Here is a 144179-nt window from a genome sequence, read left to right as displayed (position 1 = left end):
TTAAGAAGCTTGAGTGCCTTACAAACTATACCAATATCTTAAACTAAAGGAGAAAATATTTCAAATCATTTGAAAAATAGCTATACCTTTTTGACAGGTGTTCCTTTTTCTCTTTCCTTCATCTCCAGATAAGCTTTGGAGTCCATACATCTCAGAAGCATGGAAGCTATTTCATGGAAGCCTCTGGCTTGTGCAGCCATAACAGCAGTAACACTAGCATAGTTAGGAAGATCTAAATTGGCTCCAACTTTCTGAAACAACTCAACCATGGGTATAAGGTTACCTTCAACTGAATAAAATAATGGAGTTCTTCCACTTTTACCATCCTGAAATAGTTTAATCAACTGGTTAGAGGTAGGAATCTTATAAGTACTGAATGGTTCATGGTATGATTTTATAGTAGGTATGTCCATTCTATACAATTTGCAATGTCTGATGACCATGTTCAAAGGTGAGAAAAACATATTTTTTATCTTTTTTTCTAACCATTAATAAACTTCTCTTATTGCCTGTCAGTATTTTTTTCTCACTCACAAAGTATCATCAAGGTATAAGTGTATCTAATAGTATGTTATCTGTCAATAGGATTTTACTCTGTATTCCTAAAAAAAACGTGTACATCAAGGTTACCTATAAAAACTCGATGAATTGGTACTTTTTTTAGTTTCCAAATTTCTGATGCTTAGCCTTCCTGATGCAGTTGAATCAAAACAATTGTTTAAAGAGGAAAAAAATTGTAAGATGTGGTATATTCAATTTTGATGTATTTATCCAATGTCAAATTATACATAATAACTTATTACCTGAATATTAACATCAGCTCTCTCGGCCAGGAGAAACCGGACAATCTCCATATTGTTCTTCATTACAGCTATGTGAATTGGAGCCAGACCTGCAAAAATCATTATAATTAATAGGCCATATTTTAACAAAGAAGGTGTTTTCCAACTGGAAAAAAAATTATGGTTATGAATTAGTGATAAATTATAGAATAATGCCATTTTTTACTCTTTTTATCAGCAAGAATATCAACCAAGCCCACTAGCATTGAAATAATGAACATAGCTTTTGATCAAACCAATTTCTGTGAACCCAATATTGTTAATTCAGAAAATATTGCAATGCTTTAATCTTAATGCCAAAAATACTACAATATCAAGTTTGCAATAATAAAAACTTGTTTCTTAATTTTAGTAACAATTTTTACAATAGCAGTCCCAGATTTAAAATAAAAGTATATGCTAGCATTAATTTCTGAATTTACAGTATGAATACATAATATTCAGAATCAAAAATCAAAATGAAAATGATCAGATATACATACCATCAAAGTTTCTTGCATTGAGGTCTGGTTTCATTGTATATTTAAAGATGAGATGAAGACAGTCAACAGAGTTTGACTTGACAGCTATGTGGATGCAGGTTTCTCCATTCTTATTTACCAGATTAGGATTAGCACCAGCTAGCAACAATGTATGGACTGCCTGTATGAATTTCAGCTCTACTGCTATGTGCAACGGTGTCTGTAAAAAAGTAAATGCTCTAAAATTGAAATTGTTTTGCTTTTAGGAGGATTTTTAAGAGGATCTTTAGATATATATCATACATAAACCAGATTTTATATAGAAAATTAAGAAAATCTGGTATAGAGTGGGGGGAAAAAAATGCATAATATGACATACACTTAAGGGAAAATGTTTACTATTAAATTGCATATTGAAGATGCATTATCAAAACAATCTGGTAAATATCTTCCTTAGGACAAATGTTTTGGGTACATGTATGTCCAATAGTTAGGTATAAGCCTATTTGTTCCTTACGTAGAGTGCTTGAATTAATGTCAGATGTAATTTCTAAAAAACAACTATTCTTTTCTGCGTTGAAATAAAAATAGTGACTAATTTTCTCGTTCAGTTAATAGAGTGAGTAATTTTTATCCTTTTTACTTGTCAAAGTGCAAAATGTATACATGTGCATGTATAAGACGTGTAGTCTTTTGGTGGAGGAAAGATATTTCATGGAAACAATGAGAGCATTATCTTCCAAATAATACATGTAAATTAAATTGTTGTGACTGCAGAAAGATCTAGAAACCTGAAACAAAATTAAGAAACAGCATTTAACATTTTTAATACCTGTTGTGCTTTGTTGAATTTGTCAACACTTTTACCAGATATACTCATCAAATGTACAAACTTTTGGACCATAACAATATTCTCATGAACAACAGCAATGTGTAGTGGTCTGAAAATATAAAACAAATACATGCGAACATACTATAGAACATGAAAATGTTTTCTTGTGTACCTCAGTGATGTGTATGTTCCGGACCATATGAGTATCTGGACCATACGCGTATGGTCATGACCATATGGGTATATACTCATATGGTCCGACCATACGCGTATGGTCGGACCGTACGCGTATGGTCGGGGTAATCAACACGTATACTTTTAAACTCTTCATTAGGTGTGACTCTACTGGATGTTACGTCACTAAAATGTCATTTTTTCATATATTAAAAAAAACTTATAAAAAACATTTTTACACAGTTAATATTACTTACTATTTGTAAGTACAATTATAAGAAGATGTCAAAACATATTGTAAAAGGAATGTTATTGTTTAAAGTAGGTGATATCATCGGCAATGTTCATTATATTTTTTAAAGATCAAGATATTTTTTAAGACATTTTTTATAAGTAAAATATTAAAATTGTATGTTTCTTTATTTTTTTCTATTCTTTATTTCTATACTTCTATTTTAATCTTAATTATAAGACCGGTAAAATATCATGTAAGTGCCATGCAATAGCTACTGCCTTTATTTAATTTGATCTGTGATATTCATTTTACGATCTAAAGTTTCTTAAAAACACCGTAGACACATCGGAATTGTCCGAGTCGATATCAGTGCACGCAGCCAAAACAAGCAATCGCAGAAAAGCTACATGTATGGTACCGTTTGAATGTCATTCTAAATATACAAAAGCATACACGAATACAATTAGCGATAAAAACTAAGATCAACTGGCTGTGGCATCAATATTTAATGTTTATGTAGCTTTTGAAATGTAAAATTAATACGTATTATTTCTATTGTATGTTTGAAAAAATACCTATATGGTCCAAATACTCATATGGTCCGGCCCGTTAATATCCAAACGAGTATAATACTCATATGGTCCGACCATACGCGTACGGTCGGACCATACGCGTATGGTCGGACCATATGAGTATACGCATATGGTCATGACCATACGCGTATGGTCCAAATACTCATATGGTCCAGAACATGTATAAAATAACAGAAAGTAAATAATACAAATGTATAATTTAGTGAACTTATATATTTTTATGGACAATAAAAAGTTCTAATGAGCCATGGTTTTATATAATCATGATCTTGAAATTAAATTTATTTATCAAAATTCAAACTCTGTGTGCAAGATATTTTTTTCTATTTGTCATTCTGTGTAAAGGTTTCATACATGAATTTAATTCATGTACAAGTAATGAAAGTTCTGATAAATCAAGTGGTTATCATTCCAAATATATTTCTGTTTTAGTGGAATAATTATTGCTATTGTAGAACCACAGACTAAAATGTAAGATTAACAACTGTGACTTAAAGAAATGCTGCAAAAATATAAATTGGTAAAAATCATAATGAAACTTATTATACATGTTATATATAAACTTATTCTTTCACAATTCTGACAACAATAAATTTACATCAAACAAAGGAGTAGGTCCAGTAAGACCCCTTTTTGGCCCTAAAATATAGCACTAATAGCAGCTTTACAAAATTGATAAAATGTAAAATTTTAATTATTTATTGGATAGTAAAATGCTTCTGCTACATAAATATGGACTGTTTTAGACAATACAATGCATATATGGGGTACTAGCATTCATTAAGTCATGCTAAATTACTGAAATTTTCACAATTCTAGCATTTTAGTTAAATTTTAGACGGTTTCCGTGTAAAACTAAAGTGGCTGCATTCGTGTTCATCCTTAATATTGAAATGTAAGTTGTATTTGATAATAATACATAACATTTATAAAGGTTAAGGATAAACACAGATGCTGCCACTTTCATTTTTGACAAAAACCATCTGAAAAGTGACATGTTCATGATGTTTCGGCATATCGGCATATTTGGTAGATTTTTCATTTTGAGCTTGAATGGGATCGTTTTTAATGACTAAATTAGTTAAAATCTTTCACTTAAACCAATTGAATCAATTGAAATAGACACTTAAGCGTTTAAAAAGTGGTCAATATCTTTCGTCAGATGAACCTGAAACTTGCAGCCAAAATCGGACCTTACCAGACCTACTCCTTTGAGAGTAAACAGTATATTAATTTTGTGAGCTACTTACAAATCCCCATCATCATCTTGTTGTAGAGCTACCTGCATCTCATTCAGTAACATCAGACTTGTAGATGGATCTACAGCTACTGGGTTCACTCTTTCTTTTGGTTCATAAGCATTCTGAACAGCTGAAGCTGAAAATGTCAAATATACTTGATAATAACCCTAACACAATTAAATACATGCTACAATGTATTCATGTCATGTATGTCACATGAAGGGTTTCTGAATAGAAATTAAGAAAAATTAAGAATCAAAATTGAGCATGTTGAAAATTAAATTTATTTTTTTTGGCAATACAATAAAAACTTTATAGTAAGATTTTGAAAATGTAATAGCCCTTTGCTACCATCATGACCATTCAACTATTAATCTTCAGTATCAAATACTAATAGTATACCTACATGCATGTTTTTAACATTCAAGTACCCCCTGGCACCAGAAGCAATTATTTACAAGAAAAGTTTGGGAGACAAAGTTTTTATTTTCAGTATTTTGTTTATTTATTGGCCTTAGGTCATATGTAACTTGTACATGTAGTTAAACTACAATGATAAAGGTTTTTAAGATGAATATTGTTCTTGATTAATTTCTTTTGTTTCGAAAACTGTCAACATAAAACTTGGAACTATGAAAATGATTCCATAAACTTTTCTGTTCAATTATGTTATACATGTTATACAAGACATGAAGTACATTTAAGTATATGTGTAGATTTAGTGGCTAACCCAGTTACGTCCTTGTTGTTAAGGTAAATGCTTAGTAAAGATTTGAAAAAATAGTATTTGTAAACATGTGGGAATCCACTTTGAAATCAATACACAGATTAAACCAAATGTTATGTAATTACTTAAATAAGCTTAAGATACTAATTACATAATGTAAGTGTTATCAACAGCTTGAATTTGATAAATGTATCTTTCAGTTTTTATCAGATTCCTTTCATTAATGTTTCATAAGTTTTGATTTTAAAAGGAAATATATGCAAGAGTATTTATCTAATAAGATAAATTATAAAACATGCTTCCTACAATGTACACATGTACATTTATAAAAGTTCAAACTGTATTAAATATACATGTTTGCATTTTTTAACACTTTAAAATTGTTAATACATATAACTCAGAAATGCAGAAATATACATGTAAGTAATAAAACATGATAAAAGTAAAAGTTAGTTTGTATAGAAATTTATACTTTTCCCATCTAGGCACCGAAACATGTCGATCAATAAATTTTATGCAGCAGTCCCTCAAGTGTTGTTGTTATAAGACTTTCTACATTTTCCCATCTGTGTTCAATATTTATCATTTTTATAAAGAATACAGTTATTCTTTTAATTTTATCATGTATATTGAACTCTGTCTGACATATATATTGATCACGTTTTTTATATGATTTATGATTGATAATATGAACAACAAAAATAACTTAAATATCTTGCAATAACCAATATTTTTTTTTTAAATGGGTTAAAATAATATTTGAATATTATTCATAAGAAAATTTTAGGTTTAAATTATAGCAGAGACATATACAAATGTACATATGCACATGATATAACACCATATGACCATTTACCATATATGTCATTGTCTGAGTATAGTAATTTTATTTTTATTTGGAATACATTGTAATACACAAAAGTGTTTACTGTTTGTCATAAAATTTTAATTTTTGGAGTATTACTAACAATCTCCATTAATTATAATTATTTTCATCATGTTCATGTATACATAAAATGTATGTTGTCTCATTAAAAAAATGTACCATTTTTTTTCAATTTATATTACTTTTCTTGTGCTTGTTAATCAAAACAGTAGCAAATTAATCTTAAATTCCATATTTGGTTTTGATGCATTGTTTGTTTTTGTTATAATTCTTCAAACAATGAGAATATAATTATGTATACAAGTATTACCGTCCGACTTAGCAGGATCTTGTTCTACTGACAATTCCTCTGCAGGAGGTGGTGCACCTTCTTCTTTATAACCTTGTAACCTCCGCTTCTTTAAAGGCAAAGATGATTCTGAAGACTCTTTAGTAGTCACTGCAAGTTTTTGTTTCAATGCCATTTGAGTTAATATTGAATCAACTGCTGACTGAGAAAGTTCAACACTTTCAGTACTAGCCAGATTAACAAGCTTAGATGCAATCTCCTTAGTAACTATGGTTTGTCCATCCACACCGTCAGATTTTACTTGGAATGGCAATTTCCCAGCTAATATTTTATTCAGGTCATTACTAGACAGGTTGTAAAGTCCATGGCCTGGTTTGTTGTGATCCACTTGTATAATACATTGCGGTGCAATTAACGGTTCAATTTGAATATATGATGGTGGCAAGTCTGGTTGCTGTACAACTTGATCTTCCACTTTCTTTGGCTCTTTATTCGGTAATTTTGGGGTTTCAACCTTTTTCATTTCATGGTTTGGGTTTCTTGGATTAATTGTCAATGATAAAACCTGGTCTGGTAACTTGGTTTGTTTACTACTTGAAACGGCTAAAGTGGAAGCATATTTTGGTGATTTCTGTTTTTGTTTTATTGATGATGCTGCATTTTTGTCTTTTTCAGTCTGGGCTTTTTTACTTGATGGAGTCTGGGAATTTTTGGTCGCCCTGGTTCTGGTTTTTCCCTTTTTGTTGGCGTTACTTGTTGCTGACTTAGCATTGTTTTTTGTACCAACAGGTGTACTTTTCGGTACAGTTACGTTTGACCCAACACTTAAAGAAAATAATTCGTCTGAATTTGATGGCAAAAGAACCATAGATGATAAGCATGACATTGCCTCCGCGGCGGCAATACGATCTGCGTGTTCTTTTTCATCGATCTTTGTCGCCTCATTTTGTTTTTTCGATTTACGTCTGGTGGCCATTTTGTGTAAATATTCAATATTAGAACAATGTGCACATGTGTAAATACTTATTCATTTTGTCCATTTACAAATATCTTGTCACATCTGAAAATGAAACAAGCCTGGTTTTCCAGAAAATCTAACAAGCCTGGCTAGAATACATAATCTGCTTGACCTCCATGGTAAAATAAAGCATCTTGGGAAAATCCCTACACCATGTGATCATTTAAACCAATCACAATCTCTAGATTTTATAATTCGGGGATTTCCCTAATAGCAATCGGACTGAGTCGTGGTACATGTCTATAAATAGACTTCGCCATGTTATTCATCATATAGTTCAAACTGATTAATTGAATATATTTTTTTCTTTTTCAGATTTTTGTTTATGGTTCCTTATTTCAATTGAAAGAAATATAAACATTTCATATCTTATTTCTTCCAGTTTTATCATGTGATTATTTGTTGCTTGATAAAACAGGAGTTGTTCTATAAATAGGATAGGTGGTTATTTTGCTATAGTCATTTTCTTATTTCTTTTTATAGTTATTATCTGAAAACTGCCATCGTTACATGTAACACTTTCTAAATTTGCTCTCAGAAGTTTTCGAATTGTAATACTAAAATCAAATGTGATATTATCAGATCATTACATGGCATTTTCCATATCGCATGTATAGCCCTATGTTCAATATCAGCCCAAGAGCCGCATATGGCTCGAGGGCTGATATTGACAGAGGGCTGATGATACAATAATCATGCGATATGGAAAAAGACATGTTATGATCGTTTTATCATATGCTTCAACAGTGGAGAAACATTATAGTTTAGATATTGATCATTTTACGTAGTTCCCAAATAGAAGTTCAAAAGGTGAAAAGTTCATGCGGCTCAGGCTTGGGCTGATATTGAACCACGCATAATATATTTACCAAAAATAGATATTTTAGAAAATAATTTAGAAATATTTATCATTATGATGTGACAATCATAAAACAATTGTTTGTGAAAAATTAGTTTCATTTCTTTCTTTCTTATTCATGTTAATTTTAAATGTAATAGAATTGAAAATGGAAATGGGGAATGTATCAAAGGGACAACCATCCGACCATAGAGCAGACAACAACTGAAGGCCACCAACGGGTCTTATAGCAAGAAACTCCCGCACCCGGAGGCGTCCTTCAGCTGGCCCATAACAAATATGCATACTAGTTCAGTGATAATGGAAGTCATACTCATTGTCAAGAATCAGTCCGGTCGACATTGCGCATGCGTGAATTCAGATACCCTACATGGATACAATCGTTATATAGAAGTTGTATGGAAAATAATCTTTAACAGACGATATTCGATTTTCTTCTCAGTTCTTTTCTTCACTGTTGAGATCACCATAATCCTTAATGTGTCTTCTTTTTAATGATATAAATTATTTTAAATTAATGTTTAAACTTAATGCAACAAATTTAGATTTTTCATAAAGGGATGTCAAATGGCTTACATTTGCCGTTATTCTTGCAGAAAATGTCATTTTTAGGAAAAGTGGTCAGTTTTGAAAAAATAAATAAAATACTTTTACTGATGACATTCCTTACCTGTTGAGACCAAGAGAAAGATGAAAAGTTATAGTTTAAAGTGGTGTAGTTTATTTTTAAATTGGTTATTGTCTACTTGCACCAAATTTGATTTAAAAGTAGGCGATTTTAAGTTTTTATTCTATCAATTTCTATTTGACAACAGGATACATTGTTTGTGTAAACAGATAGCAGCCTGTTACACAATCTTATTTATACAGTCACGCTGAGACATAATAATTCATGTGATATAGTTTAAACGACGTTTTGTATTGACTATGTTTAGGGCTGAAGGAATTACAAAACACTAAATAATATGAAATTTACGTTTTTATAATTGTAGTTAATTATAATCAAAGTTTTTATTTGTGTCTGTTTTCACGTGCTTATAACCGATATTAAATAAAGTATGAGGATGCAATCGTAATCTAAACGCATTGTATTCAAAAGATGCACGTTCAGCTGAGTGTTTTATCAATACACAATCACTTTTTTTTTTAATTAATGGGATTAAATTGCTTCTCTTCATATTTGGTAATAAAAAAAAAAGAAGTTCAGCAGTAGCTGTATGATTGCATATTGTCAATGAGACAACTCCCCCAGTGACTATAGTTGCATTTTAACTGGTCCTTTTGGCTCTTTTTCGTAACAATACTTGTATAACCTTTTTAATGCTATTTTTATCACGATTTCAATACACAATCTTAAAGGAAAACAATTCTATTTCGTCGCGATTTAACAGTGCATAAATCAGCATATAGAATGCATCTGAATTCGACTACTTGATACGGCAAGTTAAAATCAGATAACAGATCTTTCATCAAAACTAAGTTTCTGTTATTAATTTCCTAAAACCAAGGATTTGTATAGTGTAACTATACAAATCCTTGCTAAAACTAAATATACGAATAATGTGTGCCCACAATACATTAGAAAGTTAACACCTTTCAAGACACGTTTTACCATGATGATATAAAATAAAGAAACTTGTTGGTGACTTAAATAATCGAAACTAACATATATCTCTAAATACAACAGTATTCTTGTATAAATTGAAAATAAACTACTGTTTATAGAATTGCTTTGTCATTTTATTTTATCCCAAGCTCTTCAACTGAATTAAAATTCATTGAACCGAAACAATATTAAATAAAAAGTCAATAATTTCATAAAAAAACCGATAACGATTGTTAGCTTTGAACAGGTACTTGCATGACAATTAACATGTCAGCTTCAGGCTAAATACATGTGGATATATGGTGGAAACGATGCTGGAAGCTTGTACTATTTTATTGAAAACAGGAAAGGGTCAATAAATATGAAATTTCCGAGATTTCATTTTCAGACATAACTTTATTTAATTTTATAATTTTAACGGGATGACCTACTCTCCACCCACGAAATTCACAGGCTACTACTATATAGGGTTCTGTAAACTTTAATTGAATAATTTGGCTATCATAATGTATGAAACACTTTCTTTTCCTTCATAAATGATTTAAACAGAGCCATAGATATATGTAAACTACTTATTTATATCTCTGGTTTAACTTAGAAGTTAATACGATAATTTACAAAATAAGACGAGGTGGTCGTATGATTGGCAACGAGAATGGAAACGAAAAATGTGTAAAAAAGATAGACAACAATCCGACCAAAGAGCAAAAAACGGCCCAAATCCACAAATTGGTCTGAAATGCAACACAAGAATATTCCGCGTGCGCTAGTTTGACCCTATACACAAAATTGTTAACTATATTTCAGCAAAAAGAACGCCACACCAAACTCCGCAACATAAATGAACCAAAGTTTAAAAAAAAAAACCTTGCACGCACGCACGCACACACACAAGACTAACAAAGGCCAGATGTTCCTTACTTGGGACAAGCACAAAAATGCGGTGGGTTAAACGTGCTATATAACAGATCTCATGTTAAATGTCGAAACAATGAAAATAGGGGGAAACCCAATTAAACGAACTGGTATATGCTGAATCAATAACACCAAGAAAATAAATATTTCAGACAGCAAGAAACGACAACCACATAGTTACAAGTAATTTGTTCCTGGCTTTATAAAACGGAACTAGAAACCGTGATATTCAGCAGGGTTAAAATGTTTGTGAGTGCTCAAATATATATATGTGTTATGAAAGCACAACACACGACAAAACTGTTGAAATAAGTAGAAAAGGCTTCCTTGTCAGATTGGTATGAAACTTATCTACAGAATACAAAAGATCTAAAGTACCGATTTGAAGATAAATTATCCACCAGTACACATCCAAAAAAATATTTAAAAAAAACAAAGATATGTGGTATAATTGCCAATAAGACAACTATCCTCCAAAGTTCAAATGAAGTGGACGTATTTAATTATAGGCAACTGTACAGCCTTCAACAATGAGAAACACATACCATTTAATCGGCTATAAAAGGCCCCAACATAAAAAAATATAAAAATTATTCAATTGAGAAGACTACATTCATAACAAAACAATTTACGAAAAAAAATATGACCGACATTAACCAACAACACTTTATTTTACTCGAGGAATTATGTTGTTATCCGCACTCAAAGTATACTGTTGATTGAACTGTCGATGAATGTTTGAAATTATATAAAATGAAAGACATTTCGAATTCTTGAGGTACCAGTTATAGATATAGGAAGATGTGGTATGAGTGCCAATGAGACAACTCTCCATCCAAGTCACAATTTGTATAAATAAACCTTTATAGGTCAAGGTACGGTGTTCAACATGGAGCTTAGTCTCACACCGAACAGCAAGCTATAAAGGGCCACAAAAATTACTAGTGTAAAACCATCGGTCTAATGTATATAAAAAAAATAGAAACACTTGTGAATCACATAAACAAATGACAACTATTTGACATCAGATTATATGAATAAAAAAAGAATCGTAAGACAACAGCCTTTCAGCCAATTACATGTGAAATAGTTGTACTAAAATTTCAATTACATTTCAGTCAGTTTGATGCTCAATTCATTTTAAAAAATAATATCTATTTTTATTTATATGCATCTTACATTTACCAATTGAGATCAAACATCGTGAGACGTTTTAACTGGGACTTGTAATCTTCTTTAGAAGTCCCGGGTTTCAACATAGATCGAAGATCTCTCCGGCCTTCAATCAATTTAACAAACTGCAACAAAATACAGATAACATGATTCGAAATTATCTTAAAGATAACATCTGGTATTGGTTTTCACTGAAATTATCTTTACAAAACAGCGGGTGTTCGACCCCTCAATTGTGCGTCTTATCGCACATGTCAAATTTTCAAGTAACCTCATGTGGAGCGAGGATGGGTTATCGTCCTTGTCGATACAATTAATTGTTATCAAATTGAGTTATCTCCCTTAAACCGGACAGATTCTTGGCAATGTAAGCTTCGAATTATATACACAAGAAACTAAAATTAAAAATATTACCAGACTTACAAAGGTCAGAGGATCCTGATCTGGGACAGGCGAAAAATGCGGCGGGGTTAAACATGTTTTTGAGATCTCAACCCTCCCCTATACCTCTAGCCAATGTAGAAACCGCAAAAAATACGCACAGTAAAACTCAGTTTAAGAGAAGTCCGAGTCCGATGTTAGAATATGAACAAAAGAAAATAAACAAAATGACAATGACACATACATAACAACAGACTACTATAGCAGTTACTGACATGCCAGCTCCAGACCTTAAGTTAAACTGATTGAAAGATTATGTCTTCATCATATGAATATCAGGCACACTCCCTCTAGTTAGGGTTTTAGTGTTATACCATCATGAAATAGATGAGAAGAACATAACGTTACCCGTCTTTGATTAAAATAAAACCCTGTCAGGTAATGTATTAAATTGACATGTATACGTAATGCTTTGCTTAAACCCAAATATCAGTTTAAGGGTATATGGACTCAGTAATCTTTGCCGGTTCAGTCAATTTGATTAAGACATATTTTAAGCAATACTGGATTTTCAAGCCTAGCCCTGGAATAATGTTTAATAACACAATATCTAACAAGGAACAAATCAAAAGGGTTATCCCACTTTGTAAACTAAGATTGAGAGCACACAATCGTGCCCATGGCAGGAAAAGGGCATTTGTAAGCTAGGTTTACCACCGATGAACGAATTTGCAATGTAAGTTATAATCGGGTGGGATAGAAGATGATAATCACTTTTTATCGAAATGTAAAATGTATTCTAACTTTAGAATAAGTTTTTAAAATATTATATGTAATTTGAGACTACTAGTACTTTAACAATAATAATGTGTTACAGTTAAGTAGTGTCAGATTGAATATACGGTCTTACCAGCGTTTTGCATTTGCGCCGATCTGCATTTCATTTGCGCCAATTTTTTCTTTCATTTGCGCCGATTTTTTTTTTCATTTGCGCCGATTTTTTTTTCATTTGCGCCGATTTTTTTTTCATTTGCGCCGATTTTTTTTTCATTTGCGCCGATTTTTTTACAGGTTAATAACAGGTAAATTACAGGTGAAATGATATAAGAAGATGTGGTATGAGTGCCAATGAGACAACTCTCCATCCCAGTAATGTTATTTTCATTTATCATTAAAGACCTATTCCGTTAGCCAGTTGTACATATGTTATGAATTGTCATGCAATCATAACATGTATATAACTGTTGTCTCCTGCTTAAAATCAAGAAGTAAAAACCTAAGATAAAAGTAATTTGTTTATACTAAAATGACGAATTAAAAATATATGTACAGCATTCAAATCCATAAAAACGGAATACATTCAAATCATAAATCTGTTCTTTCCGAGTATGTTTAGACAACACATCTTTCTTATGATTTCGTCTCTTCTATTTTTGGCGTAATTGTCGATAATGAAGGCCACCTTTTCTTTGTCTGACATACGTACTGGTGGGGGTATTTCTAGAGATAGCATTTTCTCACAAGGGAGCTATTCAACCAATAGTTCCAAATGGTGAAGTTGAATTCATCCCTTCGTCTTACAAGTCATAGTGGGAATCAGGTAAAGTGACAAACAATAGACAAATAACAATAAAGACTAAAAATAAATGAGAAACATGATTCCCAAATATCGGGATTTATATCAGAGGGTAACATATTTAACTTGCCTCTTGCAAAAGACTCGCCGTCTGAATAATTGAAGACAAGCTTTTTTTTTTCGAAATTTCTAACATGAGGCGTTTCACTTAATTTGGTTACAGAATGTAAAAAATTTCCTAGTAGATTTCCTATTAGTGATAGTGCATTCTGTTTCTACCTATCTTTTAACTTTTTTTTAAAATTGTTTTCAAGATAAAAAAAATCAAACTTCCTAAAAGGAAGCTGACGATTTAACCATATTCATGATATTGCTTTTCTTGTAGATTTCACTATGCTGACTATTTTTGCTCTATAAATGGTCTCTCTATTTACTTTATATTTTTTTCAAATGTCCCAAAATGTGTTAAAATTGCAATATAAATATGTAAATAGTTTGTTGACAATTTAGACCATGCAGTCAAGTCTTATTTGAAGATCTTACTGTGCTGGAAACTCTCTCATTCTATTTTGGTTTCCACATGAATACAAAAGTTGGTAAAAATCTTCTTAAAAGAGTAAAAACCTCTCTACAGGGTGAATTGAGGATTTCGGTCATGTTGACTTAATTACTAGTATACACCATAATTATTAAAGTACAAAATATTATTATAGACAGAACTTGTCCTGCTTATCCTTTTCAGCAAGTTAGATATGCTCAAACTGTATTAATTTTTTGACATATTAACAAATCAACATAAATGGACAACATTTTAACGAATCTTAAAAAAAATAATTATGTATGCTCTCTCTGGTTCCCCTTTTCAAACCATGAACCCTTCTTATTAGTCTCAAAAAATATTATTGGCATATTCCATCAGTTTTATCATGAAACGAAACAGTATAATAATGTTAGCAGATATTAAAGCAGTAGGATGACACGAGGTCATGACAGTCTGTGACCCATTTCTGTCAGATTTCAGAAAAATTTAGAAAAAGGGAAAATAAGGAAATTTTTGAAACTGTCTGCCAAATCTCTTTTAAGTCTACTCAATTTCATTTTTAGCTCACCTGGCTTATGTCATCACTTGGCGTACGTCGTCGTCCGTCGTTCGTCGTCTGCCGTCTGTCGTCGTCGTCGTGGTCTGTCGTCGTAAACTATTTCAAGAATCTTCTCATCTGAAACTACTAGGCCAAATACTTCCAAACTTTAACTGAATGTTCCTTAGGGTATCTAGTTTATAAATTGTATCCGAAGTTTTGATCTATCAACAAACATGGTCGCCATTGCTTAAAATAGAACATAGGGGTCAAATGCAGTTTTTGGCTTATATCTCAAAAACGAAAGCATTTAGAGCAAATCTGACATGAGTAAAAATGTTCATTATAGGTCCAGATCTATCAGCCCTGAAATTTTCAGATGAATCAAACAACCCATTGTTGGGTTGCTGCCACTTAATTGGTAATTTTAAGGAAATTTTGCAGTTTTTGGTCATTATCTTGAATATTATTATAGATAAAGATAAACTGTAAACAGCAAAAATGATCAGCAAAGTAAGATCTACAAATAAGTTAAAATGACTTAACCAAATTCAACCAAACTTCAACTGAATGATCAGTAGGGTGTATTAAATAAAGTTTGTGTTTCATTTTCTATTTCGTCAAAAAAACATGGCCGTCATGGCTAAAAATAGAACACAGCGTAAAATGCAGTTTTTGGCTTATATCTCAAAAACTCCAGCATTTAGAGCAAATAAGACAAGAAGTTAAAGTATTTATAAGGTCAAGGTCTACCTGTCCTGGAATTTTCAGCCCAATTGGGTAACTGGTTTTTCAGGTATTATGCCCCTGAATTGATGATTTTAAAGAAATTTTGCAGTTTTCGGTTATTATCTTGAATACTGTTATAGATACAGATAAACTGTTAATAGCATAAATGTCAAGCAAAGTAAGATCTACAAATAAGTCAATTTGACCAAAATTGTCAATTGACCCCTTATGGAGTTATTGCCCTTTAAAGACTTTTTTCACAATTTGTTCATCATACTTACTTTAAAAAAATCTTTTCCTTTGAAACTGCTGTATCAATTTCGGCCAAACTTAGGCTAAATGAGTTTCAGAGTATATATATCTAGTATAAATTTTATATTTCATTTCCTTGTATGTCAAGAAACATAGCTCTTATGGCTAAAATAGAACATAGGATAACATAAATTTTGTTTTGCTTTTGAAGAAAATAGGACGATTCAAAGAACATTTAAATAAATTGAAAAGCCAAAATAATCATTGATGAGAGATTTAACCAAAAAAATTAAGGTGAGCGATTCAGGCTCTTGAGAGCCTCTTGTTTTTTTATTCACAATACAGATTAATCATTTTAGATTGTTAGAAATTCTTTAGATTTTTTAGATAAAATACATTCTTTTGATGGTATATTTAAATCAGTTGACAGTTATAATTGTTAGTTTAAACATATTTGTTTATAGTGGATTGGGAAACAAGTTTTGCAACTTATATTAATCCCTTTCCACTTTGCGGGTGCGAGTGCTGCCTTGTAGCGGCATAAGCCTACTCTTTTTCGAAATCTACAAGGGTGTCTTTAACGTGCAAGAGATATGGCTCTCTCTTAACACGGTTCAGCCATTTATCGTCCCCTTCCGACGGACTATCATCGTTTTCTTAAGACCATACTCGCAAATGATTTCAAGGGAGAGCCGAAAATCGAGTTCCTGAAATTTTCATCCCGAACGGGAATCGAACCAGAAACCTTTCTGTTAGTAGTCCGATGCACTAACCACTACACCACGGCTCTCAGTACCAGTTATAATTGTTCTACTCTCTACACTACACTTCCACACAATCCTACCAAGACAAAAATTTCATATTTAATAAAATGTTCTTTTGAAAAATCTCTTTGCAAATGGATTGCTGTAACTTGTTTAAAGACTTTTCTGTAACGAAAAAGGAAAGTAGTATACAAGCTATACTTAATGGAAATGTGGAGATATGATTGAAGCTTTATATCTTCTCCTGGAGAATATATATGTTCCGGACTATATATACGTTTCGGCGACAAAGTGTATCGACAGGTAGTAGGTATTCTAATGGACACTTACCGCGACCATTTAGTATCAGATTTTTTCAATCTCAGTTTATGAGCAAACTCAGTAAACTAAAGACACGTCATTGTTACATTTGGTTGATACATTCAACAATACCTATCGTTATCTTGGTGACATTTTTCGTTAAATAATCCAGAGTTCTCTAATTGTATACTACTAAAATTTACTCAAAGGTACTTACTCTGACTAAATCTAACATAAACAGATGCAGTTGTCCTTTCAGTCTAGATTTAGACATTTCAATTTCTAAAGGGGAAACTCAATTATACTTAAATTTAGGACAAAAGATATGATTTTTCATTCCCTATTGTTAATTTTACAGGCATAAAGGATTAAGAATGTGTGTATATAAACACAGCATTAATGTATTTCTACAAGGGGTTCTCTTTCTGCTACATTTAAAGTCATATGCAAGTTCAAATTTAAAAACTTTTTTCAACACTTGAAAGCGAAGTTTTACTATAGAAAAAGCAGTTTTGCGTGACTTTCATTTCAAAGAAAATCTTAAATATCTTCTCAAAATCAAAATCGTCAAAAATGTACTGCTTTTGAATTATTGTCTTCCCGTATATATATATTCTTATTCGTTGCGTGACAGTCTTTTCGTAAGCAGTACGTGACTTCAAAAATAAACCCACTTGCTAGAAATTGACAACCGGCGTACAGGTCAAGCGCGAGGGCCGGGAAACCCGTGATGCAAGAAAAACTAATTATACAATGTTTCGATCCAAAAAGAAAACGTGAATTCGCCAAATCATGTAATAACTGTTATGAAAAAGTTTAATAAACAAGTTATAGTTATTGACCAAACAAGTCGGTACATTGGATTTTATCTGAACGGCTTGGGTGACCCTAATGAACCCGAACGACGTAGGAGTTCGACCGTTAAAGGGTCACAAGAGCGTGCAGATAAAATCCAATATACCGACTTGTTTGGTCAATAACTATAACTTGTTTATTAAACTCATCTACCAGTACTCCATCATCGATACAGGCTATTTTTTACCCGATTAAATCAAATATGTAATAAATATTATACCTTCATGTGCTACTTTTTGTGTAAAATGAGGTCGAAATTTTGTATATATGCTCAAAATTCAGATTTGTGTCCATATTTTCTTTTTCAAAAGAAAGACATAACATTTTTGTTTTACACAAAAAGATAAACACAAATTATCTTTTGTTAAATAATCGGAAATTTCTGTATTTTATAAGTATCATTAAAAATTAAAAACCAATTGTTCAGAGAACAATTGAAGGTCTTTCCACTACTAAAGATCTATTTTGATATTGAAATATGAAAAATCAGTTTAAAATGTTAATTCCTATGGCTTTATGATGTATTAATGTGAATTTAAAGCAAAGGTGAAAATTTAGAACGTCCTATTAACCTATGACCTTGACCTCAATTTCAAGGTCACAAACCAAGGACCTTAAATCAAAAGACCCTAGGTCTTTAATATGTTTGGTTAATGAGTAATATCACTTTACGCATAATTCTAAATGTAAGATGGGCAAAAACTCCCATTTATTGTCTGCGCACCCTTTCAACCAAAATATACAAGTAAGGACATGTCGCAACTAACAATTTATGAAAAATTATTTGTCGATATGTCATACGGTTTTTGGAAATAAGTGAAAATAAGCCAAGATCAAAATTTAGAATATGACCTTGACCTTTGACCTTGACCTCATTTTCATTTTTTAGGACCAAGGACCTCAAATCTGAAGACCCTAGGTCTCTATCACTTATGGTTTACCATTTAGAAATGCATATCACTTAATTCAATGGAAAAGGGGGAATAACTCTCATATGGAGTCTCCATAAAGCTTCGGTCCAAATGAATATCCTAATCCTTAAGATATAACGAGCAATTTGGTAAAATAAATTTGTCGTAATCTTTTACGGTTGCGAAGGAGTAGTGGCCACAAGAAAAACAGTGTTTGGGGAGATAACTCTTACAATGTTAAGTATTTTGTTACGCAGTTGTAAATTTTAAAGCGTATAAACTATACGATACCATATTTCAAATATCTAAGCGACATCTTTTGAAACATCAATACTATGCAAGAAAAAAAATTAGGCGGAAGAAAAAAAAAAAAAATAATAATAATAATAATCAGAACAAATTCAATAGGTCTTTCCACGGAAAGGTGGAAAGACCTAATTATGCAATTTCTATTCAACAATAACTCATATTTATCAAATGTTCAGGAATAGAGGAAAAACGTCATTTTTTGTTTCATGCTTATCAAAATTAAAAAAATTGCGCTATTTACAGTTTTGCAAAATATGAGTCACATAATCTCCTTTCAAAATGAAACAAACTGCCGTTTAAAAAAATAGGGGTCCATGCACTCGTTTTCAAATTAAATCAGTTTAAATGATTTAAGATTTACACCTTGTAGACAAAATAAAATAAAATATTTCATGGCCCATTTTTGATAATAAAACAGGAAGGAGAAACCTTTCTTTTTTCATCATGGGCCTCGTTTGCCAAGAAGTCTACGTAGTTCTTCTACAGTAATCACTAGACAGTCAACAGAGTGTTTGAGGACAAACTCCGCCCGTGCTGGGGTTTTTAATATTCAATGTTAATTGTACCTATAATGGTTTATGAGAATAAAGATTATGATTATTAATTGATTAGGACTGTCAGTTTTCCTATCAAATCTGTGTGGTTTTCTCCGGGCACTCCGGCTACCAATGAAAACCAGGCCCATGCACGAAATAGCCGAAATGTGGCGCTTAAAAGTGACGTTAAAACATCAACAATCAATGCTTTTTTTTTGGGGGGGGGGGGGGGGGGGGGGGTCGAGTAGGCTGTTCATCATTGAATCGGAGAACGAATCGAATCGTTTTTAGTCTCGCTATAATCGTTGATATGATCTATAATACTAAAATTAGGAGGTCCAATTTGTCAGCCGTCATCACGTAAAAACGACGAATCAAAGAATTCAACTGTATATTTACTAATATAGTACAAAGGTGTAGATTAAAAATTACACCACTCCAGGCCCTTTTGTTTTCCACGTAATTAATATTGCCAAAAATTAAGAAGTTCCGGGTCGAGTGCGATACCGATACCAAAAGTATATTCACCTGTTACCTATTACCTTATCCAGAGACATATAATAGGATAATACAATGTATTATATGTCTCTGCCTTATCTGTACATTCCGCATCTGACAGGCGCACCACCAAACGGTGTATTCAGGATTAATATGCTATATACACGGGTCATAATCACAGGGTTGACACCACTAAATTGTCAAATTGTTACCTATTGTAGTATTTTAACCAGTAAGACCTTCTAAGATAACAAATCTGGACTAAAAATAAGGCGTATAGGTACAGTTTTCAATTTGTTTGTGAGCATGCATGACATAAAACCGCGAATCAAAGAATTCAACTTTATTCATAACTAATATATTACAATGCTGTTGATTAAAAAATACTCCATTCCAGGACCTTTTGTTTTCCAAATAATTAATATTACCAATAATTGATAAGTTCCAGTCCGACGGGTTCAAACAGAAAGATTTGAAAGCAGAGAAAACTGTGTATCTTAAAATCGGCATGACTTTATCAGATGACAAAACTAATACTAAAACAAGGCTTGAGTATAGTTACGTTAGCTTTCCAAATAATTAATATGACCAATAATTTATAAGTTCCAGTTCGACGGGTTCAAACAGAAAGACAGTAAGCGGGATCCGGGATCAGAACCCCCAATGAGACCCCCCCCTGTAATACAAGTTTATTCAGCCAGTCACTTCAAATCCTAAGTTCCATTTAAATCACGGCGACCACATTGGTAAACCAAGATTGTTATTTAATTCGCCGCACAGTAAAATCTATGCAGGTTTTTTTCATGAGATGAGAATTGATGGTGCCAGTTATCAAAATTGCACTTTTGAAGATTTTGCATTGATGATCATTTTTCTCTCTTTTATACTTTTCCAAAAATAATTTAACTTGCTTGAAAGATTATTTCTTTAAAGTTCAAAGGTACGCAGACTATATTGGTATGGAAAAAATACTTATTAATTTTGAATGAGGATGAAAGGCGACTGCTCACTAAGTTCTGAGTCAGTGCACATACATTAGAAATTGAAAGAGGCAGATGTGTGGGGCTTCGAGTGGAGGATAGATTATGTAAATTATGCAACACTGAAGTTGAAGATGAAATTCATTTTTCTTCTTCAGTGTCCTGTTTCAGAAAATAAAAGATAAGAAATATATAACGAATTAAATAAGTTATACAAAATCTATTAAAATGGTTAATGTCATCTGGGAATAATATTATAATTAAAAAAAAAGTAAGTTTATTATTGTGTTCTTTTATCTTCAATTTTTCACTTATTCTTACAACATTTGTATAAACTTCAAGATTATAAAAAACGGTTTTATTTTCTAAAGTGAACATTGATTGGTTAAATATTTCTCGGTGTGTTTGAATTTGTTTGTTAGCTTTTTGGTCATGAATGTTTGTCTCTAATATTTAATTTACTGTGCATTTGTATTCAGATATCGCAGATCAAATTGATTCGTTCATTGTGTAATCATACGTTTTTTGATTGAGTTAAGTCTGCCAATTGATATTTTATTGTATGTTTTTCAATGTTGTGATGTTATGCTATTGTTTCAGAAAAAAGGAGAAGGTTTGGATCTATTAAAACGTTTAATCCCGCTGCAAATGTTTGCACCTGTCCTAAGTCAGGAATCTGATTTACAGTAGTTGTCGTTTGTTTATATAATACATACGTGTTTCTGTTTATATAGATTAGACCGTTGGTTTTCCCGTTTGAATGGTTTTACACTAGTAATTTTGGGGCCCTTTATAGCTTGTTGTTCGGTGTGAGCCAAGGCTCCGTGTTGAAGGCCGTACTTTAACCTATAATGGTTTACTTTTTAAATTGTTATTTGGATGAAGAGTTGTCTCATTGGCACTCACACCACATCTTCCTATATCTATTTATTCAAAGGGAGAAATTTAATTTTAGATACAGTTAATAGTCCTTCGATCATCTATATTATCATATGATTGTAAAACTATATATTACTGATGTATATTATTCCTGTAGAAATCACTCTGCTGACAAAGACTTCAAGTTATTTTGTTTAATATTTGAATAATCCATGTTTAATCAATATATGTAATCACTTGTATGAAATTGAACTTAGCTTATAAAGCTAATTGTACCGTTGCTCAAACTATTGGGCGTCATAATTGGCGATAAAAAATATTTGTATTTGTAAAATGATGCATTCGTATACGATGATACATCACGCTTTCCAAGTTATGCAAAAAGGGGGCAATTAGGCACTGAAGTTTCTGAGCTTCTTAGAAATTATAAGTTTATGAAATTTTGTGTCACGGACCGTACTGTACGGACGTCTACTGTAGTGACGACAATTATTTTGGTCGTGAGTCGATTGGAGTTTAGACTTAATACGTATTAGCATTAACTCATCTGTTTATTTTCCTTTCATTCTAATTTATTGAAAGTAAAGGCAATACAAGAATCACTCAACTTTTGTTTACGACAAGGTTAAGTAGAAAATAAATTCGGTAAATTCCCAGCACTTCCCGCTTTTCGGAGCATCTCGTAACTCATCCTATTAATCATGTTTTACAATCATTTTTTGTTCTAAAACTTTACTACTGCGTTTAAATATGATGATAGACATTCAAGAGTTGCTTTTTAAATTGAACAGAAAAGCGATACAGCATGATTATAGATTTGTTCATGTGGTTAAAACGCAATTTTGTTAACTGTCAAAGTTGGTCGTATTCAGATCTGAATTCCATGGGAGATAACTTATGATCCATTCGGAACAAGAATTTTTTTATGACAACATTCCAAATATGTTCCTGTTTACATGAAATGAAGAAATAATTGTTGAAGATGGTTTTTGAAGAGTCTGAAATATTTCAGACAAGAAAGAACATCAAGCCTGAACCTGTAGAACATTCAGACTTTATTTCTGGTATGACTTGTTTCTTCTGAATGACAACAACTGTCAGTCATAGTGAACCTTCACCTGTTTCAGTGTTTACCTTTACTGTCAAGGATATTTCCTTAACGTTTTACTTCATAACAATGCGTTCATATAAGACAAATAAAGTCAAGAAAATCTTTAATGACATGATAAAAAAAAATCACACAACAGTCCTTTAGAAGAAGGCACCACATAATAATCATGACCCTAGCCAAAAGGAAGAAAACAAACAGGAAACATGATTGGTAACAAATCATAACTTTACAGAAAACTCAAGATTAAGCAACCCCTCCCCCCCCTTTTCCCTCCCACCTAATTCTCCTCCTCGATGTTAACTTAACCTTTTTGATGCCAGTTGTTTTTCAGGGTTCGGTTGTATAATTTCATAAGAAAGATAATATTACCGTTCACATTTGTGACGTGACCTGACAAACAATGACGTAATTCAATATATGATGTGCTGTAATGACTGTTACATTTGAGAGCTATTGTAGAAACATTTTACACTTTTAATTTTCGCTCTTCAAAAACTCCTCCCTCTGATAAATCACATTGCCAGTTGTGACATTGCTTGTTTACAAACAAAAAAGGGAGGTTCATGGAAGAGCCCATACACACGCTCTACACTTATACCAAGGATTTGTATAGTTAGAACTATACAAATACTTGCTTATACTAATTAGATTCAAATAATTGATGCAAGCTATACTTTATTTTAGTTTAAACATGGGTAGGCATTTTGTTTGTGTTATTTTAGCCCTCACTATCATGACTATCGCTCAGGCAAAATTAATCACGAAAATATTATAATGCCTACTCATGTTAAAACTACATTAAAGTATAGCTTGCATCAATTATTTCTTAAGTCACAATAATAAAATTAAATGCACAAATAAATTGCAGAATTTACAGTCTTTATTTGTTTACAGGCATGACTAAGTTACAAATTACTGAAAACAATGGAAAGACTGGAGAGAAAAGTACAGAAGATCTATGTGACCTTTTGTTGAGTCTAAAAATAGAAAAACTTAAATCGAAAGGACCGGTAAGCTTAATTATCATTAGAGTTCAGTATTTCTAAACATGATTGTTATGATACAAATGCAGTATCAAAGGCATACATTGTATCAGTTGCTTATAACAGTACATTAAATTTACTGTATTTTCCACTTAACTGTATTCATCTATCATGTACATCCAAACTGTTTCAGTATTGTCTATATATAGACAGATTTGCATATATGATTTAAACTAAATGGACATACCTATACATTGTACATTACACATTTTTATGATAAGTTTTAAGTACAATGATTTATGTCATGTATGTAATAATTCTACAGTAAGCAGTCAAGCAAATTGTTAAACTTTGTTAAAATCTGAGTAAGTTTTTTTTTAAGAATATATCATGTATATAGAACAAAATTGTATCTGTTGGACATTTTTAACATTTTAGAATGGACTTATTCAGAGAGGGAAGCCACAGGCTAGACAACCAGTAAATTCAAACTATATTCAGAAGAGCTCATTCCCTGATTGGCAATTCCCAGATTTAAAAGTTTCTGAACTTTATGGTAGTGTTGTGAAAGTTGATTCTCCTGATGGCTTTCCATATTTTCCAAATGATAACCACATAGGCCATCAGAACATACCAAAGTTCCCACCACAAAATAATCTTGTGCAGGGTGTAGACTTTAGTTGTCAGGTGTGGCAACGACAGAACTACCCGTATTGGCAGTATAACAGACGTTCAAGGCCAGTACCAGGTCGATCTGACCCAAATGTTAGTGATGGGCCAGTCAATTTGCCAAGTAGAAGCAATACCAGGCTACCAGATATATTAGATGGACCAGGATCCAGGAGTAAATCATCCAGCAGCAGTAAGATTTTAGTCCCAATTTTTAGCTCACCTTTCCTAAAAGGAAATGTGAGCTTTTCTCATCACTTGGCGTCCGTCGTTGTCATTGTCTGTCGTCGTTAACAATTTTTCAAACATCTTCTCCTCTGAAACCACTAAATGGATTTGGATGAAACTTAAAATGATTGTTCCTTAGATTATCCTGCACAAAGTGTGTGCTTCGATTTTTGATCCGTCAAAAAACATGGCCGCCATGGCTAAAAATAGAACATGGGGGTAAAATGCAGTTTTTGGCTTATATCTCAAAAATGAAAGCATTTAGAGCAAATCTGACATGGGGTAAAAATGTTCATTAGGTCAAGATCTATCAGCCCTGAAATTTTCAGATGAATCAAACAACCCATTGTTGGGTTGCTGTCACTTAATTGGTAATTTTAAGGAAATTTTGCAGTTTTTGGTCATTTAATATCTTGAATATTATTAACCCTTACCATGCTGAGTTGTTTTCAGAAATTGTCTAAATTTCGAGTATTTGCAAAAATATGCAAATGATATGCAAATGAGCTGTACCCTGATGCTGATGCATACTGATTACAATAAATCTAAAATAGGTGATCACGGGGTGGGGTGGTTGGGGTGAGAAGGCGGATTTTTTTTTGGCGGAAATTGGCCCCAAAGTTGGTCCTCAGGTACAAAAAGCATCAATTTTGACCATTTTTCGTTCTTTTTCTCGACCTGTAAGTCCGAGAGATGCTAATAGATGCATCCATCTGTAGTTTACATGTAGCGTGGACACCAGTGAACACTTTTAGCACAACAGTTGTTAGGTCGGAGTGAAACTGATCTGGGTTCATCAGTGTAAAGAAGGTCATTTGCACCAAAATTCACCAAATTTCGGAATTTTTCCAATTTTGAACTTTAACTGGACTTGCAACCGGAAGTAGTCGTTTCCTCGGCGTATTTTGATAATAGACACGACCAGTCGTTATGTGCCTTTAGGTTAACGGTATTTGTCAAGGTTTCAGTCCTCTGAACTCCGTGATTCAGACCTTGAAGGTAAGCCCACCCCTCCAAAAAACCCAATTTTGTCCGATATCAAATTTTGAAGTTCGTATTTGAGCTCAAAATGAATATTTAAAGTGAGAAACATGACATGAATAGTTTCAAATTGAGGAAACGTGCATACACTACGAAATAAATGGTATTACGATGACCTCTAAATGTATGGAGCGCCATTGATGCCAAAATAACGGTATTCTGGGTACGGCCGTAATATTACGGCCCCCGCACGACAAGGGTTAAAGATAAAGATAAACTGTAAACAGCAAAAATGATCAGCAAAGTAAGATCTACAAATAAGTTAATATGACCAAAATTTTCAATTGACCCCTTAAGGGGTTATTGTCCTTTTATGACAATTTTTCACAATTTGTTCATCATATTTCCTAACTTGAAAAAATCTGCTCCTCTAAAACTACTCAACCAAATTCAACCAAACTTCAACTGAATGATCAGTAGGGTGTATAAAATAAAGTTTGTGTTTTATTTTCTATTTCGTCAAAAAACATGGCCGTCATGGCTAAAAATAGAACACAGGGTAAAATGCAGTTTTTGGCTTATATCTCAAAAACTCCAGCATTTAGAGCAAATAAGACAAGAATTTTAAAGTATTTATTAGGTCAAGGTCTACCTGTCCTGAAATTTTCAGCCGAATTGGGTAACTGTTTTTTCAGGTATAATGCCCCTGAATTGATAGTTTTTAAAGAAATTTTGCAGTTTTTGGTAATTATCTGGAATATTATTATAGATACAGATAAACTGTTAATAGCAAAAATGTTAAGCAAAGTAAGATCTACAGATAAGTCAATTTGACCAAAATTGTCAATTGACCCCTTAAGGAGTTATTGCCCTTTAAAGACTTTTTTCACAATTTGTTCATCATGTTGACTTACTTTAAAAAATCTTCTCCTTGAAACTGCTGTATCAATTTCAGCCAAACTTAGGCTAAATGAGTTTCAGAGTATCTAGTATAAATTTTATATTTTATTTCCTTGTATGTTAAGAAACATAGCTCCTATGGCTAAAATAGAACATAGGAGAAAATGATTTTTTTTTGCTTTTGAAGAAAATAGGACGATTCAAAGAACATTCAAAATAAATTGAAAAGCCAAAATAATCATTGATGAGAGATTTAACCAAAAAAATTAAGGTGAGCGATTCAGGCTTTTGAGAGCCTCTTGTTTTTTTTTAAAAATATTTAATTTAATTGAAATGAAAAAATCATTTTGAATTTCCAGTTATTAATAAAACAAATATTTGTGTTGTACAATGCACACATTAATCAGACAGCAAAAGTCAAACACAATACCAAGACAAGGTTGGAAGTTTATATTAAGCATTAGAAGATTTAGGATTGATTCCAAAGTTCCCACTAAAATATTTGGTTTGTTACTTTGACAAAGGTATTAACCCTTGTTATACATTGTATTTGGATCACAGCAGCTCATGTCAGAAGTGGATACAGATTAATAGGACTAGTGCATGAACTTGAGCAATTTTAGAATTATATCTTTCAACAAAACATAGCTGTTATTTTGTTTCCACACATTTAGATATAAAAAGTTCAGTAGAGAATTGAGAATGGAAATAGGGAATGTGCCAAAGTGACAACAACCTGACCAAAGAGCAGACAACAGCAGAAGGTCACCAACAAGTCTTCAATGCAACGAGAAATTCCTGCACCCGGAGTTTATTTGCACATGCATAATATTTATTACTTTGTTTCTGTTAAGTGCCAAATAACAAAAGAAACAACACTAGTCATGCTAGTAACCCAGAGGAAATAAGTAATGGCTCACACAGTTTTTATGGCTTAAAATAGAAGGAACTACCTACATGTAGATGTTTTACAATTCAGTGAACATATTGAGTAGCTTTCAACAAAATCAGTAAGAACAAAATAGCACCAACAAAAACCAACATCGCAGCATTTTGATATATATTGACAATTTATGATTCTTTGATAGGCTCATTCGGTTGGTAGGTGACTGTCTCATTGCCATATAAATGTGTTTGTTTAATCCTTCTTACATGATAATTATTTCAGATGATATAGAAACAGATGAAGTACCCTATGGGCCAACATATGATTTAGATGACCCTTTCCTCCGTTCATTAACAGATCAGCAGTTTCCATTGTTTGAAGAAATCACTAATTTACACAGAGGTTCAAAAGACTTTGAATATATCAATGAGAATAGTAATTCTAGCAGCAGTGATGCGTTTAGCCAAAATTCCCCATATAGTCAACCTTCCCCGCTAAATAATCACGTTGACAGTGATCTGAATGATATCAATAACATCATCAATGAATACTCCTATACAACAAGTCCAAGCAGTAAAGTTGTCACGACCTTGGAAAAGTGTCGCTTGTCACCTGATACTGTTGAAGTCATTGACCCCAGTCGTAAACGGAGAGGCCAAGACGGACAACCATCTCCACCAAAACAACCTCATCTTGACTTTCCTGATGCTGATGAAGATGGCGACAGGTAACTATGGTAACAATAAGTCTTTGTTAAGCTCCAACAGTTGATCAAATTTAGTTTGGAGTTCTGGCTCTTGACTGTGACTCACCTTAAAATCACAATGACATGCATGGAACTTATAATATTCTGTGATGCTAAAAAAACAAAACATTAAATTTCTGAGAAAGTGGACATGCTTGAAACTGTTGTTTAAACTTAGGAGACGATTGAATTCAGTTTTAGTAATTAGGTTGTTTGTTGCATATGAATGTGTGGATATACATAAATTACAAATTTACAATGTACATCTTGAAAAATCTAATATACAATGTAGCCTCCGTTAGATTTCTCACTAGTAGAACAATTTCCTTGTATTGATTAATACTTAAAGAGGATTTTTTTCCTTATTTGAAATCTAACCTTTGCATGTATTGTGTGTTTATAATAAATTAGAAATAGTCCTCTCCAATATCTAAAGTCATTTACGACATATATATAAAAATTAGGAGATGTGATAAGATTGCCAATAAGACAACTATAAAATAAGGTCTAAATGAAGTGTATGTAAACAATGATACGAAACAGTAAGGCCTAGGCATGAAATATGAAACAATTCAATTGAACTACAAGTGCCTGAGTCCTAACAAGTGACCAAATATCCAGAATGTGACAGTTTTAAACATGTTTAAAGGCACCTCCCCTCCCATAACCTGGGACAATGGAGTAACGTTACAACATAAAAACAAACTTAAAAAACAATTGACATGAAATGTTTTGGTGTTCTTCATTTCCTGTTTACTTTTGAATGTCATTGATCATTGGTGATGATTTAAAAACATTTACATTCTTTGACTGATGATGACTTTCATTTACTGTTGCAGTGTCCTTCATTCTTTGGTGATTGCTGATGACTTTACAGATGATGATATGGAGAAGATCTTGTATTATTTGGAACTGGACTCAGCTGATCAGTTATCAGAAATAATTGATAAACAGAATAACATGTGGAGGGTAGGTGAACACTTGCCATCTCTGGTTTTATTTTAGAATTGAATGCTTCTTTTTGTAACTTCATTGGGGTGTAAAAGCGTTGACCGAAGTATATTTTGTATGAAGCTCGGAAGCGCTTCATACTTAGAATGTGCGCACGGTCAACGCTTTTACAACCCTATGAAGGTACAAAAAGAAGCATTCAATACTTATAATTACATTTTATAGCTATATGATCATGAAAACACGAATCTTATAATTGTTTTATTTAATTCACATGTGCACTTCATTGTGGGACCACGTGTTATCATGAATGAAAAGTTTTATTAAGTGATGCAATTGTTTTCGGAATAACCAGTGATGTGCAGTTAGCCAATCAGAATAAAGTATTATGATGAAACATACATCTAATGTAATTATTTCAATATATAGCATACATACTTCTAGGAAAGCTCAATGAAATCCTTTATAAAAAAGTATTATACATGAAGGAATTTACTCTCTTGTCTCAATAGCCAATTATTGCAACTTTTCTGGTAGACCTCAGGAATCAGTGGAATACCCAAAATAAAAAATTGCATGTTTTATTTTGATACCTCTTTAATTGTAAGAAGTGAGCCTTTTATTCTTTTTTTTTCATTATTTAGGAATTTATTTGAGCATATTTGATGATGGCAATCATGATAAATATATATACAGTTGTCATCCAAAGGAATTATAACAAAACAAATCATCTTGCATTATTGATTCACACTTTTTACAAGATCATTTATAAAACCATCTGACCCTACAACAATTTTAGCATTCCCATGAAACATGTGTACAGAAAGTTTGACAAAGTCACTAACAAAAGTCCTGTCATTTGTGTAAATATTTTGTTAACTAATCTCATTTGATTATAGACTGCCTTGTTCTTGCATTATTGATTCACACTTTTTACAAGATCATTTATAAAACCATCTGACCCTACAACAATTTTAGCATTCCCATGAAACATGTGTACAGAAAGTTTGACAAAGTCACTAACAAAAGTCCTGTCATTTGTGTAAATATTTTGTTAACTAATCTCATTTGATTATAGACTGCCTTGTTCTTGGCTGTGTTATCAGAGAAGACAGAATTTGTTCAGTGTTTATTAGATCATGGAGCAGATCCAAACATACAGGGAAAGGTAATTCTAAAGTTTATAACATTAAAATGAGTTTGTACTATAAATAGAAAAAAAATCTATTACCTCCCTTAAATTGTCAGGCACACATGTATATCTCTAAAGATGAAAACTGTTTTGTCAGGAATGCAATTTAGATACTGTGGAAATTAATGCGAGGTTTTTATTATTGCGAAAAATGCGACTGAGTTGTAAACGCAATAATTTAAACTCGCATTTTGATATATTTTATATGAATTTAATAGGAGTTTTCTCAAAATCGTAAAAATTAAACTCGCATTTAAGTCTAAAATGACAAAATCACAATAATAAATGCATGCGATAATTTCTTAATTTACAGTTTATGATTAAAGAAATTCTTTTATATAAAAACCATTGATATTAACATTTTACTCTTTTTTATCACTTTGTACATTTTGTATATTGGGTTTATAAACAAAAATCTCTTCGGATGCCAGAGCGCTCTGAGGTAACTATGACCTTTGGTAGGAAAACTGACAAGTCAATTAAGATTTAAGTTTAATACGTGCGACATGGGATGGGATGTGTGTGTTAAAACTTACAACCTTAGAATTGACAGACCAGTGATAGAGTAAATAAAATTGAGAAAGGAAATGGGGAATGTGTCAAAGTGACAAAGTGACAACAACCTGACCATAGAGCAGACAACAGCCAAAGGCCACCAATGGGTCAAGAGCATAGTGGACTAAGTAGTTTATTAACAGTGATACAGTAAATAAACTACTTAGACCACTATGCTCTTGAGACCCCTATTTTGAACAAGACCACTATGCTCTTGAGACCCCCATTTAGAACAGATTTTAGTGGGAAATGATGTAAGTAAAAGCTGAAACTCTGAAAATTCTCTTGAATTTTGTTTAGAATTTTTGTTTTTGTTTACAGATACAGTATTCAGCTGACACATATGACCTAAGGACACCATTAATGTTGTCTGTAGAGAGGGGAGATAACTCTTTAGAGATAACTAAGATGTTACTGGGATCACTAGACATGAATATCAACTGTAGGAGTGAAAGTGACAGTAAGTCTTAGAACAAAACAGACGATAAATTGTGTATTTACATTTTATTAGAATGCTAGAAGATATCGTAACAAGCAAAACCTTTTTTCAAAGTTTATCCAAATGAAATGGATTGAGAATTACAAGAAACATAATTATTTACTTTGAAAATATTTCATACAAATTAAGTCTGATTTCTTACTTTTGCCGAAAATACACATCTAAAGTAATGCTCTTAATGTCTCTAAATGATTAAAGTCAAGACATCATAATATTCGTTGGCTTTGAGCTTTACAGTTCTATCTATTATGAAATGGAGCATGTGGACTGATACATGTTTTTTAATAATTAATTATGTTGGCTGTGTAGGAAATTGTAAGATCAATATTTTTCATTAAAAGACTAGAAAGCCTACACAAATCTGTTTTCAGAACAAATAGTTTTTCAGTGATAGTTTTACATTATTACAACAAAAATGTATCTACCAAGAGAACAAGATACTGTTCTATATTTAAGGTTTTCACATTACAAAAGAGGAGTTATGCCTTGTTATTTTTTTTATTTGTTTATGAAATTCACAAAACAATCTATTTACTGTGGATTCATTATTATTCGTTGTATACCAATTTTCGTGGATTTCATGGATACAGTTAAACCACGAAATTAAATGTTCAACGAATGACAAATTTTCAATAGGCTTGTATGCAGACTTATGCAAAACCACGAAATCAAATATCCACAAACATGTAAGTTTTCCTCAATCCACGAAAATTGGTACCCACGAAAATAAATGAATCCACAGTAAAATGATAATTTGAGTGTACATTGAAAGCTCATTCTACTTCATGCCTGAAGATCATTTCATTTTAGGTTATTTTGTATGTCGCCAGTGTGAGCATTGTCCCTACACACATCCCTTGCCAATAAATCTGTCATTGAAGCAGAACATACAGACTAACATGTAAAGTAAAATTGTGTGCCTCTAATATCAAGAACTTTAAAGTCATGTAAATTCTTTTCATTTCAGGATTAACAGCACTTCATATAGCTCTGAAATCACACAGATTACCCAGCAGTAACCGTGGAGGACTGGATTGTACAAAAACAGTAAAGCTGTTGATAATGAATGAGGCCGACACAGATTTAGGGGTACTTTAAATTTATATCATATAAAATTATACCTTATATTTTAAAAGTGATATTAATTTTGTAAAAATTGTTAGATTATATGAGCAGAACATACAATGAAAAAAATAATAACTAATTTTGTATAGTAATGAAAAGTACACACATGTTTTCTTAATTTATGAATATCTATTTGCAATTAGCATCCACACTACTAAAAAAATGAGGAGACCTAAATACAAAGAAGAAGTAAAATCGCAAAAATACCGAACTCTGTGGAAATTTCAAAACAAAAAGTCCCTAATCATATGACAAAATCAACAGCTGAAGCACAATAAACAAATGGCCAACAAATCTCAAATTTCTGACTAGGTGCAGGCATTTTTTTAAGTAGAAAATAAAGGATTTAACCTGGTTTTACAGCTAGCCAAACCTCTCACTTGTTTGGAAATTGAATATAAACCTGCCTTGGAATGTCAAAATAATACTGTAAAACCAGTTGTTCTTATTCAGAGTAGAAGGCTGATATTTGTTTAAGATATAAAAGACATTTAAAGAATTAAATGGCATGTCTCTTTGATGAAATTGCATTTAATCTTTACAGTGAAATAAGTAAAACATTTTTAAATTATACAAATATTTTATTCAATTGTAATTTATGCTTTTTACTTTAACCATGCAAGTACTGCAATATTAAAACATTTTCTGAAATTTAGACTAGTAAATGTAGACATATATAGATAATATATACTGCTAAATATACTTTACTAAGTCATACTGAATGTGTTTGTAAGCTGGACTGCTTGCCTGTTGCATACTGTTATTTTAAATATAGAATTGCAAGTTGTTAATTTTCTCCAACAGGAAGATAGAAGTAGTAAAACCCCCTTGATGTTGGTCATTGATACCTGTGATTTGAGTCTGGTCAAAGTTTTTATCAATTGTGACACAGAAAAAAACCCAGAAACAATAAGATCAAAGATGAACGCTACAACACGGTCAGGTGACACCGCGTTACACTTCGCTGCGGGTGCTAATTTCGAACGTAAAAAGAAGTGCAATTTGTTACGACTTCTTGTCAACAGTGGAGCAGACAGTAGTATTGAAAACAATGAAAAAGAGAAACCTGAAAGCATTACTACTAAAGATCTGGTAAGCTTGTGATTAAGGAAGAATAATGTCTTTACATGTGAATTATGATTTTTTTTTTTTAGAAAGAATGAAGTCTTTATATGTGATTTATCATCTATGTGCAATCTAGAAATATGTTAAAGCAAAAAAACGTCTAATTAAATGAATTTCTTATGGTCTATACCATTATTTCTACTGCAAAATATCATGATTGTGTTGATCCTTTGCCACATTTTAGAAGTAAAAACGTTCGGACCACCTCCTGACAATAAACTCTGACAAATATATACTTTAAGTACAGGTATTTAAAAAGAAATGTTACAAATCATTCATTATTTGGTTTATTTAAAGATACTTTTAATTCAGAAATTATTGCATGCATTTATTATTGCTATTTTGTCATTTTAGTTTAAAATGCGATTTTATATTTTGCGATATTGAGTAAAAATTAGTTTAATTCATATGAAAAATTTGAAATTGCGAGTTTGAATTATTGCGATCATAACCCTGTTGCATTTTTTGCAAAAATTCAAACATTGCAATAATTTCTGTATATACAATTCACAACTATAAATACACATACAGCTTCACTATTATCATCTATGTTTTGTCATACATTGTTTGTTCATTTACATGTCAATCCATTGTCAGTAGTAATGAAACAAGTATGCTATAAAACTGACACTCTACATGTACACAATTCACAAATAGAATACACATTAATGTCATTTACTACATTTAAGTTTTAAATATCATATTTCAAACAAACTCCTTTTTGGGGATAAATTAACTATGGATGAATAGATTTGAAGTATCAATTAATGGTTGATGATTTATCTAACATTGACACCTGAGGAATATCAAGAAAGTATTTAAGTGATTATGATATCTTTTCTTTCAGTGGAAAGAAGCATTTAAATGTTAGACAAAGAACTAATATGGAGACAGACCCTGACTACCAAACTTACCAACTATGTTACTGAGATCATAAACATGATTGTTATTTGTTACATTTTTGTACTTCTGTGACGATTCTTTGTTTTTTCATTGCGTACCATTTTCCCAAGATTTGTCGTATACAGGTAAACCACAGATTGCAATGTTGAATGAAATTTCAAATTTATAAAGGCTTGGATTTAGAGTTGTACAACTTTTCGTCAATCTAGGAAAATTGTTTCCAATGAAATATTAAGCAATAAATCAACATTTTTGTTAAAACTAATTAATTTTTGTACAGTTATTTGTTTTCTGATTTTGTATAGTTATTTGATTTTGTACAGTTATTTGTTTCCTGTTTTGTTAGTGATTTGTACAGTATAGTAGTAAGATGATAGACTGTGATAGTTATGTTTGCAATATTCATTAACTTTCATTAAAAGTTATTGTTTTGAATTTTTAAATTCACTTAAATTTAAGAGTTTAATTGAAATTAGTGTTTTCTAATCTAGATGATTTCTTAATTCTTGAAATAATTTCAAAATATTTTAATAGCGCTTAGCTAAGTATGTGAAAGCCTTAGCCTTAAGATGAAAAATAAATACTGGTACTCTGGTAGTCCAATATTTTGTCTAAGATTTGTGCCCATTATCAAAAGACTTCTTCTTTTCTTCTTCATGTTCTTAGTTGAAATTATTTGGGGTTTGATCTGTTAATTTCTGTAAAAATTCATTAATTTAGCAAATGTTGATAGAGGCATAAAGGCACAGTCTATTTTTGTCAAAAATGGTTCATTTAACTTTAATATTTTCAAGGTCAGCATAAAATATCTCACTTACACTACAAATCAAAAATTCATTTAAAACATTAAAATGTAAGTTATCAAATAAATTTGTTCAAGCATGACATTAGCATTCCAGAAACCATAAGACCATTCTGTATATAATAATATCAAAACATTACACAATTTGCATCCATTTTTACCATAAAAATAATATTTGGTTTACTTATGTTTACTGTAAATATTTAGTTTTCGAAAAAAGAAATATGTATAAAGTGATTTGTTAGGAAGTGAATTTGTATGTACTGTTTAAAGCATTTAATGTAAATAATGCAATTAATGTTGCCTTGAACTGAAACTTGCTGTGTTAATTTGACAAGTTAAGCAAAACACACATTTGTACATTTGTTATGGATGTTCAGGAAGACAATTTTTATGACAGAAGAACTGAATGAATATTATAAAGTTCACATAGGATTGGTAGTGGTACTGAAAAACAATAAAAACGCAATTACAGCATTATTTTTGCCTAACAATAATTGAGGCTATCTTGCTGATGATGTACATTAACGCTATTTAAAAAAACATTTTGACTTTATATGATGTTTATTGTCACAAAGTACATACTATCACTAGATAAAAATGTAATTTGTAAACAACTTTTGTTGATTTGTTGATTTTGGAAACATTGGCTTCATGCTCTGACCATTGTCGTATGTGTGTTACTTTTGTAAAATGTTTGATCTCGTGATTATTTTGGTCAGAAAGTGTGATGCCATTATTTCCAAAGAATGTACTGTAAAAATGAGTTAAAAAGACATACTTTCATTAAATCTTAGAATTGATTTAATTTTGGAAGAACCTAAATTGATTGTTATGAAACTAAAGGCTAAACAAGGAATTTTATGAACTGCAATAAGGTCTGATTTCAGCTTATAGGTACTTAATTTGTGATCTCATGGACTATAATGACATTTTGTTTGTAACCAGAGCATGAGGAAATAGCTACATGTTTATCAATTATTTTTTTTTTATATATGTCACTTTTATGAAATATAACAAATTTTAAAGATTGGAGGCACAAATGTGCATAAAATAACAATTATTATAAACAATTTACTTAATTTATAGTCAAAATATTTGTTTGGGTGACATTTAAATGCATCCTATGCATTTGTACTAATTTTTAAAGAAATTGGGTGACATTTAAATGCATCCTATGCATTTGTACTAATTTTTAAAGAAATTTAAAAATATTTCCAAAAATATAAAAAATACTTGAATATTTTCTTTGATATCAATATGCATTTTCACATTCTCTATTGATATTGCACCTTAACGTACCAGTTAATTTTAGTATACAATTTAAGTTAAGCAATACAAAGTTACAATTGTCAGTTTATATAAATTTTATATATCTTTTTATTGACAAAACCTGTATGTTTGTGCAATTATTAAAAAGACAAATAATTAAGTTTGAATTTATTAACTTTTGTGATGATCATTTTTGTAGTGCTTGAATAACATTTATATAATAATTATTTATCTATACATATAATACATTTATCTATCCTGTAGATTTATTTTTGAGAAATAGATAAAGTATGTTACAATATATTGTTATATTTTATTGCTGTTAAACTGTTGTCCAAAGTTAGAGAGAGTTTTGACAACTCTCAAACATTTAAGGATGTATTTAGGTGAGGTTTTGGAATTGGTGTTAAATGTTCGGACTACTTGGAGCTTTTCCATACAATACAATGTAAAATATTTTGCCACATAACACCCCTTTATTTTTTCATATAAGACTTAATTGCTCATGAAAGGTCAGTTAGCAAAATTTTAGAAGATTCTTAATTTTCCTTCTTTTGTTTTGAGAACAAAATATTACCAATGCAAGTATAAGGTAAAAGTCTGAGTCTGCCTTTTCCCGCCATATTTTAAATCTCAAATATCTCGAAAAATAGGTCCATGACCTATCAACATGTTTAGCTTATCTTTATCCTTAATAGATGCTTTACAAGCTTATAGTATCAATTTTAATTTCTTAATTTCTTAATTTTTACCTAACCTCACCTAAGTAGATTCTTAACCCTGCTATATATAGAATTGATAATGGAAACACCAAAAATGTGAAAGTATTTTGGTTGTTGTTGGTTGATGTGTTGTCATAATATTTTTTTCATATACATTTGTAAATATATCTAGCTTAAATGTGCCATTAGTTTTCTTGTTTGTATACACCTTATCGCTATTTATCCACCATAACTGTATATCACACAGGTTCCCGTAAAATTTTGACGTCACAATACAAAATATTTGACGCCACAATGAAAAAGTGATTGTACGTGAGTCAAAAGTTCAAGCAGCCGGGTCAGCCGGGATTAGCGATAAGGTGTATTGATTCATGTTTTGTTATAGAGGGGACTTTATTGGTTACACCTCTGTATTTGTTAGCTCATTGTTGAAGATCAGTTCAGTTTCAAGGTTTTAATGTTCACTGTATTACATGTTTGTTTTTGATCTAACAAACTTATAGAAATTAAGTTGCTGAACATGAATGTGATAAATAAAAACCAAATTCAATTATCCATCCATTTTTAAGGTTTATAAAGTTGTTGAAAATTTCTACACCAAGGCAAGTTTTTTTAAGAACATATTTATTTATTGAAGTATTTAATTTTTTTGTAAATTCAGAAAATATTAATTGATTTTAAACTTTCATCAAAGTTTGAGAAAAGGCTATTATACCTTGCATTCTAATAATCATTTTTTATCTTGCCTTTTATCATATTCATATTTGAATAAGGTTGTATATTTTGATTTTATTTCCCCATTACTGCTGATAAGCCTGAAGGCATATAATAATTAACATCTCTGTAAATAATGGAGCCTGGAAAGAAAAACAAATGACTGACCATTCAATTAGCTGAGAGAGTAATAGTGATATCAACATTTATACCATAACATGGGCTTGCTAAGCCATAAATAATGACAGGGTTCAGTCAAATCATTGTTTCTATGATTATATTAAGATCAAATAGTTATCAATGATCTTGTATAATTATTTTAATATTATTCATTTATAATTGTAAATACTATTATAAAATATATTTCAATTCAGATAACATACTTAAGTGTGTAAGAAGAGAGATGAAGTAAAGTTTAGTTGTTTGTTCAGTAGACCAAGAAATCATTTTAACTTTTGTTTATTTCATACGAGAAGTGACATAATATATACATAAGTTATACTTTTATACACAGTATTCCATTTTCATATTTCAGACTTGGATTTGGATTTTACAATTTTGAGTTATTTCCCCAAAGGTTGGACATTGTTGTCCTTGTGCTATGTTTTGTACACATATAAATCTTCTAATTATATGTGTTCTCCTTTTTCGTTTAGTTACCTGGGGAAATTATCAAAGTTAGGAGATGCATTTGTAATTTGATCAAATAGTTCAACATGTTCAAATTGGATTATCTCTCATTAACCAAACCAAAAGTCAACTAATAAGTTGTATAAAAAAACAAGCACATTTAATATTTGCAAGACCAGAACTTCAGTTTACACTTTGTTGCTTGTATGTTTTTCTCGTGTAGGTTATGGAACATGCTTCACATTGAGTTATCTCCACTTATTTAGGAAAATCTTAAGCTAAAATTAAACTTAACTGTAACACAGGTTACATCCCTTTAGATTTGTATTATATGGATGTTTGATAAGTCAAATAAGTTTTTATATTAAGTATCATGTCACTTATCTCAAAGCTTATCATAGAAAAAGACAATAGTTTTTACTGGCCAATCAAATTAAAGAACAGTTAAAAAAAGATAGCTGAGTTATCTTTTTTACCAGTCTATATTAAAAAATGGCTATTTCAAAAGAAATTATGGTTCATCTAACCAACTAACAAAGAGTACACGCTATAAAAGTTTTCATTGTAAATAAAAAAAGTCACATGATTTTCATGCAAAAAAATGAAAAAAACTCTACAAATTTTATTTTCTTCCAAAGTGCTTTTCTTGAATCATTTTGCAAACCAGTTTCTCTACAACAGGAAAAAAGGGAAAAATGAAATCATGCAATCATGAAATTTATATCAATACAGGAAACATTTTTTATTTCTTCAAATACTGATGAATGGTCAGATAGTTATTTAGATACACTGTATATACTCCAAATTGTTCAGTTTTACATGCAGTTACTTCCTTCTCATTGAAGATTTAATTGAGTAGTAGAATACATAGAAAAATATCATGTACAAAGTAATTGTTTCAAGAGAGGTATAGGTTTTAAAAAAGTTGAATTTTGTACACATCTGAAATTGAACTCTGTGGCTGAGTGGTCTAAGTAGTTACTACTGTTGAGTTCAAACCCAGCTCGTGTGGGTGTACTCAGCTCCAATCTTAGTTGACTAGTATTGCCAGTTTTCCTATTGAAGGTTGGTGATTTTCTCTGGGTACTTTGGCTTTCTCCACCAATAAAAACTGACCTCCACAAAATATAGGTGCTTAAAAGTTTTGTTAAAACACCAAAAAATCTAAATCCAATTGATATCTTAACTGACTTTTCTATAGGTACACATTTTATTTTAAATTGTATTTTTGCAACTAAAATTTTATTTTGATGTTTCTTTCCATATTTTGTTGATGTTGAAATTTTTCACATTTTTACCCCCTAGAATTGAAATTTTTTAAATTCATGAAATACAAAAAAACATCTAACAATCTCTTGGAAACAATTTCTGGAAAAAATGTTTTGTATATTTATAAATAAAAATATGTATACAATATAATTGTGTTAGTTATATATATTGGTAATGTATTTTAACTGATTTTAACTGCAAAGGTTTTAAATGTTTCAAATGTTCAAAATGGACTATGAATTCATGAGGTTATAAGTCTGACCCATCAACTCTGATCCTAATAGACTAGGATTGTCAGGTTTCCTGCTGAAGATTGGTGGTTCTCTTGGAGCACTATCTCTCCTTAGCTTTCAATCAATTATGAATTTATGAGCCAATGCAAACATAGTTCATATCACTCATTTATAATTCTCTGGATACTAAGAACCAGGGATGTATATGTTTTTTTCAAGTCTGCGACTTTTTTTGCGTAAAGATCAATATAGGGATTGTGATTCAGCAGCATTGGCTGCTACATAGTCGGACGGCTTTAGTTCATTCTTTGTATATATATGCCTTATGTTAGGACATTCTATCTGTCTTATATCTCATTTTCATGGTTCAGTGAATAAAAAGTTTTTTGTAATGTTAAAATTTCTCTTTTATTATTAGTTATTGGACAACTACATTTAGTATGTGCGTACCTTACAAGATCATCATGCCTGTCAGACAGTTTTCATTTGAGCAGGACCTCATTTTAAGGATCAGTGAACAAGGTAAAATTTTGGTGGTCAAGTCCATCTCACATACTATAAGCAATAGGTCTAATATATTCAGTGTATGGATGAACTGTAAGGTGTACATGTCCAACTGGTAGGTGTTATCAGACCTTGACCTCATTTTCATTGTTTAGTGGTTAAAGTTAATTTTTTGAGATTTGGGATGTTTTTCTTATACTGTATGCAATAGGTCTACTATACTTGGTGAATGCAATGATTGTAAGGTGTACAAGTCTAGCTGGCAGGTGTCATTTGACCTTGACCTCAACTTCATGGTTCAGTGGTCATAGTTTTGTTTTTGAGTTTTGGTCTTTTTTTTTTAATACTATAAGCAATAGGTTAACTATATTTGGTTTTTGGAGATATTTAATTATGTAAATGTCAGTCTGGCAGGCTTAATTTGACCATGACATCATTTACACCGTTCCTTGCTTAGTGTTAAGTGTTTGTGTTTTGATCGGTTTTTATTAATATATAAGCAACAGGTCAATTATATTTGTTGTATAGAAGGATTGCAAGGTGTACATGTCTGTCTGGCATGGTTCATATGCCCTTGACCTCATTTTCATGGTCTATTGGTCAATGTTTAGTTTTCTTGGTTAAGTCTGTTTCTTAGAAACTATAAGCAATACATCAATTATATTTAGTGTATTAAATAATTGTAAGGTGTACATGTACTTCTTGTTTGGTCTATATGACCTTGACCTTATTTCTGGGGTCATGCAAAGTTCATGCAATAGTTGTAGTAAAGGTCGTAGTTTCTAAAAATAGGCCAACATTTATGCTTTAAAGTAAATGCAAGGAAATCCCTGATTTTATTATGCTACTGTTTTAAAGATCAAGGTTATAATACTCATGAAATGGATTAAAAAATGTTCAGGAAAATGGTTTCAAGATCAAGAGATGCTCAATCAATTACTACAGTATTAGAAAACAATGACAATAAATAGTTATCAAAGGAACCAGGCTTAAAACTATAAAATCTTTTACAAAATGAATCATTTTTTTATTTCATTTTTCCACTGTGACACTGACTTTTATAGAATATACCGACGCTCTCTTCATAGCAAAGAACCATTGAAACAACTCTTACTGTTCGCAGGTGGCGTGTTGCAAGCTTCTAGGAAAAATGTCTGTCCCTACTCAATATACCCTCAGTGCTGTTTTCCCTATATCCCAATCGACCCACAACTTGCAGAACGTACTTATTGTATACTAGTTTATTGTTAATACATTCTCATTCTGAACATGCATGTCATGTCTGCCACTGGAAGTCATGACCGTACCAAATTTTTTTCTGAAACCACTTGACACATATCAACCAAACTTAAGCTTCAATTTCTCTAGTAGAAAGTGTATTTCACTGTCAATCAACTTACATGGCAAAAATGGCTAAACATCTTAACATTGGTTTAAGGATAAAATGGAAATAATATCGTCAGATAATATGTTTCGTGCGTCAAATGAATTCGTACTATGGCATGCTTTTATAGTCACAATGCATTTTATTTAGCACGAAAACCCATAACACGAGGATAATATCTTGTAAATCGTAACAGATACGGAAATTTGATTGCCTGTATGAAAGAGGAATGATTGAATCCATTTAATATTGGTATTATGAAATTTTCAGATAAGTTTTCCAAAAAGGCTTCTATGTTGTGACATTTCTTTTCCCCTACTAATACATGTAGGCCAGTGCTGTATTAAATAAATAAAAACATGCCCTTCAATCTTTTCTAAAATGCAGAGTATTAGACATCAAACGTGTACTCATTGTTTGAACAAGCGACGAAATTTCTCAAATTTTAGTTTGTAAAAAAAAATAATACAAGAACACCCATAGTCAAGAGGATTAAGGCTACACAGCTATTCTTTTTTGAAGACAAATAAGTTTATTTTGGTTAGACATAATCATTTATCATGTGCAGTATTGATTTTAACAGCAAATCTGTAGCATTGTCAACATTTCTATTTATTTGAACTTAGTAAAATAGGTGATAATTTGTGTGAGAATAAAATATAAGCTCGTTGAAATCTGAAAATTTGTAGGTTGAAGAGAATAAACAATACAGGGGGCAGTAACCCTACCTCTTCATGCTATATATATATATGTCGTGTACAAGTTGCGTTTTTGTACAGGTTATAACATGTACAAAAATATTGTACATGTTATAACTTGTATAATGCAAAAATACAAGTTATAACATGTACAAAAGTACCTCATACATGTTATAACCTGTACAAAATATTGCTTAAAAATGGTTCTAACTTGTACAAAATTTAAGATAAATCTTAATGAAGTAAAATACACATTTAAATTCACCAATGCATAAAGAACACCAATAAATAGGCCATAACATGTCTCTTTCTGTAGAGGACAATGATCACAAAGTTACAGAAATATATGTTTTATGACTTATAATGGCAAAATGTGTTTTCATGTAATTGAATGTTCTATGTAGTCCATCATGGCTTAACTAAGTGTGACACTATTTATGCTCTTCAACTTTGTATTTGTTTGGTTTATTCCTCTTTTGATATGAGCGTCACTGAAGAGTCTTATGTAGACGAAACGCGCGTCTGGCGTACTAAATTATAATCCTGGTACCTTTGATAACAATTTACTAAAAGCTTGCATTTCCTCAATGACAATTACATCAGATACTAGTACATGTAACTAAATTCTTCCCAAAATTTTAAGTACGATGCCTAATAATTTTGGGTAATACTCCTCCCTCTCTTTTTATAGCATGCAAAGACTAAAACAATGTCTTCTATGCTTACTCTTTAAAGGCAAGAGAGAGCTGAAAGAGTTCATTATAAATATCTTTGGATCTACTCTTCAACTTTTTTGGCCTTCAGCATGACTTATGTAAATTTATAACTCATTGTTTTTAAACTATAAGATTATTTCATTAGGTGAATGTCATTTTTATGTTTTAGATATATATCCTCTAATTTGAAAGCATGTATTTGTGTCCTTTGGATGTTGTCTGCTCCATGTGCGGGTTGTTATCTTTTAGACACATACCCCATTTCAATTTCCAATCTTATTTGTAGACACAGCTATCCTTGCCATCCTCTTATGTCTTTTAGTGTCAACTAGAATGAAAGTATTTTACTATTGCCTTCAAAGTGAACACTCACATTTATAATTCATCAAATAAAGATATGTCCATAGGTAGTCATTAGAGAATCATAAGACACGTCCTAAGATATACATGTATCTTATGACAAGTCTTAGGAATGCTTGGTAATACCGACCCCTGAACATTAACTGTATCAAAAAAGGACAAAACACACTAACATGAAGGAATATAAGGAATAAAAATATTAGTGATGTCAATAACATCTGTTAGGATAATAGAAACATATCCTTATTTTTCGATTTTGTACAAGTTAAAACCATTTTTAAGCAATATTTTGTACAGGTTATAACATGTATGAGGTACTTTTGTACAGGTTATAACTTGTATTTTTGCATTATACAACTTATAACATGTACAATATTTTTGTACATGTTATAACCTGTACAAAATCGCAACTTGTACACGACACATATACTAATTAGATATAGTCACTTCTATGTGGTGTGAGTGCCAATGAGACAACTCTCCATCCAAATTACAATTTAAAAAAGTAAACCAGTATAGGTCAATGTACGGCCTTCAACACGGGAACCTTGGCTCACATCGAACAACAAGCTATAAAGGCCCCCAAAATTACTAGTGTAAAACAATTCAAACGGGAAAACCAACGGTCTAATCTATACAAAAAACGAGAAACACGTACAAATTACATAAACAAACGACAACTACTGTAATGTCGAGTAGTTATAGGAAATACTATTTTATGCTAAACTAAGATCAGTTTTAAAATAGAATAACTGACCAAAAAAAACCAAAAAAAACTTAACAGTGATTCATCACATCTTATTAAAAAGTTATGGTACCAAGTTGGCAATCGTAAAAGTAGAAGAAAGACGGAAAACACTAGGACCAAAAGAAAAACGAAGCAATCAACAGTCAGATAGCATTACACAGAAAAGAGAGAAAAAAATCTAAAAAAAATGGTGTGAATTATATTGAATAATTTGCTATGTTCAATATTTGATATATAACCAAGTCACATTATTTTGACTCCGAAATTTGTTTATGCTCCTAAATCGCTTCAATTTCAAAGTTTTGGTTGAAACCGTCCTGGTATATAAAAAAAAGCAGGCTTCTGTACCGTTAAGACGGGAACCCTACCGTGTATTACCAATATAAAAATAATGAATTTTAGGTAATAACAATATAGAAATTATGCATTCCTGTGTCAATAAGACATCAGGTGTTAGATTTGATAAATATATCTTTCATTTTAAACAAAGTGTCTCAACACAATCGATTTACCTTTCCCAAATTTAATCTCCCGTATTGATACATTGACAATCATTATTTTCAATATTTGCAAAACCAAGACAATTATCTTTTGTTTACAACTGTTTACGACAAGAAGCAGATCATATCATTTTACCAAAAAATATGGACTGTATATCAAAATGTGGGCGAATACTTCTTGTTGTTTTAAATGTCATTTTTTTGGTAAGTACTTTAAAAGATGTCTTTTTAATGCAATTTTATGAGGTCTTCACAAGATTTATCCTTTCTATGTTACTCCTTTGTTGAATAAACCCGGTTCACGCGTTTGATTTAATTGGTACATATTGCCCAGCCTTCATGATGTGTTTTGTTTTATGATAGCAAAAAGATAAACCCCGCCACATAAATTTGAAACCTTTGGTTCTTTGACCAGTAAACATTTTACCGTAGGTCTCTACGCAATGTTGCAACTATACACATTTTGATTACTAAACAACTTTATTTTTACAATTAGACTTAAACTATTATAGCTATCTTTTATATATTTTACCCTTTATTGTATCAAACATCCATTCTAATATGACGTTCTTCTTTAGCTTTGTGTACAAAGCCATGTTCTAATTCGAATAGAACATAGACTGCACGTGATTGACGTCACAATTGAAATTGTAACGTCAGGTGAATTTTGAACAACGCCAGAGATCAAAATGGACATTTTTGTTGGTGTTGCTCATTAGGAAATTAAATAAAAACATTTTAAAAGTAAGTTTTAATGTTTCTGTTCATTTTTTATTGATAAACTGTTGATTTTTCTAGAACGTTTTTCATCAAAACAAAATGGCGACATTTCGAGCGTCTAATATAGTTCCGCTTCGAAGTACAAAAGTTCAAAATATTCCTATTAGAATCGAAATAATTCTATCATGCCATGCTCTATGCTCATTTTAACATGGGTAGGCATTATATTTGTAAACATTTAATACCTCGCTCGGTATTAAGATATTAACAAATATAATGCCTACCCATGTTAAAATGAGCATAGAGCATGGCATGAAAGAATTATTTCTTAAATAAAAAGCAAATAAGATAGAGATCAAAAATGCAAAAAATTAAACACAGGTACGACTTGGTCTAACAAAATTATCCAAAGTCAATACAAACTAAATGGAAAATGAGTGTTGAAACCAGATCTAAGACAGATTTATTCCATTCTGTGCCTTTTTCAGCATATAAGCCAGAGGTGTTTTCCGCTGGTGGTAGAATTTTATACTGTAAGGTTAAAATCAAACACAAGAAATCTTAAGAAATCTTTTGAAAATAAAGAATTTTGTATTTTTGCAAGGATCTACAAACTATTAAGACACAATATGTATATAATAAGTCACTATTTGGTTGAATATAATAAAATTGTTTATTAATGTGTTATTTGCAAGAGAAGATTATCAAACAGGAAGTGACCATTATTAATGTGTTATTTGCAAGAAAAGATTACAAACAGGAAGTGACCATTATTAATGCGTTATTTGCAAGAAAAGATTATCAAACAGGAAGTGACCATCATTTAATTAACCTAAGACTTGTTTAAAAAACAAACATACGGGTAAAAAAAGTAAAAATAAAATATTATAAATATAAGAACATGTGGTATGATTGCAAATACTACAACTTTTCATCAGAATCCAAATGATGTAGAAGTAAGGAACTATAGGAAACCGTCGGCCTTCAACAATACCATACCACATATCAAACTATAAAAGGCTTTGAAATAGCATATACAAATATTTAAACGAACAAACTTCCGGCCAGTGCGATGCATGTCAATCTGCTGGTATGAAACACTAGTATTCATTCAGGCCTATACTCTAATATCAGTGACTGTAGATGATCGATTACATCATTCCTGTAACGTCATGAACAGTTCAGGAAGACCAGACTTTGTATATATAAAAATAAGAAGATGTGGTATGATTGCCAATGGGACAACTATTCGGACAATTTTAAAAGTCCACATGAAATTAAAGTTGACAACTATAGGTCATTATTCGAACTTCACAAATGGGCAACATCCATACCGCATAGCCGCTATACAAGGCCATGGCATAAAAATGTACATCAATTCCAACGAGAAAACTAATAACCTTTTTATGTACAAAAGAAAATCGTAAAAACACATAATTTACGGCAACAGCGATTGAATTACAGGCTTCTGACTTACGAACAGGCACCTACATGGTATCATGGGTATGGCGGGGTTTAACTAGTTTGAAGGCATTAACAGTGGTGTAATATTACAACAAAAGCAAGAACTATCAAAATCGATTGAAACTATCTATACTCATCAGATCGATACAAAACAGAAAGATATCGAATAAAAAAAGACTATGATTACAGATCTGAAATTACTTGCAGTTACAAACAGCTAGTTTAAAGCAAATAGCAATTAATCAAAATATGAATATAAGACTACAGTATCAATCAGTACTAATCCAACATTCAATGGATTTAGGATAAAGACGTCATTAATAAAATTAACGGTACCAACTTTCTTGCACCAGATGCGCATTTCGACAATACATGTGTCTTCAGTGATGCTCGTGGTCAAAATATTTAAAATCCAAAGCTTATATAAAAGATGAAGAGCTATAATACAAAAGGTCCAAAAAGTATAGCCAAATTCGTGAAATGAATCAGAGCTTTGCATGAGCGAGATGCATTCCTTAATTTATAATAATTTCTAATATTTTATAACAGCAAATTTTAATAACACAAAAAAATCCGTATTTTGATGCCAGTACTGGCTACTGGGCTGGTGATACCCTCGGGGACTAATAGTCCACCAGCGGAGGCATCGACCCAGTGCGCATGGTATAGTAATTAAATTAACGGTACCAATTTTCTTGCACCAGATGCGCATTTCGACAATACATGTCTCTTCAGTGATGCTCGTGGCCAAAATATTTGAAATCCAAAGCTTATATAAAAGATGAAGAGCTATAATCCAAAAGGTCCAAAAAGTCCATTAACTGTTAAAGAAATTATGTGTTGGTTCTCATACTATACGGAGTGGCAAAATGTGAGCTTCATATTCTGGAAAACTACTTAACGATTTGTTTACGGATTATTACGAGTGATTACGTGTTTGTTACGATTTTATGAGAACACTCTTCGTGTAATAACGAGAATTATACGAATAGATTCAAGTGTATTGTTAACGATTTCAGAATCGGTATTGAAGTTGTAAAATCGAACACTTGATTTCAATTGTTATTATGCGCAAGACCTTGCAAATCGCATTAACTTACTCCTTGTGAATTTGTGGGATCCGTAAGGACTGGTGAAACATTTGAAATGTCCATACAGTGCTTGTTGCAAGACAAAATTTCTACCTCTGTCCAATACAGCATCATTTTCCAGTGGCAATCCTAATTGCCCCGACCTTCATCCCAGACGGCCTCTATTACAAGGCGTAACGATTGTGTTTGTTGTTTTAGTGTTATTGTCCTGAACATGTAGAATATGTAGCCGCAGGGCGTTTAACAATCAACTAATCTACATATTATTATATAACAATCAGGAATATAACACCAAACGAAGAAAACAGTAATAAGTTTAATTGAAGTAAAGAAAGAGCATCGATAATAAACAATGCCTTTATGTTATCTGCTGTAAATTTCATCCTACCAGGATTGGATTGGAAGAAAAATACAGTAAAAACGAATAGCCAGTATGCTACCATGCATAAACCATAAGTTTACAATTACGGTTTTACTCAACTAGCCGAAGAATCAACAAGAGGCAGTAACATCTTAATAGATCTTGCAAACCATCCATGCAGATTACGTAAGACCAGGTTTAACATAAACGGTACCAATTTTTCTTCACGAGATGCGCATTTTTACAATTTATATCTCAGCAGTGGTACTCGAGGCCAAAATATTTGAAAATCTAACGGTTATTAAACAGACGAAGAGCTATTTAAACCAACAAAATGATCAAAATAAAAAGGTATAGCCAAAACCGGTGAAGGAATTAGATCAAATCACCTATATCAGAAATTGATATAGTACTAGTAAAATCAATTTTACACCGTTTACACAGCAGAAAAAACCTCGTTAGTTATTATGATATGACAAAGCAACATTGGAGAATGAAAGAAATGACAACATAACCATACATTGCACAGTTCTAGGTATCCCTAGGGAAAAAAAAGTAAAATGAAATGTGTGGAATCTAGTTCATAAAATTAAGAAAAAAGTATAAAGAGCAACTTACCTCATACCGGTAAAACAGCAAACGGTTATAATCGATTGCAATGGCTTAATAGAAAGTTGAAACAACTATAGGAAAAATGGGATTAGAAGTTTAAATGAAAAAAAGAAATGTGGAAACCATAACGATGTATGAAAATAAAAAAAACCTGAAACAAGAGACAAGAGAAACAATGTGTTGAAGTGCTAACTGGATGCTACTAGTATAGCACACCACAACAGGATGACCACACTCGCCTAATAAATTGCAGAAGCGGTTTAGAACTGCACCAAACACAGACGATCTGATAATAACAGCGCCCTGCTATTAAATCGGAGGATATTCTTCTCATACAATCAAAGGATAAGGCCCATTTTTTAAATTCTCAGTTTTAAAAAAGATTTTGCATCAAGAGAATGTCTTACACTAAAAGAATTCAAAGACAAGTGCAAGATAGCAGGAAATTATTCTTCTATATATCTGACATGGATGTAATTGAAAATGGACTCACTAAATTACTAAACAACTTAGGTGTACACAAAGCTCATTGACCAGACAATTTAACATCTATAATCTTATAATAATAACTGTCCACTGAAACATCATCCATTCTAACTTTGATATATACTTTAGATATGGAGATCAACAAATTAGAAAATAGATTTTGTCTTAGCTAATGATATTGTTATTCATAATATAACGCTCATATTCCAATATTCATATTAGTTGTTGTCATTCTCCGTCAATGATTCAATGATACACGCTGTTTGCAATTGTAAAACACATGTAGATATGACTGATGCTATTTTATTGTATATGTAAATTCTTTAACCTGTATTGCTTTTGAATAAACTACTGATATTATTAATCGGTCACAATACACATGCAATATTTATACTAGTAGTTATTTTCTTAATTGAAATATTGTTTTGTATAAGATCTACATGGTCAACGCACATTAATATTGTATACATTTTGAAATCTGCACATGATGCATATTTCCACTGATAACTAAAAATCAAAATTGAAGCATATAATGTTTAAAATTATTCTGAAATAAAGTTAGGATTGAAGTATTATTACAACGAAGCGTTGTTTTCACATAACCTGATTTGAAATAATAACAGTTTTTCTACACTTTACTTTTGTGTCAGTCCCAAGCATTGCACAGAAGTATCGCATTCATCACAACTCGGCTAATTCCGTACCTTCATCTATCGAGAGAAGCAGATTAACCCGAGGATTGCCGATTGAGAAATATCGATAACAGCAAGAGAAATATCAAGACAAACGTATTTTGGTTTCAAATTGTCGTCTAAAAAATATGAAAGATCAAAACTGGAAAAAAGTCAATTCCTGATATATTGTAAAATCATTGTGGCTCACCGTTTGGTCCACTTTTCCCGTATTGACAGTTCCGCATAGTAATAAAAGATACTGCTATTTATATAAATATAAGCAGCAAGTGTGACACATCAAAACAAGGAGAAAACGATGAAAACAACAAACAAGAAATAAGTGAATACGTGAACGCGACAAATGATAAACGAAATACAGCATCTTTTCAACAGAAAACAGTGCTTAAAGAAGCACATAGAAAAAATAGCTGAGAAATATAAGAAAGATTGAAACGTAGGTTCCGTAGAAAAATAAGGAATCAAGTATGACCGACCCGGCCTTCGCTGTTTTAAAAACATTCTTATTTTCATCAATCGGTTCAACACTGTTCTTTCTCTTATGCAATCTTTCAATTAAATAATTCATAATATATCCAAAGTTTTTGTCATCTTCGAGATAGAAGTATTTTGCACTGACGATAGTGCCAATTACAATTGTTCCACTGATTCCAATCTGAGCTACCATTACTATCAATAACACGGACATGGGTTTTGAAGCAGTCGGAATGGAACCTGATGCAAGAGTTAAAAAAATGGTGTACGACAGTAGAAGAGTCACTGACAAAGAAACCCGTTCTCCAGATTCGACCGGAAGTACAAACACCAAAGGATTCAATAACGAAAATAAAAGAGTTGGTACGATGATCATTACTGCGAAATATAATGGTTCGCGTTTGATCGTAAGTTCCACGTAAAACAGACTGTACCCATAAAAATCTATATCAGTTCTTGTAGAATATTCCTCCAGTTTCCAGTCTGAATGTGGTGCGAAATATATCAATTGAGCCTCGTCATAAATAGAGTTCAGCGTCAATAGCTGTGATATGAACCCCCATGGAACAAAAGTAAGAGTACACGTTTGTCTGTCAAACGGAAATTTCGATATATCTGTTTGACATTTAGCATTTAAAATTCCACCAGGAAAATAAGCCACCTCTCCTGTAGCCGTTATCGCCGCCGGGAATTTTAAACCATCACCTACAGGATTCATTGAGTCGACCCTGTTAGCCAGGAAAATTGTTGGAAGCCATAAATCTTTTGAATCGATTACCGTGAAACCCACATTTCCGTACATAGTTGGATTCCACTTAAGTGCCGAATCAGTCCAATTGAACAACAGTGCTCCTGTTACAGAAATGCTCTCTTCTACTTCGTTAAATGAATTCAATAAAGTCAAATAAAACGCGACACCTATCTCCAAGCGTGTTGATGGATTCTCTATTGGTAGAACCTCTTTTTTGTAGTTTTTGAATAAATCCGTATGTAATGATTTCAAGTAAGCATTAGTTTGTGCTTGAAAAATGCTGAAATATGTTAGCAACTTTAATGATAATCCTATGTTCATGAATTTCATTATTTAGCTATATGCTTTTTCTGTTAAATGAAATTTGTCAAACTGCCAATTTGGAAAATATAAAGCTTAATAAATTGCACGATGTTAACTCGTTAACTAAAGTGACAACACTCTACTACTTGAATTTAAGTACAAATTTATATGAAAAATGAAAACATTAGAACTGCCTAAGAATACAATCAGATCCGAGATGTGACAAAAGCATGATGGAGCCATGTTACAAAGAAGATCGATTTTATAATTGTAAAATCAAAAATATAGAACAAGGATTTTAAAAGGTTCCTTTATTAAGAGTAAAGAAAGGTTTTAATGAAATCCATTAAGATTTACGTCAAACTACCTTTTTTAAAAGTATGCATGTGTTTTAATACAAAAAAAGATAAAAAAAAAAATTACAACAATATAACCGTCTAAAAATTGAATCAGACCGGCACTGTAATAAAAACACGATGGAGTCATGATATAAACTTAATTGATTTTATGATTGCACAAAATACAGAACACAAATGTTAAAAGGTTCTTTGGATAAAACAATAGAAATGTTTCCATGAAATCCATTTAGATTGACATCTTTTGATCAATACGGTTTTTTTCCCCAACAAACCACTCTATGTAACAGTATGTATGTGTTTGCATAGTTTAAAAAAGTATATATTCAGGATCCTGATTTTATCACGTATACACACGATAAAAAAAATCGTGAATGAAGATGTAACGGCAATAATATATTGCGATGGCGAGTGATCTGGCTACGCAAATAGTAATGAGCAATAATAAACCAGCCTTAATGATAAGGAAATTAGTTTGTTTATACTTATTTATATTCTTTTAATATTGGGCGTCTAAAAGTAAGACGAAATATAACAAAGGGGCACTAATAATTCAAAAACCAAAGAGACAAAACTATGAAAAGAAAGGACACACAACACTCTTCAAAACACTACATAAAAACTAGATTATGTAAACACAAAAGTTAGTGTTGATCGCTGGTGCTTCGGAAGGACAAGCGGCAATCGGCAATCCTCGGGTAAATCCGATATTCTCCTATCTGTTAGATTAAGGTATGGAATCGACCGAATTGTGAAAAATGTTAGATGAAGTTAGATGAAGGTACGGAATCGGCCGAAATTTGACGAATGGGGTAAGCAGATCCCAAATCACTCATGTTAACCGTCGCATTGCTCATGGTAAACACACATTCGGTTATAAGTTTTATTCAGTGGTATCACAGTGGCGGAGAAGAGGAAGGAAGTTTTATATATGTATATATTGGAATATTTTATCATCACATCCTTTTCTTCTCGCGCTATAAAAACGGCTCTATTAAAATACTACTTTCTGCTAAAATCCAGAAAGTTATGGCTATTTCAATGGGATTGAATTTTTTTTTCTCAAATGGTGAATGGCTAACCTTTAACGTGCATGTAGTAAATGTAGCAATAATGAATGTTGAAAGGAGAGCTATTTGTTTTTTGTCAGTTTTTATGAACTTCACTTTTTTTAATAGGCCGTTAACTTATACTATTTTCGTTATCTCCAATTGTTTTATACCTGTTGTAATTGGACTTATTTTGTTTGTATTTAACCATTTCATTTTCACAAGAGAAAATTTTGCCAGAATAAAGTTTTCAAGAGCAGTGTAGTGGGTTGTTATTTGATTTTTTTTCGATTTTGTTTTCGTAAGGACACTTTTGTTAGATTGTTGTTTTGATATGTTTTACATTTTTGAACTATCTTTCGGTTAATCAAATGATGTTTTCATGATAACCGTGACGAAAGTCGTTACATTTATTGGAACTGGATTACAAAAGGACATTCGGAAATATTTTTCCTTGCACATTTACAAAATAATTAAACATAGCTAACTTAAAAAAACGTCAGGATAATAAACCACACTGGGCATGCTATCTTCAGAATACAGATGCATACTGATTAAAAAAATTCTAATCGGCATTTTGAGTTTTAAAAAAACCCAAGTCTATTCATTTACAGTTTCAGATGTAATAATACTTATATTAATAAGCTATTTTCTACATTTGAAGTAAATATAAGTATTCCGAAAAAAGATCATTTATATTCTAAAATTTGTCGGTTGTTTTTAAATTTGCCTTAGAGATTAAACAAACATCCGTTGGGATTACGGTTGATATGTATATAAATGCATGTTTCTTACATAACAGTACACCACCAGTAGCAAGCCACGACGCTATCTTTGAATTGGAGCTTTTCATGTCTCTTAGTGTATACAGTTAATACCTTTTATCGATATGTGAGGCTCTCACCAAGAGATATAAAAACATACAAGTATATGACTTGTTATATATCAAAGTATTAGAAATATCGAATTTACATCAAAGTATTAATGATTTAGTCTGAAGTATACAATATTTGTTCCTGTATGTTACATAGTGAGATAAGAGAAAGTAAATGAAAAATGTCGAATAATATATGATAAATCATTGGTAGATAAAGGCGATAAAAATAAGGGGACAAACAATTGGTTGAACTTTTATTTTTTGTTGATGAATATGGCTTGCACTAAACCGAATCATCCAGTCGTTATATTCTGCTGCACTTCGATGACTATTCCAACAAAGCAAAGAACATATGTATATTTAATATAAGCATGTAATTGATTAATATTATACTGAAATAAAGTAAGAGTTTAAAGGATAGTCCACACATGCACAGGTTTAATCCACCATTTTCTACATTTGAAAATGCCAGTACCAAGTCAGGAATATGACAGTTCTTGTCCATTCGTTTTTGATGCGTTTTGTTATTTGTTTTTGCCGTATGTGATTATGGACTTTCCGAATTGATTTTCCTCTACGTTTAGTATTTTTGTGATTTTACTTTTTTCCACAACTAAGCTTAATTTTCACATGTCCTGGTTTATAATTGAGAATTACTTTGTTACTGAATATTTTCTCTGCATCTGACCTTTGTGTCATTTCCGAACGGTGTCGATTATGAATTTGTCGACTAAGAATAATAAAAAACGCAAAACTAATTAAAAAAAAATCACGAGTCGTTGCAAGATTTGTAGCATATCGAAAAAGGACTTGAAGACGAAATATAGTCCAAAAAATAAGTCAAGATGATATTTAAAGAAGCACATAAGAAAAATAACTAATAAATATGAGAATAATTGCAATGTATGTTCCATAGAAAAACAAGGAATCAACAACGGCCGACCCGTACTTCGCTTTTATAAAAGGTTCCTTATTTTCATCAACCCGTTCAACACTTTTCTTACTCTTGTTCAATCTTGAAATAGCATAATTCATTATATATCCTAACTTTTTGTCATTTTCGAGATAGAAGTATTTTGCACTGACGATAGTACCGATTACAATTGTTCCGCTGATTCCGATCTGAACTACCATCACTTTCAATAAAACGGACATCGGGTTTGAAGCAGTCGGTATGGAACCTGATGCAAGAATTAAAAAAATGGTGTACGACAGTAGAAGAGTCACTGACAAAGACACCCGTTCTCCAGATTCGACCGGAAGTACAAACACTAGTGGATTCAACAACGAAAATAAAAAAGTTGGTACAATTATCATTACTGTGAAATATAATGGTTCGCGTTTGATCGTTAGTTCCACGTAAAATAGACTGTATACATTTTTATCTATAACAGTTCTTGTAGAACAATCCTCCAGTTTCCAGTCCGAATTTGGTGAGAAAAAACTCAATAGAGCCTTGTCGGAAAGGGAGTTAAGTGTCAGCAGATTCGCATAGAACCCCCATGGAATAAAGATGAGAGTGCATGTTTGTCTGTCAAATGGGAATTTTGATATATCAGTTTGACATTTAGCATTTAGAATTCCGCCAGTGTTGTAAGCTACTTGTCCTGTGTATGAAATAGTCGCCGGGAATTTAACACCATCTCCAACGGGATTCATTGAGTCGACTCTGTTGACAAGAAACATTGATGGTAGCCATACAGATTCTGAATCAATAACAGTGAAAGCCACATTTCCGTACATAGTTAAATTCCACTTGAGGTCCGGATCTGTCCAATTGGTATACAATGCTCCTGTTACAGAAATGCTCTCTTCTACCTCGTTAAATGAATTCAACGACGTCAAATAAAAAACGACACCTATCTCCAACTGTTTAGATGTATTCTCTATTGGAAGCACCTCTTTTTTGTAGTTATTGAATAAATCTGTATGTAATGCTTTCAAATCAGCACTTGTCTGTGCGTGAACAATGGTAATAAATGTAAGCAATTGTAGTAATAATCCAATGTTCCAGAATTTCATTATTTAGTTTTTAAGTTTTAACAAAATGCAAAATTTGCTAAACCACCAAGTTTATTAAACCAAAGCTAATGATGTTCACTGTTCATTCAAAAAGATAATACCTTCTAGTTGATTCAAATAAATATAACAAATTACAATCAACAGACAAAGAAAAGTATTGTGTCAGAAGTATAACAAAACGCCTAATGGTGCCATGAATCAACCCATATCGATTTTATTACTATGCAAATACAGAGCAAACGTATCTAAATGCTCTGTGAAAATTAAAATAAAATCATTTTAAAACGACATCCATTTATATTAACATCATTTAATCAATACGTTTTGTTACAACAATCCATTATATGTTATGTATGTATGTGTTTGCATAGATGAAAAAACATATTCAGTGTCCTGACTGTTATTACGAAAACACACAATACAACGAATCGTGAATGAATACATTACGACTTCAATGTATTGCGATCGCGAGGGATCAACAGTATCATCAGCAAAGAAAATTGCTCTATACTAGTACTGATCGTCATGGAATTTATCTTGTTTAAATTGAAATGTTTATTTTGTATAAAGAACATTGTGCAAGTATATTTTAACGTCAGAACGTAAACGTTGTAGAGGATTGTCTTTTTCAACTATCATTTTTTAGGTCCAATGTTGTTTTTGAGGTAAATGTTGATAAGTTGCTATTAGGATCAGTCAATGGTTTAAACAGTCACTAATTGAGCTAAGGGGGAGGAAAGAAGTCTTCACAATAGTTGTAATTAATCGACATGAAGGACATGTCTTTGCCAAATAATTTTAACAAGGTCATTAAAAGAGAGGATTACATCTTATACTGTGCATACTATCTTTAGGACAAAGACCAATTTGATGTTGACAGTTAGAATTTCTTTATTCAGAGTTATAGATAAAATATAAAATGTAAACTGGTATCCATGATGAGTTTGTTTGCAACCACGTGATCGATGCCACTGCTGGTGGAGTTTTAATTTACGGATGGTATCACCAGCCCAGTAGTCAGCACGTCTGTGCTGACATGAATTATCATTGATATTGTCATATTTATAAATAATCTGGTTACAAAACATTTGAATTTTTGAAAAACTAAGGCTTTTCTATTCCAGGAATAGATTATCTTAGCTGTATTTGGCAAACTTTTAGAAAATTTGGTCCTCAATGCTTTTAACTTCGTACATTATTTGGCCTTTTTATCTTTTTTGATTCGAGCGTCACTGATGAGTCTTTTGAAGAAGAAACGCGCGTCTGGCATAAATACAAAATTTAACCCTGGTATCTATGATGAGTTTATATACATACTTATACAAAGCTTATAGGCAGGTTATAGGTATTCCTATTGGCACTTTTTGCACCAGACTTGTTTTTAGACTGTTATAAATCACAGTTTTCGACCAACCTCAGTAAAGACCCGTCTTAGCTGAATTCAATTAAACACATTGCGATATCTTAATAATATTCTTTTGTTGAATAATCAAGAATGTTCTAAATATACTGCAGAAATTTAACAAAAGGAACTTACTTTGATTTTTTTTTCCGAATGTTTATGCCATCTTTTCTAAATACATTGGATGTAAGATGTATACTGAGTGATAATTTAGTCTGAGATGCATGATTTTTATGTAAGTTGTTATTTGCTTTGAACCAGCTGTCGGCAGAACGCGGGTACTTTTAGATCTGTAGTTAATGTCTTTTTTTGTTGGGATTTACAGGTACCAGTCCACGTCCCCTCTTTGTTTTTGTTTGATGTATTTATTCTTTGTGTTAATCTTAAACGTAAAGCACAAGTTATGTTGCTCTTATAGAGGACTGTTACACCACCATGTTCAAAAAGGGTTATGCGCACACTACTCCTTTACGCCACATTCTGTAATGTGGCTGTTTCGAGACAGGAGCTATTTTTAATGAGTGGTTGTTGTTTGTTGCTGTGTTAAATATTTGCTTTTCTGGCATTATCTTCTTATATAAACCAGGCCGTTAGTTTTCTCGTATGACTTGTTTTACATTTTTTGTCATTTTTTGTACCATGCGGTATAAACTTCGATCAGTGATAAATGCCTACACGTTGAAAAATACCAGTATTTGTTTATTTTGTGTGTCATTTGGTCTCTTATTGTCTTATTAGCAAAAAAGCACAATATATTTTCTGTTTATAAATTATACGGTATGATTATTCAGCAGGTTTGAATTATATACATATACAGTTAACTCTCGTTGTCTCGAACTCGGTTGACTCGAAATTTCGGATGAGTCGAAATTTTCACGTGGTCCCGAACTTTATTCCATACAAAAGTATGTAATTTGACTCCTGATGAGTCGAAATTGGATGAGTCGAAATTTCGGTTGAGTCGAACTAAATTTACGGTCCCAAGGTTAACAAAAGCATTCAAAATTCATTTTTATCTCGAACTTATACACATATGTCAAAACATGACCTCCAGGATTTAAATTAATTGAAGAGTTAATCTGACAATACACGTGTAATTAAGTGTAATTAAATTTCCGGTCACTGACCACTGTATTGATTTATGACATGCTATTTTCATGAGTGTTTACCTAAGATTATCTTTTAAAGAATTTTTATAAATAATTAGTGATACATTGTTAATGTTCATGAAAAAGTATTTAAATGTTTACAAAACAATTAATTTGTGATTTACACTAATGAGCTTGGGTGTGTATAAAGTGAGGAATATGGCTTCCGTTGATGATCACCTAAAAACTTCTAAACGGCGTCTTTATAATCTTGCTATATTTTCTTTTGAAAAGAATGAGTGAGATAAAACAAAATGAATAGAAATCAAAATGTTCTTAAATCTCTTGTATCCGAGAATAAACAATTCTGTCAACTATAACAGACCTGAATAACGGATCTATCGATTGGAAATTACTCTCTTGGAAAAGCCATATAATTTTTTTTAATTGAAACAAATGAATAAGTAAAAATAATGTAATTTTAATAACAAAAGACTGTGACATACACATACAACGATCTGATACTAGAATATCGATCCCCTTGCCATATTCACCCGGAATTATTTTAGCTTTACCAAGCTAAGCAAGAGTTGTGTCCCTTAGATTGTCTAACTTCCGGTGTTCCGTGGTCCGGCTGACTTCGACATAACGAGAGTCGACTGTATATGTATATAATCCCCCAAAAATATCATATTTTGCCGGAACATGATCGATTGTTTCTAAGTTCTCCTTAAATGACAAAAATATCAGTAAGATTCACGGCTGATATTACTTTAAATTATTGTTTCTCTAACAACAGGTAACCACCGTTGACAAGCCACGCCGTTATCTTTAAATTGTCGCTTTTCATATCTCAGTGTACACAGTTAATCCCTATTATAGATATATAAGACTCTCACTGTGAGATAGACAGGAATACATGTATATGACTAGTAAAATATCAAAGTATTTGAAATATTGAATTTACATCAAAGTATTAAAGATTTAGTCCAATATAAACAATTTTTGTTCCTCTGTAGGAATGCATTATGATAAGAGAAAGTAAACGGAAAATGTGAATTAATAAAAGATAAGTATGGGTATATAAAGAGGCTAAAAAATGAAGGGGGAGGGGAGCAAATAAATTATTTTGCTAAACTCATCTCATCAGTTTTTGGTGATGAAAATGATTTTAACGTTTTCAGTCCTAAAACTTGCTTGGCGTTTAAAAATTTCACTTTGAACGTTCCTGGTGAAGGCAAATCAAGAAAAGTGCCTCATACGCATGACATTTATAACGTGTTGTATTCAATTTTTGGTCCTCAACCGAATAATTCAGTCATTACCAGTGGGAGAGTTAATCATGGAGAGGAACCGATTTGTTCATTTTAGGGTTGTACGACGTGGTATATCAGCTTTCAACAAATAAAATCTATAAAAAACCACTAGCATTACAAGATTGGTGTTGGTTATCAAAAAGTAAATTTACTAAATTAATATTATTTTTAAATATATTTTATTTGTGTCCAAAGTCAGGAATCTATAGTTCAGTGGTTGTCCGTACTGGCTACTGCAATATTTGTTTTTCGTTAACTGTTTCAATCATGCTTCATTTGTTGGTGTTTCTCTTTCAACTGTTTTATGTATTGTCGTCGGACATTTTATACCAAACTATGGTATAAGCTTTTCTCATTGTTGAGGCAGTACAGTGACCTTTAGTTAATGTATTATAATCCTTGTGTCTCTCGTGGGAAGCTGTTTTATTTATTATTATATACAAACATGAAGTTATATGAAGAAACAAATCTATACTGAAAAGTTATCATTTAAGGTGTCCCTACTATATCGTGTTCATTGAATAAGGTATATTTATCCTAAATTTATTATTTTAGATTATTGGACTTGTGATATTTGCACTTGGAATGGTACTGAAGTTTGGATTTGAAAAAATCAAACCATATCTCGATGACGCTTTAAATACTGTGAAAGGTGGCATTTCGGAAATAATGAAATGTAAGTATAAAACCAAATGTAATTAGTGGTCTCTTATCGTTTTTGCACTTGTGAAAAGTATAGGACTTGGGCATCTTACACGCGAAAACCTTCTTTTTTTAAACCTTTTTTATTTCACCTTGTAGTTCCTAAAAAGGTTACACAGACCTTTAAAAAACCTTAAATGACAAAGGTTTAGAATGTTATTTATGGTGTAAATCAAACTATCATTACAGATGTCTGCCATCCCACATCCTCTTCTTCATAATATCGATAATAAATGTCAGATAATGAGAAGACCAGTATATATAGTAGATCCAAGTTTAGGAAATATGGCAATAGTGAAAAATTATAAACGACGTATTCTTAAAATGTTTATTATGTTTATGCGATTGATTTAATGCCACACAATAATGAATTTATAGATGACAATATAAATTTGATAACATTTTAAAACGTCCGCTTAAAAGAGGTAACAGCACAATTATAAAACTATACATATAACCTCTGTAATTTCCAAAAGATTCGGTTGTGATAGTGAAAAGTCTATGGTTCTCGAATCAATCTTTTCATAATGGCCCATTATTATCCTGCATATTATGTTTTTATTATCAAATTGATTTTTTAGATAAAACTCAATCTTTTGGTTTGAAGGCCCAATTGAATTTACTAAAAATGTAATGCACTTAAAAAAGAAGTAAAAGAAGGATCAAAAGACAGCCGAAAGACTGATTTAGTCAATGAAAGTACGGAGGATAACAATGAAACGAGTACCGGTGGTCATATTCTCCACTTGTTAACATGCATTATCATCTTATCGTTTTGATATGTAATATATACTTTTCCATTTCGTAGCCTCCGGAAATTTAGGGGCGCCAAAACTATCTGACAACGAGTTGAAGGAAATCGACGAACTAGTCGAGATAGCAGAGAGCATCCTGAAAGATGTGGCTTTAGCTCTGATCATTGTCGGGTCTGTAATGTTGATTATTGTATTGCTTGGATGTTGTGGAGCTTGTTACAAAATCAAGATATTCCTATTTCTAGTAAGTTTTCATTATTTTACTATAAGCGTTCTTGTGCTGTATCTACTATTTTCTGTTATATTGACGTGAACAATCTAACATCGTTACATTTTGTTTCATCTGTTCAAACTGTAACAGCGGTCAGGAGTTTTACTAAATTACTCTTAACACTGCATTTTAATAAATTTTAGAAGCGCAACATTATCAAGGTATTTCATAAGATTGAAAGAGGAAAAGATGATAGCAGTGAGGAAAAAAAAGCAAAATAAGGAGTCATGAAATAAAAAAAAATGCATGTTTAGAAAATAGGCAGGTTTACTATTCGATGTGATCAGAAGCTAATTGTCAAGTCATTAGAAGATGAATAACGTATTTTAACAATTACACTGTCAGAATTTCAGAACAGCTTTTTAAACATATTTTTCTGGTTTTATGAAATATCTTGATAACTGTAAGTTCATATGATTCTGTTAATCAAGAAGACATTGGTTCGGTACGCATATGTTCCCGAGATATTGTTTTTTGCATTATTTTGGGTAATTGCTCTCCAATATATCAAACTTTGTAGTTTCCTGTTCTTTTCGCTTTATGCATTGTCATGTTTTTCTGTTCCTTAAGCTTATGTATAAAACAGCTGTCTATATAAAGTAGGCATATAACAAACGCAATTCATTGTGTTTCGTGCACGTTTCCAAGGGTTTACATTTTTTTCATTAAAAAACTACAAAAAGCATTAACACCATACAAGAGTATCAAAACTTATATAAATATATTTTTCGAAATATTTTCTTATGGCTATCATATGATATCATACGTCATGATCATGGTGATCAGTAAACGATATTTTTCGAAAATGAATGTATCAATTATATATAAACACGAAATGAAGTACATGTATATGCAATTAATTAATAACAAATCATCCTTGTATTGCAGTACAGTGTAATTATATTCATACTTCTGGTAGCTATGGTTACTGTAGCGGGTTTGTACTTGAACAAAAGGGAAATCGTAAGTTCAAAAATGATATTTTACCCATGAAATATATGTAATCCAAACTTGACAGACAACAAGGGTAACTGAATTGATAATGAATAGAAGTTATTACCCCTTATAAGTAAAATTGGCTTATTATATTGAGAGGGGATAGGACCTTTATCGGGACTCCAAGATCGGTTGTTTTTAAGCTCGGGATTTAATTGATCTAATAGTAATTTAATGAAAACAAAAATCAAAACAATTACCCCAATAGAACAACATTTAAAGGTATAATTGCAGTGCCGAATCGGTCGCCTTTTAGTGAACAAAAGGTTATTAAAAGGATTTATATTTTTACCCAGATCGTATTCCAGTTTTCGGGCTCGGGAAACAACAATTCTGTAAATTTGAAGATGTGCTAACCCGCTTGAAACAAATTTCTAAAGCACATAGTACATAAGTTATTTGAACAAGGTGAACTTAGAGAGTTTTAGTACATCGATAAACATCGCATGATGAATGTGTGTTGCCAAAAGATGGTAAATTGAATAGATAAAAGGGCTATTTAATTTCACAAGTCGATGACTAGCTGACAAGTATAACGCAAAATATTAAAAATGACTCCACGAAAAAAGGAAAAACAATATACAAAACCGAACATAGAAAACAAGTTAAAACTGAGCAACACGAACCCCACCAAAAACCAGGGGGATTACACGTGGTACTTGAATTAAGATCAACATGTGGAACGAAAATTCACTATAAAACCATTGCCAGTATCAACTTTAGAAATCCATTATTTGTAATATATCTATAATAAAATGTTATGCGTTTACTTTTCTACATTGGCTAGAGGTATAGGGAGAGGGTTGAGATCTCATAAACATGTTTAACCCCGCTGCATCTTTGCGCCTGTCCCAAGTCAGGACCCTCTGGCCTTTGTTAGTCCTGTATTATTTCAATTTTAGTTTCTTGTGTATAATTTGGAAATTAGTACGTCGTTCATTATCATTGAACTAGTATATATTTGTTTAGGGGCATGCTGAAGGACGCCTTCGGGTGCGGGAATTTTTCGCTACATTGAAGACCTGTTAGAGACCTTCGGATGTTGTTTTCTCTATGGTCGGGTTGTTGTTTCTATGACACATTCCCCATTTCTATTCTCAATTTTATCATGTAATTAATGGTTATTTTTGTAATTCCTCGGTTTTAGGATCTCATGGGAAAAAATAATAACTAAGTCTGTTAACTCTACTTTAAAATACAGATACTTATCTATTTTTGTTTATGTTGTCATTAATTCATTTTTACCTGATCCCATCTTGTAACTGGCTATGCGTTTGAGATTGCCACTAAAAATCACAAAATTACTGAACTCCGAGGAACATACAAAACGAAGGAACAAAACAGACATAATAGGTTAAATAGTCAAAATATGGTTACAGCAGTCATCACTGTGTCACAATCTCAAGAAAAACAAATATTCAACAAAATAGAAAAATAAGCAACATTCAAATTTAAAAACCACATGCATTACTTCGCGTATTTGGCGTCATAAAATGAAAACGTCACATTGAAAGAAATAAAAAATATTTTGCCGTGCAATGGTTGTTATTTTTTTTTATTATTTCACATGGGGAAAGAAGGTATACAGAGTTAAAAAAAACAAAGTATATAAGAACTTATCTCAGAAACAGACCGATATTTTAAATTATTCAATGTTTAGTTCTTTAGAATCCGCATATGGTGAATGACCCCTACCGGAGTAAATTGATGTTGTCGGTCAAAGTATTTTCAACATTTTAACTATTGTGTGTGCAACAGAAGATTTGCAATCGGTAATATGTCTTTCATCTAAAGTACAGATAGCCGGTAAATACGTTTGCTGAATCGAACAATTTGTAAACAATATAAGCTCATGTTTTAGATCGATGATAAGGTGAAGCCAATTCTGAAGACGACAATAAAAGATTCATATAAAGGTTTGCAGGGTATAAATTTTATAAGTCTGGCTTGGAACTTTGCTATGCAGCAGGTACGTAAATTATGTTTTGAATTGTTATTTATGCTATTTCCAAAGAATTATATTCAGTTATCACTATCAGAATAATACGTTCACATAGTTTCAGCGCTTATTTTTTTTAAAACGTAGCCTACGACAGATACATGTATAAAGAAGAGCCGTCATCAAGGGTTATCTATGTTGTAGTGAAAGTTCTGATCAAGTACTTTTTCGATTTGAGTTGGATGCTGCGATAGACACCATTTCAAGCATTTTTTGTGTATAAGAAGAAACATCTTAAATATATAATTGTTCTGTGTTTTGACCAATTTGACATTTGATCATTCCATATTCAATTTAATTTGATAATCATTGATAATGTGGCATACTTATAAAAACAAATTGGTTTGCTTTGCAAATTATACTGCTTCATTACAATAGATTCAATATCTACACAATGACATTTTCCAAAATCTATGGGATTGATTCTACCTGCACATAATCAATTAATTTTTAAAATACATTGAAAATGGACGCATAATGGTAAAAATGAGTAAAAATGAAAATAAACTTGTACAATTATGCATGTAGTCCACCACTTGATTATTTTTTTTAAAACGAATAAGGTGTATGCCGTTTATATTATGTTACGAGAATAAAATTTAGTTAAAACAATTGGTGTAATATTATGAGTGATATGGAAGAGATATAATTTGATTACAAAATGGAAAAAAGTTCCTATAGAAAGTTGCTATTAACTCAGATATTTTAAATACAAATTTCCAATTTATAATTCGAATTGAAGAAATTTGAGTGTAAAATATTGATCAAAGTTATTTTTTTAAGTTCTCTTGCTGTGGTGTTGACAATAGCAAAGATTTTGAAGTGTGTACAAATTGGAAAAGGAAACCAATATCGCAATTTTTTCCAAACATAAATGCTCCATTAGTCTGCTGTAAGAAAATGCCGGATGCCAAGAATCCAGGTCAAAATGATCTGGATTGTGCTATTACTCCAAAGTCAGCTACTTCAAATTTTGAAACTGTAAGTAATACACCTAATAGGTTGAGTCATCACACTAAAATAAAGGTAAATAATAAAAATAATTCAAAAAAGAAAAAAAAAATACACAAAGGTACGCTAGTTTACAAAACGGGTGTTTTCTTTGACTTTGTATTCGGAATTTATGTTATACTTTTCTCGTCATAAATTTTGATTTTAAAGCATTTTTTATTCGAGCTTATAGGATTTCTGTCAATGTAACGCGCGTCAGGTGTTTAAACAATTTTGTGTTACAAACTAAAACTGAGAAAAACAGTACAATCATAGCAAGAAAACAACTGATCTGCAACAGAAACAAACGCCAACATACATAGAAACAGACAATTTGATAGCAAGTGCCACAATTCGGACTTGGGATAGGACATTACAAAAAAAGTGTTTGATTAAACCTTGTCTCATGGCTAGTCAAACCTTCCGCTCATATGGTTAAATAACAAAAATACTAGTAAAATGACAGGTGTCAGGAAAAAAGTTCAAACAATCGCAAGAACACGTAGCACAGAAGAATCCATTATTTACGAATATAAAAGTACATTACAACATTTCAAGATCTGTTTTTACTGTTTGTTTCGTAAAAAACGATTGACTGCAAGAACATTTTCTTAGGCATGGGTAAATTACATTGCTAGGACAAAAACACTAATAAATCTAGATATGTTTTTATGAATGAGTTACATTGGCTGACTGAGACCAACCGTTGTAACATTGAACAATCAGTTTTCTCTGTGACGTAATACTAATAACACAATCATTGTGACATAGAAAAACCCACGAAAAAAACCCAACACACACATGGTTTGGATTAAAGGTAAATCAAGAGCCGTCAGTGACTAATATTTACATTAGATGTATGGTTCATTATACTACTTTTTTCTGATTTGCTAACTGCACATCACATGTTATTCCTTAAGCAATTGCATTACTCAATAAAACTTATCATTCATGATAACACGTGGTCCAACAATAAAGTGCACAGGTGAATTAAATTTTTTTTATATAAAATTCGTGGTTTCATGATCATACCTAAATATTTTTTTTTATAAGTATTGAACGCTTCTTTTTGTAATATAATATGGTTGTAAAACAGTTGACCGTGTGCACATTTTTAGAATGAAGCGCTTCTGCGCTTTATACAAAATGTACTTCGGTCAACGCTTTTAGCATAGATTACCTTAGCTGTATTTGTCTTTTTGTGCTGACATGAATTTTCATTGATATGGTTATATATATAAATTTACTGTTTGCCAATTTTTGATTTTTTTGAAATTTTAAGGCTATTCTACACCAGGCATAGATTACCTTAGCTGTATTTGGAAAAACTTTTAGGAATTTTGGTCCTTAATGCTCTTTTTTTGAATTCGAGCGTCACTGATGAGTCTTTTGTAGACGAAACGCGCGTCTTGCGTATATACTTTTAATCCTGGTATCTATGATGAGTTTATTTACACCCAAATGAAGTTACAAAAAGAAGCATTCAATTCTTAAATAAACGCAGTTAGAATTATAAAATTCTCTCGTTATCACAAATAAATATCGAACTGCAAATCGAATATTTTTATAGGGTTGCTATGATGTACTCTGGTCATATGTGGAGAAATACAATAAAATTGTGATGACTGTTGTCATACTGGTTTCATTGATTGAGGTAAGCCTTTAAATTAAGAAATAAAATTCAATGTCATAAAATACTCTTTTTTTTTACCAAAATAAAATTGCGTCAATTTTAATGCCAAAACAGGATAATTTTCGACATTTTGTCAGAAGCCTTAAAAAAAAGTCATCCAGACCGAAGTTATGTTATTTTATACCATTTCGAGGAAATTTTGTAATTTTTGCGAGTTTCTGTTATAATTGCATTGATGATGATCATCTTCAACAAATCTATATTAAGCAGAAACTTACATATTGGAAGCCTCAATTTATTTTATAAATAAGCAGTTGTTCGTTATCATTTTAAAAAAGGCAACATTAGTATACTGCTGTTCGGAAGTCAAAAATCGATTGAGAGAAAAAAATCTGGACTACAAACTAAACTGAGGGAAACACATCTGATATAAGTCAGTACATTGTTTAATTCATCCAATTTTTATTAAATCTGCACTGATATGAGTATTTGCAAGAAGTAACAATAAGAATACAAGGTTCATTTTTAACTCATTATACCATAACTTCCTGTGCACACAACACGTTCTACTTGACAAATGTTAGTTTTAAACAATCAAGATAAAAGAAAACAACGAAGGCACGGAAGACAATACACCAACCCAGGGCTTCCCCTTTCATTTTGCGTAAAAGAATATTCTTTTGGTGATTAAAAATCATGATTAGGCGAAAGATTTATCATGTATCTATCTACTACATTTAACCTTTATTTATATTAGGCAGTGATAATATTTCTTGGTTGTTGGATAGCATGTAAAGAAGGTGACGGCAAAGTCAGTCCCAGTGACTAATGAACTGGTTAGTGCTCATCGTAGGGCAGAGTGTGATGGAAAACTATTATATAGCTGGTCTATATTACTCTTTATGTTTTGTTTGCTTGTTTTTTTTATAATGTTGTTAATAGTAATAAGGACTTGATTATTCCGTTGTGATGGTGATTAAGTCGAGAAACGTAATATTAAGGACCAAGAAAGGAGTAGGTTCAGTAAGACCCCTTTTTGGCCCCCAAATATAGCAGTTTTAGAAAATTCTGAAAATTTAATCTGTAAGCTATATTTTGGAAGGCAAAATGTTTCTGCTACATACATATGAGCTGTTTTTGACAATACAATGCACAAATGTTGCTTTCTTGTATCATTAATTCATGCTTAATTACAAATTACTGAAATCTTCAAAACTTTAGCATTTTGGTTAATTTTTAGACGGTTTCCGTCTAAAATGATAGTGGCCGCATTCGTGTTCATTCATAATATTGAAATGTAATTTGTATTTGATGATAATACAAAACATATATAAAGGTTGAGGATGAGCACGGATGCGGCCACTTTCATTTTTGTCAAAAACAATCTGAAAAGTGACGTTTTTTTTGGCATATTTGATAGATTTTTCACATTTATCCTTGAATCAGAGCGTTTTTAACGACTAAATCAATTAAAATATTTCACATTAACTAGTCGAATCAAATGAAATAGACACTTAAGTGTCTAAAAAGTGTCCAAAAACTTTCGTTAGATGAACATGAAATTTGAGGCCAAAATCGGCCCATACCGGACCTAACCCTTTCTTTATCTTCAATATGTATGTACAAATGGCCGTTTAAGAATCTAAAGGACTATGGGTTATATAATAATCCGTATCCCAAACTGAAACAAATTTTGTTGAATTTCCGTTGTGAAGAACGTTTTAAAGCAATTATGACATATTGATGTACCGTTTTGAAAATATTACAAACAATTTATTAGATTCTGAACCGGCAATTTAATGAGGACAAATATAAACACACTATTATTTGCCCTAACTGGGTATTGATACTTATTTCGATACCCTATAGAAAACATAGATATAAGGTACATGACCGTTCAAACCCAAGACAGGGAAACTTATAGAGCATATGTCATGCGTTTAGAATTCATGATAGGCATTCACGATGTTAGAAAATAAGAAGGATGAAAACAAAAGCTATGTACTCGCCTTGATTTAAAATCCATTGCAAATCTTAAAAAAACCAACCGAAAATGTATATTTTGCGTATCAATTTCTAAAGTGTAAAGTTACACATATGCGATGTGTAACTAATGTCTGTCATTTCCTGCCACAATTTTGACTCCACCTATCACAGGGTAAACTTGAGTCGCAAACTCAATTAACGTAGCATAGATATATTTTAATATTCTAGTGGATTTTTATTTTTGTTTAACTCACATCTGTATGCATCCCGATGATCATTTCTTCCTTCTTACGAGCTTCCTGAACACGGAGAAGATGCCATAAATATTTGCTAATTCTGCTGGACAAATGCTTAGTGATTACAATTTTTGTTATATGGTATACATTCACAACGACGTGCCAAACTGTATTTTGTAAATTATCAATGTTATAATTTTTGAATAAATGAATACCAATTGTGTATGTTAATCAGAGTCTCTGTAAACATCTTTACAAAGAAAACAAATGGGATGTTTGATAATGTTTTAACATTTAAATACAAAACATTTCAAAGTTTGCCCTTTTTGCTTAAAAGTGATGTGTGTGACCAAACTTATATCTTAATTTTCTTTAAATTACAAATTAAATAAGAAAAAAAACATATAGATATGTATAGAAGAAATTAAACAACCAATCTGAGAAATTTCATTTGTGAATCAATCGCAGTTTAATTCACATCACAATCCTAACTGTTTTTATTGGGTTCCTTTGATATATCCTTCTGAACTAAACATTGACAAAACCAACACGACAGCTACTACATCTATATCTGCTTATAAAAAAGTGGTAAACTACTGTTGCCTGTATGTACCCTTCCGGACCAGTTTTTGATGGAGTTTTTCATATTAAGGGCATACGATACAGTTTGATCCCGTATTTACAGTAAGATGAAAATTTTCATATAGGCTATTTTTTGCCTGATCAAATCAAATATGTAATAAAAAATATACCTGCATGTGCTACTTTTGAGTTAAATGAGGTCGAAATTGGTATATTTGCTCAAAAATTCGGATATGTGGCCGTATTTTTTCATTCGAAAAAAAGGAATAACTTTTTTGTTTTAAAAGATAAACACAAATTGCTTTTTTTTTTCTGAAATATTGGTAATTTCTGTATTTTATAAGTCTTCCCATACATGTCACAGTTTGACGTCGATCAGTTTTGATCCCGTATTTACATTTTGATGAAAATATGCATGTAGGCATTTTTTTAGTTTTGAACAGCGGTATACTACTGTTGCCTTTATTTTACCTAATTAAATCAAAAATGTAATAAAAAAATATACCTCCATGTGCTACTTTTTAAGAAAATTGAGGTATTTTTCCTTTCGATAGAAATACATAACTGTTGTGTATTAAAAGATAAACACGATCTGATTTTTGTTAAAAGAGTTGTAGTTCATGTGTTATATAAATATTGCATAAATTTGTACATTTTATTTTTACAAATACCTCAAATTTATCAAATGATCATGAATGTAAGAAAAACCGTCATTTTTTTTATATTGGGTTGTGTATACGTTTTTTACGGCATGATTGTTCCCAGTTTGTTTGTCCTTCGCCTCAAACATTAAGCTGTCTCTGTTTCATTTCGAAGCATAAAAACCGAATGTGACTAGAGCGGTCGTATACTTGTCAAAGTTGCAAACAGGATGAAATAAAGTTTAGAATAATCAATATTTCTCACAGCAATATACCAAGTTCACCCCTCGTATATACTATTCATTTCTCAACTCATACGATAACGAAGGGCTTGCTGCTGAGACTTTGGAACTTCATCTATGTCTGAGCAAGAAAATAACAACCAAGGATATCTCCTTTTATTTTTCTGTGTGTTTTTATATTCCTTTCGATCATGTGATTTTTGACAGTATTGGAGTAGCTATCGGGTATTTTTGTGTTGGTCTCTTGGTGTTCCTGTTGCTGATTTGTTTGGTGTGATTTAGACAAACGACGTATCTAACTGAATTGTTTTCTATTTATTCACCCTTGTATCTATATTCAATTAATTTTGTATGTAATTGGGGAAAAACATACTTCTACGACCTTTATATACTATCATCTCAGAATGATTTTGTTTGAATCATTATCAGATTTATCATCACCTACAATTTGTGTTGTTAGATTCTTTGTCAGCTTTGTTTGTATGTGTTTTGGAATGTTTTGTTTAGATGTGTTGTTTTTGTCTGCATGATCTCAATTATCATATGTCATTCTAGTGAGAAATGTTATCCACCGTTTTTCTTCGAAAAAAGCCTGCATCAAGGCAGAATATGACACGTGTTTTTCATTTGTTCCGTTAGTTTTAATAATTTCCCCATTTTTTCAAATTGACATTGAATTTCTAATTTTTTTTGGTCGACACTTTCTCGTTTAGGTACCTTGTTAATACTGTATATTGAATGTTATTTTTGACATGGAAATGCTATTCATTTGAACGTCCGACCTTGAGTTTGCGTGTTATTTGTTTGCATGCACGTTTATCCTTTGTCAGTGGTGTTTTGGTTATATGTGTACATCAGCTAATTCAATATGCTTTTCAATAACCCCCCCCCCCCCCAAAAAAAAATAAATTAAAATATGGAGATTTGATATAATTGCAAGGACAGCTACCAACCAAAGTTCAAATAGAGTGGATGTAAGTTATGATATGTAACGGTACAGCTTTCAACAATGAGAAAAAAAAATATCGTATGGTCGTCTATTTAAAGCTCCGACAAGTAGCATATTAGAAAATTCATTTGTGGAAACTAACGGTTTAATTTATAAAAAGAAATAAATCTACAAAGAACAAATAGGACGAACATGAATCAACGACAACCACTGAACAAAAGGTGTCTGACTTGCTTTTTATTCGTTTTCAATCAATTAGTCTTTTAATTCGATGATATTGTGTTTGAAATTTTCTTAAGTACAATGTCTTCGGGGGAAGGTTTTACCGTTTTGTGTCTTTGATTCTTTGTAAAATATGTATTCTTACACCATTATTATTTCTAAGAAATGTATAATTTCCCTGTATTTTTAAGTGATTAATTGACATGAACTTTATGCTTTATGTTCGTAGATAAAGAAAATATCCATGACTACACTTGATAAATTATATTGATCAATTAATGTACAAATTCCGTACTCAGTTTGAAGGTTTTATGATTTTCAATCATTTAATATATCATATTCTGGTTTCTTTTTAGTTCGGGAATAAAATTCCTTTAGCGATATGTAAAAACCTAATTCAAAAATTAATATCAATACAATTCAATAATTTCTATAGATTAAAAACTGCACATTGCCCCACACGTCTAAGATCTCGATAACCTTTTATCAATGTAACACTTGATTTTGTAGATAACAGAACATTTTTATTTATGAATTAATATTTTTTTAATTATCTTTGTTCGAACGAACTTTTTCTATGAATTTATAAAAAGTCTCATTTTGGTAATAATCCAAAAAATAGAAATTTACCCAAATCGATGGTAACTATAAGACCTATTGGTGATCTTCTATTGTTGTTTTTTCTATGGTCGGGTTGTGTCTCTTTGATACATTCCACATTTCTATTCTCAATTTTAACTTGAACAGATTTACTACACTCAAACACATCGAACGAATGAAAAAAAACAAACATCGAACGAATCGAAAAGTCATATTATTGAATTTGTATAGGCATTTGCTTATGTCGAAACAAAAACGTGATACATGAATTTTAGAAGTAGAATGTTTTTCAGAAAATGTAATTGTATGTATTTCCTTGAGACTATTAAATATAGACATACATTTTGACTTCACAAATCTGTTTTAATCATTTCCAACGTTCACTTTCTGAATACTAACCTCTTATAGTACTTAAACTGCTACTTAATTTGTCAATTTTGTAATATGAATATTCCAGGTCATGAAATTTTAATTAATATTTCGTTCGTGTTGTATCTTTAAAGAATCAGTAAACTTTGATAAAGTGTCTTTCAACAGACTTTTAAAGACAAGAAATAAAATACCAGGAATAATTGATAAATAATGAAAAGTCTTCACCCGAAAATAAGCAACAAGCGTTTATTTGCCATTGAATACACTCTTTAACACAGAAAAAAGACGTGGAAAGTTTTTGTTCTTATTCTCAAACTTAAAGCGTACGTCTTATCAGTAAAGACGAAACAGTTTTGAGAATGTGATTATCATGTGATGCAGTTCTTAGAAATATGTGGTTTCCCTTTTGAACATCGGTAACAGCCACGGTCGATGATGAGGATTCTTTTACTGTATTGGAACTGCCATATCTATTGTTGGTTGTGACAGAACTAGCAGCAGTCATCAAAGTACCGACAACTCTATCTTCAACCATGAGTTCTGTTCTTGCGGTCTCGTTAGTGCCAATTGTCCAGAAAACCATGACTTGTCCAGAGAAAGGTGCGATGTATATTCCATCATTCGGATTATAATGATTTCCGGGGTTTATCTGCTGTCTGTCAAAAATAACAGTCACCTCATTGCTGACATCTTTCATACTCTCTGACAATGTAACGTAAAGCACATCTTGGTCTTTTGTAACGTAATCGCCTGTAAGGAAAATTCATTATTTAGAAATGTTATACAAATTTATTTTATATATCCATAGCTTGAGTAGTGTTTATGACATTTATTCAAAAGTAAAATATAAAAAAATTCTGAATTTCAAGGAAAGTTTAAAACGAAAAGAACATAAGCAAATGGTTAAAGCTCAAACACATCAATTGAATCTTTCCAGCCCAACCTCCCTTTTGTTTTGCAATATTACATTTAACATTAAAATGACAAAATGCCATGAAAGGACTATAAAACAAATAAATACAAGAACATACATGACAGACAAACACACAAATGCACAATACAATAGAGCATTATGACAAGTTAAAAGTTAATACATAAGACTCATCAGGGACGCTCAGGTCAAATTAGCAAAGAAAGCTAAACAAAGATGAAAGCATTGATGAGCAAAAATAGGGTAATCTGTCTGGGATTTTCTTAGTATTTACAACAATTCATACCTTTGCAAACAGTAAATTCATAAAAATGACTTTATAATTAATGTACATGTTAACACCGTAATTGATACAAAGGACGGACAAAGTGATAGGTACACTAATCCATTAGTGGGTTTTGGTATAGCTAACCGTAAATTGTCCAGATGCGTTCTATACTGGAACAAGTATACACATTTACATGATTAAGCTCTTAAAGATTAACTTTACTTTAATACACCTGCATTGTATATTGTTTTACTTATAATCAAGTTAACAGCAGAAATATATTATTACTTTTTGATTTTTTGTATTTTAGGTAATACACTTAGAGTATAAGGTTTTGAAATTCGTAAATAACACATGCCGAACAAAACTAAATGCTTAGTTTCACTTTTTTTCATACTTACTTAAATTTTTCAATTTAGTTTTTAAATCTTCAACTTGTTTGACAAGATCTTCAATGGCTTCTGCATCATTTCCACTGTCTTCTAAATAAAATTCAGTGGCTTCTTTATCATTTCCACTGGCTTCTGTATCATTTCCAGTGGCTTTACAATCAGTCAACAAAACAACGCAGACAATAATAATGGCAATCTGAAACATACTGCTCGTTAGAACGTTCAAGTTGTAATGCTCATCAACAAAAATAATCGAAGAACTATATAAGTCGTGTTTATTTTTTTTCTCTAGGGAGAATGGAAACAACCTTTGGAATGTTTCCGTTCAATTGTTATTGTTCAACAAAGTTCTTTTTTCCGATATTGTTTTTAATCTTTGGTCATGGGAAATTATCAGAAAACATGATACACTTAATACAGTTAAACAAATTAACAAGTGAAAATTGGTCTTGATAAAATCCATAAACCTGCAAAACACCTGATCCAGAAACAAATGGTCCATTAAAGTTTATTTAGCTTAAAAAAGATGCGAAGAATACTTTAACAGGATGTTTAAATTTTTGAGGTAGATATATTCGAAAAACATTTATTCTGCTTTAAGACCTTATTTTAGGTTATAGATGTCGTTTGGTCAAAAAGCTTGTTTTAGTGGTAGGCATTAGCTCAATCTGTATCTTAAATTGCCATATCTTTTTTCTGCAGTTATCAGCATTTAATTCTTTTATTCTTATATGGAAAAAAGGTACTCTAGATGCATACTTTACGTAAGTGCCAGGTGACATAAAACGCATTGGTAATGGGTGATGGTACAAACTGGATTATGTCTTTTTTTATTAGATTAAATCTCAATACAAAAACCACTTTATTTTCAATATACATGCAGGCCAAATACAGCAGTGGTTCTTTTCAGAAAATAAATCGATCGTATGGTACACTGAAATATGATGATTTCAAGAACTATTTATAGTACGATGTTTTGTTGAATTGATTGTAAAACACGAATAAAGTAACAATATAGCACTTGTATTCTCCCCTCCCTAGAATAAGACATACGACGTAGTAATTACATTATTTTCATATATTTGCTACCAAAGAAATCAACTTTTTGATATCATAATCTTGTCATGATGACTTATCGCACATGAAACTGACTCTTGAAAAACTTCGAATTTCCTGAAATTCAACTTTTCTCATCAAGGAATAGATATTTCGGAATTTTGGATCCTTTGTGCTCTTCAACTTCATACTTTTCCCACCTTTTTATTTGACGGTTACTTTCGATTTTTTTTAAAGACGAAACGCGTGTGTCTGACGTAAATAAGTGTGATATATAGGTTGATATAAAAAAGAGATGAGGTATGCTTGCAAATGAGAAAACTCTTCAATAGAAACCAAATGGCACAGCAATTAATGATGGATTTATTTACGTTATGTGTTATTGTTTTACAGTTTAAATTTATCTGAGGATACTTAATAGTTGATAACGTTATAAACACATCATCTGTATGCGCATACGTTTGTCATATTGGAACATCAAATATGCATCAGTTTTCCTCCGTGCCCTTTCTGTTCTATTCTACTTGACTTCCTTCAATGATTTGGAGAAGATATTTTACATTTTGCAGAATATTCTTGATGAAATAGTATTCACAATTGAGATTATGAGAAGGACATGTTTGTTTTAAATAAAACTGGCACACTAATGATTGAAGATATTCTAAAATGCATCTTATAAAACCTCTCCAGAAAACTGTCTAGTTCTCTTCAATTAGGTTTTACAGATCTTATAGGTGTCTCAACCTCCGATATTTTGCCATGACAACCAACGAATTATCAATTGATAAGAATAAAGGCATAAACACATATATTCAGTCATAATGATAAAAAGAAAGAAAATGTTTTTCTTAAATTATTTCCAATAAGACATCGGAAACAAAATAGAAATACAAAAATGAGACAAAGTAGAGAACCCTCACGACACTGACATATTAATTTTGTTAATATGTCTGTTATATTTAAAAAAAATAAGATAAAAAAATAGAGACACTGATGGGAATTTCATAAGGTAACAATGTATAATGTAACATACAGTTATGTCTCTTTGATAGGTTAAATTTATAATGACTGTGTACAAAGTTATACAGGAAAGATCGAGCCTAATACAAATGGAACACACGTATTGCGTGCACAATAATAGCGTTACCAATGCTGATGCATATCTAACCAAAACAGTTAACACTGAAATAAACAATTATTGATACAGTCATTATCTTCAAATATTCACTTTATGTTTCATGACAATTGGCTACTCGAGGTATACATGAATATAGCCAGATTTTTATTTACATTGTTTGTTGTACAATCTTCTGCAACCTTTTAACTAATTAAGGCCTCTTGCAGTTTTATTTAGATGCCAATAATGAGTTTAAATATAGGCGAAGAGCATTTGGCGTACAAAATCACAAGCTTGGCTTACTGATGATGACCTAGAAAATATAAACTTTCCTATATTGAACTTTATGAAATTTTGGTAAACAATGCTCTCCAACTGTGTGATTAATAGGCATTCTGACGACTTCATTCCAACTAATGAGCCTAGACGAAAAGAAAATGGGGTAACGAATTCCTAATTTCTGCAATAACCAATTCGGTACTGTTACTGGCTGACATTTAGTCCACGTGGTTATGTCAATACAGAAGCTTTCTGGAAATTTGATGGTTTTTTTTTACATTTTCATTTTATCAACTTTATCATTGCAAATTGTAGCCACTGTGTACCATATTAGAAAACAGATTCAATTTTTTAACCAATTTGAATATACGATTCCCTGCTTAGCTTATATCATTCGAAAATCGTTGATATTAACCAGTTTGAATTTCAAAATTTCAATGTCAATAATGGATTTTGACGTGATGTATTCTTTAGAGAGAGTTTTTCTATCTATCTCGAATGGCTAAAAAAAAAAAGGAAATACAACGTCCAAATTTTTTAATAATAAGCCTTCAATGAATCCACAAGCCTTTTATAAGAAAGGGAATATCAATGTTAACTTGTAATTGAGAATGCGTGTGTATATATGATTCTTTCCAAATATGCTCGAGTTAAAATCTTTGCAAGGTTCAATTAATACAATTCTTCAAAATCATAAAAACTAAAAATTGAAAATGTCAACAATGAAGAATGAAGTAATATTTTTAAATTAATTATCTATTTTTTTATACATGTAAAAACAATCCATGCTAAACTAAAAATTAAGCTATTATTAATAATTTGATGACAGTCAATAATATCCATTAATAAGTTGGTTTTTTTTACAATGCAAGTGTAACGATGAGATTTAAACGTTGTTTGGGTCTAGCTGTTAACATAACGTTGGTGTATGCAAAGTATTATAGTATTAAGGTGTAAATTCCATTTATAACGGTTGCTCAGATATTGTTATTTGTTAAGATTTAGTATTAAACTACACGCTAAAGTCACCTGATCATTTAATATAGATGATGACAGATATATGATTTATATAAAAATGAAATATTGAAACTGATTAATAAGACATTTATCATAAGGTTGATACTCCAAATTTTATATCTTAATTGACATGATGAGACCCCCTGGTAATACATATGATCATATTTGTCTTACTGTGTATCTCATTTAGGTAAAATGAACAGTTTATTAATCCCTTTGTAAATTTTTGTTTCCGATTAAAATTGAATGTTAAAATGAAACAGGTCTTACCGACTTTTATTAGATTGTGAAAGTGATTTTTTACCCCATCAATGTGGTACCGCATACAAAGTCATGATCTACAAATATATGATTTAAAAGTGTTTCCTATTCACGAATTGAACTTACTATCAGGGTATGTTCTAACATGAGCAACATAACAGGTGCCTCATTCGGAGATAGATTTACCGACCCTTTCAAAGCACCTGATATCATCCCTAGATTTTGGTGGGATTCGTGTTGTTGAGTATACTAAAAAAATTTCCTTCGTCTGTCTGTTTGTGTTTTTCTTTTTTATCCATGGTATTGTCAATTTATTTTCTATTTATGGGTCTGGATGTCCCTCTGGTATCTCTTGCCCCTCTGTTGACATCCAGTTTACAAGACAACATGAGAAGCTGATATCAACATGCAGATGTGTGATCAGAATTTGTTAATGTCAAATATCACATCAATAGAAGGACTAAAGGCATAGGTTAATGGGTATAATTATTTGAAACCTGTCTTGTACATGCACGACACCTTGACGAATATTTAAAGATTGCACAGAAAGGGATATCCCCATAACCGGACAACTTATTATGTTTCTAAACCAACAAATTGTGACCTTACTTAAAAATGGTCAATGGTTAAGCTGCAAATGTCAGTTTTTCAAAATAGTTTGTAACCGATCGGGGATCAAATATATGACCTCCAGCGCTCAAGGTGAACGAAAACGCTATCACGATTACATCCAATGAAATTGAATAAACATAAAGCCTAATTTAATATTGGAATCTTTGAGATTTTTGGAAAATGAATAAAACCATCTTACTCAACACGTATCTGGTGTTTTAAAGATTGAAGAAAGTGGACACAGGAATTATCTTCAAAAGGAAAATTAAACATTCAGGCAGTTCAAAATGCGATTGGACGCACTCCATCTTTCGACTTCATTTTGGTTTCAATAGACATCTTCATTCAAACTAAACTTATGTGATATCATGTTTACATTGTGTCAAAGCAAACCTAATATCAAAAGATATAGGAAGATGTGATATAAGTGCCAATGAGACAACTCTCCATCTAAGTAACAATTTATAAATGTAAACCATTATAGGTCTAGGTACGGTCTTCTACACAAAGCCTTGACTCAAACCGAACAGCGAGCTATAAAGGGCCCTAAAAAATAGTATTTCTTGTAATTTATATAAAAAAATGTGTTTTTAATTTGTTATTATGAATACAAAAAATATGTATGCTCTCCTATAACGGAAAACCCTACATGCGGTTTCATTTCTAATAAAAGGAAAGTGAAATAAAATATGCACTCCTAGGTTTTATTGGACCAAACATCAATTATCTTTTATCTCAAAAGTATATCCTTTGGATCTTTATTAATAAACATTTATCAGGTTGTTTATGAAATTCAAGTACTTAAAGTTTTCATTTAAAATAAACTATAATGTTGATATAAACTTATATAAAAACAGAATTTCTTTAGTTCGGACATACATATGCCTTTAATGTATACTTGAGTTTTTTATTTGAACATGCTATAACTTTTTGGTGCAACAGAACTATGTCTTTTTCAATTTGCAGACGCACACATTTTAGCCCCCGTCGTTATTTTACGACCTTTCGTAAATCAAAAAATTATATATAACTGTTTTATTTCACAAGGGGGTAAATCAATGAATTGTATTTGAAACAGATTAACCCTTTGTAAATGAGACCAAATCATTTAAATGTTTTATCATCCTAAGCTTTTCTCGAATAATTTCAGATCAGAAAAGCAAAGACGTCGTTATGAAACTGAACTATGTTAAGGCTTCATGTAATCAATCGTTAATTCATTTATAATATTAAATGATTTCAAGGTTTTAAAACTTGTACTTCATAACTTGTTAGTTGTGATTTACCTATTCCTTCTTCAATCACTAAAAGCCTAGCAGAAAAAAAGCATTGCCTCAATTTTTTTTAAACTTAAGATTAGACAAACTTTCTTGAATATAATCTTTCATACAGCCCTGCTTTACTAATGAATAACTAACCAACTGTTTGTTCACGATCCTTTCTTTAAAAACATGTGCTCAGTAGGGTGACCACAGTTTCAATCATTTCAAAAATGTTTGAAGACAAATTCTTTTACTGTAGTTATATTCCGGCCGGGAAAAAAATCGATTCTTTCATTGAAAGTAGTAAAAAAAAGCTAAGTAATATTATTTTATAGCAATACACCAATATTTGTGTTTAAATGCACTTATGGATTGGACCCCTTGTGAAATATATATCTATATATAAAAAAGAAATATATAACATTGACCATATCAGTTTAATGTCGTTAGTAGTTGTCCTTAATTTACTAATATGTATATGTTATCTTTTGTTCAGGCTGTATTTCAAATAATAAAGATGAGAAGAGGAATGCTGAATAGTATAATTCAAGGTCAGCAACGCTATAATTTATGTTAATTATGCTCCATATCAGGCATCATGTAATTTGTTGTCTTTATTTTAAATCCAAGGATTTGTGTCATTTAAAAAAATCCTATGTTGAGGGTAGTTTTGTCGAATTCCTACTAAGTTCATTGACAACTTTTGAGACTGATACATTACAAACTTAAGATTTAGTTAGTGATTTGACTATTGTGGCAGACGGGCATGCTTTGTTTTGTTTTCATTACGATTTCTGGCTCATACACGTATTTCATTCAATTAATCTTATTTTTGTATGAACACTTATCGTTGTACTTATTTAGTATAAAACAATACATAAAGAAGTTTTACTGTATATATGTTGGTATTGCTAACTGTTTCAATTATGACAGGGTTGGACAAATTCTTGTTCTTTTTTTCTTCTTATCTGTTTGAGTGTGATTATATTTTGTGCATAACAGTTGTCATGTAATTTGGGTAAACCATATGCAACATGTATAGTACAAGGTTTAACAAATACAGCAGCAAATAAACTCAGTTCATAAAATTTAATCAGTTTCCATTTAGTTGCCTTTCCAATGATTAACTAGCCATTTCAATAGATTTTTTTAATAAATGTAATAATGATTTTTATTGTTTTTTTAATCCAAATAATTTAATTATAATTGCTATATAGTTTATCTAGGATACACACAATATATCTTAATTCCTATTGAATACACTTAAGTGTAGATGCTGAAAAAAGTATACAAGTCGAATCAAATTGCACTTTTTTTTTTAAATATTTGGAAAGGTCACATAGTTTGTAATATTTATAAACTTTATCAAAATAAACATTTCTTTCAATTTATAAGACAATTGTTAGAACTATAAAGACGAGTTTGTGAGAATTTGATCGAAACGATGACCCACAGAAAAAGTATTTGTTTGATATATTAGGCCTGATTAACCAATATATCAAAGGTTTAAGGTCGGAATAATTTATCTTCTTTTATAGTTGTATCTTTGAAAGTAATTTGAACTATAATTTATCCAGCAACCCATGTACATATTTTGTTTAAATGTTCTCGTTGAAGGTGAATTCTGAGAAGCATTTTGGACGCACGAAAGTTATTGTGCTATTGTCATTTAATAGCATTTGTTCGTTATCACTGCTATTGTTTTTTTATAAGTCCCTTAGGGTTCCATCAGCTCATTTCAGTACTTTTGTACTTACATGATTGTTAGAAAAAAGTTTAACATGAATCGTTGCTATATTAAGGAAAATAATGGTCAAATATATTTCCAGACAATTTTTTAAATAGTTCATTACAAAGTTAAAACATAATCTAGTAATAGAAGTAAAAAGGATTTCATAGTTCACCTGATGACAAACAAGCACATTCAAAAGCCATAGTCGTTGTCCATGCATAATGCTATAAGAAGATGTGATATGAATGTCAATTAGACAGCTCTCCGTCAAACTCACAATTTTAAAGTAGACATATATGACCTATAATTGTTTATGTTTGTGTCATTTTGGTCTTTTGTGGATACTTGTCTCATTGGCAATCATACCACATATTCTTTTTTATATGTATAGGTCGAAGTACGGTCTTCAACATTATGGCCCTAAAATGACTAGTGTAAAACCATTCAAACAAGAAAACCAACGGCCTAATCTTTATAAATAAATAACAAGAAACATTTATTAGCCACATCAACAAGTATAGTTACTGTAATAATTAATCAAATACATTAAACACACACTCAACAGTTAAAAAAGGTTACATAGTATATTTATAATCTTTATCAAAATAAACATCAAAATCAATTTATAAGACAATCATACGAATGTTAAACACGAATTTGTGAAAAATTTATCAAGACGATGACACACAAATAAGGTATTTGTTTGATATCATAGGACTTATTTGACAATATATCACAGGGTTTAGGACACCAATACTTTATCATCATTTAATCATTTATACCGTTTAGCTGTATCTTTTTGAAAATCAACCCGTCATTGACCGATAAAGTAAATCATGTGATACCACATAAACCAAATATTAGACAATTCAGAAAAAACCAACATTACAAGTCAATGTTTAAAATATTGTATTTTGACTACATGTTTGAAATGTCTCGGCAAAACCGACCATACATTCCATCATGAAAGACCCCCTTTTTTCTTCAAAATATTCAAAAGAAAAGAGAAAAAGACGATAACACATTTATTTTACAACAAACATGGAGAAAAAAACTTCGTTTTATGTTTCGAATATTTTCTTATGCACTTCATCATAGTAGCCGAAAAAAGAAAACAAGGAAGAGAACAATCAAAGCTGTCTACATTCGTGGCGAAGGTTAATCCAAGAAAGCACGTCGGACGCATGCATTTATAATTGTTGTTTTTATCTTTTAAGACTGTTGGATTTATGTCCATACCGTTATATTATTTATTCCATAAAAATGCCTTCCCATTAGGGAGCTTTGATCATGTTGATTAACTTTGCCTTATAATAACGTTAACGTTATTACAATAAAAATGCAGTTGACAGAATAGACGTAACTTACAGTAAATTCAACAAACTATAAAATATCAGTAATGGTTGTATGATTACTAAAAGTATGTTTAGCTGTTTGAATGGTTTTTCACTTGTAATTTTAGGTGCCCTACATAGATTGATGTGTGGTGTGAGCCAAGGCTCCGTGTTGGAAACATTACTTTCACCTATAGTGGTTTACTTTTATAAATTGTGTCTTGGATGGAGAGTTGTCTCATTGGCACTCATACCACATCTTCTTATATCTATAAAAGAATGATTATGTTTGGCACTTTATTGCAACAACTCTATTGTAGGGTAATACAAATATAAGGAAATGAAACGAAAATGAAAATGATTGTTTGTAGGTAGTAGATATCAATCGAAAAACAAATATTTAAATATCATATCAATTTTGAATGTAATATGAAAAATTAAAAAGTTGAGAAAAGACATAAAGAATCAATTGAAGAGAACTCGTATATAATGATATCTAGTTTTAATACAAAAATTTCAACAAACGAACAGCCACGTCTTTAAAATTAAGTTAATTTTTAAATGTATCTATAAGGTGTGCTCCGATGTACTTGATAACTAGTCATACATCAACCAGTCCTCTATAGAGGCGACAGATACCATTCAAACTCACAATTATATAAGTCGACAATAATCCAACAACGCCATTGCTAAAAGACAAACAGTCTAACAAAATTAAACAGAACAAAGCTTAAATAGGAATCGTCATGGATAACCATATAAAGTTATGCTACTTGGCGATAAACGTCAGTATATAAAGGAAAAAACAGCTTTTTGATCTCATCACATTTCATGGAAGAATATCTTGCACCTACGTTATTTATATTACTGAGCAGGAATTTGTTTGTTAATTGTTTTCATTATGGCTACACGAAAACAAATCGTGACTATTTTTACTATTTTATGTGAAATTTGTAAAACGTGCAAATATAATATATTAACCCTTCTTTGAAGTACATTTGTATTATCTCTCACGATGTATCCCTTTTAAGTTTGTATGACCGAATTGTTTTCTGTCATGGATAAATCATAACATTACGAAATTCTCAAAATATTAATTTTAGGGTAAGTAAATAATGAAGAATCATGAACCATTCTTAGTATTGTGAATTTTTTCAACATCAATATGTTGTAAGAGTATTCTGTATTCATATCAACAAATCAATTCTGTTTGATTCAAGTTAAAATATCAGTTCGATATAATTTAATAACCATACATTTGATTGTAATTAACAAGTACTATCTTTGAGGATGTGTACTTTTTTTTTCGAAATAATTAGAAATATACTACATGATAGATGTAGATATGTTTCAGATATAAAAGAAAGTACCAATAGCTATGTGATAATTATTAGTAGCTTACTTGTTGTCATGAATAACAAACTTGAAACAGTTTAGTTTAAACATATTTATTTAGAGTGGATTGGGAAACAAGTTTTGCAACTTATATTAATCCCTTTCCACTTTGCGGGTGCGAGTGCTGCCTTGTAGCGGCATTAGCCTACTCTTTTTCGAAATCTACAAGGGTGTCTTTAACGTGCAAGAGATATGACTCTCTCTTAACACGGGCCAGCCATTTATCGTCCCCTTCCGACGGACTATCATCGTTTCCTTAAGACCATACTCGCCAATGGTGTCAAGAGTTTAGATCCATGAAGAAATAACATTGAATATAGGTATAAGGGGAGGGTTAAGATCTTAAAAAAAACATGTTTAACCCCGCCTGATGTATGCGCCTGTCCCAAGACAGGAGCCTCTGTTAGACTGATTTTTAATTTTAGTTTGTTTTATCTATTTCGAAGTTTAGTATGACATCAATTTTAACTGAATGAGTCCATACTTTTGTTAGAGGGGAGCTGAAGCATGCCTCAGGACGGGGGATCGTCGCAAAATATTGAAAACCCGTTTCGGCTGTTTTCTGCCCTTTGGTTGGGTTGTTGTCTCTTTGACACATCCCAATTTCCATTCTTACTTTCATTGTTTATAAAAAAAAGTTTAATGTAGCTACATATCTAAAAATGATAAGTGATAAATAATTCGTATAAGTTCTAAACAGAAGTCGCGTTAAATTAATACATGTAGGTATCTGTTTAATTTAATAACTTTGTTTTATAACAGGCCAGACACGTCATGCAATATCATGAATATGTATCATGTTGAGACTTAACATGAATTGAATTTCCCTCACTGTCAGGAACTTGTTTTTCTTTTGATCTTTTCTAAATGATATAACCAGTGATTTTCTTACTACTAACACTAAGATAATGATATCGTTATTATTCTGTTTGTAGGGAACAAGTTCTATGAAAGCTGACAGGAACTTTATAGTTATTGAATCTGAGTCAATTTGTACACAAATAACATTTTATCTATATTTGAAAAATAAATTTGAGATGAGAATACTACACGTGTTTGAAAAGAAAGAAAATTGAAGAAGATTAGTTTTTCATATCTATAGAGGGTGATGATTTAGTGACAAAACTTGAGACGCTTAGACAATAGAAAAGTATCGGTTTGTATGAAAACGTCGACAAATTCAACAGATAAACAACAATACTGATTAAACATAATTTTTAAACATCAATCGAACATTCAAAAGAATGTATTTGTTCAACTGTGTTATAAGTGTAACACAGGCTAACAAGTTACGTTTAAGTTTACTAATTTATGGGAATGTTAGGAAAAAAAACCACGTTCAACTGTAATTTTAAAACGTTTAAGTTTACTAATTTATGGGAATGTTAGGACAAAAACCACGTTCAACTGTAATTTTAAAACAAATGCTAGATAACTTTGCTGCATATTAATAACAGTACCTAAAGCTATATAGTCACCGTTGTTTTAGTATTCCACATAGTTTTATACATGCCACTATCCGACCAAGTACACATAATTTTTCGTTGTAGGTGAATTTTCAATATAGAAATTCTGTCTTGTCTTATATATAACATGTATAACGAACTGAAATGTTGTATTTGCGTAGACTGCAAATACAGATTTAATTAACACGGTATTTTTCCTATAAAAAATCGACTAATTTGTCGATTTTTTAAAATTTTAAGAAAATGTCGTCTTTCTTCTAAACTGTTTTCTCTTCCTGATGTTTACAGATTTTATTACATTGGGCTTATGTTCGTTCGAACTTTCTTTCTAGCTTTTCATTGCTTCAAATCAGTCAAATCTTTAGTAATTTTCCCTAAATTCTTTGATCTATGTTCAGATAGAGAAAATTGGCCTGTCTTTGAGAGGAATACAGCCAGTAAAAGAATAAATTAATGCTTATAACTTCCTTCTTTTCAAACAAACAAAACAATCTTTTAAGAAGTTAGGAATTTTAAACTTATTGTTTTGTATTTCGTTTAACTCAAAAGAGGGACGAAATATACACGAGGGACAGTCAAACTATACAGTCTCTTAAAATACCAACGATAACACATTACTATACCGAATGGATATTTGTAAACAAGCATTGACGTTTTCATTTTCTATAGGAAGATATAAATACTAAGCAACGATAATATATTGACATGGGTGTTTTTAGTTCAGTCTCAAAATATCTATCATTATATGTTGTTTATCATGAGTAAATATCTACCTGCGATGTAGCGTTATTCCATATTTTTGTTGAATTTCATGATGAAAGAGTAAGCAAGTTTATCCTATGGTACATATTAAAGCCATAAATTTTCCAAAATTAATAAAATAGTTGGGATGATGGGTGGTTTGTGGAAGGTTAATTTATTTTGGGCGATGAAAAGCCATTACTTTGTATAAAGTAATAAAGGTTGTTTTGAAATGATTTATGACCATGTTTTTAAGATTAAAATGTAATATACTTGCAAGTGCAATTTGTTTATGTATAACAGGTATACCGATAAGCATGCAATGTTAACAAAGCCTTTAAAAAAGAAAAAAAGAACCCTATAAAAATTAAAAAAGAATAGGTAAGCATCTATGTGAAATGCATATTTTTATGTGTTGAGAATTGAGTTATTTTTAAATTCTACACATTGCAATACGATGCTTTTCTGTCCATATTTGACCACAACCTCATTTTTTATAACCGATTGATAACTACTTGACCTTTTATTGTAATAACAATACTCATATAAAAGTAAAATGAAACAGCAATCAGGGTAGGTTTTTTTCCTACGTATTGATTGAAGTAAGATACTTCTGTTTTGGCTTTGAAGACTTAAAACACAAGGACATCTCTTGAAATGAAGTCAAATGGAAGAATATTAAAAAATGGACAAACCATAAACGTTCGCTCTTGCATTAATGGAATTAATTTGTTTTAAATCAAACTAAATATATCAAAAAGTATCAAATCCTTTGCTCAAATTATGGCAACTTAAGAATTTATTTGACCACCTAGACAGCTGAAGGATCTGACGTGTTGAACGTTTTAGAAGACAAATTATAGTGGACCACTGTTTGTTGTCATTCTATGTTTGTTTAATCCTGTAAAAGTCTCTTTTTCGTAATCTGATATTTAAACATGGTATTACTACAATTACTTATCCTGTTTGAAGTGTTTTCAAATACCTAAAATTGATATAAACATCTTGGTAACTGGATGGTCGTTAGAGATTTGTCGATTACTTACCAAAATGTTGGTAGAATCATTTATAATAATGATTTCTAACAAATAAATTCTATAAAAACCAGGTTTAATCCACCATTTTCTACATTTGAAAATGCCTGTACCAAGTCAGGAATATGTCAGTTCTTGTCCATTCGTTTTTGATGCGTTTTGTTATTTGATTTTGCCATGTGATTATGGACTTTCCGAATTGATTTTCCTCTAAGAACAGTATTTTTCTGATTTTACTTTTTTTCATTTATTTATAGTTTACAACTCCTTTTATCAAAGCCGATCTTAGCCAAATTCAGCAACTTGATGCAAGTCGTTTTGATTATATAATTTTTCTACTAACTTTTGCTTTACTGACTGTTACATATTTGAGTTTGAACTTTCCTGATGAAAGGAAATCCAGAAAGGCCGTACAGGCACATTGAATTAAAAAATGGCTATTTTCGTTTTCTATTTCACGGGAAAATAAGGATATGAACTGATTGGCTTTTTGGTTACAATGTAGAAGAAATCATTAACTTATACTTGCATTGACTATATAAATAAAGATAGTTTGCTAATAACCCTAAAAAACGACGAAAATGATTTAGAAAAAAGGGACGAAAGTTACAAGAGGGACAGTCAAACTCATAGATAGAAAATAAACTCACAACGCCATGGCTAAAATATGTTAAGACATACAGACAAATAATAATACACAATGCACAACATAGAAAACAAAAAACTAAGCAACTCGAACCCACCAAAAACAGGGGCTGATTTCAGGTGCTCCACGAAGGTAAACAGATACTGCTTTACATGTGGCAACCGGGTATTTTTGTTATAATTGTTTTTATACTGAATATATCAACTGTTTTTTTATATGTTAAATAGTCATTGAAGTTTCCAAAATTGCCACACCAAGAAGGAAAGATAAAAACCCGAGAATTTACATGATGTCATAAATCTACGTTATAACGTTGCAATAAGCAAATAATATTTATATTTATGTATACGGACGCTATTCTTTTCTTCTCTCAGACTCTCGTGATGTTTGTCAAGAAGGATTTTGTATGCATCAAGCTAATGAAAACAGGAAAGTTGTAGTCATACAATGAAACAATTTAACATTAGAATAAATTAAAATTTTACAATGGAATAGACTTCTGAATCCATTCTCTATCACAATAATTGTATATAACCCAATATATTGAGAATGTAAATACGTTTCAGTATATTGCATATGAAAAACCATGCATGATGCAGATAGAAAAAAAAAGAAAACTGTGTAAAAAATTATAATTCAAGCAATTCCATTGCATATTGCTTTTCCGCTAGATTATTTTACCCGATAAGTTTTCAACTAAAAACTTTTATAGGTCTTTATAATTATAAATTGGTCAACTGCTAGACTGGTGTGAAATATTATTGTTAAAATTTCTGTTTCTTGAAATTTAACTTTAACAATAATTTTCAATGAACTTGTAAGAAAAACCCAGAACTATATACTATTTGAAATACATTTTATCACCTTTGTGATGTGTAACAGCAATGCAAGGGACAAAATTACCTTTCAAATAGAGTATTAAAAATATTTTAAAAGTAAAAGCATTATTTAAACAATAACACGATACATTAAAGAGCGTTATGAGTCAAACGTACGTCATATTTAAATCAGCAAATATTAATACAAGGTGTGCAAAGGAATTGTCAACTACCTGTTAACCTAGGATTATTAAGTAAGTCTCAGAGAAGTTGACTTTAAAGCTAATACGTCAAAATGATTTATAAATTTATTAACAAGTTGCTGTTAAATTCAAGTACCTGCAAAGCATTTTCGTTTTACCGTCTCATGTGCAATCTTTTACTGTTTCATTTTTGATCCCCTGAAATCAAATGATTAACCATTTCATTTTATATATTAATCAAATTATTGCTTCTGTAAAAAGTAAAAACACAAAAATACTGAACTCCGAGGAAAATTCAAAAAGGAAAATCCAAAATCAAAAGGCAAAATCAAAAGTCCAAACACATCAAACGTATGGATAACAACTGTCATATTCCTGACTTGGTACAGGCATTTTCTAATGTAGAAAATGGTGGATTGAACCTGGTTTTATAGCTAGCTAAACCTCTCACTTGTATGACAGTCGCATCAAATTCCATTACATTGTCAACGATGTATGAACAAAACAAACATACTCAAAGAGTAAAAATGTCAAAAATAGGGGTACAGCAGTCAATATTGTGTTATCATCTCAATATCACTATAAAAACAACAAATGTAACGAAGAATCACAAAAAGGCATACATCAAATTTAACATACTCATTTTTGCTTTTCTTGTACCTCTTAATTTATGTATAATGAATTGTCTTACCGATCTGTCTTGAAACTATTATAAGTTCTGATTTCAGTGATTAATGAATTAGATGATATAGCACGGCCATTAGAAATTGTCCTTGAATTGGGTCGAAATGTCAATCACACCTCATCTCTAATTTAAAAATGAAAGATATTGATCTAACAAACAATGGCGAACGCATATTCAATTTTAACAGACTATTTGTTAGGCTTCGAGTATGTGTTTTTCAGCAGACAATCGGGATTCCTATCGCTAAACCTCTCATAAAAGTGAGAAGTTAATCTGGCTACAAAACAGGTTTAATCCACCACTTTCTACATAAGAAAATGTCAGTACGAAATCATGAATGTGACAGTTGTTATCCATTCGTTTGATGTGTTTATGCTTTGCCATTTGCTCTAGGGGTTTTCGTTTAAAAATGTCCTCGGAGTTCGGTATTTTTGTTATTTTACTTAATAGTACACCTACTAGTACTCGTATTTGCTGATTGTATCTTTATTTGCTAAAGACATAATTTATACATGTTTTATTAATAAGAAAAAAGAAAGGTAGCATTATCTTTTCTTTACCGTTCCATTATATTCGTGATTTCCTCTCACTGAATAATTAAATCATTGATGCATATATTGATCGCATATTACCAAGTGAACCTGAAATGAAAGAAACGTGTGCTTCAAGTTTTGACTCGCATATGACACTAGCAATGAGGGGTTAATTGGAAAGTAAGCTTACGGCAATCAAAATTATCACAAGTTTCCTATCGTGTACTTTCCAATACTTTGTTGCAAAATGAAAGTAGCTCATGTATATAGAACTTTATCTCAAAATATATACAAGTTTTAAACGCTTGTTCTTATATCATTATATCTACGATAAAGGATTGCTGCCTGCAAAGTCTCTTTTGGACCAATGGATTTAAACTTTTTTAAATCACAAACCTGATCATACTTGCGTCTATTACGTTAAACTGTTATATATATTCTGTCCTCTTTTAAGTACCTATTACCGAATTGGACTTAACACCAAATATTTACGTGTCACGAGCATGTCAATTAAGAAATAACTTCTTACACTTATTTGGGAACAGTTTTATTCGAATTCTCTGAGCTTAATATGTAGTCAATTTCTGTCGTGTTTGGGGGATGTTTTTGTTCATTTTGTACAAAATTATACAGCTGATATTGTTTTTGGAACAGAGTATAAGCCATATTTCATCATTCTACGTAATTTTTTCTCTGTATAATTATTTCTACTTTTGGATAGTCACTCTATGTTTGTAATGCTGACAAATGTCACTCATTATATTTTTGGTATTCACATATCGATCTCAAATACAGATAACTAGATCAATTATAATATATATTTTAAACTGAAAATAGGTGTTATGTCTTGAGTATATATAGATTAGAGATAGAAAATAATTAAAATAATTACATATTTTATCAATTCATTTCTCGAGAAAACAGGCCGAATATTTTATATAGGCATTCAAATAATATTTGATAAGGAATCAGTAAGCCATGTTGCAAATGTTTTACACAGATTCAAGCTACTAATTGACATAACTACCACTTGGTAAGTGCTGCTCCTAGTGAATTATAAGTCACTAAGGTATTTGAATTATAGATTCTATTGATGAAGTTTTAGATATTTATATAATACGTCTTTAACAAATGGTGGAATCCGTAAGACTAAGATGACATTTAACTACCTTTGCCATTTCGCTTCAACTTTGTTGATGTGATGCTTTCAAATGTTATTTTGTTTTCTACCTTAAAAAATGGAGTTGATTGAATATTAATATAAATTTAAAAAAAATCTCGGCCAATGCACAACAAATATAGTCATTTTGCGTGGAAAGCGTTGTTATATGTTTATTAATATTAATATGGAGTAAAACGCATGCGATATATAGAGTTACTTACAATGAACAATAATATTAAAACAACAAAATTGAAAATTTAAGAGTCAGTCAGACTTTATTCAGACTCGTTTGTTGTCTCTATTGCAAAATAAAGTTGAGGAGGCCTTCCCCGTTTGGCATCCACTACATGAAGCCCTGTTACGTGCATCGACATTGACATAATTTATAACATACTTGTGTATGTTCGTCGTCGATAAATTTAGAGACTATTAAAAAACAAACGAGGTTCCAAATCCCTCAGGCGAATAATATATCAGATAAATTTTACTGTTCTGTTTACGCTACTTTCGAAAAAGTGATTAGTTTCTATTTTCAGTGGAATTTTCCATATCATTATTGACCAGTTCAATATGTAGCACCCAACATAAACTTGATGTAGTATGTTTACACTATATACAATGACGCATGTCAGGCAATTCCATAACAATTAAACGTGAAAAATCATTAAATAGTTTTCTTTCTAGGATATAATTATCCTTTAAATATCCTAAAATCTCGGATAATTGTTTCTCGTCCGAACTTTACGAAAGTAAGTTTATACTTCAACGTTTTTCAGATAATTAAATTTATTTAACTTACAACCTTAATCAGTCACAAAACTGTTGGGATCAACAGAAAGATATAGATTTATTAAGCCACAAAACCTCCTGTCTGCGTTTACCGTTGTCACAAAAGACCGCGTTATCTTTACTTAATACAACATCAAAAAGGTTACGTTGGCGAATCACATACACTTGCAGGGGTGAATTTAACAGATATTTAATCGACGTGTACCTGCGTTAAATAGTCAAAATATAAACATCAGTGTGGTCAGAATGGAAAATATTTGTGAAAAGTTTGTCTATATCTGCAATATTTTGATACTAGTAAGTATAAAATGAAATGTGAAAATATCTATAATAGAGGTAATTTTAAACTCAATTAAAAACACGTTTAATTAAATATTAAAAAAGAAGATGTGGTATGATTGGCAATGAGACAACTATCCACAATAGACCAACATGACACAAACTTCTGTATCTAACTTAAAACATTATAGACAAAATAAGCGGTGATTGACATTCAAAACTCTTGAGCTGTAGATAAACTGACAACGACATGTCATAAGACCAAAAACTAAGTAAAGACAAACAAGCTAAAAAAAAACACTGCATCGAGACTTCAGACTGAGCAAAATGAAACCAACAAAGGTGCGATTTGGACATAAGAGATGTTTAGCATCGATGTTTTCATTTTGTGTCTCTTTCTAATTATGTTCTTTTAAATTTGTTCTTGACCGAGAAAACGCATGATATGAAAGGTATGTACTATCAACTAAAAAGTATATCTTTTTGGCGTCGCCATCAAATTTACGAACATTTTTTTTTTCATTTATTTTTCATAAGTTATGTTTTATGTCAGTGATGCATACAGTTTTGGTTTTTGGTTGTGTACTCACAATAAAACCGAACAGTAAACAACTGTAATTGTTTTGGAGGTTATGATAGCCATACAGTCAGGTTTTACGCACCATTTTCTTCAGAAAAAAATCCTTACCAAGTCAGGAATTAAAAAGATGAATTTCACTCGTTTGTTTGTTGATAGCGTTTTGTTTTGTCAGTTTTGCTGCTCTTCCACTCCTTAAACCTTGGATTCCTTATCTTTGTTTATTTTCCTCGAAAAATTGACAATATAAAAAAGAAGATGTGGTATGATTGCCAATGAGATAACTATCCACCAGAGACCAAAATGACACAAACATTAACAACTATAGGTCAACGTACGGCCTTCAACAATGAGCAAAGCTCATACCGCATAGTCAAGTATTCTTTGAAATAGAAACATAGAATTCAACTAGTTAAGTTGAAGCATGATGAAAATGTCAACAAAAACATTTTTCAGTAAGCCTTCCAATAACCAATAGGAATAAGTGATAAGGAAAATTAGTCACCCTAAAGTCAAAGCAGATAATCATATAAATTTTAAATAACTTTTCAATATCTGTAAAAAAAAACCAACATGAACTTTAACGTGTGTAAAACAACTTATTTTTGTCATTTTTAGGTAATTGGAGTTGTTACAGCATGCGGTGGGATTTACCTTATTGTTGGAATTGATAAAATGGATGAGAAATTCAATCCAAAGTTCGAAAAAGCTAAAACCAACATAAGAACCATGATTAAAGGTGTGTGTAAATGTTTTTTTCATTGTTATGTTAATTTCCATTTACGATTTGGTATCATTTCTTTTTTATATAAAGAGGCCTGATTTATTGTTGTGTATCAATTTATTTTCGAAATCTTGATATTATTTTTGGTACAATGTATTTCATTTAGGTATTTGACTTAAAATGAGTTTGCTCATTTATCAAATATCATAGAAATAAAACATCGATTGGTATGAGTGTCAATTAGACAACTCTCCATCAAGTAACAATTTGTAAAAGTAAACTATTATATATAAAAGTACGGTCTGCAACACGGAGCCTTGAATCACACCAAAGAGCAAGAACGAAAAGTAAAATAATGACATTATGATTTATGATAACAACATTTGTCAAAAGATCCTATATACAATTATTAAACCGAGAATGAATTATTTTCTGAGGTCCATAGTTACTTAACGAGTTCTTGATGGTGGTATTGCTTGGCAATAACAACTCACAATGAAGAGTCGGCAGCACCAACGGGATAACCAATATTATGAGTACAAGAAAAAAAGACACGCCATCGCTAATACTACAAAGTAAAATCCCAAAACTATTGAACTTCGAGGAAAGGTTCTAACAGAGGGTGAAACCAAAAGCATAACACAACAAACACAAAACAATTTTCAAAACAAAACAAAGAAAACTAACATTTGAGCAACATGAACGCCGCCTAAAACTGAGGTGGATTGTTCATGATATTCAGTTTACAAAATGCAATCTGTTACTGTATAGTTGATAGTAAAACCATTGTCTGAGGTTAATTACTTTTTGTTCTTTTTTTAATTTTGATGATTTATGTGAGTTTTTTTAAAGTATATAGCTAAATATTTAATAGCATATAACACATTATTGAGATGTTAAACGGCAGTTTTCAAAATGAATCCCAAACACTAATCTGTATATAGCTTAACGTATTATGGCATATAGACATTATAATGTCATTGTACATAATAACTTTAGTACATAGTTAAGGTGTTATAAAACGTCAGTTTTCAAACTGAATGCCATAAACTCATCTGTATATAGCTTAATATATTATGGCATACAGACAATCGAAGGTCCACGCAGTTAAGCACTGTATTAAATTATTAAAAAGTTTTACAACGTCAGTATCTAGAATCTTTATATAAAGGGCATCTTATAACATTTGCTAAGCATACACGAAATATTAATGAACATGGTCTGAGTATCTTTTGATGAACGTTGTATAGAAAAAAAAACTCTAAGCTTGACCGGGGAATATAAATACGGTCATGAATCGTTTTCTTACGACAGCCAAAGTATTGGATGTCCGTTCTTTGTAAAGGCTCCTGACTTAGAACACTCATATAAGGAATGTTGCAGGTTAAAAATGTTGTTCACGCATAACCATGTCCCTAATCTGGAACAGTGGTTTTTCAGTACAAAATAAGAACAAACTACGAAAATCAGTAGCCTAACTGAAAAATCGTTATAAAGGCACAACAAACAACTAACATTAAAACAATAGAAACAGAGTGCCGAAATTAGAGTACTTGTAGCTTATCAAAGATATCACAAAGCAAGTTTTAATAACTAATTATTTCTCCCGAACTAAAGCATCAATCAGAACACATTCCGGTGATTTAGTGTAAAAACCATTTAAAAGTATGAGAATTCCACAACATTATGCAGCACTAATAGCAAAAATTTAAGTAAACAGAATCAAAAAGAAGTAGGATAATGAATTATCAAAGCTTTAGATATATTGCAATATGGGATATTATTAGTGTATTAAAAATAGCAATATGTATTTAGTTCAAAATTAAAAATAGAAACATGTTTGTACCAAATAAAATTTTACTTAAAGATTTCACAAATGTGGTCAATTGATTACCTTTCAACAAAAGTTTGTTTAAAGGATCAATAAGTGCACGTATTATATATCGTATTTTACATTTACGCCATAAAACTTTGGACATAATATTTCATTCAGCCAATGTTCCTTGTATTTATGAAGAAGTTGATTTGTTTTTGTGGTGGCATTGTAAGTTAGTTTTTCCTAGCTGTGTGTTACCTCTCTTTTTAAAGCGAAAATATACTGATTTATTACCCTAAAATGATGCATTCTTGTTCACAAATTTACAAAAAAGTGTGGTCGTAGTTTACGTATCTACAAAAGCAGAATTATCATTATATGATGACAAAATCTATCCATCAATTAAGCAATAACTTGTTTTTTTAGTTATCAACAAGTATCCAGGTGTAGAAATGATAAACCCACCAAATGTTACAATGTCAGAACCACTGAAAGACATGAATTATGAAGGATTCGTAAGAGCATGTGGATATTTTCTCCTGGCTTTTGGTGTTGTTATCTCTGTAATTGCAGTTATTGGTTTAGTCGGAACGTTTCGTAAGTCAAGGCGTTTGACAATGACGGTACTTATTGATGGATAATTTTTTAAATTTGTTTTATCATTAAGAATCTTTTATCATAATAGTTTAGCTTTAAATGCTAAGAATCAGCAAACAGGGATTAACATGCAGTGACAGTTGCATACATATTAAAAAAAAATGTGCTATGATTGCCTATAAGACAACTCTCCACAAGAGACCAAAATGCCATAGCAACTAACAAATATAGGTTACCGAACGGCCTGCAACAATGAAAAAAGTCAATACCGCATATTCAGCTATAAAAGGCCCCGAAATGACAATGTAAAATATTTCATACGAGAAAACTAACCTACTGTTATTCAGTGATTGCCGTTTGTATATGTGTACCATAATTTTCGTTCATTTTTTTTACATAAATAAGGCCGTTAGTTTTCTCGTTTAAATTGTTTAACATTGTTTTATCGGGTCCTTTTATAGCTGACTATGCGGCATGGGCTTTATGTCTGTGTCATTTTGGTCTTGTGGATAATTGTCTCATTGGCAATCATACAACATCTTCTATTTTTCTTTATATACAGTTTGTTTTGACCTTTAATCAATAATATTTGACTTTGTTGTAATTTTAGGTAGACATTATAAAATATTTCCCGTGCCTGAGGGGTATATAAAGATAATCAAATATGAAGGCAGCGCCCGAGGGAAATATGACTTTTCGAGGTTAAACACAGCCAAGGGAAATGAATATTTTATTCCGCTGCCTAAACTTTTATTAACTTCTGCACATAAGATATTAGATAAAATAATATCCGTTTGTTTTCCGCCACATACACAATGTCAATCAGAACCGATTAAAACTTTTTAGATCTAAAATATTTTCTATAAAGAAACTACCATTCTATACATTAACGATCAGGTTTTTCAAAATCATTATCCGTTGGTAACATTGCACAAGGCAATCCTGACATTCAAAGGGGACTATGCTACTCAGAATGGGATATTAATTTTTGTTCGACATCGCAATGGATATTTTCACCAATCAAATATTGATTTCGCTACCCAAAGAATAGGTTTCTTTAGCTGGATTTGGAAAATTGTTCGAAATTTTAGGTTTTCAATTCTCTTTAATTTTCATTGTTTTTTTTATATCTTTTTGAACCAAGCGTCTCTTATGCGTCCTTTGTAAACGGAAAGCGCGTTGTTCATAAAACAATTCAATATGAAACCTGGTATCTATGATTAGTTTATATAGTGCATTATCCTTTGCATATTAATCTGAATTGTTATGCCCTGCTGATCTATCTTGGAATACGTTAATGAATCGTTTCGAATATTTGAAAAACATAAAATTTGATAATAGAATTTAAAAAAAATGGATTTATTAGTTCAGCACGACCTCATTACAAAATGTCGTACGAATATCAGGAAAGATAATTCTATATTCTAAATGTTATCAAGGGACATCTAGATTACCGTATACACATAAAAAAAATTGTTTTTCGTATATATCTTTGACCTTTGCACGTTTGTTTTTTATGTATTCGAATTCTCTAAAGACAATACAATGGTTGTACTCAGATATTTATTATGTTGATTATTAATGATTTAAATTTTTAACTCCAGCGTAAAATTTGTAAATTATTTCAATAATCACATTTTGTCCTTTAAATAATCTTCTAAGTTTCGTATATATATGTAGGACTCTAAAGTACGATGGTACTCTAAAGTGCGATGACCACGCTAAAGTGCGATGGTCTACGCTAAAGTATGATGGTGCATCACGCTAAAGTGCGATGGCTGTTTGTTCGCTAAAGTACGATGGTTTATCACGCTAAAGTGCGATGGACTAAAAGGGTAATGATTAAGGGCTTAAAATATTAAAGATCACGGATTTAAAAAAAAGTCTTCTCGTGAAAGCTAGGACAAGGTTTTATGACATATTTGATAGGCTTTATAATTACCCGTAGGCTTAAGTGATCATTGTTTTAAATTGAGAAGAACGACCACGTAATAATTGCTAAATTGTAATTTAGGTGTGACAAAAATCTTAATATCCGGTATATGTTGGTTTTTTTTTATGTCATACCGGTATCACATATTTGGATAATTAGTGTAGCTTTCCGTTCACACAGTCTATCATTAATGGGAGCAATCTTCTCTCAAAGTCGTCATTGTAAATTACAAATACAAAATTCGTTCTAATTTTTTAGCAGACAATTTATGATTTACGCATGGAAACATAAAGTACCTTTATTTTACTGACTTTACTTTTCATTGAAATCGACAATATTAAAACGGGAACGGCAAAGTAAACTGCAACATACACAATGATTTCAATGTAGCCGTTGGCTTCAAATAGAAACAGGACAAAGGATACTTATGCGTATACTTTTGTATCTGTATAGTAAGATGGTCGACTGTAGGACAAAAGCCCTTCTTCTAGCACCGAAAAATCCACATTTGCCTCAGCCGACAAAACATGGTTATCATGTTTCAATTGTGTAAGTCATGACATTTGCTTTGAAGTTGTAAATCAAATATTCGACATTTATCTTACGACATGTTCATTTTTTGTTTGTATAAAAGACTGTTCACGTCATAATCCATAGTACGTTTATTGCTTCTATAATTTCGCGGACCATCGCACTTTAGCGTGTGTAGGCATCGTACTTTAGCGTAGACCATCGCACTTTAGCGTGACCATCGTACTTTAGCGTCCCCATCGCACTTTAGAGTCCTACATATATTCGTCGTCTAATCTATTTTATGCCCCACATACGATAGTAGAGGGGCATTATGGTTTCTGGTCTATGCCTCCGTTCGTCCGTCCGTGCGATTGTCCGTGCGTCCGTTCGTCCTGCTTTGTTTTTGGTCAAGATAGTTTTTGATGAAGTTGAAGTCCAATCGACTTGAAACTAAGTAAACATGTTCCCTATGATGTGATCTTTCAAATTTTAATGCCACATTAAAGTTTTGACCCTAATTTCACAGTCCACTGAACAAAGAAAAAGATAGTTCAAAGCTCAGGTTAAGGTTTTGGTTAAAGTTTTTGGTCAAAGTAGTTTTGGATGAAGTTGAAGTCCAATCAACTTAAAACTTAGTACACATGTTCCCTATGATATGATCTTTTTAATTTTAATGCCAAATTACAGCATTGACCCCAATTTCACGCTCTACTCTACATGTATATGATCGTGGGAGTGGGGCATCTGTGTACCATAGAAACAGTCTTGTTTACAGTTAGGTATACCTCTGCTGGTGAAATGATAGTCCACCATGTTATCACCAGCCAACGAAAAAGGACTTCAGACTTGGCCTTAATATTCGATTGTTTGATTGAGTATTGTCGTCTCGTTATGTATTCAAATTTGAAAGTAGAAATATAGCGCTGTCATGCGGAACTAAGATTCCTTATCTGGATTTGGGTATAGTCCATGTCAGTTTTGATTCAATCAGCATTTTTATAGGGTTTGGATTTTTAAATATTTGGCATCGCTAAGGGTCAAGGACTAATCTTGGCTTTGTTTTCATTTGTCACAACATCAACCATGTTTACTTTTGATTTTGCAGTATGTGGTGTCACTGAGTGTTCTCATGCTGGTACAGATCACAGCTGTTGTGCTGTTTGCAGGTGATCGAACAATCGTAAGTGTTAAATGTTTTAATTACTCTGAGAAGAATCACCAAACAAAATAAGTACCTTCAAAGCGTTGGAAAAAATATGAAGTCATTTAAGGTCAAATTAAGGGAAAATTTAATGACATTGCGCATTGACACAATTTGACCGAAAAAAAAATACTTAACGATTTGTATATCATTTAGATTTCCCAAGTAAACATAACTTTGATCGGCTCATTTTTTTTTATACGTATTCTGCAGGCCAAAATTATTGCTACTTGGTATTAATTTGTAATATGAATGAAAATGTTCACTCTGCATACATGTCCCCCTTAAGGTTCAATTATAGTATTAGAGTTCCATGAAATCTACTATAAAAAGCCCTTGTATTAACTCTCTGTTGCAAGGCTATGTGTCTGTCATAATCAAATATTCCTTTTTTCCCTGTGGAAGTATAATTGTCCACGTCTTCATCACCTTCCATAAATTTCCTATTGTATCGATAATTGTTAACTTACTCTTGTCCTGGACATGCATGAAATATTTGCCGTCGGATTATAACTGCCAATCATTCAATTCACCTGCATTTTTAAACTAACTGCCTACAATAATATGTATTTGTCCCTTAGTTCATTCAAAATAGCGAATGACTTCCGTTTTAATTTCAGATAAATAAACTTGTATATCTGCACTTCTTCAAAAGTTTAGACCAATCATATCGAGGATTTGAGTATAACGATACAGTCAGCATTGGATGGAACCTTGTCATGCAACAGGTATTATTTTCGAGGCCAACACATTTTAAACGACACATTTTACACAACACGACAGGTGCCGCATGTGGAGCAGGATCTGCTTACCCTTCCGGAGCACCTGAGATCACCCCTAGTTTTTGGTGGGGTTCGTGTTGTTTATTCTTTAGTTTTCTATGTTTTGTCATGTGTACTATTGTTTTTCTGTTTGTCTTTTTCATTTTTAGCCATGGCGTTGTCAGTTTGTTTTAGATTTACGAGTTTGACTGTCCCTTTGGTATCTTTCGTCCCTCTTTTAATGTTTTTTTTTTATACAAACGTCAAAGAGCTTTTAAAATTTAAAAGGATCTTATGCATAGCCACATTCACCAAACATGTTTTTGTATAGCAACTTCGTTTAATTGATTTATTAGTTGTTCGTGTTTAACGCTGCTTTCGTCACTCTTTGCCTTATCGACGCAGGCATTTCATTTATTGTTTATGATGCAGGAGTGACCAGAAAAAAACCCTCTTATCTTTTGCAGTTTATTAAAGTCGTTTGCATCTTCCATGTGTTGGCTTTGCATAAACACATTAACTAAGTGTTGAAAGGATTGTGATATACTTTGACTTCTCGGCATGAGAGTCCTCGTATTTTCATTTAATAGAACTTACTTAGAATTTTGCGCTTGAAGATTTATACATTGCTATTTATTCTTGACCAAGGCTACAAAGGGACTTAGATAACGTTTAAAACAGATCTTGAAAAAAATATGACAATCTTTTTAATCATGTTTCGAATGACAATAACATTTTACAAAAGTTGTTATTCCTGTTCTAAAAGATTAATGACCAATTACCATCTAAAAAAATAATAGTTAAGCATTTGAAAAATACTTCTTTCAATGTAGTCCAAATGTCGAACATCCTGTATACGACTCTACATTCTGACATATTTCTCATTTAGCGTTCTTGACTGTAGCGAATTAAATACTTATATTCGTTGCTTTCCTTAATCTTGACATTTGTTGCAGGTTGTTCTATTAAGTACGTTATTACTATTATAGTAAAGAAATAATCGAACTGAAAGGTTTTAACACAATGCATTTTTGTTTTTTAGTTCAATTGTTGTGGTATTTATGGATACACAGATTTTGTGTCGTCGCATTCCTTTAGTGAGACATGGGGAGAACCGTTTCATTCTTTTATACAACGGAATCCAATTAATTTTTCTATGGCTTGCTGTAATTCAATAGAAATTGTGTCACCAAAAAGTTTTCAAGGACCTTGTAGAGCGAAGGATTATATTCACAAGAGAGTGAGTATTTTCATTTTCAGTGTATATTCGAATGTTTAATGTTTAAAAAAAAAGAAAAAAAGAGGCGAAATATGCCGTAGGGAAATTCGAAGTTGAAAACTAACCGTTCTATGACCTATAACTGTTTTTTGTTAAACATTGTGAGTTGGATAAAGAGTTATTTATTGTCACTCATAACGCATCTTCTTGTTTATATTGCCAACGCCATGGCTTAAAATTAATATCACTAATTTCTTCATCCTTGAAACTACATTTGATCCGACATTCATTTTGATATCGACCCTTAAACATTATTGTACAAGTTCGGCAGACACTATTCATGTGATTTTTTTTTTAATTTTGAGAGACTTATTTTCGCGGTCTTAGGTACCACTAATATAAAATAAAGAGGATGTGGTAGAATTTTCAGCGAGACATTTCCCCACAAGAGACAAAAATGACACAGAAATTAACAACTATAGGTCATCATACGGCCTTAAACAATGGGTAAAGCCCATACCGCATAATCAGTTATAAAAATCCCAGAAATGTCAAAGGAAAACAATTCAATCGAGAAGTCTAACGGCCTTATTCATGTACAAAAAATTAACAAAAAACTCTTTTGAGTTAAAGATTTAACTTAAATTGTCGTTAATTTGGATTAGACAAGGGAAGGAAATGAGCCAGCCTCTTTTTAATTTATTTATGAAGATTTGCCAAACTGTTTACCGCTACATTTATGCACCTGTCATAGTTGATTTATATGTTTTGGTGTTTAGTGTGACGTTAATTTAAACTTATACAAACTTTCCTTCAATTCAACGACAAAACAAACAATGAATGTCAATTGCAATAATATTTTAAAGTTTTAGTTATTACAGAACAATAATGAATAAGACCATATGAAAATTATTCAAAATTACACAGACATAATTTTTTATCATAATAGCTTGGAATAGTAATCAAAGATACTAGGCTTATAATTTAAAACAACAGACGCGCAATTCGTTCTCATAAGACTTATCATTGACGCTCAGATCAAAATAGTTGAAAAGCCAAACAAGCACATAGTTGGAGAGCATTGAGGAACCAAAATTCCGAAAAGTTATGCCAAAGACGGCTTAGGTTATGTATGCCTTGGATAATAAAAGCCTTAGTATTTAAAAAAATCATATTTGTTTGTACACTGTGACATAATGTTTCTGACTCCATCACTTCATAAACGGAACGTTAACTGTTATATACATTTGTATGTCATTACAATTATAGGAAATGTTTTGGTCGATAAAGTACAACAATCATATTTAATTGGTCCTAAACGTGTGTGTATAATTAAGTGTATTATTATTTAGTACGCCAGACACGCATTTCGTCTACATAAGACTCATCAGTGAAGCTCGAATCAAAATATTTATAAAGCCAATCAAGTACAAAGTTGACGAGCATTGAAGTCCAAAATTCCAAAAAGTTGTTCAAATAAGGCTAAGGTAATCCATGCCTGGAATAAGAAAATCCATAGTTTTCGAAAAATTAAAAGTTTTGTAAACAGGAAATTTATAAAAATTACCACTTTGTATTATCCCTTTTAATATTAAAAATATTGATAAATTAAATATAGATCACCAATGATATAAGGCTAAACATTTCTACGCAAAACATGAGTCATTAAAATACTGAAAAGTCCAAATATAATACGAAGTTGAACAGCATTGCAGACATATAATCGAAAGGATTTGTTAAATACAGCTGATGTAGAGTATTTATAATTTTTCGTTTCAGGGTTGTATAGAAGTACTATGGGAAAAAATGGATGATTACCAAGTTATTTTCGTTGCTCTTGTAGCTATCGTCTGTATAATTCAGGTAATACGGTGAATATAATTAATTATATGATATTGTATTTTCTCTTTGGTAGTTTCAAAATTGTAGAATATAAGCATTTGGAGATGTGGTATGATTGCCAATGCGACATATATCTAACAAAATTTAGATAAAACGGATGTAAGATAATATAGTATATAGGCAAACCTGTGGCTATCAACACCGAGAAAAACTCAAACTATGGAACGCCGGAACTGTCTTATAGTGTGAATATTTAATGTGTTTTGTCGCTTTCCCTTTACGTCCTGTCATTTCTTCTTTATGTTATGTAGAGGAGCCTTTATGTACTGTAACTTCACCTTTGAGTTATGTCAAATGAATAAATTGTTTGGCAAAACAATTGTATTATATGTCATTGCTAAACTTTGTTGTGTGCAATAGGCATTACATTATGCTGTAACTACTATATATCCTGTGAATACCTCCAAGCTTTATGATCAACCACTCTTACGTTCTTTCATTTTTTCGCTATGTTGTGTCTTTTCTTCCTTTACGTTAGTCTGCAGTGGTAATAATTGCGTCCTGTCATAAATGTGATTGTTATGCCAAACACCTATAACGTTTTGTGCAAACGCCTTTTACGTTATGTATAACACCTATTTCATTATGTGCAAACACCTTTTACGTTATGTGCAAATGACTTTTACATTATGTCCAAATGCCTTTTACATTATGTCCAAACATCTATTACGTTATGTGCAAACAGCTATTACGTTATGTGCAGACACCTATTACGTTCTGGTAAACACTTTTTTGACACAGATTTAAACAAAAACGCATCAGTGATATACACTTTGAAAATTACAAGTTTCAGCTTTCTAAAAAGCTGTGGACTGCTTCGCTGTATCCATATTTAAGATAATATGTGTGCATCGGGTTGTTGATTTAGTATTGATAGTAATCAAAAGTACCAGGATTATAATTTTATACGCCAGACGCGCGTTTCGTCTACATAAGACTAATCAGTGACGCTCAGATCAAAATAGTTAAAAAGCCAAATAAATACAAAGTTGAAGAGCATTGAGGATTCAAAATTCCAAAAAGTTGTCCCAAATACGGCTAAGGTAATTTAGTCCTGGGGTAAGAAAATCCTTAGTTTTTCGAAAAATTCAAAGTTTTGTAAACAGAAAATTTATAAAAATGACCATATAATTGATATTCATGTCAACACCGAAGTGCTGACTACTGGGCTGGTGATACCCTCGGGAACGAAACGTCCACAAGCAGTGGCATCGACCAAGTGGTGTAACTAGTAATCAAAAGTACCAGGATTATAATTTTATACGCCAGACGCGCGTTTCATCTACATAAGACTCATCAGTGACGCTCAGATCAAAATAGTTAAAAAGCCAAATAAATACAAAGTTGAAGAGCATTGAGGATTCAGAAAATGATGTATTCTTAAATATTTATTGATATAAAAATGCTATGTAAATGTCTCGTTTATAGGGGAAAGTATGTTGTTCAACTTTCAGAGTGTGCGTTATACACCCATGCTTTTAATTTTTGTTTACTTTACTTGTAGTAAATTAAAACATTTACAAATATACAGACACGACTCTAGTTTCCAAGAAATGCACCGAAGGGCACAATACAATATAAATAAGAAGATGTGGTATGAATGCCAATGTGACAACTCTTCACAAGAGACCACATGACGCAGCAATCAAAAACGATATGTCAATGTACGGGTTTCACCAATAAGCAAAGCCCGTACCGCACAGTCAGCTTTTAAAAGGCCCCGAAATGACACATGTAAAATAAAGCAAACGAGAAAACTGGCGACCTAATGTATGTATCAAACAATTAGCCGAAATCAAATAAGTAACACGACGACCAACGACAACCACTGAATTACGGACTCCTGACTTGGGACAATTACACGCAGCATTTGTGGCGGAGTGTATCATTTTAATGGGAGCCGAACCCTCTGCTTAACATGGGACAGTGGTGTAACAGAACAACATAGGAACAAACTATAAAAATTATTGGAAAAAGACTTATCTCATAAGTTGGATACACATAGAAATACATCTTACGACAATCTAATTAAAATATGTAGTATAACGTAATCAGAGATCAATGTTTTAATAAGATTGATCTTACAAAAACATAGAGTGGACGAAGCCAGGTACTTAAATACGTCCCCTCGAAAAAAAAACCCACCTAAGTACAAGATCTGAAAGTACTCGCAGTTACTAATAGCTAGTTCAAAATTCCCATTGTTTCTCCTGACTTCAACCTCGAACTAGAAATATAATGGGTGTCAAAATTATTTGTTATTACCCCAAGTAGGCTATTCTAGCGAGAAACGTGTACCAGTTTAATGCATTGAATGCAATGACGACTCCCACGATCAATGTAGCAGCTAGGTAATCCTGCAAAATGTTTTATACAGATTTTATTTTCGTTTATTTTCCATTACAGTCGTGTATATTAATCTATATAACCTTCCTTAGACGGGCGGGTGTCCCTGGGGGGGGGGGGGGGTGAGTCAGGTGACCCGCTCCTTTCATTTGTAACTTTTTAAATACTTACAGGGTTTTGGAAAAGAGCCATGTTCCCGTGAATTGTTTTTCATTTGGTTAGCTAAGTAAATCTTGTTTTCAAAAAGCCCGATAGGTGTTAACGAAAATACGTCACATCTTCATTTTTCATACCTTGAACAGGTAATAGGCAAGGCCAAGACTATAAATGTTTGTTTTTCGTTGATCGAACCCCAAACTTATTGTTTGTTAACGCCTTTGAGGAGCATTAAAATATGAAATATCAACTAATAAATATTCAAAATTAGTTTTGTATTAAAAAAGCGTGTTAATGTTAATAGATGATTTGTAGCGTACAAATAAATAGCTTCGTTTAACTTAAAACTAACAAAGCATTATTAATAATGTGTCCATAGTGCACCGATGTCCCACTCGCACTATCATTTTCCATGTTCAGTGAACCGTGAAATTGAAGTAAAAGCTGTAATTTGGCATTCACATTAGAAAGATCATATCATAGGGATCATGTGTACTAATTTTAAAATTGGTTGGACTTCAACTTCATCAAAAACTGACTTGACCAAACACTAAGCTGAAATGGGACAGGCAGACGAAAGAAGGAAACGACGAACGGACGCACAGAAAAACTGAATGCCAAATACCGGTATACGGAGGATTATAAAATCTGAAAATGTCAGTACAAGTGTCTACACAGTTGGTGGAGTAGTGATACAATTACTGTCTGCAATTGTTACATTTCATTAAACGTTCTTATTTAAGATTACGAAAAATATTGTTTTGAAATTTTTTCCGCTATGGCCTTTTTTGTTATGTGTATAACACATTTTGGGATTCATTGCTTTACAATCAATTCTCGTGTTAATGGGTATGTACAAGCATCTTCTTCTGTGTGACTCTTTGAATTAAACAAACATCTGAAAAGAATGTGATAGAAACAACAATTTCATATTTCAAAAGTTGTGCAAATACAAAACATATAGACAAACTATACTTCTGCCCTGTCTTTTTCGTACTTGCAAACTATGTGATAGTAAGGAATCTATTTGGATCAAAGCTTGTGAAATTTTCATTTACTTTATTGGTAAAATGTATGATTTGGGGGTATATAGGAAACTTGAACTGTTCTGCTATATTGCTAGATACTTATAAAAAAAACCTGAGGCTTTGTGAAAAGAAATTTTCATTTCATTTATCAAAATGTGTAACTAGTGGTTGATGTAAATCCCAACTGGAAGGCATCTGATAGACTGAGTGAGCATAAAATCATACCCGACAACAAACAAGTTATAGGTACATTTTTCAGTTTAATTACTGTTAAGGGTTTTACGTCCGACGACACTCTTATGAATTTGATTCTATGAACATTGGCGGAAAAATAAAATATATTTGTACTCGCTGCGAAACAGTAGAAAATTCGGCAAGCCTCGCTTTTAGTCCTGTTTCTAAAGCTCATACAAATAATTCTTATGCTTTCCGTTAAAGTACATATACTATACATATATAGTCAACACATTATTTCGCAGTTGTTGATATGAATGTATCTGTTTGTTCAACATTTCAACGAATATCGTCGTATACATGAGAAACATCTACTAATTTTCCGAACGGAGAGTCATAGATTCAATTCATATTATTGCGGGATATTGTATAAACGGTTGACTTCAATGCGTTTAGTTATGAACGCGAAGGTTTGATAAATAGTTAAATACACAATAAAGCCAAATGTTTACAAAATGGATTTGCTGCAAATCTGAGAAATCTTATTTTTAAAAATCATAAAAATTTCATAAAAATATATTCTATTGGATCCATATGTTATCATTCTAAAATATCCATTTGACAGTTTCCGTTATTATATAAATATTGCCATTTTAAGAAATATCGGTCCCCCTTTTCTCAGCTGCTGTTAAAGCGTGAAAAAATGAAATAATAGCTAGCTAGGCTTTTTATTCATATGATTAAATCCAAATTATCCTCAAAATTCGTAATCCCTCTTAAACTGGTGCAATCTGGTTCGCCGTGAAATCGATGTAACATATTTAAGCAAAATTCTTTTAAAAATTCACCTATATAACGAAAACAAAACTGGGACAGACTTTGACACGAAAAATAAGGCTTAAAAGCGTCTGTTATTTTTCTGCTACTGATTATAAATTAAAAATGTTCTCTTGTCATGTTTTTGAAATTTTTTTAGAATTTCGGAACCCACTTATTCATTCGTTTAAGCATAGTAAAAGCATTTTCCAGCTTAATCCGAGTTTTAAAAAGTCTTTACAGGTACAATATGTCATTGATACGTTTTTAGTTCTAAAAATGAAATAAAATAAAGTAAGGATTATAATAAGACAATATATAACCCTTGTTATGTTTATTACTTTTTGAGAACAGCTTTATTTTAAAGATTTGAAAAAAGGAATAGAGCAATTGTTCCCGCTAAAATATCATTAGATAATTTAAAGTCTTGAAAACCAACACACGGATTTCGACCTATATTAATTTTTTGCTCTATTTGATTACTCAGTCATTCCCAGTGGCGGAACCAGAATTGTTTAAAAGGGTGGAACAACATTTGTTGGTTCTATAAGCAGTTTGATTAGGAGGGAGTCTTGGTTCTTAATTTTGCCAAAACTCCCTGTTAATTTAAAAAAGTACAAGATAAGAGGTGGAGAAAAAAGATCTTCGTCCTCGGTCAATATAATCAGAACTGGTCCGTATATAACTTGTTGACCTCGTCAAACGACTATAATTCATAAATATTATTTGCCGCTTTCCAAAACCGTATGTAATAAATGTGTATGCAAGATATGGCTACCATAGAATGACCCGGTTGATGGATATGAAAGAGAACATCATTTGTTTTCCGTTCAAATTCTCCGTAAAGAAATGCGGTGCAGTTTGTTTTTAACATGTAGCATTCTTTTTGCTTCGAATAACGGCACAGAGCTATTAGTTTCTCAGGTGGCAGAAACCAGTTTTTTTTTCACTAATTCACGTGCAAGTGTAGGCCAAATTTAAAAAAAAATTTGTAAAAAAATCTGCAAGATTTAAACATGCCTTGATAACTTTTGGGTGTTAAGAATTGATTAAAATTGATAGTGAAGTACTTCTGATCAATGTTTTTTATATGGTTTCCTTATCCCGCAATTACCTACTTTTTCCAGTTAACGGACAAAATCCCGTCAATTTCTTAATTTGGCACCCTATTCCAGACCTCAGTGCATCCAACCTGCTAATTACTGACAAGAAAATCATTCAAAAGTATCTACTTTTATCACTTGCAACTCGAATAAACAACAACTGAACCTATCATTACCATCAAAATTTGACACTTTGCAGTGTCCCTAAATAATCACCTGTTTTGACCAATGGAAAACATGATAACAACATATAGTTAGTCTTCAAACAGTATGTCTATGGGACTCTAGATTTTTCATGTCAAACAAGGATAAAACCATGAATGTAATCAGGAAAGGTATCTTGAAATAATAACTTGTCACATATAAATTCTGATTGTTAGCTTCATGATGTGGCACCTATTGGCTTAAATGCGATAAAGAATTACAGACTTTTCTTTATGAGGATAAGACATCAAATCCCGGAAAAAATTATTATGTGTATTTCATTTCCGGTCAAAAGCTATAAATTCATGATCGTGTTATTGTGCATATATTACACACTAAAGATGAAAATTGAAATATCAATCATTAATACTTGTTTATTTGCTGTGTTAATCTGCAATATGCACGATTGATTTGCGACAAAAATGTTCCTATCAAATGTTTACAAAAATGCATTATATGAATTTTATAACTTTTGCTAATCTAGGCACACCTACAGAGAGACACACCTCCAGAATCGTGTCTGTATATTTGTAAATATTTTATTTTTCAACAAGTAAAGTGAAAAAAATTTAAAAAGAATGGGTGTATTACGCACCCTTTTAAAGTAGAACATCATACTTTCCCCTAAAACCTCAATATTTATATAGCATTTTTTATATCAATAAATATCTTAAAATACCACATTTCAAATACTAAATATGGATATAGCGAAGCAGTCCACAGCTTTTTAGAAAGCTAAATCTTGTAATTTTCTTAATTTTCAAAGTGTATATATCACTGATGCGTTTTTGTTTAAATCTGTGTCAAAAAAGCGTTTACCAGAACGTAACAGGTGTTTGCACATAACGTAAAAGCTGTTTGCACATAACGTAATAGATGTTTGGACATAATGTAGTAGGCATTTGCACATAACGTAATATGTGTTTGCACATAATATAATAGGTATTTGTACATAACGTAATAGGTGTTTGTACATAACGTAAAAGCTGTTTACACATAACGTAATAGATGTTTGGACATAATGTAGTAGGCATTTGCACTTAACATAATATGTGTTTGCAGATAATGTAAAAGGTATTTGCACATAACGTTATAGATGTTTGCAAATAATGTAATAGGTATTTGCACATAACGTAATACATGTAGGTGTTTGCACAAAATGAAATAGACATTGGCACATAACGTAATAAATGTTTGCATATAACGTAAACGATGTTTGCACAAAATGTATAAGTTGTTTGAACGTAACTTTATAAGTGTGTGCATAATGTAAAAGGCATTTGCACATGGCGCAATAAATGCTAACAGAGAGTATCAATTGTTCGGCAAAACGTATATGAACTATACCATGATGTGTTATGTTTTTCACTGGAGATACTTATGTTTAAACACAACATAAAACCGTTAGACTAAAATATCATGAGGTTTTCAGAGAATAATGATGAATCAAAACAAAACGTTTAGAACATTCGGCATAACAATCACATTTGTAACAGGACGCAATTATTACCAGACTTACTTAAAGGTTGAATAGACACAACATAGCGAAAATATGAAAGAATGTAAATGTGGTTGATCATAAAGTTTGGAGGTATTTGCAGGATATATAGTAGTTACAGCATAATGTAATGCCTATTGCACACAACAAAGTTTAGCAATGACATATCATACAATAATTTGACCAAACAATTAATTCATTTGACATAACACAGAGATGCAGTGACAGGAAATAAAGACTTCTGCACATAACATAAAGAAGAAATGACAGGACGTAAAGGCAAAGCTACATAACACATTACATATTTAAACTATAAGACAGTTCCGGCGTTCCATACAAACCATAGTATCGTCTATAAAAAGCTCCGAAATAATAAATATAAAGCAATTCTTAATTCAACTGATAAAACCGACGTCCTTATTTGTATAAACAAATCAATTAATGCAAAACATCGAATGACTGACATCGACCAAGAACAACCACTGAACCACATGCTCTTCACTTGGAACAAACACACGGAAATAATGTGGCGGGGTTAAGCATGTTTGTGAGCGCTTTACCCTCTCCTCCAAGAATACAATTGTGTTACAGCTGAAAATAAGAACAAACTGCCAATATCAGTTGAATAGGGCTGAAATCGTCAAACCACTTTAAAAAAAACACCAGAAAAACATCTAGTAAAAATTCTCGACGTGGCACAGTAGGTATACATTAATTATACATGCTTATTTAACTTAATTGTTAACATTATTAGTAGACTCAACAATGATTCTTTAAAAGATCAGATCATTTTGGTTGAATCTAAATTTCATTAATTTATTATGTTTATAAAATATATTTAACAAAAAGTTGCTATGTTTCTAATTTCAACCATGAAATAAAATAAACCGGAACGTAAATATACTAAAATGCAGTCAACTTTAGCATTTGATAGTTCATTGATAACATTTTGGCGTATCATAAACAAACAACTTGTTACGTCTCATTTCATTGGCCGAAAGATTTAAATACAACAACAATGTAGTCAGTGTGCACGTGAATTGACACGGGTGACTGACAAAGGAATTTACTATGTTACTACGAACGTAAAAACAATGATTTGTATAGTTTACAAACCTTTGGTCAAAAGAATTAAATAAATGTTTTGTTAACTTCAAATAGTGGGGTCGAAATATTATACTGACATTTTGTTTTAAGTAATATTCTAAGTTATTTATGCATGCAGCAACTCAATTGTCTTGTACCCGGCATGATGAGAAATATAGGGATAAAATAAAATACATGTGCCGCTTTTATACGGATGAATATATGAACCACTTTTAATTTCTTTCATACTGACGATAGGTTATAATCCTAACAATGTCGTAGTCACTTATAATAAGTATCTCATAATACTGATCGATTACAATAATTAATGAGGGGTTGCACTGACATTCCTCTTTTATTATTTTCATGCTATAAAACATACACACAGTACAAAAATGTAGTTATAAGCGTACCATAAACGGAGGAAATTGTCCCCCAAAGATAGAAATAAAATAACTTTGGTGCACCTGAATGAATTCAGTGAAGACAGGTTGTTATAATAAATTGAAATGTTACATCGGCGAAGGTTATTTCTTTTGCATGTGTGGAACTAAATAATAAATTAATGCTTGTTAGAAATCGTAGTTCATAAGGAACAATTCTTGTTCTAATTCGGGGCCTTTCACAGCTGACTATGCGGTATGGGATTTGTTCATTATTGAAAACCGTACGGTGACCTATAGTTGTTAATTTCTGTGTCATTTTGGTCTCTTATGGAAAGTTGTCTCATTGGCAATTATACCACATCTTCTTTTTTAAAATATTAATGTACTGTTTTCGATTTTAAATGGATGAACATTTATCTTTCAATTTTATACTGTAAGAATAGAGCTGCATAACATTGTTGAACTATCCGCTAAAGTATATGTGGTTATTTCGTAATTAAAATGAAATACAAAACGAAACGTGTATGATAAACTGATAAACAAAATATCAAGAAATTAAGGATGACTAAATGCATGTGCAAGAAGAAACTCACTTTTTTATCAACACATTTAATGAATAAACACTTTTTTTTTAAAAACTGATTGTTTCTATTAACATGTACATATTTACAATTATGAATATACAATTTACGTTCGTTTTTCCACCGAGAATAGCAAAACATCACGAAGTATTTCGTTGGAGTTAATAAACTACTTTTAATTCCCCTGTGCCATGGTTTGCCATCTCCGTTTTTTCTTAACAAAGCATGGTTGGTAACATGTCATGAATTTACTTACAAATTCGGGATTTTTTTTCTCAATTAAACGGAATCAGAAAAAAAAAATCACTATTCTACGTCGAATACTCGGCAAAGAATATAAAAAGTGTTTGTAGTAAAGTACGGATTTTATTTTTCATCGAGTCTATTCAGTAAAAGAAAAGGCAGTCAGGACGAGGGTGGGGAGGGTGTAGTCAATGAAAAAAATATGTGAATTAAGAATTTTTTTATCCTGCATTGAACTTTTGATGTCGTCCCTTGATCCAGAGAAGACATTTGAATTAAATATTTTGATGTGAAAACTGATAAGATTTTTAAGTTTAAAATTTTGTTATCAATTGCAGAAAATTATAAAACCAATGAATTTTACATGCACATTTATAAAAGCTAGAATTGTGATTGGATAATCAAGAACACAATCTTGTACGCGAATACGACGATGGAAGCTTTAAACGACCTTGACCAGCCACGTGAATATTGATCAATCCATTCAACGTTATAGTACGTGTGTTTCCTTTTCGCAGGTGTGAGTTCGAAGGTTTGAATTGACCAATGAAAACGATCGTTCCTCAAAGAGTTAGTCTAATAAAGTTTGTTTGACTGATTATGACGCACGACCTGTCGCTAAGCTTAGCCGCAGATATGTATAGAGTATTTGAGCAGTTAATATAAAAGAAGAAAATATAACTATTGGAAACCTGCAATCAAATAAAAAAATAATAATTTAATCTATCTACTATGAAAAATATTATTACGAGATGTGCATTATTCATTTTTTTTCATTTTTATTTCTGAATATATATTTTTAAAATACTGTACCTACACTTTTCTGACAATACTAATCATTATGTTGGTAATCCGTTTAATAAATAAAAACCAATATCGGACTTGAACTGATTTGAGTATGGGAAAACAAAAACATTTATTTCATGGTTAGTTGTGAAACAATATACAAGAAAATTTTACTTCTATGTTTTTTGTAGCTGTTTCAGATAATTGCAATTTGCTACAACAACAATGCCAAATCAAATATATCAACCAGTAATAAGACAGATCAAAGTGATTCAAGAAATAATAATAGTATTGCTCCTTTCAAACACAGCTTAAAAGTAAGAAAGAAAGAACATTCGAAAGAAAAACTATGGTATCCTGAAGTTCAAAAAAATAATTATATATCTACACAAAGAGAGGCATGGAATACATTAGACCAGGATGAAAGCTTAAAAAGGGAAGATAAATGGCATGATGGGGACAGGCGCAAACCTATGAGGAAACCTACTAAGTCCTTAGTGATGGACTTTTAGCAACAATGAAGTTTCTTTACAGTGAATTGATGTGCAAGATTCTGTATTTGTCATAAGACGATTTGCAAGGGCTAGGCCTAGTGTTTTGAAGTGTACAATATATTTGTAAACATTGGTATATGGGATATTTATTATTTTTTCGTCATATTTCCCAAATGGAAAATGTATATTCATTCTATTAAATTACGTTGATCGTAAAATTAAACCCTGGTGTCTATAATGAGTTTATTTGAAGCCTTCCAGCAAGTCTGGATTAGAATTATATTTATCAGAATATTGCTAATTGTAATATTACATTGTATACATTTACGGGTCGATCGTTTTCGCAAATTAGTATTACTAGCTGAGTTTCGGTATATAATGTTAATATGTTGAACAAATGATGTTGTGATACATATATTTATATGACTCGAGTTCAAATGCAATTTTTAAAAGTTGAAATCCTTTGTCCTAAAATGTATATTATTTTCATTTTCTTTAGGAGTTATCAATAACGGATACGTAAAAAATCATTTTACTCAAACTTCTTGTGTATTATAATTGCTTGTGGTAATTGAAGTTTAATACAATATACAATACAAATGAATTTCAAATTGTACATGTGTTTGAGTTGCGTGTCTCATTCGTTGACTAACCTTCCATTGTTGGTTAGGTGAATATGGAATTATATATTATGAAGAGCATATATAGCAAAGCAAAAACAGTTAAAATAGAATATTTTCCAGCTATTATTTTGTTACCTTTTCAATGAGTTGTTTAGTCGTTGAAGTTGTTTTAGTAGTAGAGGCAATGATGATTTCATCGTGTATCTAGCATACAAGAAATCTTAAGTTAATGTCTACTCTACATACTCAATTATAGATACTGTAAGTTGTTAAAGTCGGACCGTTGTCTTTTTGACACATTTCCCATTTCCATTCTCAATTTTAAGTACATAAAAATTGAACTTAATATTTGCAAAGGTGTCACTATATGTAAAGATGACATGATATATTTAAACACTTGAACAAAATAAACATGTATATCATTTATTAGACAATCATACGACTTATAAGCACGAATTTGTGATAATTTTATTGACACGATTACCCTTTTTAAAAGTAGTTGTTTGATGATTTATGTGTGATGAACCAATATCTCATAGGTCTTAGGTCAGCAATAATTTATTATCTGTTAAAATTCATACTTGTATCTTTAAACGTTATTTGAACTATATTTCAATCCATGTAGAAAATGTACATACTTGAAGCGTTCATGATGAAAGGTAATCGAGAGAATCATCTCGCACACAATATGTTGATTACGTTATTTTTAATTAAGAATTTATTGCATTTATTATTGCCATTTTTGTCATTTAAGAGTTAAATGCGATTTTGATTTTTACGATTTTTAGAAAAAATCTGTTTAATTCATAAAAAATCTTTCAAAAAGCGAGTTTAAGTTATTGCAGTTACAATTCTGTCGCATTTTTCGAAATAATAAAAACCTAGTAATAATTTCTAAATTGACAGTTCTTGCAATGGTTGCTAACACTGTTGGTGCCCGACGTTATTAACATCTCATCATCGAAACATCGCTGTTGACATGATTTATAATTAATGTCTAGAATTTATCATTATATATTTATTATTTATCTGAACATAACGGTTCCTACTCCCTCATGAAAAGTTGACCATATCATATATAGCTTCTAACATTTCTGCTTTTTTGGTGTCCATGGTCTCAAATTTTATGGTTTGAATATAAAAATGGTCTTTCGAATTTGGCAGATTAAAGCAAGACATATAATCTTTTGCTTATTGTTGAGGACTTGCATTTTGTCTTTTCTGGTTTCATTTTGTTTTGAACTGTTGTCTTATTAATGTATATGTTATATCTAAGATAACTCAAATAGGATTATCAAATATTATGTTTAATAAAGGTTACATATACCACAGGGACATTCACACTAATGAGTCGACATCAATTTGACAACACCATGGCTAAATACGGAAAAAGAACAAAAGACATGTGACAGTATAAAAAAACGAATAAATTACATAAAAAAAATCAAATACAGATCAATTCGAACTCCACTAAAAAACGGTTCAATCTTATGTGCGAATGATAGATAGACAGATACTGTTCAACATCTGACACTCGTCACGTTATAATTGCTTCTATTACATATGTTGATAACGTATAGCAAGTGATTACAATTTCACAATGTGGTATTTATAAAACACATTATTGAGGTGAGCTATGAATATTTTGTCACTATGGTTTGCCTTTTAAATAACCTGAATGAGTTCTTGGGTTTTATTTACAGCTGGTCTATATAAAGGTGTAATAGAGGGGCGAAATTTACCAAATCGAAAATTCACTGAAAACACAATGGCTAATGAAAATGAAACGGACAAAAGGACAAATAATAGTACACAACAAAACAACATAGAAAAGATAGACTAAGCTACACCAACCCCACCAAAAACTTGGGTTGATCTCAGGTGCCCCGGAAACGTAAGCAGATCCTGTTCCACATGTGGCACCATTAACGATTTCCTTCTTGATTAAGTCAATTGCAACTAATTTTATACAGTATATATGGTATATATAACAAAGAAAATGTGGTATGATTGCCAATGAGACAACTATCCACAAAAGACCAAAATGACACAAACATAAACAACAAAAGGTCACCGTACGGCCTTCAACAATGAACAAAGCCCATACCGCATATAGTCAGCTATTAAAGGCCCCGATAAGACAATGTAAAACAATTAAAACGAGAAAACTAACGGCCTTATTTATGTAAAAAAATGAACGAAAAACAAATATGTAACACATAAACAAACGACAACCACTGAATTACAGGCTCCTGACTTGGGACAGGCACATACATAAATGATGTGGCGGGGTTAAACATGTTAGCGGGATCCCAACCCTCCCCTAACCTGGAACAGTGGTATAACAGTACAACATAAGAACGAACTATAAAAATCAGTAGAAAAAGGCTTAACTCATCAGATAGACAAACATACAAGTGGACGTGGCCGGGTACTTATACATCCCGACACAAAAAGACACAATGAACAGATCTGAGAGTACTCGCAGTTATCTGACAGCTAGTTCAAAGCCACTAACAACTAATAAAAAATCATGCCTCTTAGACTAAACGCGTATATTTTCCTGTTACACCACTAGTCAAGGTTCGGAGAGTTGATCGTTCAAACACATGTTTAATCAATCATGCCATTATATTTATGTATCTGTCCCAGAGCCTGTAGTTGGCCATATTTTTTCTGTTCAATTGCCTTGTTTTATATGAATAATGCCCTTCGTTTTCTCGTTTAATTTGTTTCACATGTTCATGTCAGAGCTGTTAATAGCCAAATGTTTGGTATGTGCTTGTCTCATACGATAAACTATATTAACTTATATTCACTTATTCGAATTCTAGCAGGTATTTGTATAATTGGCAATCATAAGCTTCTACTTATTTCTAAATTTATTTTATTTATTCAAGAACATATTTCAAATTCATCAACTCAATTAAATAACTGGTCAAAAACCTGGTTCATTATATACTGGTAATAAAAAGACAGAAAAGGGCCGTTATAAATTTTCAGTGATGTGAATTTTTGTGTCATCGATAGATATCATATACTCTTTGTTTTTCTATTAGAAATCAATGTTTTATAGACAGGTAACGTCCAGAAGATATTTTTATATTGACCAGATGATAAATAATACCAAAAATACATAATCACACACGCTTGAGAATTAATTGACAGTTGTTAACTGAACGATCATGCTTTAAAACGAACAACATCAAAATATCTACCATACTAAGAAACTCAGAATATAAGCTCACTAGTTTAAATAGAGTTAAACTGTATTTAACTTATAAAAGACAATTCATTGAGTATGGTTTCGAGTATTTGATGATTATGGATTCTAAAATTCAGACAAAGCTCAGTGAGAAGCTGCAAGTATTACCTCAAGCCTTCAACAATGAGTTAACTCACATAGAAATTTATAAAAGACTACGACATGACATGATTAATACAACTTAACAGAGAAAATCAACGAACTGATTCATATAAAAAACAACGATCGAATATTAAATGCGATAAAAAAAAAATAGAAACCATATGCAACAACTAAATTACAGACCGTCGTCGGGGAAGGGGCACATATAGAATAGGGTGTGTTAAACATCAACAAAAAAGTAGTTTGAAAGGGCTTGACCTTCCGGACCGCTCGTTTAAAAATAACCGACAAAAGGCACAGAATACCATTATAAAAGCAAATGCAGTTCAAAACCATTTTTTGAAAATAAATAGACTCGGTCTTTAAACTCATTAATAATTAGTTAAACTCATAGTATGTTAATTGAATTAATTGATTCATAATGTGTATACATGAACATGTCCTCTATTAAAGGGATGCTATTGACACAAATATTAAGATCTACAATCTGTCGATAAGCGTACATTAAGTAATGAGAAAATAATCGCAGCACAGTTCTTGTATATTTGAATTTTACATTACCAAAGATAATTGTTTTATGTTTGAAACATGTTTATTTGTGATTATGCACGAATTATATTGTGCATAATTGAATCATATCATTATGAAATTCTTGAAATATGTAGAGTAGAAATAGTTATCAAAAGTACCAGGATTATAATTTTATACGCCAGACGCGCGTTTCGTCTACATAAGACTCATCAGTGACGCTCAGATCAAAATAGTTAAAAAGCCAAACAAATACAAAGTTGAAGAGCATTGAGGACCCAAAATTCCAAAAAGTTGTGCCAAATACGGCTAAGGTAATCTACTCCTGGGGTAAGAAAATCCTTAGTTTTTCGAATAATTCAAAGTTTTGTAAACAGAAAATTTATAAAAATGACCATATAATTGATATTCATGTCAACACCGAAGTGCTGACTACTGGGCTGGTGATACCCTCGGGGACGAAACGTCCACCAGCAGTGGCATCGACCCAGTGGTGTAAATAGTTATCAAAAGTACCAGGATTATAATTTTATACGCCAGACGCGCGTTTCGTCTACATAAGACTCATCAGTGACGCTCAGATCAAAATAGTTAAAAAGCCAAACAAATACAAAGTTGAAGAGCATTGAGGACCCAAAATTCCAAAAAGTTGTGCCAAATACGGCTAAGGTAATCTACTCCTGGGGTAAGAAAATCCTTAGTTTTTTGAATAATTCAAAGTTTTGTAAGCAGAAAATTTATAAAAATGACCATATAATTGATATTCATGTCAACACCGAAGTGCTGACTACTGGGCTGGTGATACCCTCGGGGACGAAACGTCCACCAGCAGTGGCATCGACCCAGTGGTGTAAATAGTTATCAAAAGTACCAGGATTATAATTTTATACGCCAGACGCGCGTTTCGTCTACATAAGACTCATCAGTGACGCTCAGATCAAAATAGTTAAAAAGCCAAACAAATACAAAGTTGAAGAGCATTGAGGACCCAAAATTCCAAAAAGTTGTGCCAAATACGGCTAAGGTAATCTACTCCTGGGGTAAGAAAATCCTTAGTTTTTCGAATAATTCAAAGTTTTGTAAACAGAAAATTTATAAAAATGACCATATAATTGATATTCATGTCAACACCGAAGTGCTGACTACTGGGCTGGTGATATCCTCGGGGACGAAACGTCCACCAGCAGTGGCATCGACAAAATACTTTAAAAAAAATATGAAACATTCTAAGTGTGATAAATGTTTTGAACACCACAGTATAGTTAGGGGCTTCTGTACGTTCACACTAGTACCTGTTTCAGTTCGACTATATTAGTTACATGGTGTGTTAGTGAAGCTCTAATCCCCATATGAAATTTACTGACCCCTTTATCGTATAAGGTCACTAGCACATCGTGTAACGAATTTATCTTATCGACTTTCTTCATGTGTGGTATTTTGACTAGCGGACTATCAAAGTGAATAAGTCTTCAATAATAAGCACTAATAACAATAACAACTTTTAATTTAAATCATTGACTTTGTTTTATGAATTTATTTCAATCGTTCATTACATTCATCAATTTGTTATCTGTTGAAGCCTTTCAGATTTCTTCTTTTGTTGTGAAAGGGAAGTAATTCCGTTATTCCCACAATAACAACGTGTTAGCTTTAATTGTGTTTCATGCCTTATTTCAACCTTTCATAATCAACTTCCCCTTCTGTTGAATCCTTTCAAATTTACCATCAATACCATGTTGTTTATATAAAGGGTTGTGTTTTTTTGTTTTTGCTTTGAAAGAGGAGTAACTCCTTAATTACTCAATATGTAACTAACCATGTATGGTAACTAATATAAAAAAGAAGATGTGGTATGATTGCCAATGAGACAACTGTCCACAAAAGACCAAAATAACACAAACATTAACAATTATAGGTCATCGTACGGCCTTCAACAATGAGCAAAGCCCGTACCGCATATAGTCAGCTATAAAAGGCCCCGATAAGACAATGTAAAACAATTCAAGCGAGAAAACTAACGGCCTTATTTATGTAAAAAATGAACGAAAAACAAATATGTAAAACATAAACAAACCATGTATGGTAACTAACCATGTATGGTAACTAACCATGTAGGTAACTAACCCTATATATCTTAGTACACCCTATATCAATTATACATCGTCACCACGTGAAGTCCTGTAACCAATCATATCTCCATAAATCTATAGGAGGGAAGATAATATTTAATACAATTATATTTCATGACTACAAAAATTCAAGATATAATGCATTATAGATATTTTAAGTTTTATTCAGCTACTTCGATATAACAAAACACAAATGATAAATGATTCGAGTTATTAGAAATGTTTAATTGAATCACTTTGTTTTAAATCAAGCCATGCACAATTTGCACTGTGTAAGATATTGACACTTTTAAATAATCTATCTGCCCTAACTGTCAACAACAGGTGATTCCTTTTATCTTCACTCTATACTATTACAAGTGGTTGTCCTACTACTAAACACCGAATAATTGATTCGTTTTATATTCTTTTTGTAGGGTAAATGTTCTGTGAAAGATTTTTATAATCATTTCTAAATCTAAGTCAATGAAAGTAAATATGTTATGATGTAACTTTATTTATATTTGAAAAAAAAGATAAGGTTTTTTTTATAAAAAAAAAGGAAAAAAATAAGATTTTTATTTTTCATGTATAGAAAGAATCAAGAGCTGTAAAAGCGTAGAAGCTTTTAATACAATGCAACGACGTTTGTTCTAATGTTCCATTCCGTTTGCAATTGCTTTAATATTTCTATTTTCTATGCAAAATTCATTGAAATGACAGCCAAGTACCTAAATACACTAGAAACATATTTAGAAATCTGAAATGCGAGAATAGATAACAACAGTTAAAACAAGCAAACTACGCTTACAGACCACACAAATTTAAAAAAATTTCCAATTTTGATAGACTTGTTTTGCATTCTCAAGTTTAATTCTATGCCAATACTAACAATCTTAAACAACTTTTTGAGGTCATGTTATGTTTGAAAAGTCCAGCAAAGATATTTACTGATACTTAAATAAAGGCAACAGTAGTATACCGCTGTTCAAAACTCATAAATCCATGGACAAAAAACAAAATCGGGTAACAAACCAAAACCGAGCGAAACGCATTAAATATAAGAGGAGAACAACGACACAACACACACAGACGAGAATAACAAATGTAACATGAAAACCAAATACATGAATTTGGGATAGACAAGTACCGTGCCACGTCTTATCTCAATATCTCAAAAATAAGAGAAAACACAAACGACTCAACGTTAAAATGCAACACAAAGAGAAACGAACAATATTATAACAATGACCATCTTCCTGACTTGGTACAGGACACTTTTAAAGGGGAATAAAAGTGGTGGGTTGAACCTGGTTTTAAGGCATGCCAAACCTCGCACTTTAATGGCAAAGTTAAATATAACATTGAAATGACAACATAATATTACAGGACTACAATACAAATAAATAGGAGAACATATTAGACACAGAAAACATGATAAATAGATAACAAAACATGGTTATATCTCTTGACGTATTAAGATTGAAAAATTGAAAACAACACGTTTAATAATTTCATGCGTCCGACGCACTTTTCTGGATTTACCTTCATGAGGAACATTCAAAGCCAAACATTTGAAATCCGAGGATGTATAAGTACCGAAACCGTCGAAGAGCTATTTGTCAATAATATTTAAAGTGTGAATTGTTTTCAAATATCCTTAACTGAAATATACATCCTGGTAACTAGATATTCGTTTCCGATTTAAAATCACGTTTGAAAAAGCTTGAATTTTCAAATTAGCATGATAGTTTCTATAAGGTCGGTTTGATTTATCAATAGCTTCAACAATCTCCAAACTCTGCTATAGCTCAAATCGAACTGCATTTTCCAACGCACCAATTGATTAAACAGACTCTTTTTGGGCTGTCCAAAGGAGATTGACTTTTGTTCTAGATGAAAATGAACAGTAATGATATTGATTCACACAATACAAAAGTTCATACAATAGAGTTTGGAAAAGTACTTACGTTACATAATATATCAATATATGTTATGTGAAGGGTTTGTCAACGTTGGTGCATCATGTTTATATATTGATTTATAAAAAAATAAAATGTTTTCGTTATACTAACAAATTTTAGCATAATTACCGTTTTATATTTCCCCCCTCTTCATGCTATGTTTTGATCGAGAAAAAAGTTGTTGTAGTGATTAATCTTGCACCTATGATTAATGATAAGAATTGTTTGGTAAAAAGTACACAGTTAGGTTACCTTTAAAGTAAATTATGATATAATGAATCACATTATTGACGAAAATGAATGATAACTTGTTGGCATTTAATCAAAGAATAAACATTAGTCATAAAATAAAATTGTTTTATCTTAGGAAATTGCCTCAGATATATAAGCAGATTGGTAAAACGTGCAATTTTGTTTCTTAACAAACAATAAGATACATCATTTTGCGTTTTGAAGAGACAATCTTTTTTTCCAGAATTGACATGAAAACTCATAAAAAATACATAAAAAAAAGTTTCAAAATAAATTCCCTCGTGCATTGTTTGGATTCATTGAATTGTTGTACTCTTGGTTCACTTCGGTTTTAGCAGCTCGCCAACGTTTACGCTTTTGCTAGTATTAACGAAAAGACAATAAATGTCTTTTGCGAATCCGGTGCAATGAAAGTGGTCCCATTAATGTTAATGTAACGTTGGAACAGTAACTGCATATCAATACGTAGCGCTTGAATTCACCTATGTTTAGTCGGAGTTCGTTTTGTCTAACCTTTAGTTTTATGAATTATCCAATGTGTTGTATTCTTATCTTATCCCAGACAAAGATTTAATTTGCTGTATTTTGGACAACTTTTTGAAATTTTGGATCTTCAATACTCTTCAACTTTGTAATTTTTTTCTTTAAAACCATTTTGATCTGAGCGTCACTGATGAGTCTTATTAAAACGAAACGCGCGTCTATTGAACAAGTAATGAGCCAAATACCTAGTTCTTCGACAGACATTTATACCTTCCATTTTGATCTTTTTTCTTTCACACCATCTTCCCCAAATGTTACGTTTTCTTATTGTTTTACTCATATATTGCACAGATAGAAAACAAATTATATTCCAGCTTTATCAGCAATCAGGCGATACGGTATCATTATATATGATAGAAGTTACCAGTAAAGGGACCAAACACTTTTAAGAATACGACCACTTACTTTCAAACTCGCTAAAATAAATCAATAGAATCATTAAACAAAATTGTTTGTATGATTTGTAATCTGAATTAGAATATTTACCTGGTTTGTAACAACATGATCAACACCATGTGCCACATGTGGAACAGGATCTGATTACCCTTCCGGAGCACCTGAGATCTCCACCAATTTTTGGTAGGGTTAGTGTTGAATAATCTTTAGCCTTCTGTGTTGTGTATTTTGTACGATTATTTTTCTAGTTAGCTTTATGCATTTTTACCCATGACGTTGTCAATTTTTTTTTTAATGCATGAGTTTGACTGTCCTTCTTGCATATTTTCCACTCTTTTGCATTGGGTATGTGTTTGACCTTATGCCACAGACTACACTGTTTATTATTGATCGAAATTATAAACCTTGAAAAACTATAGTTGCCTTGATTTAAACATTTAAACAGTACTGACATAGTTTATAAGATTTTTTTGGTAAACTTTCTGATGATGAATTTGGAAATTATTTCACACTTTCTAAGTACCTTTTTATCCTTTTGGTATTTAAAAATCATATAATATCAAGTAACGAGTATGAATATTGTTGTTGAAAATAAAACTTGATAATTGAAAAGGAAAATTATCTGTCATTTGAAATATGAAATTTAAGTATATAGTATATTATGTAAACAAAGTTTTTGGACAGAGTGGTTCTGAAATATGATTTAAGCATACATAACATGCGCCGTATCTTATGTTTCGTTTTAAAATAACCAGATCTGTTATGTTTCAGACTGTATGGACAAAAACAAAAAATTGGGAAGAACTAAGGCTTCAGTAGTTTACGCTGTTCAAACCTCGTAAGTCATTCGAAAAGAAACATATCAAAGACACAAACAAACACCGAAGGAATCAATGTACTCAAAATTATCGGGACCAGTGCACCGACAATAAAAGTGCCCCCTGCCATGATTGCTTGAATAAAATTCGAAAATAATCCATCAAATACTTTCCCTTCTAATCTTTTATGATCTTTTTGATACCTTAAATTCTTACAAAGTTATTTATCTTCCTACTCTGCAAATGATAGGAGTTACATTAACGATTTTTAGATCAATAATATAATGGAACTTATAACCCTAATCAGTCGCAAAACTGTTGGAATCAACAAGATGATAGATTTGGTAATCCGCAAAACCGCCTGTCCGTGTCAATTGTTGTTGCCAAGTCCACGTTATCTTTATTCTAGATAACATGTTTATGTTTTGACGAATCGCAGACACTTGCACGAGTAAATCATAAGTATTTGATTGAAATATTCTGTTTACAATGTTCGAATAAAATACACAAAGTTGGACAAAATGGATAAAATATGTGCAATATTTATTTATATCTGTCATATTATAATATTTGTAAGTATAAAGTTATATTTGAAAACAGTTTTAAAGTGTACTTTCTTGAGAAAACCATTGCAATTTGTAATATTGGTCTTTTGAATAACTTTTTTCGTTGATTAGAAAGTCGACTATACCCTTTTTCCCTTCATGCGTGTTTCAGTGGAATGTTTCGTTGTAAAAACGTATAAAGCAAATATATTTGGTATACCAACTAGAGTCAGATTCCATTATGTGTTTGTTTATGAAGGGTTCATGTTGAGACAATAAAACTAGAAATTGACGGTACCAAAAAAATGGAAAATGTGGGAAAATGAATCTTCTTTGTCAAAGACACCAGAATAGCTGTGTTTGTTAAAAAGTAAATCCGCGCTACAACAAATGTGAAAACTGTGTAATTTTTACATGTTTTTGTTTTCGTTTATTCATTTTTCAATTTGAATTTATGTATAATATTTATTTTATACAAGCAATGTTCACAAAACAGAAAAGTCGAATATATCGTTAGCTAATACTTATTTAAATTTTTACAAAAAACGCTTCAACGTCTGACTTCGGTTTTTTATCTTGCGAATGAGGGATTATGCACTTGTTCCTATACTTGCCGGAATTAATCTTTTAAATACATATAAACTAAAAGTAAAACAATATTGTGACGTGTTCCAGGCAATCGCAAAAGCATTATATATAGGCTAATATTCAATATCCGGTTCCAAAAGAGACGAATATTCCTAATGTTTTCAATATGTAATGTGTCTAAATATGTCTGATTTATTCGGAAAGTATGTATGTATGTATGTATGTATGTATGTATGTATGTATGTATGTATGTATGTATGTATGTATGTATGTATGTATGTATGTATGTATGTATGTATGTATGTATGTATGTATGTATGTATGTATGATAAAGTGGAGGGTTTGTGTTGCTCGGTCTTAATTTTCTTTTTCTCTTTTGTGTGCTGTTGTTCGTCTGTTCGTCTGTTTGTGTTTTTATGTTTTAATATACATGTCGTTGTTAGGTCATTTTTTACCTGTATGAATTTGAATGTCTCTATGTCATCTTTTGTCTATAAAAGACTAAAAATAACTCAAAACAATTATTTTAAACGACTTTAGTGAAAAATGAATATAATAATAAAAATGGAATGGATATGCTCTGCAGTGTTTCTTATGAGTTTGAACATGTTAAATGTCACTTGAATTATCCTCGCGGTTCAGTATTTTTATGATTTTACTTTTTGTTATCTTTTGTCTCTAAAAGATAAAAGATCACTTAAAACAAAAATTTTAACAACTTTGGTGGTACAATATGAGTTTCTATATGGAATGGATATACTATGCTGTGTCACTATTATAAAACTAATCATATTGGCTTTAGATCCTGTATTTAAAGACTGGTAATATTGAATATTCTATTCGATCGTCTACAGTATTTTTTTTCGTACATCTGGAACAGCCTTTTCGTGGCTTCGTTTATACCTGACTAATAGGTCGCAGTTTGTCTCCATTGGATCTGTCCAATCCGAAAATATGGGTCTAAAATATGGCGTCCAACAGTGTTCCGTGCTTGGACCTAGACTTCACTCCATGGTTTCGTACCCGGTTAGTGAAATCTGTAAGAAGCATAGCATGGCATACCACTGTTATGCAGATGATACGCAAATTTACCAAGTCATCAAAACATTAGATAATTTGGACGAAATTACGAGCGCCTAGAAGCTTGTTTGGAAGATATCAAAACTTGAATGTGCTCAAATATGCTGAAGTTAAACCAGGACAAGCAGAATTGATTGCTTTTACTCAAAAACACAAAGTCAAAAGTCTTAGTAAGTTTCAACTGAAATTTGATGGAACTATACTTAGTGAATCCACCTATGTTCGAAATCTTTGAGTTTTTTCGATGAAATATCCAGCATGCAGCAACAGACAAATACAATTACCAAATCTTGTTTCGATCAGATTCGTAACATAGGTCGGATTCGATCATATATAACGGAGGACGCTTGCAAAACTCTTGAACTCTCTCTTCTTACGTCGAGACTTGATAACGCTGTAATGTATGATGTGAATGCCTTGAGTCATCCAAGCTTCAACGTGTTCAGAACACAGCTAGTATCCCACAACAAGAAGTTTGAACATATATTAACTCCAACAATTATGACTCTCCATTTGCTACCATTTGAATTCCGATGCCAGTACAAACTGTTGCTTTACGCATTCAAAGCCATGCATGGACTTGCAAAGTCGTATCATAGTGAACTACTACATTTTTACAAACCAGCACGACCGTTGAGATCTGAAAATGCTTCTTTAATCGAGATGCCAAAAAATGCACGGACCCAACGGTTTGGTGAACGGAGGTTCGATGAGGCGGCCGGGTATCTGTGGAATAGCCTTCCAACAAATCTTCGAAATGAACAATCGCTAGAACAATTTTAAGAAAGGACTGAACACGCATATATTCAACGTTACATTTGTGGACCGCTCATAGTTAAGAAATGGAACTGTGATTGGTTGTATTTGACTGACGTTTATTTTTATAATATTTTGTACATTTTAGTCTGATTGTATGTGTTTCTGTATATTTTGATAAAACGTTTTTACAATTTTTTTACAAGCTAAAGTATTTTGATAACTTATTTTTAAATCAAAATAAGAATTGTACTTATTCATAAATAATTCTTTTAATTCATTTTCAAACAAGTTTGTGGAGTCTTTAACTTTTTACAGTTGATTTGCTGTTGTATGCTTTTAAACATATTTTGGTCTATTTTTAACTTGTAATTTCGTGTATGTACGAACTTTACCTTTGTTTTAATATGTAAAGCGCTTAGAGTAATTGAAGTTTTATATAATGCGCTATAAAAATGCCTTGTAATAATAATATTTATAATAATACAAACATATCAATTATAACAATAATTATTATTCTTTTTGCTTTTAGATGATAGGAGCTGTATCAGTAGGCGGTGGGATTTATATTATTGCTGGATTTGACAAAATGGATGAGATAAATACTCCAACATTCGACAAAGCTAAAGACAATATCAGGGAAATGATTAAAGGTTTTTATATGCAGAAGTTTGTTATGTAAAATGTTGACAAGCAATCTCTCCGGGTATCGTTGATTAAAGTCTTATAATGATGATATAAATAAAGGGCATTCATAAAATACTGATTTAGAAATCGTGGATAAAACTAGTCAGTATTGAAAAGAAAACTGGCAAAAGTAGTACTTTTACACTTAGACCTCTCGACTACCGAGGCTCCCTGCAAGTTTGAAGTTATTATTCAAATAAATGCATCGACTTTGATTCTAAGCTTATCAATTTCAATTTACTTTACATATTTTTAAAAGTCAGTTTTTTTAGTTAATTGCTTTGGATTATACTTTCTTCATCAACTAGTGGTGTTTCAGTATCAGTAGGTTTATCTTATCTGAACTGAGTCAAAACCTCGCTGTTGTCATGTTCTGGAGTGTACTATATACAAACATGTATACAGACTTACTGATTAAACAAAAATATATATCGAAAGTTGTAATACACTTTAGAATACAATGAAGTGTATACATGTTTGAGATGTTCCACATTGCTAATCCTTACAGAAACATATTATACAAATTGTAAACATTATTTCTAACAGCTAATTGTAACGTGAAAACCTATTAAAAATGTAATAATATGTTAATTTGTTAGTAATAATGGTTTTAGACAATTTGTATTAACCCTGTTCTAATGACTGACTGTTATGGTCATAAGTATTGTTTGATTATACCTTGCATAAATTTTACAACCAAAAAAAAATACAATAAACTAATGCAAAATACACACTGGCAATATAACTCGTTCATTGAAGATCGATCACTGTAAACTAATTTGTTCTTAAAATAAACTTTTTTGTAAAGGTAATACGTTTAAAAACTTGAATTCAACGAGATTATTTTTTTATTGTATTTCAATAGTAATACACTTTTATATATACAGTGTGTTCTAGTGAATGAGTGTAACGGTTCTGCATTCTGTCAATACTTCTATGTTGGTGTAGCACAAGGAAATGAGATCCCTGGACTATTTTTTTTTACAAAATTGCAAATTGCACTAATCCTCTTTAGTAGTCTTTATCGATATTTTAATTTTGGAAAACATGGTCTACTTATTTATTGAATTTTTCTTTAAACTAGAAAGAGCAAATACTTTTAGACCTCTACTCTGTATTCGGTTTTTTCTATAGTCACAGTTAGATGTTTGTTTAAATTGTACTTCGTACCTATATATATGTGGCAAAATCTTTAAACCAGGCTTATAGCTTGCCTCTTGTGTTTTACTGTCTTAATTTTGGGACGACGTGAATGTCACATTCTACCTTACCCTGGCGTGGTGTGGTGGTTGTGGTAATTGGTTCATCGACAAAGGACGTATGGCATTCAGCTGTGTTTATCTTTCGTGCTTTGAATTTCCGTTAATGGTTGAAAATCAATCCACACCTGCTGACTTTTTTCGAATTTTTGTAAATCCTACATGATATAAAAATGTCAAGATGAAATTTATCTGAAAATTAATATAGGATAATACTTTTACACGAATAGCAATACTTTAAATGAATTTATGTTGTTTGTTTAGTAGTTTATTCCGTAGAAAAAAGTAGAAATTCTGATATATGAATCATAATAGTACCCTTATAGATACACATTATACAATGAAAAATCAAAAGCACGAATACTTGAAAAAGGTACTCATATTACAAAATAAAAAGATGTGGTATAATTGTCAATGAGACAACACTCAACCAGAGAACAAAACAAAGAATTGTACTACTTCACAACACGGCCATCAACAACGAGCACAACATATACCACACAGTCAGGAATGACAAATGTAAAAATTCAGACGAGAATATAACGGTTGCAATTATGTACAAAACAAAATAATCGGAAAGTCCCTTATGAAACGGCAAAAGCTCAAACACATCAAACGAATGGATAAGAACTGTCATATTTCTGACTTACAGCCATTAGATGGTGTAAACTTTCCAAAAATGCGTATATGGTGTAATAGTGTATGGCATATGGTGCAATGGTGTAAGGATTATGGTGTTATGGTTTATGTGTAAAGGGAATGGTGTAATGGTGTTTGAGGAATGGTGTGATTGTGCAAAATGCGATCAGGAATGGTGTGAATGATGGTGTACGACATTTGGTTGAAAACGAAGTTTTTTTATTTAATTTTTATAAATTGTTAACATAAACAATAATAATAATCTTTAATATTTGAAATTTAATTGCATTATTAGTAATTTCGGATCGTGTAGATAGAATAGGGAATGGTGCATGGTGTAATGTGTATGGTGTAATGGTACGAGGTGTATGGTGTAATGGTGTATGGTGTATGGTGTAATTGTGTATGGCGTTAGTGGGATGTTTGCACCATACGTAGTACGTGCGATTACTAAAAACAATAAACGATTACAAATATGAGTTAATACCATATGATGATGAAAATTGTTTGTTAGGATAAAATAAAATGATCGTTCTTATTTTCAGTTATCAACGTGTTTCCAGGCGTAGAAATTTTACACCCACCAAATGTTACAATGGCGGATCCTTTAAAAGACATGAACTATAAAGGATTTATCAGAGCATGCGGATTATTTCTTCTGGTGTTTGGTGCCGTAATTTCTACAATTTCAGTTCTTGGTTTAGTGGGAACGTTTCGTAAGTCACGGCGTCTGACAATAACGGTACTTATTGAATCATGTTATATTCATTTCCATATCATATACCTACACAAATTATAACTATTTTAATATTTAAGCTGTTTACAGCTACTTGTAGTGAAATTACATTATTGATCCTTTAATTTGACAGTTTGTGTTCTGTATTATTGTTATTTTGTCAGCTTAATTTTCATATTTAAGTGCCGTACTAATTTGTTCAAAACAAAGAAAACAAATGGAAAAAATTATGTTAAAAGGCTAAACTTTAATTTGGAAATACAAGTTTGTCGTTAAGAATATGACGTTACAAATTGTAACGTTTGAGACGACAAACTCTACTATAATGAATTCCTGACCTTCGTCGGATAATATTATTCAATAATTAATATTCTGAGATATTATTGTTTAATTTTCGTTGTGCTTTTTGTTCTACTTTTAGTCATAATCTTGACCTATTTAATTCTTGATATGCAGCCTTGTTTCTTATCTATCTTTTCTACCTGCTAACCATTGAGTTTGTGTGGGTTATTTTAACATTTTAATAATCCATGTTAGGCATTTTTAGGTTTTGTATTTAGTTGTATAGCTAGCTAAACCTCTCACTGAAATGATAGTCGACACACAAACCACTTGTGACGGCGCTCGTAGGGATTATCATATAGCACCCTTGGTTTTATATCTTACTTGTTAGCAGCAATCCTTTATCAATACAGTTATGATAATAATGCAAGCTCTGAGATATCGTATCAAGAAAGACGCAAAATATACCAAAATGAACATTCGAATTCATTTGTCGAAAACAAACCTGTTAATATCATGCAAGTAAAAATCGAAAAACGACCAAATAAAAAAATACAAACGGCAGAGAAACAGCACGAACCTCCCAAAAATCCTTAGTACTTTATAGCTAATTCAATACAATAAATAAGGTAACTTCAAATATAAAAAAAATGTAATCAAGAATATGGGAATGCATGAAATCTATCAAAGAATTAACATCGTTCATGAGTCTACCTTTGATGCAAATTTTTCCAACATTTGATCGTTTATTTTAAATTTGCTCTACGCTTTTGTTTGTTTCAGATGATTATTCAGAAAATGTATAGCTATTCACTGATACTTTTATTGAAGATTTCCATAATATTCCCTGCTTTACCTAAATGTGTTTTTCTCTTTCTGATTTCAGGAATATCTAGTTCACATTATACCCAAAATGTTTTGCTTTGTGTTTAGGACATGTTTTAACGTCGCTTCCAAATAATGAGATATTGTTTATATATCTTTCAGTATGTTGTAGCCTTGGGTTTACTAACTCTAATACAGATCGCAGCAGTTGTTTTGTATAAAGCCGATCGAACCATAGTAGGTATCCAATGTTAATTTGATTCATATATTAAAAAATTATTGGAGTGGAGAATGAGCCAAAAAGGGAAAAAATGTGTTTTACTTCAAACATTCAATTATAATATCTTCAGTTGTAAGATTCAAGGTAAATACATATAATCATTTTGTAGGACATAACATTTACAAACTCAATCTTAAAAACTGCGTTCCACTTTCATTTCAACTATTCAACGACATAATTGACAATATAGCTGTTATCATTTCAATCGCCCAGAATATCGATCTCATTGAAGATACACTATTGATAAAAGATTTGAAAGGCTTGTTAATGAGACAACTATCCAACAGACGTCAAATGACAAAGATGTAAGTAACTACTAGTTACATGTACTCGTTGACCATTAACATTGAACAAAACCCAGCAAAATGCACAGTGAAATTTAACCGAAAAAATACATGGTTAAACAGTTCAAACAAAAAACTCAACAATGCCCTGATATACGCGTATGTATTAAAACATAATAAAAATAGCATATTATAACTTGTTTTGCAACTTCACAGATCGTACATTTACACTTCAATTTCACCTTTAAAGATGGGTTATCGCCATCATTCATTTTGTAATTCGGTATGATTGGTGTTGTTCAATTTTATTGACTGTATGGTATTTTGTTGAATTTTGTTTTAACCATTGATTATCTTTTACCTACTATATGATCCTTTTCTTTTTCCACTGGCTTGTGGGATTACTCTCAAAATTACTTTATATTAAAACATGTAGAATGACTGATGTTGCTCAATATTTACACATACAATGTACCTGAATTCAATCCGTGTAAAATATATATTATTGGGAATGTTTTAACTTGATAAAGGGAGATGTGGTATGAGTGCATATGACACAACTCTTCATCCAAATAATAATCAATACAAGTAAACACTAACAAGTCAAGGTATGGCCTTCAGCTTTGTCGGTTTACAATATAAAATCAACACAAGTAAATAATTTCACAGTGTGTACATTACCTTAATATTTATAACATTAATCTTGTGAAACATCACAAATGAAAACTAAAACTTTTTTTTTATCTTATTATCATCGAATGTCAGTGCTGCAAAACTAGAAACCGGCATTCATATTAAGATTGTCTTTACTATACAGCATTTGAATGTAATGAGATTTTTTAAATTTATTTTCAGGTAAATAAAGTTATCTTTAAGCACTTTTTTAAAAGTTTAGATGAATCGTATAAAGGATTCAGTTCAAACGATCCTGTCAGCATTGGATGGAACCTTTTTATGCAGCAGGTAAAATTTAGTCCGAATATTAATGTTCAAAAATAATTATAAATAGAATCAATTAAGAATATTCAAAAGTCATGAAAGATAAAACTCATAAAAGATATCATACGGTGGCATTTAAAAACACTTTATCATTTCTTCATTATGACGTTCAATATTATAATTATTTCAACCGTAATCCTTGAATTATTTAATGATCTTTGAAATTCTTTCGTTAGATTAACTTAACTAGTAATTCGTGTCTTTTTCAAGTAAGAGAATGAAATGAATAACTCAACGTCCATTATGACTATTTCGGCTTTATTATAAAAAAAGGTTACATGTAGCAATTCATACGGTGGACTGCAAAGTTATTCATAGACATTTGAAGTCATATGCATGCATTTAATGATAACTGTCTTTGTGTCCTAGACCTACACATGGTATATATTTGATTCATTTTACCGCAAAATTAAAGTTGTTCGTATACATTTTAAGCCAATTGCATGAATTAAATGATAACTGTCATAAAGTCATAGCCCTACACATAAAGACTATAACATGGTATTTATTTCATGTTTCAGTTCAACTGTTGTGGTATTCATGGATACACAGATTTCCAATCGTCGAATTCTTTTGATGAGAAATGGGGAGAACCGATTCATACTATGATCACGCCGCACGCAATCAACTTTTCTGTAGCTTGCTGCAATTCAATAGAAATTCACCCAAGGGGTTTTCAGGGACCCTGTAGAGAAAAAGATTATATTCATAAAAGGGTAGTTATTTTATTTTGATTAAATACTCGTGCTTTTGTCATAAATCGGCACACCTTTCTTTTCATACACAAAACACATAAAATTCTTAAAAACAAGTGTTCAACTTTTGTTTTCCCCGTCATTTTATAAACATTTACTATTATGTAGCTCTGATTCTAATATGACGTGCTTCTTTCGCTTTGTGAATAAACCCATGTTCTAAATCCAATACAATTTGTTTGCACATGCGTTAATTGACTACTGCAGAATAATGAATTTTATCAAATTGTCATGAAACTCTTCAAAACTCCTAATTGATGCACATATTGTTACGAATTCATTTATTATGACCTTAATGTGTTGCATTTCAAAATTGACATATTTGACCTCGATACGACAACCGTTCATACTGGCTGTTCAAAACCCCTCCCTCTGAAAAATCACAGTGCCTGCCGTTTGTTTCTTTACAAACAAAAAAGGGAGGTTCATGGAAGAGCCTACTCAAACGCTCCACACTTATACACATCGGACATAGAAATTAAATTAATTGTCCTAATTAGAATCGAAATAATTGATGCAAGTTTATTGTAGTTTAAACATAGGTAGGCATTATATTCGTGTTATTTTAGCCCTCACTATCGTTCGGGCAAAAATAATCACGAATATAAACCCATGTTTAAACTACAATAAAGTATTGCTTGCATCAGTTATTTCTTATTCTGAGGTAGCGTATAGTTCTTGACAGCTGGATGTCTATGATTTAAGTCATGTTTACAGGCATACGTCAACAAAGTAGAAAAAAAATGAAATTATAACTTTTACCAAACCCGTTAATAAGAATTATTGATGATTCAGCTTATCTGGTACAGTGACAATTGCAATTATAAAAACACAAACAAAGCAAACAACATATACAGATTAACATGCAGTTATTTTATAAATAGACAAGTGTTTATGACATATGTTAAGTTCCAAATCGGCGTGAGCTTATTTTTTAACAGATAAACAGATAACATTAAAGATGAATCATGCAATCAAAAAACCTACAGAACTCCGAGGAAAATTTAAAACGGAAAGTCCGTAATAAAATTGTAAAAAAACAAAAGCTCAAACACATCAAACGATTGATTACAACTGTGAGATTCCTGACCATGGCTTTGATGGTCAATATGATTTGATAGTTTTAAAAACAGTTCGCTCATGTAATTCTTTTTCTTTGATTTTGTTTGTTACCTATCTTAAATATTCATTTATATATAAACATCCTTTAACTATTGTTTATCAAGCCTAACTAAATAATGTCATATATCAATCTGCTCATCGACAGCAAAATATTTTCATTTACCAGCACTGTGTTGAATCTGTACGCTCAATCTTCCTTGAAGACGTCTATCATATTGATTGGTCATCAACTCTTTCTCAGCAACAAGTTATATACTGCATAAAGAAAATATTGATTAATACAATTTCAGTTTTAACATGCAGAGCTACATTTGTGGAGCATGATCTGCTTACCATTCAAGATCACCAGATATCACTCCCAGTTTTGGGTGGGGTTCGTGTTGCTAAGTCTTTAATTTTCTATGTTTTGCTTTGTATACTATTATTTGTCTGTTTGTCTGTTTGTCTTTTTGTTTTTAGCCATGGCGTTGTCAGTTTATTTTTGATCTATGAGTTTGAATGTCCCTCTGGAATCATTCTCTTTAGTGCCATTTATTTGAAAATATTTATAAAGAAAAGAAAAGCTCAAACGTTCATTAGCATTTGTCTTCAATTATTTTTTTATTTTAAAAATGGATATAGAATATGTAAGATTTGACTGCTACCCAATGATGTTTATATTATTCATTATAATAATTATAATGAAAGTAAGAAAAATCAGTTCTTTCCGCACTAAAAATGTCAAGACCTTATCATAGCGCTGCTTAAAGAGACAACATAAAATGTTACAATCGATAACTACTGCAGAAATTTCATTTCTTTTCACAAAACAATCCGTAAAATAGGTATTGGATGATGCATTTTGTGACCCTCGAAAAACGTTTATTTTGATAATTGTGTATGGCACTCAAGTATCACTGGTTCTTTATGTCGTTGGATTGTTGTTTTTGTGTAATTACATTTCTGACTTTATCCACATTTATATTTGAAATTTTTAAATTATCACTTGTGTTTTGTTCCACTTGCTGATTTCCGTTGCAGGGATGTATAGACGTGTTCTGGGAGACAGCAGATACATACCAAGCTCCTGTCATAGCTCTTGTGTCAATCGCCTGTCTGATTCAGGTAATATGTCGTATATACGAACACTTATTATATTTTCATCAGGACTCTGAATTTATCAATTTCTTTATATTGTAAACTGTGAATGAGAATGCACATTCAACAATTAAACTGATTATTAAAGTGACCGTATTTTGTAATAAAAGATTGAAGATGCGTGTTATCTTTCGTGATCTTAAAAAGTGCATAAGACACAATTTCCACCAACACCATGTTGTGTTCTGTGGTATATCTTTAGTTATCCAATTTATAAAACACACAGTGGACGTGAACGGGTTCTTTAACATTACAACAACAAAGGAGGGGCGAAAGATACCAAAGGTACAGTCAAACTCATAAATCTAAAACAAACTGACAACGCCATGGCTAAAAATGAAAAAGACAAACAGACAAACAATAGTACACATGAAACAACATAGAAAACCAAAGAATAAACAACACTAACCCCATTTAAAACTAGGGGTGATATCAGGTGCTCCGGAAGGGTAAGCAGATCTTGCTCCACATGAGTGCTCAACAAAAGTTCACTAGATACAGATTAGAGAGTACTTACACTAACTAACTGACTGCCTGTTCGATGTCAATACTAACTAATTAACAAATCATACATGTTCAGTCAGTTCATATCTGAAAATTAAATGTAATTAGTGTACACATGTAACAAATAGTTATAGAAAAAAACATGACCTTGTGCAAAGCCAAGATACAGGTATTAACAGGTTGTAATGCCATGAATATGCATATGTATAGAATAATGATATTTAGTTTGTTTTCAATTTACTGATAAGTACTTAACATTGTACAGAACATCATTTCTTAAATTTTGTTATCGACATACATGTATATTTATTTGACCGCATTATTTTCAATCTTGGAAAAGAAAGGTACCCTCTTATCAAATTATAAAATTCGTATGTTAAAAAAACCCACTATATTATTTAAGTTATTTTGAGCAAAGGAATGACATATTTCGATTCAATATTTCCATATTAATAATAATATGAATAGTGTATTTCATTTAATCTTGCAGCTTTCTCAGATAATTGTAACTTGTTACACCAGAATTATCAAATCGAATAAATCCAGCAACAAAAAGACAGACCAAATGGATACAAAAAAATACAACAATGTTTCTCCATCGAAAAAAGATATAAAACTTGGACCGAAACCCCCTGTATACTCGGATGAAGAAATTTGGTATCCTGAAGTTCAGAAAAATAATTATGTTTCCCCACAAAAACAAGCATGGAATACAGGAAATGCAGAAGATATTTTAGAGGAAAAAGAGAAATGGTATTCCGGAGATAGACGAAAACCTACGAAACGACCAAATAGGTCTTTAGTCATGGACTTTTAATAGCAGTAATATAAATTGGCAATGTCGTCATCTGAACAATACTGTTAACTCTGTAGAATGTTACCCTACATTCTTTTTTTGTGAACATTTTAAAGTACTGATTTACCTGTGTTGCATTTTTATCTCACCTGGCCAAATGGAATCCATCTGTATCCTTTGTTTAATATTCTTTTAGACCAAGGTGAGCGACACAGGCTCTTTATATTTAGAGCCCCTAGTTTGAATATCGGAAAGTTATTCACTTTTCTTCACGTTGCCAAAACGTATATAGTTAAAGATTTTTTTGAACCCTAAGTAATCATTTATCGTCCATCGTCAGAAACTCCTGGGTCATTTAATTGAGTCAATACATTCCTCTTCAAGAACAAATCATTCTAATTGAATAGTACTGAAATACAAGTTTAACTTAATAATGGAAGATTGGAGTAAAATCATTTCAAATTTCAAGAAAGCAAATCCTAAATATCCTAGTTTATGAAGATTATTTATCTTTTGAAAATCAAATCATAGATAATTTACTTTATGAATAAAATGTGATGGCCTTTCGGGGAAATGTGCGAAGGATCTGTCTAAGCGTAAAAAAACACCTTCATTCTTTCAAATGTAACATTATCTATTTTAGTTAAGAATGATGGCCTTACAAGAATTTGACCACAACAAATAAACAAAACTTCGAAAAAAAACCAACCAGGAAATTAGAAACTGGTTTTATTAATTACTAATTTTGAAATTATAAATTACTATTGATAATAAGAAATAAAGGAAAACGATTTTCCGTAGTCAATTAATAGTTAGTGATGTAATGTTCTAATTAACGCAGGCCTATTGTTTATTTTGCTATTTGTCAGGTACTGGTAAATTTGATAGCTCTAAACGTATTAAAGTCCACGACATCAAAGGCTTTGAGTTATTTAGATTTAAGCGTTCATAGTGAAGGTAAAACAAGAAAAGCGCTTCGGAAAAAATAAATAGTTGTCTTTTTTCTTCTATATTACATGGTGTTTCTTTCTTGAAAATTCATTCACGTTGAGGGCAAACGATACAGTTACAGGGAAGGTAATGACGTTGCTAATGTTAAATGTTATTTTCATGACGCCAAACTGTGATAAATCGGAAAAAAATCTTTTGTCTTCTGTCTTTTTTGCTTTTAATTGCCTTGAAAACGAGTACATATACCCCTCTTTTAAAAATGGCATTCGGATTAATCACGTATGAAGATTATTTGTTTTAATTTAAATGAAAAAGTCAAAAAAAATAATTATAAACTTGATAAATATACCACAAAATAATTTCTTATTTCCTAAAATCATGATATGTTTTAAAATATATATTTCCAAAAAAATGCTGTATATATTAAGATTATATTTATATCAGGGAGATTTTCTTAATGTGTTTAAAAAATCTGTTTTCGCTTATCTGTTGAAATAAAAATAAAGTTAGGTGTGTATATCCACAGAACAGAAATATAAAAATAAAATAGAAATGTAGGTTAAATGTCTTAAATTCGACCGCTTTTATGTCTTAAAAGTATGAAGGTATATGTTTTTATAACATATTTGAATGGCTTTAGATAGGTGAAAAATGCTTAAGATCGAAACTGTATCGGATGACCTAAATTGTTGAATTCAATGTTTTTTAGAAACCTCTTATAAACAATTTGGTGTATTTATAAAACCCTGAACCCTTAAATATTTGAAAACGTCAGCAAAAAAGGAGCGCTCTGGCTGGTCATAAGAATAGATTATTTCTTAACAAAAATTCCATTTCTTTTTAGGATTTTTTTTCCTAAGAAAAGCTTTATTTGGTCAAAAATGTCGGAATGCTTAGTTCTCCTTTCTCTGTTGTCTCTTTGACACATTCCCCATTTCCATTCTCATTTTTTATGCCGTATTCAAATTTTGGAAAATAGCTAATAATAAAATTTACGCTACCAACATTATTTTTATTTTACAACTATTGTACCTACGAAGATTAGAAGGGTCAAAATATTTTAAAATCCAAAATTAAATATATCCGTACATACTTTTAAATCTTGAACAAAAAACTTATATAATTTCTGTATTTTAACAAATTAATACCCACTAGAATGATGACTAGCAGTCCACCACCAGCTTATTTCGCAAAGTGGTAGTATATTAACAATTAAAAAATGTAAATACGGATTTTTTTTGTTATTAAAATTTGCTATTACTAAATATTAGAAATTATTATAAGGCCACACCAATTTGATTCCTTGTTCGACGGACCCGCCCGCACCTATTTTTTTCAAAACAGATTTTTTTTATTTTTATTAAATTCCTGCTTCCCGCATCCGGAAATGAAATCATGTCCATTTCCCGCACCGTTTTTTTGTAAGTATTATATAAAGATCTCAACATTTGTTTATTAAAATCACAGTTTAGGCTTTATATAACGATTTTAAAATTATCAGCACCCCACAACACTGTAAATATCTGCGAGAATATTTGTTTCAGCATGAAACCAATTTATTCCAAGCGGGAGTGCTCCGATATAAATAGTAATACCAGTACAGAACAAAACGTAGGTTTCTTTCCCCCTAACTTATATTCCCTTTAAAAAAAATGTTAAAAATAAAGTACCAAGAATTTCTGAAGGATTTGCATTCAACTGCAATTATAATGTATGGTGACGGTCATACCCGCTGCAGGTTTGTGCACCTGTCCTGGTTGATTCAGAGACCTGTCGTTCAGCAGTTATCGTTTGTTGATTTGGTTCATTGGTATTTTCCCCTTAGATCACAGGGGCTTGTTACAAGATCGTTGGTTTTCCTGTTCGAATTGTGTACAATACTAAACAATACTAAGTTGTAGTCCCTTATAGCTTGCTGGTTGTTCTTGATCAAAGCAATGTGTAAAAGGCCGTACTTTGACCTATGTTTGTTATTATCAGGTTGGGACCAATCCTCCCTAAGACAAGGGCCTTGAACTTTGAAGGGGTCATTTTACCATGTTTACTGTTCAGTCTGTTGTAGAAAAGAAAATAAAAATACTAAGTATTTGTACAGTGCTACTATACAAAACCTTTGACAAGTTAGAATTTTTTACTCAAAAAGAGGAGAAATACATTATATTTAAACAACTTTTCTAAAAGAGGGATGGGTCCACTTATTTTGACTAATATTAAACTGTTAAAGTAAATTTGTTAACATGGTGAAAGTCCAGGAATATTACAAAATTCTTAGACATGTTTTTTACCGTTTAATACCAAATATTATAGATCTTTGGGAAAATATAAGCCCTTTTGTACTTTACAAAAAAAAAATATTATAACTTTAATATTATGACCCCTCATAAAAGGGATATTCATAACATTAAGGGGTTGTTCTGAACCTGATTATGACTTGGATGGAGAATTGTCTCATTGTCAGTCACACATACATAGACCAGATTTAATTATTCAATAATTTCTTGTTGAACAGGGAAAAAATACTTCCATAAATTAAAGAAATGTCAAGGTACAAGTGATAAATCAAGTTTTAATATAGTAAAACCTACTATTTTATGTTTACAAAAAAAGATTATAATCGCTCGCCTCTACTTTTTAAGCTTCGCCTCAAAAATTTGCAAATTAAATATTTTTTTATTAAAATTTTCAAATCGCTCGCTCGCCCCAATTTTTGGAGTCCAAAAATCCGGAGAACAAGAAATTAAATTGGTGTGGCCTAAATTAAGGAATGTATCTCCCTCATGCAAAGCTCTGATTCCTTTCACAAATTTGGCTATACTTTTTGGACCTTTTGGATTAAAGCTCTTAATCTTTTGATATAAGCTTTGGATTTCAAATATTTTGGACACGAGCATCACTGAAGAGACATGTATTGTCGAAATGCGCATCTGGTGCAAGAAAATTGGTACCGTTAATTTTATAACAGTACCAAATCATTTTCAAAATGTACTGAAATATCTCTAAGATATAATATTGTTCATATGTGGAATCTTTTAATATGATTATACTGTTTCCCTGGCAATGACCACAGAAAAATTTAAGTGTCGAAGCTCGTGATAATTTTAGTTATAAATGAAACGTGTTGCTTATTTGTATGTTATAAGTGACGGCAGTTTACTATTTTTAACAGATTAAACAATAATAAGTCTTATTTTCAAAAACTTAAATACGTATTAAATAAAAACCTACTATCCAAAATAAACATAAAATACAAAAAAATACAAATAAAATAATAAAGAAAAAATATGTGTTTCGACAAAGATTGCCTGAATACGTGAAAAAAACAGCAGTGAGTAAAAGAGGTCGAAAGATACCAGACGGACAGTCAAATTCATAAATCGGAAATAAACTGACAACGCCATGGCAAAAACTGAAAATTACAAACAAACAATAGTACACATGACGCAACATAGAAAACTAAAGAAGAAACTAAGGAGGATCTAAGATGCTCCCGAAGGGTAAGCAGCTCCTGCTCCACATGTGGCACCCGTCCTGTTGCTTATGAGTAATATGAGATAACAAATCCGGTAAATAGTCTAATTCGGTAGGTCATATTTATGAAAGGGAATGGGATTGTAGTTACGACGTAAGGAACATATCCGATATCATTTGTGAAAC

The 144179-nt window shown here is 31.4% G+C and overlaps 6 protein-coding genes across 6 annotated transcripts in view; 4 read left to right on the top strand and 2 right to left on the bottom strand.

Annotated features, from left to right (window-relative positions):
- The window catches only part of LOC134698890 (uncharacterized), a 14023-nt gene extending 6587 nt beyond the window's left edge, over window positions 1-7436 (bottom strand). Inside the window, exons 1-6 of the mRNA XM_063560569.1 lie at window positions 6302-7436; window positions 4388-4514; window positions 2136-2244; window positions 1325-1523; window positions 804-892; window positions 87-326 (exon numbers count right to left, since the gene is read on the bottom strand). Of these exons, the coding sequence (XP_063416639.1) occupies window positions 87-326; window positions 804-892; window positions 1325-1523; window positions 2136-2244; window positions 4388-4514; window positions 6302-7256 (1719 nt within the window). The 5' untranslated portion in view covers window positions 7257-7436. The remainder of the gene's footprint in view (window positions 1-86; window positions 327-803; window positions 893-1324; window positions 1524-2135; window positions 2245-4387; window positions 4515-6301) is intronic.
- A 15385-nt stretch (window positions 7437-22821) lies between these two features.
- LOC134699100 (uncharacterized) lies at window positions 22822-36674 on the top strand. Its single transcript, XM_063560789.1, has 10 exons — window positions 22822-22964; window positions 23906-24021; window positions 24433-24856; window positions 27941-28385; window positions 29243-29372; window positions 30433-30522; window positions 31423-31561; window positions 32568-32689; window positions 33530-33817; window positions 34698-36674. The coding sequence occupies exons 1-10, from the start codon at window positions 22883-22885 to the stop codon at window positions 34719-34721; spliced, it is 1860 nt and encodes a 619-aa protein (XP_063416859.1). The 5' UTR covers window positions 22822-22882; the 3' UTR covers window positions 34722-36674.
- Window positions 36675-45344: 8670 nt separating this feature from the next.
- On the top strand, window positions 45345-68895 carry LOC134699016 (tetraspanin-1-like). The gene is made up of 8 exons (XM_063560708.1): window positions 45345-45509; window positions 60925-61045; window positions 61880-62070; window positions 62986-63060; window positions 64955-65062; window positions 65876-66073; window positions 67653-67736; window positions 68473-68895. The coding sequence occupies exons 1-8, from the start codon at window positions 45450-45452 to the stop codon at window positions 68542-68544; spliced, it is 909 nt and encodes a 302-aa protein (XP_063416778.1). The 5' UTR covers window positions 45345-45449; the 3' UTR covers window positions 68545-68895.
- A 4966-nt stretch (window positions 68896-73861) lies between these two features.
- On the bottom strand, window positions 73862-75341 carry LOC134699055 (uncharacterized). Its single transcript, XM_063560741.1, has 2 exons — window positions 75146-75341; window positions 73862-74295 (listed from the first exon to the last, which is right to left on the bottom strand). Exons 1-2 carry the CDS (start codon window positions 75339-75341, stop codon window positions 73862-73864), a joined length of 630 nt encoding a protein of 209 aa, XP_063416811.1.
- An 18120-nt stretch (window positions 75342-93461) lies between these two features.
- LOC134699054 (uncharacterized) lies at window positions 93462-115788 on the top strand. The gene is made up of 6 exons (XM_063560740.1): window positions 93462-93575; window positions 94753-94873; window positions 97101-97189; window positions 100823-100897; window positions 104678-104761; window positions 115399-115788. The coding sequence occupies exons 1-6, from the start codon at window positions 93525-93527 to the stop codon at window positions 115717-115719; spliced, it is 741 nt and encodes a 246-aa protein (XP_063416810.1). The 5' UTR covers window positions 93462-93524; the 3' UTR covers window positions 115720-115788.
- A 10894-nt stretch (window positions 115789-126682) lies between these two features.
- LOC134699003 (uncharacterized) lies at window positions 126683-139706 on the top strand. The gene is made up of 8 exons (XM_063560692.1): window positions 126683-126872; window positions 129802-129922; window positions 132400-132596; window positions 133860-133934; window positions 135117-135224; window positions 135782-135976; window positions 138158-138241; window positions 139269-139706. The coding sequence occupies exons 1-8, from the start codon at window positions 126822-126824 to the stop codon at window positions 139593-139595; spliced, it is 1158 nt and encodes a 385-aa protein (XP_063416762.1). The 5' UTR covers window positions 126683-126821; the 3' UTR covers window positions 139596-139706.
- The last annotated feature ends 4473 nt before the right edge of the window (window positions 139707-144179 follow it).

The sequence above is a fragment of the Mytilus trossulus genome, unplaced genomic scaffold (genome assembly GCF_036588685.1).
Source record: "Mytilus trossulus isolate FHL-02 unplaced genomic scaffold, PNRI_Mtr1.1.1.hap1 h1tg000024l__unscaffolded, whole genome shotgun sequence".
Lineage (NCBI taxonomy): Eukaryota > Metazoa > Mollusca > Bivalvia > Mytilida > Mytilidae > Mytilus > Mytilus trossulus.
Note: the sequence above shows the minus strand (reverse complement) of the source record. Positions and strands in the feature narration are given on the sequence as shown.

Bases quoted from the DNA above. Each gene is read 5' to 3' on its own strand.
- LOC134699100 (XM_063560789.1), top strand. From the start codon at position 22,883: ATGGTTTTTGAAGAGTCTGAAATATTTCAGACAAGAAAGAACATCAAG. The intron at 28,386-29,242 runs GTAACTATGGTA...TTACTGTTGCAG, and splicing joins GCTGATGAAGATGGCGACAG to TGTCCTTCATTCTTTGGTGA. The intron at 32,690-33,529 runs GTACTTTAAATT...TTTCTCCAACAG, and splicing joins AGGCCGACACAGATTTAGGG to GAAGATAGAAGTAGTAAAAC.
- LOC134699016 (XM_063560708.1), top strand. From the start codon at position 45,450: ATGGACTGTATATCAAAATGTGGGCGAATACTTCTTGTTGTTTTAAAT. The intron at 45,510-60,924 runs GTAAGTACTTTA...TTATTATTTTAG, and splicing joins TTTTAAATGTCATTTTTTTG to ATTATTGGACTTGTGATATT. The intron at 62,071-62,985 runs GTAAGTTTTCAT...CTTGTATTGCAG, and splicing joins TCAAGATATTCCTATTTCTA to TACAGTGTAATTATATTCAT.
- LOC134699055 (XM_063560741.1), bottom strand. From the start codon at position 75,341: ATGTTTCAGATTGCCATTATTATTGTCTGCGTTGTTTTGTTGACTGAT. The intron at 74,296-75,145 runs GTAAGTATGAAA...TTTTCCTTACAG, and splicing joins AACTAAATTGAAAAATTTAA to GCGATTACGTTACAAAAGAC.
- LOC134699054 (XM_063560740.1), top strand. From the start codon at position 93,525: ATGGAAAATATTTGTGAAAAGTTTGTCTATATCTGCAATATTTTGATA. The intron at 97,190-100,822 runs GTAAGAGCATGT...TTGATTTTGCAG, and splicing joins ACATGAATTATGAAGGATTC to TATGTGGTGTCACTGAGTGT. The intron at 104,762-115,398 runs GTAATACGGTGA...TGTTTTTTGTAG, and splicing joins CTATCGTCTGTATAATTCAG to CTGTTTCAGATAATTGCAAT.
- LOC134699003 (XM_063560692.1), top strand. From the start codon at position 126,822: ATGGATAAAATATGTGCAATATTTATTTATATCTGTCATATTATAATA. The intron at 132,597-133,859 runs GTACTTATTGAA...TATATCTTTCAG, and splicing joins CACGGCGTCTGACAATAACG to TATGTTGTAGCCTTGGGTTT. The intron at 135,225-135,781 runs GTAAAATTTAGT...TTCATGTTTCAG, and splicing joins GGAACCTTTTTATGCAGCAG to TTCAACTGTTGTGGTATTCA.